At 38.4% G+C, this 141,029-nt stretch overlaps 6 protein-coding genes, 4 long non-coding RNA genes and 1 other non-coding gene across 30 annotated transcripts; 5 read left to right on the top strand and 6 right to left on the bottom strand.

Moving 5' to 3' along the window:
* Positions 1 to 3,873: 3,873 nt before the first annotated feature.
* On the top strand, positions 3,874 to 9,962 carry LOC148868408 (putative serine/threonine-protein kinase PBL28). 3 transcript variants are annotated; one of them, XM_088967731.1, is made up of 10 exons: positions 3,874 to 4,240; positions 5,847 to 6,031; positions 6,463 to 6,604; positions 7,242 to 7,600; positions 7,799 to 8,034; positions 8,164 to 8,290; positions 8,386 to 8,457; positions 8,549 to 8,726; positions 9,253 to 9,385; positions 9,602 to 9,962. In XM_088967731.1, exons 2-10 carry the CDS (start codon positions 5,947 to 5,949, stop codon positions 9,842 to 9,844), a joined length of 1,575 nt encoding a protein of 524 aa, XP_088823857.1. In that variant the 5' UTR covers positions 3,874 to 4,240; positions 5,847 to 5,946; the 3' UTR covers positions 9,845 to 9,962. The 3 variants fall into 3 exon arrangements, with proteins under 3 accessions (XP_088823857.1, XP_088823858.1, XP_088823859.1); XM_088967732.1 differs by having other exon boundaries at positions 4,008 to 5,217; XM_088967733.1 differs by having other exon boundaries at positions 4,015 to 4,322.
* A 10,572-nt stretch (positions 9,963 to 20,534) lies between these two features.
* Positions 20,535 to 21,157, bottom strand: LOC148868407 (uncharacterized). The gene is made up of 2 exons (XR_016108048.1): positions 21,019 to 21,157; positions 20,535 to 20,930 (listed from the first exon to the last, which is right to left on the bottom strand). It is a non-coding gene; the product is annotated as an uncharacterized LOC148868407 (long non-coding RNA).
* Positions 21,023 to 25,535, top strand: LOC148868406 (uncharacterized). Of its 2 annotated transcripts, none has more exons than XR_016108046.1 (3): positions 21,023 to 22,104; positions 22,646 to 22,830; positions 22,941 to 25,535. It is a non-coding gene; the product is annotated as an uncharacterized LOC148868406 (long non-coding RNA). The 2 variants fall into 2 exon arrangements; XR_016108047.1 differs by having other exon boundaries at positions 21,642 to 22,104; positions 22,681 to 22,830; positions 22,941 to 23,694.
* A 2,718-nt stretch (positions 25,536 to 28,253) lies between these two features.
* LOC148868405 (uncharacterized) lies at positions 28,254 to 29,390 on the top strand. Its single transcript, XR_016107672.1, has 2 exons — positions 28,254 to 28,306; positions 28,506 to 29,390. It is a non-coding gene; the product is annotated as an uncharacterized LOC148868405 (long non-coding RNA).
* A 14,033-nt stretch (positions 29,391 to 43,423) lies between these two features.
* Positions 43,424 to 52,734, bottom strand: HDS (4-hydroxy-3-methylbut-2-enyl diphosphate synthase). 4 transcript variants are annotated; one of them, XM_088973387.1, is made up of 20 exons: positions 52,274 to 52,734; positions 51,779 to 52,008; positions 51,226 to 51,383; positions 49,514 to 49,620; positions 49,297 to 49,397; positions 49,138 to 49,214; positions 48,376 to 48,495; positions 48,035 to 48,265; positions 47,526 to 47,642; positions 47,351 to 47,425; positions 47,183 to 47,260; positions 46,388 to 46,447; positions 46,223 to 46,285; positions 45,854 to 45,998; positions 45,596 to 45,734; positions 45,205 to 45,282; positions 44,813 to 44,972; positions 44,610 to 44,708; positions 44,281 to 44,385; positions 43,424 to 43,768 (listed from the first exon to the last, which is right to left on the bottom strand). In XM_088973387.1, the coding sequence occupies exons 2-20, from the start codon at positions 51,984 to 51,986 to the stop codon at positions 43,667 to 43,669; spliced, it is 2,223 nt and encodes a 740-aa protein (XP_088829513.1). In that variant the 5' UTR covers positions 51,987 to 52,008; positions 52,274 to 52,734; the 3' UTR covers positions 43,424 to 43,666. The 4 variants fall into 4 exon arrangements, with proteins under 4 accessions (XP_088829513.1, XP_088829514.1, XP_088829516.1 ...); XM_088973388.1 differs by having other exon boundaries at positions 52,519 to 52,705; XM_088973390.1 differs by having other exon boundaries at positions 49,514 to 49,640; positions 52,519 to 52,642.
* Positions 52,735 to 60,112: 7,378 nt separating this feature from the next.
* LOC148868403 (uncharacterized) lies at positions 60,113 to 63,495 on the bottom strand. Of its 6 annotated transcripts, none has more exons than XM_088970978.1 (9): positions 63,355 to 63,495; positions 63,055 to 63,208; positions 62,721 to 62,949; positions 62,231 to 62,624; positions 61,945 to 62,082; positions 61,817 to 61,857; positions 61,071 to 61,127; positions 60,745 to 60,921; positions 60,113 to 60,464 (listed from the first exon to the last, which is right to left on the bottom strand). In XM_088970978.1, the coding sequence occupies exons 2-9, from the start codon at positions 63,126 to 63,128 to the stop codon at positions 60,255 to 60,257; spliced, it is 1,320 nt and encodes a 439-aa protein (XP_088827104.1). In that variant the 5' UTR covers positions 63,129 to 63,208; positions 63,355 to 63,495; the 3' UTR covers positions 60,113 to 60,254. The 6 variants fall into 6 exon arrangements, with proteins under 6 accessions (XP_088827104.1, XP_088827105.1, XP_088827102.1 ...); XM_088970979.1 differs by having other exon boundaries at positions 62,721 to 62,946; XM_088970976.1 differs by having other exon boundaries at positions 62,721 to 62,946; positions 63,078 to 63,208.
* A 425-nt stretch (positions 63,496 to 63,920) lies between these two features.
* Positions 63,921 to 71,414, bottom strand: LOC148868402 (uncharacterized). 6 transcript variants are annotated; one of them, XR_016107462.1, is made up of 7 exons: positions 70,380 to 71,414; positions 70,063 to 70,230; positions 68,832 to 69,135; positions 68,595 to 68,737; positions 66,391 to 66,482; positions 64,771 to 64,860; positions 63,921 to 64,241 (listed from the first exon to the last, which is right to left on the bottom strand). It is a non-coding gene; the product is annotated as an uncharacterized LOC148868402 (long non-coding RNA). The 6 variants fall into 6 exon arrangements; XR_016107461.1 differs by having other exon boundaries at positions 70,063 to 70,216; XR_016107463.1 differs by lacking the exon at positions 64,771 to 64,860 and having other exon boundaries at positions 70,063 to 70,216.
* A 97-nt stretch (positions 71,415 to 71,511) lies between these two features.
* TRNAR-CCU (transfer RNA arginine (anticodon CCU)) lies at positions 71,512 to 71,584 on the top strand. Its single transcript has one exon. It is a non-coding gene; the product is annotated as a tRNA-Arg (tRNA).
* A 1,716-nt stretch (positions 71,585 to 73,300) lies between these two features.
* Positions 73,301 to 81,155, bottom strand: LOC148868400 (uncharacterized). Of its 2 annotated transcripts, XM_088970973.1 has the most exons (8): positions 80,481 to 81,155; positions 78,396 to 78,872; positions 76,991 to 77,168; positions 76,121 to 76,418; positions 74,933 to 75,005; positions 74,752 to 74,842; positions 74,367 to 74,446; positions 73,301 to 73,659 (listed from the first exon to the last, which is right to left on the bottom strand). In XM_088970973.1, the coding sequence occupies exons 1-8, from the start codon at positions 80,562 to 80,564 to the stop codon at positions 73,441 to 73,443; spliced, it is 1,500 nt and encodes a 499-aa protein (XP_088827099.1). In that variant the 5' UTR covers positions 80,565 to 81,155; the 3' UTR covers positions 73,301 to 73,440. The 2 variants fall into 2 exon arrangements, with proteins under 2 accessions (XP_088827099.1, XP_088827100.1); XM_088970974.1 differs by lacking the exon at positions 78,396 to 78,872 and having other exon boundaries at positions 80,481 to 81,140.
* Positions 81,156 to 89,487: 8,332 nt separating this feature from the next.
* Positions 89,488 to 101,027, bottom strand: LOC148868399 (zinc finger (CCCH-type) family protein). Of its 3 annotated transcripts, none has more exons than XM_088970483.1 (15): positions 100,083 to 101,027; positions 99,180 to 99,272; positions 98,764 to 99,096; positions 98,564 to 98,636; positions 96,264 to 96,396; positions 95,991 to 96,144; positions 95,736 to 95,819; positions 94,846 to 94,968; positions 94,464 to 94,637; positions 94,243 to 94,377; positions 93,918 to 94,013; positions 92,821 to 93,156; positions 91,428 to 91,471; positions 91,087 to 91,329; positions 89,488 to 89,869 (listed from the first exon to the last, which is right to left on the bottom strand). In XM_088970483.1, exons 1-15 carry the CDS (start codon positions 100,671 to 100,673, stop codon positions 89,827 to 89,829), a joined length of 2,655 nt encoding a protein of 884 aa, XP_088826609.1. In that variant the 5' UTR covers positions 100,674 to 101,027; the 3' UTR covers positions 89,488 to 89,826. The 3 variants fall into 3 exon arrangements, with proteins under 3 accessions (XP_088826609.1, XP_088826610.1, XP_088826611.1); XM_088970484.1 differs by lacking the exon at positions 89,488 to 89,869 and adding an exon at positions 89,951 to 90,338; XM_088970485.1 differs by lacking the exon at positions 89,488 to 89,869 and having other exon boundaries at positions 90,911 to 91,329.
* A 15,613-nt stretch (positions 101,028 to 116,640) lies between these two features.
* LOC148868398 (patatin-like protein 6) lies at positions 116,641 to 122,469 on the top strand. Its single transcript, XM_088972464.1, has 3 exons — positions 116,641 to 118,865; positions 120,115 to 120,394; positions 121,672 to 122,469. Exons 1-2 carry the CDS (start codon positions 117,744 to 117,746, stop codon positions 120,382 to 120,384), a joined length of 1,392 nt encoding a protein of 463 aa, XP_088828590.1. The 5' UTR covers positions 116,641 to 117,743; the 3' UTR covers positions 120,385 to 120,394; positions 121,672 to 122,469.
* The last annotated feature ends 18,560 nt before the right edge of the window (positions 122,470 to 141,029 follow it).

Below are 141,029 nucleotides of genomic sequence, written 5' to 3'. Positions count from 1 at the left end.
ACCAGATCAAAAGGTGTTTATAAAATAAAGTGCAATGTGTAAAGTGTTAGGTGCCAACCAGCTGGTTGGTAAGGTCTCTTATTAGTGATAGTGGAGACTTGAGATCAAATCCCGCTGCACCTGGGTTAGGAATTTGACTTCCATCAGTAAAACACCCATTTGAACAGCCTTTATAGTCTTGCATTAGAATTCATATACTTTATTTATAGGAGATATTCTCAATCCAAAGTTGCAAGAGAATATTAAACACATGCTTGCACTGATTGAAGCCGGACTCCTAAGTTGACAAGGCCACCCACAACCGCAAAGCGATCTTGAGTTGTGTTATGGTTAAGCCTTCAAGGAGATAAGTACCACGAGATATTATTCGGTTAGAAGTTACAACGGCGGAGCTTCTAGTTCTAGCCATTCGTTTGGGTACTTGGGAAGCTCTTGCCCGAGGCCTAGATAGAGTTATAAGTTGTTATTATTGTAGAATCTGATTCCAGTGAAGCGATTAATGAAATCCAATATGTGCCTTTTAAGTTCAACACCCTCAGCCCTATATGGCTCGCTCAGTGTAGAAGGCAGGCAAACAGGGTAGCCCATTCTCCACCTAGCCTTTTTTTTTTAAAGACTCTGCACTCATCACCACTCAGCGATTGCATCTTTTTCCACTGTAGTGTCTTGTGAGAAGCATTTGTTGGGAGTATAATGGGCTTTAATCATTTTGGTATTGAAAATTAATATTCAAATTCGATCAATTAATTATTTGAGGTAATTAATAAATATATAAAATAAATATTTTATTTATATAATTTTAATTATTTTATATATAAACTATATAAAACTTTTAAATATTTTATATAGTATATATAAGAATTAAATAATCGATTGAATTCGGATATTTATCAAATCAAATCATGTTATATCTGAATTCGACCGATTAAATATTCGAATTATCCGAATTTGATTAAATTATATCGAATCTTGAATTTTTTTGAATACCATTCATACCCCTAGGATGGATGATGTGTACATCCTGAGATGAGAATCACCTTGACTCATTTGTCTTTATCCACTCTCAGAGTCTAACTTAGCCATATATAGCACCAAATTTACCAATACAGCAAAATTTGAACAAAATTGTCAAACTCTTTATCCACTCTCACTTACAAGCCAAAGCCATTTAGTTCTAATAAAATAAGTATATGATGAAAATATTAATTATAAAAATTATAATTTGGTTTATAGTAAAAAACAAAGTAGAATAGATGCAAATGAAATACAAATATTTTATTTAGGCTCATTTTGGGAAGAGTACAAATACACATATCCACAAGTTTTGTAAAAAATGTATGATTTGTACTGTATACATTTGTATTTACGCTCCTCCCCAAATGGAGCCTTTTATAGGAAATGTTATAAATGAGACAAACTTTCAACAAACATCACTATGTTAATAAATGCATATCCTAGATTTGCCATATAGGTTTTGGGTGGAGATATTGACACAACACAACCATGTTATAAAACAATTGTAAAAAAAAAGGGAGTCATGCCAAAAATATTACATTTTAGTATTTGTACTCTTCCCCACTTGCAATGCAATTTCATTTGCACTAGTATGGCATAGGAATTCAAATGAGATGAGTGCAAATTTGGGTTCACTTGAAGATTCCTTTTTCATCCATGTTCAACCAAGGTTTTTACACTACTTATTTGTATATTTTTGCACTAAACTTATTATGTACTTCTGCTTAATAGAAAATTGTTGCTGAAAGAGACTAATTTTGATAATAATAATAATAATAATAATCTATATTATTATAAAGCAGATATTGCCTTAGTTTTGGTGCAGGTCATAAAACCGAAATTTGATTTTATAATGTCAGTTATCTTTATTTGAATAACATGCATCCTCATCAAATCATTTTCTGATGTATGTTATGAGACTACATTTGCAGCTACACCTTCATTGTACAGCCCGGATCTCGTAAAAGGGAAAAAATCAAACAAAAAAAGTTAAGAGCATGACAGCCAGTAATGAATTGGGAATAACTCCCTTGCTTGTATAGTTGTATGTTAAATTCATGGCGAGATGTTCTTGATGTGTGGCCAGATGTCATGTTTTCGTGTGCATGCTATTAGTTAAAAAATTTAAAAATTATAACAACCAAAAAAAAAGATAAAGAACATTAGAATTACACGAAGACTCCCATGAAAATTTAGGCTATGTTTGGTATTGTTGGTGTTTTCTGAAACGTTGATATCTCGACTTTGATGAAAAAGCTTCAGTTTCTGTGCATCATAACCATTTAGGAAAGCTTTAAATTCTCGCTTCCCCAACGGTTGGTATTTGCTTGAAGGCATCTCAGCCACATATAGCCACTGCGAATTACTACTAGAAGGCAGTCCATCATCTTCTGTACGAGAGGTTCAACAACTAGAAAAAAAAAATCGCCGTCGTGCCATTAGACATCGATAAGCCCTTTGTTCTTGCTTTGTTTTTTAGGAAAAAAATACCAATAACTCTCCATTGTTTTGTAGGTTTAGCCCTAGATCTATTACCAACGCTCAACTAGATTCGTCTTCTCTACAACTAGAAAAAAAAATCGCTATTGATCTGTCTGACACCGATAGGCCCATCCAATCAGCATGCCCCTTATTCCATGATTTTTTTAGGGAAAACAAAGCCAATAACTTCCTTATTTTTGTAGGTTTCACCCTAAATCTGTTACTAGAGCAAAACTAGTCCCATTTAGCCGCTCCACGCTTTATCCTTGACAAGTCCCATTTGAGCTACTTCTAATTTTTATCAATTCTTCTTCACATAAGCTTAAACATCTTAAGTAAAAAACCCACTTTCAAAATTAATTTTCAATGTGCAAATAAATATATTTTATATAATAATTTTTTGATCAAACAAATATTTTACTAACAAAATATTTTTCCTGGATCCAAAAACATAAGAAAGTAACAAACAAGGAATGAGATGAGGTTAGGAGAAAAAATGGATAATTTGCATATAGTATACATCAATAAATATCGATTTCACACTTTGAGGACCTATACCACACATTTTGACCATGCATCATAAGTCTACCACTGGATCTGAAAATTGCCAATTACGTGCAAGTATGTGTAATTTGGACCATTGGATCGATTAATGGCTCATACACATCCAAGTGAAAGTGTCACACTGAAACACCCATATATTTGTTTCTTGAAACGCATCGCCAAACAGTCAACCCATGAGAAAATGTTTATTTATATTGAGTTGTAAAGTAGCTTTATGCATTGTTTCTTGAAACGCCCAAAATAAGCCCAACCAAGAACCAAGTATGTGTTTGGAACGTGAACATTTATTAACTAAATGTTTTGTACTTGATTTATTTGAAAATTTGAGAAAAGTAATAATAAATTCATTTATTAATACTTAAGCACCATTAGATACCATATCAATAAAATAGTGAGTAAAAGCCTACCCATTAGGGGAAGTGCTAAAATGAAGTTTCCCCAAGGCGTACACAAAAACTGAAACCTACATTTACAAATCCCTATGCATATGGATTCACATAATGGGGAAAATTGTGGTGGCGTTTATTTAATAAAAGCCCACGATTTCAAATACCCTCTAAATAACCAAATAAAAAACGTTTAAAGTTAGTATTTATCGTATAAACGTTTATCTATAAATGCCCATCGAAGAAACACCTACTTATTTTCTAGCACTTTGCCCCTTATTCTCTAATGGGATTGACAATGAAAATAAAATTATTAAATTATCCATTTGAGATTCTACAACGTCGCACAGAACATTACCGCCCTGTATTAAGAAGATCTCTCGATGATAATATCATTTCTAATACACGACGGGAGCGTTGTGGGGGGCAATTTTGTGGGGGCTGATTTGGAATCAAAACAAGCCGGGGAGGGGGCTATACGCGCACTCTCACGTACAGGGTGTCTGTTGTAATACCTTGAAATTATTATCTCAAAGGGTTAGAATGGTCAACTTGACAACTGATACAAGGCGCCGGGCAGGCGGTGGACGTTAATTCAAAACGTCTGCGACCTGGGAAGAACAAATAATCAATCCTTCCTACTTGCAAAATCTCTGCCATGAAGTAATTAAGGTGTCGTTCATCGTCACTCGTCAACGCATCGAGTTGCTTCTTCGGGAAGACTTTGCTTAATGCATTGCAAAGAGATCGCCTGCCTGGGAAAGGGAAACACGAAACAGAAAAAAAGCTCTCTGGTGAGCGAGTAGTAAAACTATCTGCGGTTTTTTGGATGATTTCTTGAGCTTAGTGGGTTGCAGAGGAAGGACAACTTTAATGGTGTTCTCTTTTCTCTTTCTTTTGTTTCGTTTCATTTGTGTTCGTTTGGGTTTCTTTTCTGTTTTCTGTACTACCTATTTTCTGGCATTTAAGAGCTCTTCTTGCCTGCCTGCCTTGCATCAGAACAGAGTTATAACATGTGCAGTCAATTTTTTTTCCCTTCTTTTTGTTTTTTCCTCCTCTTTTGTCCCGGTTCGTTCGACACCTTTAGCTGTCGTTGCTTTGCTCAATCAATGTCTGGCAATACAGTTGTGAACATGGTTCATGAATCAAGACATTTGTTTATATTTGGCCACTTTTCAATCTTTCTGGGGCCAAAAAGTAAAAACATGAAAGAGTTAAAAAGCTCGTTAAGAAACCAGTTTCCTTTTTTTTTTCTTTCCCTTTCTCGTTTTGGTGAAGATCTTTTGTGCAGCCTTTTATGTTGTAGATCTTCTCCAGTAACTTAATTTTGTTGTAAAGTTTGTGGGTTTTTGGAAGAACCAGGAAATTCTCCACGATTAGATCCGGTTTGTCTAGAAATCATGAAGTTCTTGGAGTTTACGAACCAGGGGTTGGGGGATGGGAGAAGTGGAACATTCTGGTTTCACTTCGCATTGAGGTTCTTATTCAATATATATTTAGGCATTTTCTTCGTTTTACTCATTGTCTCTCCGGACCTCTAAAGGGACTCAAAATTCTTTTTTGGGGTTTGGAAAGCAATCTCGTGATTGGCTTCGGAAAAAATCATATCATGGAGTTCTGAGCCTCTGACAAAAAGAGAGGTGTTTTTCATTTCCAGCTTTGCGCCGTGCAATTTGCATTTCGGAGAGAACCCAAAATTTTCATATTCAAATTAGTTCTGGAAATAAGAAATCCGTGAAAGCTCAGACAGTAGGAGGAAAAAAGTTGCACGGTAATATATATATATATATATATATATATGGATTTGTTAAGTTAAGTTGGCATTACTGTGGGTCTTTCGTAAGCTTTTTCTGTGGTTCCTTTCGTCTCTATGATTGAAACTTGACCTTTTGATAGAACCCGGGTATATTCTGGGACCTGAAATCTTAATTATGTTGACAATGAGGGTAAATGGAGTTTCACCAATGTATAGACCATTTGTTTTGAGCCGTTTCCAGGCTCTTTTTTATTTTTTCAGTTGATTTTTCTGGAATTTGCCTCCTTAGCTTTTGCAGAAATCTTCCAACTATTCCTCTCCAGGAGTAGATTACTGAGAAAACAATTGGGGTTTGAAGTTCAATCCTGAAAGGGAATGTGCTTGAGACCTACATTGTGGACCAGCCATTTAAATTTTGGACTTCTTACCAAGTTACCATAGCCAAAATCCTTCCTGTGGATTTTGTAAACCTCATCCCAAGTTTCGAATTTTGTGAGAATAGCGGAAGCCCAGATATCCTTGGTTCTTAGGAGCTAGCTTCACTAATCACAACGAACTTACTCATAAAACTTACTTGATCAACCACGAATTGTATCATCCATCCTTTTTGGGGTTTGCTAAAATGTTTGTTGGTGTGGATTCAGGGCTTTTAAGGAGTTGGCTTGATGGCTTTCCATGGACCAGAAGATGTTAAAAGAGGTTAATCTGTTGCCAGATGCTTTACAAGTTTAATGCCCCATTACCATGTGTTGTTTGCGGTGGCCACACTTGCCACTGCTTATAATAATTCAGCTTGTAGGGCCGAGTATTTTAAACCAGAAAGCATACGGTATGATCTCTCTCTCTCTCAGACGTCTGGGTGTTTCTCTATTGAAGTATTATAGGACCTCTTTGGACTGCTTATTCCCTAGCTTTAAGTAGTAGCTGGGTTGTTGGCTGCTACAACCATGACTTAGTTGAGTCATTCTGCTGTTTTACAAAAGTATTTTATGATCAGTTGAACTAATGCATTTTTCTTTTATGGGGATTATATATCTGGTCTCCAAATATATGATGGAGTACAGATTTCATGTTCAATAGAACAATGCAAACTTTGGCATTTGCATAACTCATCATCTAAAATTTCTGGAGTTTAAACCAGAGGTTATCCGAACAAGCTTACAAGACCAAGTTCCATATTCGTGACATATTTCCCCATCATTTGATGTACTTGATTGTAGGACAAGGGAACTAATTCTTTTCCTTATCTCTGTGTTACAGTAGTGGAAGCTTTCCATAATTTCAAGAGCACTGTTGGTGATCCTCAACAGTTAAGTAGTTGGGTTGGTAGATACCCATGCTTAAGACAAGGAAGTGGTGTTAACAGTGCACATAGATTGAAAGAGCAAGCCGTTATTTCTTTGTAAGCTATTACTTCCATTCTAAATTACTCTGCCCTGTAAATTTACACTTCTGCATGTATCTCTCTTTGTCCTTTCTTCCTCTTCTTTGGTTGGCTTCCAAGCAATTCACTGAGGATATTTTTGGGGGTGACTATTGGGTTTTGGATATCTTGTAAGTTGGCAGATAAAGTCTTCTTTGCATACAATCAATAATCAATTTACTGTAAATACATAAGCAATGATTAAAATTCAGAATTGAAACATGTATTTACTATTATGCACATCCAGAGTTCAAATAGATATTTGCAGGATGGTTCTTCTTCACCTGTTATAGACACATCCTCATTTATCTTTCTTAAAAAGGATAGCAATTGGGTTATCTGTTTGTGAGTAAGATTTCGGTTGATACAATGGAAAACTATTGTATTTGTTGCAAAATTGAACTATTTTATCATGTATACTTTGGCTCGTCTGAACCAGGTTTAATTTTCTAGCTATTGGCCAGTTATTGAATCCTTTGAGTTTTTGAAAAATGTCTTTTAATGATGATAATCATTTTGCTTGAATGACAATAGTCAGTTCCTTTCTTTCTGTTCTCCCTTTTCACTTTACCTTCTTTTTTCATTCATGGAGATTCAGATATCTATTTCTCAACAGGTTGCGTGGAGCATGTCCTCCTTGTGCTCATAGTGGAATAATTAATTTATCACCTTGTTCTTGGATTTTCTATCCTCATCACACTTCAAATTCAGTACGAGTTGATCTCTATAGATCAAGAAAAATAAGGATAACAGCCACAGTTGATGGAGATATAAGTGTTCCAACATTTACACCTTTGCGTGCTAATCATGTTAAGAAACCAAGAAAGCAGAGATTAGCAGCCATAATTGGTGGTAGTGCTGGTGCATCTCTGCTTGTCGTTGTCTCTGTACTGCTTGTCTTCATTTGCTTGATGCGTACTAAGAGAATAGTGAGAAGAACGTCGGAGACAGGATCTTCTGTGCCATCTCCTCTTGGTAATTGAAGTTTGTACATATCCTTTACATAGGAAAATTTCTCACAATGGTCAATGTCTTATTCATCATACATCTTCATCATGAACCAGTCATAGCAATCCGCTAAGAAATAATTTTCTATATCAGAATGAAATGCAAAGTTAGGCTCCCTTTATGAACTTTCATTAACTCTGTTTCTTTTTCTTCTTTTCGTTTTAGTTGAGTTGGCAAGAGAGCATTGTTCTCCCCATATTGTTGCTTCCTCTCTATTTGAACAACAGAATATTAGGCAGTTATCCATCGTTGAGCTGAAGGAAGCCACATCCAACTTTAGTCAGAGTAATATTATTGGTGAAGGTGGCTTCGGTTTAGTGTATACAGGATTGCTTCAGGATGGGTCTATGATCGCTATCAAGAGACGTTTCCATGACCCAAGTCAGTATTTTGTTCAGGAGGTAAAATTGACATGGACAAACACATATGTTTGCTTTTCCCCTGTTCTTTTTCACTTTGAAATTTTGGGTTGTATTAGTGAAAGAGATAATTTTGTTGGATTGACTCATCTTCACTTATTGTAAACTCAGATAGAGAACATTGGTCATGTCTGCCACAAACATCTTGTCAAGCTTATTGGTTATTGCCAAGAAATCCATCAACAGTTGCTTGTTTATGAATACCTCCCTTATGGAAACATTGGGAATTATCTATATGGTTCTCTCTCTCTCTCTCTCTCTCTCTCTCTCTCTCTCTCTCTCTTATATTATCACACACAAATAGAAGCTTACTTACAAAATGATACTATGTAGATCGTGATGGTTTTCCAATTGGAAAGTTAGACATCCAAGGACGGTTGTCCATGGCGCTGGGTGCAGCCAAAGGTAATTGCTTGCTTTGAATAAAATCATGATCTGTATGCATATCCTATTTTCCCAGGGAGGTATTGACACCTTATCTTTTAAATTCAAACAGGACTAGAATATCTGCACAGTATGGTGCCCCCTTTCCTACACATGCACTTCAGAACAAGTAATGTTCTTGTAGATGAAAATTTTGTTGCCAAAGTTTCTGATTTTGGACTATCCAGATTACTGGATGAGAGTAGCCGTGCTGGATCATCTGCAGCCATTGATTGCTTTCTTGACCCGGAGTATGTTCATCTGTACCCTCTTTGTCTTTAACCTTCTAAAGCATGCAAAGTAAAACTCTCGGATGCACAGACTATGGTAAAATAGGAAAAATTTCTATGTATAAAAGACTGTGGAACTTAGTATATATTGTGTCAAACCTGTTCTTTGATTGGGGCCATTTTGTTAGTATTCACATTCCCAACATCACATTAGTTGTGCAACCGTAACTGATAGCATATTAGGTTTCTATTGTTACCTTCCCCACTTCTATACTGAGCAGTGAGCTCAAGTGCCATACCAGTAGAATTGCCCCAACCACCAGTCTAGTGGGGAGCCATATCCCAAACAACAGGCCAGTTGGGTTTTATTGACAAGTCGGGTCTTATTTTGTTCAGCTACTTTGAGAAGCCATAAAAACTTTCAGTATTTGACCTATAAAAAAAACTCAGTATTTGATTATTTCCGGTTTCATCTATGGCTTGTATAACTTAGGGTGGAAATTTATACTTTTGTTTATATCACTAACATATGATGGACTTCTTTCAGGTTGAGATTGTCACCTGATTTTTCTGAAAGAAGCGATGTGTACAGTTTTGGGGTCTTCTTACTGGAGTTAGTGAGTGGGCGTGAAGCTTTCTGTAGGAACCTGTCAGAATCTGAGCAGAATCTAGTATCTCTGGTACTTAATCCGCTTGAAGTTTTATTGTTGTTATACATAATAGAGTACTAGTTTAAAGCATCTGCATGCATTGGTATTCTTATAGGAAGAACATGACCATCCATCTGGAAATACTATCAAGTGAATAAGTGATCTTTTGGAGTCTACCATTGTTGCTTAGAGTGCTGACTGGCCTTTCATGCTTTGTGTCTTTTCTTTTTCCTCCACAATACTCAGGCTAAGGACATTTCTAATCTCAACTGGTTAGTTGACAAGACATTAAGGAATGGTGCAGAAGATGCCATTCAACGGATGATGAATCTGGCATTACAGTGTTTGGGTAACAGTGTAAGAAGGCCAACAATGAAGAGGGTGGTTAGGGAGCTAGAGGTGACCCAGGAGAGAGTAATGGGTCATCAGCATGCTGATATGGTTGAAGACATTGGTGTTGTAACTTTGGGGAGTGAACTTTTCAAGTGAACCCTCCTCCCTCACTCAACAATTGTGATCATTCTTTTATTGGATTTATTGATTTTAATTAAAAGTCTCAAAAGTAAATTAAGTTTTGAACAAATAAATGATGAGAAAATTAGTATTATATTCCAGGGAATTATCAAAGTTCAAAGCAGAGCGAAACCACCATGGACCACATGCAATATCATTCGCGACATTCGAAAACTTTGTCGAGGAGAGAAAATGGGAATATCAGATTTAAGCAGAGGCCAACCAGCTCGCGGACTTCCTTGCAAAGCAAGGGCAAAGTAATTGGAGAGACTAGTAATGACAACGGGGCGGGGCGGGGCGGGGCGGGGACGGGGGGCCTCTCCCCATCACCGTCCCCGCTAACGGGGAAAAGGTTATCCCCATCCCCATCCCCATCCCCATGACTGGGGGGGGGGGGGGGGGCTCCCCATCCCCGCCCCGGCTAACGGGGACAAGGTTATCCCCATCCCCATTTCCCGTGATTCTTTATAATGCTAACCATTTTGTTTTTGTTTTTTCATTTTATTTAAAAAATAAAAATAAAATAATTAATATTTACAATAATATTAGAAAATATTCAAACATATTCAACCATATTTTTAAAAATATTAATATATAGATATATGTTTACATATTTACATATATAACATATCCATACATATATACATATATATTTGTGGGGAAATCATCCCCATCCTTGCCCCATTCAGGGCGGATTCCCATGGGAATTAGAGAAATGGGGAAAACTGCCATCCCTAGGAGAGACCCCCAACTTTATCATATCCTTGACAGAGTCAGGATAGAGGATATTTGGGGCCGCACTACCTTTGGGAGTTGCTAGGGTATGATTATCAATACAAATACAAATATTTAGAGTGTAAAAGTCAAAGTTTTAAGAGGGCAGAGGCGAGGCTTACTTCGGCAAAAAAATGAAAAGGATATAATCTGTAAACAATAAAGACCTAAAGACATAAAATTAGGATCTTATATGGCTTGACACTTTGAATCATGCATACCTTTTTTTTCAGTTTTTTAATTATATAAGGTTAGTTTTATATTATTTAATTATTAAAAAGAGTTTTTTTTTTAAATACCTTAAAAAAGAGGTATTGATACCCCCAAAGATACAAAAACAATTTGGATTAGAATCTTATCAAAGTAGCTTTTTAATTTTTCCCTATAAGAATAAAACCATAGAAGTCAAATTTTCAATTTAGGGATATGATGAACCAACATTGTTTTTAAGAACAATGCATTCCTATTTCATTTTTTGCACTAGTATGCATTAGTGAAGAGTGACCATTTGTATGATGCATGTGCTTTAGAAGAAATAGATTATGAAGCATGAGATAAATGGGTAAATGGGTAAGAATAAAGCAAACTATTTTCTTAGGCATTTTATATGCATTTTTTTGTTATTTGTATGTCTATTTATTTGCTCATTAGACCAATATATACAAAACAAGGCATTTTTTTCCTTATAATTATATTTGATTCTATGTAAACCTTCATATTTCAATTAGCATGCCGAATGGTTGAGGCCTGGACATTTTGAGGCTAAAGGCCCAAAGGTGTAAGCCTCAAACAACTCAAGGCCTAAGCTTTGCTAATGGGGTCTAAGGCTATTGAGGCCAGGCCTTTTTTCTTAGTCTCACCTTGAGGCTTAAGCCTTTGGCCTTGTCTCAAGAACCTCTTAAAACAACGGGCAAAACTTGTATTTTGTATTATTTTGTATATATCTATAATGTACATATTTGTACTTATACTCCTTCTGAGCTAAGGATAAAGGGCTAGAGGTTAAGGACTTCAGTTTATTTCCAGGGAGTAAAAAGGAGATGATCTAAACAGAACCCCAGTCTTCCATAAGATAGCCAATCATGTGAAAACATCTCTGCAAAGGGATTATTTTTTAGGGTAAAAGATTTAAACATACCCGGAGGCTTGAGAAATTGACTTAAACATACTTTGTGAAGGTTAGATTTTATGGAATCAATTGAATGACTATTTCGCCCTTTGTGATGCTTCAAATTTTTAAAGAAAACCAGTGCTACAAAATTAAAGAGAAATCAAAACTCCACTTTCAATTCCATGCAACCCTCCTACAACCTCTCAAAGGCAACAAAAATAAATAATTAAGCATTGAGATAGAGAAAGAGAGCTTAGACTGCAACGCAATGGAGACCAAATGTAGTCAAAACTTGAAACAAAGAAAAGAGCTCAAAAGCAAACTGCCCCCCACCCAATTGCTATTTAACCATTTCAGCTCCATCTCAAGTGGGAGTTCATATTCTTCCCACTCAAATTCACAGCTCCCCTCCCCATGACAAGATAATAACCGAATAATTCCCGCCACATTTCTGAAGGAATTGTAAAACCGTGTGCATTTGACGTTAGAACTAAAACCCTGCTATCCTCATGAGTCATGGCATAGTACTCCTAGATATCTATTTCTAAGTCCTGCTCTAAGGTTTGTTCATCTAGAACAATGCCTTCATTACTTAAAGTTCCGTCTGAATCCTCATTTTTAACTTGGGATGATCTCCATGAATATGAGTGAGTTCAGTCATGAAGTTATTACTTTGGCACCAACATTTGATCAAACACTAGGAAGATGATGACCCGGCTTGCACCAGAGCACTCCTTCAAGCACAGTTATGGGTTTTGTGCATTGCTCAAGCCTCCATGGTGACAGGATTCTCAAATTCTTTTTTGCACATTTTTCTCGGAGGAGATACAGAACTATAGATTGAAGGAGCATTTCAAAGGGAAAAACATGGTATTTAAAAATTTAGGCCCCGTTTGGTTTGGAGGAATAGGGGTCCGGAATTCGAATTGGAATGGGCTATTCCGATTCCAACTGTTTGGTTGGGCAAAATCAGAATCCCATTCTCATTCCTGCTGGAATGGCATTCCCCCATTTGAGGGAATGGCCATTCCCTGCCCCTATCTCATTCCTATTGATTTTAATTCTCATTTTCATTCCTATCTGAACCAAACGGATTATGGGAATGGACCATTCAGATTCTGATTCCGGTGGATTTCGATTCTAATTCTGACTACGAACCAAATGGACCCTTAGACGGGTCTTGTCAAGGATTAAAGTATCGGTATTGAGTATTATATTTGATAATTTGGATACGAATATGGATATGAATATGCTTGGGAAACACATGGATACAGATGGAAAATATGGAAATGCTTGGATACGCTATGGAAATGTATACAAATTCAATACTTGTATTAATAACTTCAAGTTTAATGTCAAAATAACTATAAATAATATATAAATACATAAGAATTGTATATTTTAATGGTATATCTGAAGGAAATATATTATTATTGATATAACATGATGCATAGATATTATACAATTTTATTGCTAATGCATCGATTTTTATTTTTATTAAAATCCAAGGCATAAAACATATGCAACCTTTATATTTGAATTATTATATCAATTATTTTTATTTTACTATTTTCGAATTTTAACATAAACAAAAAAAATCAACTAAAAATTAATTCAAAATTGTTCAGTAAATAATACTTTTATTTTTGTAAACAATAAATATGTTTATATAAGATGTAAATGAAAATATCAATTAATTATTTTAAAAATATATAATCTTAACTTAAAATATATCAAATCTATTAAAATTTTGAAGATGCATATCATATGAAAATTCATAAATTTTAGTTACTAAAATAGTTATTACATTATTAATATTTTTATTTTTATGAATTTTTTAAATAAAAATTTAACTTTTATTCAAACGTAGATTAGTGGATTTGATAGATTCAATTTATATTATATTCTCAAATATTTTGTAAATAATATTTTATCTTTTTAAATAATAAATATATTCTTATTTAATGCAAATTAAAATATTAATTAATAATTTATAAAATAGTTATTATAACTTATCAAGTCTATATAAATAATTCTAAGTATTAAAATAATTATTCTATTAATAATATTTTTATTTGTATAAATTTAATGAAATAAAAAATTGATAAATTATTTATTTTATTGGTTTATAAAATAATAGCTTTGAATATTATTCTTTTTAATTTGTACTTGGAATTATTGAATATTATTTCTTTATATTAAATGTAAGAATTAATTTTAACAAAAGATAATTTATTTCATTTATTATCACAAAATAGAATGCGACTACATGGTTAAGATCTTGCACTCCTAGACACTAGGAGGCCCTGATTTCAGGGATTGAATCACATGAAATCCCTTTTTCTAGTGAAGTGCTTTTACGGTAAACTCGGGTTTGATATGCCTTTGCATCAGTGTGTATCGATCCGATACTGTATCGGCTGATACGCATGACTTACACGACATAGTGTCAGTCGTGGCGTATCTCATATCTTTACTGATACCAATACCCCGTATTGGGCGTATTGTATTGATATTTTAATCCTTGGGTGCTATAATGTTAATGTTAATGGTTCTAAACATTTCTCTATAGGAGGGTACGTTTAAGTCCATTGTGGCCACCCAATAATCAATTAAAAAAAAAAAAAACTTAGAGATGCATTTAAGTCTTTTACCCTAATTTATCATCATACTGTTGCATCACCATCATCGGAAGCTTGAGCAGTTTGTTATTGCTTTCATGGAGTAATGGCAGTCCAAAAAAGATACCCAAGTAAAATAATAGGGAATTTGTTCCATGAGAATAAGATGCACCCCCTTGTCCTTAACCTCTTCTCATTTACCTTTCTATATACACATGCCCATTAAAGAGAACCTGATTGGCTCAATATTATAATTTGGAACAATGGAATTTTGAATTCACAAAACCAATTGAAGTTTCTTGCATTTGAACCATTCCAAAGATGAAACTGGTACACTGGATTTTTGGTGTAACAAGTTCGCATTTCGTTGTATCAAAAACCAAGAAAATACAACAACATACATGAAAAGACAGACATTAGATTTAACGTGGTTCCAATTAATACTTTGTGCTCCATAGTTTATATATTCACATTCGCTCCATTAAAATGGAAGGACTGTTAGTAGAGTTGGCTTGAGTGTTATATGTTTACTAAAGACTGATGGGTCCAAGCTTTAGATTAGAAGTTATTTCAAGTCATGATATCCATGATATATTATATAATATTTATTTTAGTTTATTTTATTAATAACGTAAATGGTTTTGTTCATTTTAAATGTAATTTATTAATAGTAATTGATATTTGAATTAGGATCGGAATAGTAACAAATCAAATTTGGATTTAAATATGTTCAATTTAATCCAATCTGTTTGCTGCACTATTGTATGTTTATTGTGGATATGAATGTCCTAGTGACTGGTCATGGAATTTCATAGAATTGAACCAGCAGTATAATTTTTTTTCCCGGCCAATTCCATCTCAGCTTCCAAATACAGCCTTATATTAGTTGATTGTTGGTTGAAGAATGCATGCTGGTAAACGAATTCGGTTCAGTTGATTGTGGAATCAATGATAATATTCCATGTTAGTAATAAATTCATGAGCCCCAACGTAATGGTTGTTAATTTGGATGTGAAACCAATGATAATATTCCATGTCATCAGTAATAAATTCACGAGTCCCACTGTGAAAGATACGGGTGTCATGTATTTTATTACTGGTGTGGATAAGGGTGTCAATGAATCAGTTTTGGATTGGAGCCCGTCCGGTCCAAAATCAATTTAGACAGATTGGATGGACCCAAAAGACAGTGGGTTGGACTAATTCGGTCCAAAATATTTATTAGATTGGACTCGACCTGATCCGTTCATAATAAATTTATATTGGATTTGATTGGAGTAAGCCAATATCCGGTCTATTGATATAAGATAAGAATATAGGTGTCAGTGGACTGGATTTGGGTTGAAACCAATCTAAATTAAAATGAATTTGAATAAATTGGATGGTCTAAACATTGAATTGAACCGGACCAAATTATTTATTGGATTGAATTGGACCTGATCCATTTGTAATAGATTCACATTGGACTGGATCGGATTGGACCAAATCCAATCCAATAGACCCCTAGGTGTGGAACATTATCATTGGTTCCACAGCCTGTTAAACAGCCATCGCGTTCAGCTATTCCTTGCACCTCGTGGATTTCCTTTCCTTGTAAATAAGGTCTGATGACATATGTATTTTGGTCGAATAGTCTGCAAGGTTTTGCTTAAGCTGTTTTTTCACTAAAATTCCTATACATTATAAAACTCATGTAATTACCTTTTTTTCCACACGAGGGTAAAATCTTGAGATGATAAGCATAAGAATTTTGGGCAATTAGGACTTTGATGATTCGATCACGTGCATAAAAAACCACCAACAGCACCTATAAAAAGAGTTCAAATCAGCCCCTCACAATATCCCACAGCACATCCACGTTGTGTATTGAGAACATCTCCTGATGATTATCCCAAAAATGATAATGTCATTATCGGGAGATGTTCTCAATACACGGCGGGGGTGTGCCGTGGGACATTGTGGGGGGCAATCTTGTGAGGGGCTGATTTGGTCTCCTATAAGAAGAAACTATTTGTTTAAAGGTAAAAAAGATAGAAGGGCTAGGGTAAAGGACATATGGGTACAAGTATTAAGAAATAATTTAAGCAACAGTAATTTAGGTTATGTTTGGTTTAAAGGAAAACACATAGAAATGAAAGGAAATGTAGGAAAACTTTTACAAACCTTGTATAGATTTTCTTGTCTTTCCTTTCCTTTCTCTACCTTTTTCTTCAAACCAAACATAGCCTTAAAAATGGGCATAACTTTAAATAGAATGGAATGGCAAACACATGATTCATTTAGCGGCCTGTACAAATAGGATAAAGCTTGGATGATGATGATGGTGGTGCAAGTCATGGTAATCTTGACTTTAGTGGGGGCAAGGATATTTAATTTTAAGGAAAGTTATTAGGAGATGTTGCTTTGTTTTTTCTTATTTTTATGGCTATACATCTTATATTCAAGTTGAGTTTGTGGCGTTTTATAATTGTTCGGGTTATGGTTGAGTTGGCTCCGAGTGCCACGTGTCACCTCTGCATCCGCCTTATCACTTCGGCCACGTAGGCACCATGTTAGATGGATAAGCACGACCAGGATAGGAGAACGACATATAGATAAAGGGGACAACTCCACCGAGGATTAGGTCTTATCCCGAAGACCTCGACGAACAACCTCATCCTGACAATCTCGAAAGCCTCATCCAAATAAGACATGGATCTTCAGCTATAAAAAGGTAGCACCCGTTCAAGGTAAGGGACTTTTGACTCTTCAGCCTCCATACTGTTATTCTACTTAGACTAACATTGTTCTCAACTGCTCGGCCCAATCACCCATTCTTCTCACTGACTTGAGCATCGAAATACCTACTTAGGGAACAACTCCTCGGGCCTCTGACTATTTTCTTGATTTCATATCTTGCTGCACGGTTTCGTCCTTTCACCTTAGCTTCGTCTAGTTGATAGGATTATCTAACTACGACCTTGGTTCGAGACACCTCAGATTGAACAACATCAATAATGTTCGAACATGTGTCGTAATCAAAATATCAAAGAGCTTGAAGTGGAGAGTGATAATGCTGTTTTGGCGGATATTATGTTGGGTATAATTCTCCATTCTTGTAGCATTACCTATGTGAATGAGGAAAATTTCAGACCTTTTTAATAACATGTAGGTTAAGATTTTATATACTCTTAGGAAAGGTAACAACTGCACAACCAGATCCATTTTACCTCAAACCTAGTCCCTAGTCAAAAACCGTTAAATTGGTCAATGACCCATTGACCCAGGCGGTCGAACTGTTGACATATTCAATAGTTTTCGGTTGTTTTTTATTTTATATTTTTGTTAGAATAGACTGTTTGCTCGAACTATCGACCCAAAAACCAATGGCTAGAACGGTTCCAATTATAGGTCATGTTTTAAAACATTGGTTACATGTGATAGTGCTAAACAACTATCCTCAAGTCTTTAAAATCTGTTGAAGGAAGACTACATGCATATCCCCATCTTTATCTTTATTATTGTTGTGGTGTTACATATCCTTGCTTAATTTTTTGACCTCTGGTTATTGAGTTTTTATAGTTTTAGGCCTTTTGTTTTTTTCTTTTTCTTTTTCTTCCTATTGTAATAAGGGCTGGACTGAATTAGAATAACTGTTCAGTCCACCTTAGAATTCTTAACCCTATTGTACAGGTGATATGAATCTTAACCATGGATTGATACCAAATCTATGAACAGGATGTGATTTATAGAGGGGCTACTGGTAAACTATGAGGAGCTATAATTTCAGAATTGTGCAGTGGGCGACAGTATATATACTTCTCTAAAAAAATGCTAACACTCTTGATGAAGTTGTTTATTATGCATTGCAAGCTCTATTAATATTTTTCTCTCATTTATATAAATCACCCTCTTTTCATCTTGCTCCATTTCGGGGCATGTTTAGTTTGACAGAAAAATAACGGAGAAAGCGGGAAACAAAAAAGTTCTCGACAAATTTTGTAAAATTCATTAAGCCCTCAATTTTTTTTTTTTCTCTTGTATTTTCTATCAAACCAAAAACAGCATTAATGGTCACGCCATCTTGGATTAGTATGGTTTGGGACTACCTATGGTAGGGGAGTTTCTGTTATCAGAAAATGCCATAAGGTATACCTAAGCAAACTACGGAGGACAGTCATGTTTTATCAAATCAAACTATGATTTTGCATAGAGTGCAAATGGATCAGATCATGATCCGATTCGAGATCCTATTTGGTCCAATTTGGATCTTTTTTGTTCATATCTTTGGATAGGATTGGATCGGATAATAGGATCCGATAAAAAATCAGATCGGATTTGGATCACCCCTTATCCAAGTCGAGATATATTATCTATTTATAAATATATATAATACATATATGTTATTTATTTATTTATAAATATATATTTTTATAAATTTGTTATATTAGTTATTTTTATAAAAATACATGTATATATGATGAAAATAATTAAAAAATACTTGTATTTTTTGTTTTTATGTTATATAAATTAGTATATTTTATTTTTATTTTAATAATTTATTAATTTTTAAAGAAAACAAATTGGATCGAATTAGATCCAAAGATCCAACTTATCGGTAAGATTCAAATTCAAATCGAGTCCTATCAAATCCGATCAAATCCAACATGAACAATGTCGGATCAAATTTGAATATACCCTAATTCAAATCCAGTCCGATCTATTTGCATCCCTAATTTTGCGTCGACTCTTTCTTGGGAGTTTCATTTCTTAGTTTTCCTTGATGTGGCTGATAGGGCTCTTGCCTGCTGTTAGAGGTGTAAATCATGTTAGGCCGACCGATCCAATGGTCACAAGCCATGCCGTGGCCCAGCAAGGGGTTTTAGGTTTGTGGGTCAGTTTGGCATGACCTGTATATATTTATATATATTTTATATCTATATATTATATAAATTATAATTATATAATAATATATTAATAAAATAAACAATTGTATACATCAAAATTTATATAAAATAAAAATTTTAAGATTTTTTTTCATTTTTTAAATAAATAATTTTGACCTGATTCAAGACCCGGCCTAACCTAAGGCTCGACCCACAGAATAATTCGGCCCATGCGAAAATATCCCAAGGAGGAAGGCACGGCCGTTTTACGCCTCTACTCGCTGTCATCCTTCTTTTCCTGTTGTATCTTAAAGGGGAAACCAAACATGCCTTATAATAAAAGAAAATAAAATAAGCCAAAAGATTGAGGCTCCAAATGTGGATTTGCTTTTGTTAAAGTACTCGATTGAGCACCTAAGCAAAAGCAAGCGTAAATGCTTGAACTTGGAGCATTTGATCATGGACGTATTAATTTCGTAACAGCACACGACTCTTTTCTTTTAGAGCAAAAAAATAAAATAAATAAATAAAACTGTCAAAAAAGCAAAAGGGTTTTGAAGAATGATTCTGACAAAAAATAACTTTCCTATTTTATGGAGAATGCTACATCTGAAAAAATATCAAATTTATAATTTTATTCCCCAATAAAAGTACTATAGGTTTTTACCCTCGTGTATTTGCTAATGCCGTTAACTAGTTTTTTATTTTTTTATTTTTTATAGAGAGGAAGGGTGTTGAAATTAGCCTGCAGTCTATCATTCCATTTACGTGGGATTTCACCAAATTCAATTTATTGTGGTTTATCTGTTTATGTATATGTGGTGGATGTTCACTGAAATCACTCAACCACTCATTCATTTGCGTGGATTTTTGGGTTTGACCTAATGCCTTCTATTCGGACTCATGCAAACATTCCAATTTGATAATCCAATGTTGGAAAAGTTGGACTTTCTTCGTCAAAAAGAAAAAGAAGAAAAAAGCCACGTATGCATCTCCAGTTATTCTTTTCACCTTCAAGCAAAGTTTTTATTGAGTCCGGCTTATCAGGGCAAAGAGTTCGGCTTACTCAGGGCAAAGTATATATGCGTACTGTTCGTACAACATGAAAACGCGCCACGTGTGCATGCTTCAAACGTTAGTAAATGCCGCTTCATTGGTTTCATTCTCCTCTCTCGTCAGATTCCTCTCACTCTATTCTTTCGCCGCACCGAATTGAACCCTGTTCATGCTCACTCTCGCCCTCTTCAACCGGCGGCGACTAACAGCGATTATTAATCGCCAAATAAGTTGCCTGCTTCTTCAAACTATTCTCTTTGCATAAATCATTAATCAAAAAGTTACAACATCAGTAAAGATTCTTGTTTCTTGACATTACCCTCTTAAGCCTAAATCCCTTATCCAAATTCCCCATTTTACAGTTCCCATTGATCAAATTATTAAAACTAACAAAAGTCGGATTCAATCCCCTATTACTAATTTCATCAATAATCAACCTAGTTTCTTTAATTTTACTCTCCCTACACAATATATGCATCTAAGTATCAAAAGTGTAATTGTTGAGTGAAAATTCACAATCCAAAATTTCTGAATAGAACGCACAAGTTGTTGCAGGTGAATTGGACTTCATCAAGCGATCAAAAAGGTACCCGCAAGAATGAAATGGAATCCGAAATCCATGCTTCCTAACCAACCTAAAACATTGAATTGCATCTCATATAAATCCAAAATCCGTGCTTGCATTATTCAGATCATTAAATACCAAATTAGGTTCATAGGTACCTCCGGTTTCAAGAACTTATGCGAAAATGGATGATGCTGAGTCCTTCCCCTTACGAGAAACAGCAAACTGAAGCAGTGATTGAGCGTCTGAGAGTATCCGATGCCTGCATAACTAATGGGCTATGGAACAATAGGATTGAATGGTATAGCCAAAACCCTGTTGAGTAGAAATCCATCTGAAGAAGGAGAGAAGGGAAGATGGGTTGAGGGAGAAAAGGTTCTGGGTGATCAGATCAACAACGTGGGGAGCTGTGAGAGAAGAGACAAGCCTCTTGAGAGCGGAATTAAAGGGTTTTGTTGGGGTATTTTAATGGCCTGAGAAATGGTTGTGAGAATTGGGTCTTGTTCTTCTTGGTGGAAAGGTGGTGGGGTGAACCAGGTGGAGAAGAAGAACCCTAATTGAGGAGGAGAGAGAAGTTAGTGGCTTTTTGGGAATCCGTGCGCATGAATACTGAGCCCGGCTTCAGTCCAAGCACTAGTCAGGGCATTCGAAGGACGCGCTACGCGTCTCCGAATCGTGTGAACGGCTGAAGCATGCGAGTGTTCACAACCATCCGCCCTCCTCTCCTCTCCTCTGTTCTCGCAGATGAGACATCTTTCCTCCTCTCTCTTCTCATCCGCCCGGCAGCGACTTCACAACCATCACCGGCAGCGGGATCAACCTCAACTATAATTTTCTTTGCAACTCCAGGAATCTTCCATGCCTCAATGAACCCCACAGCTTTCTCTTTTACAACCTCTGTTCCCGAACCCAACAGAGGTTCTGTTATATTTCCCTCGCCACCCTTCTTGGGAGACTGCAGTTCATCTTCTTCGCTCTTGGCACCAACAGGGAGGGATTCGGGGGAAATGGGTCAGATCTCGTCTAGCATTCCGGCTAGCATGGGATGCTGCTTGGTTGAAGTCTTATTACACCGAGACTGAGAAGGAGCAGAACAAGCACGCAATTGCGGTGGCTGCCGTTGCAGCTGCGCAGGCGGCGGTGGCCGTTGTGAGGCTTACAAGCCAGGGCAGAGGGACAATGTTTGGTGGTGGGCGGGAAAAGTGGGCCGCGATAAAGATCAGACTGTTTGCCGGGGATATTTGGTAAGTGTGCTTTTGATTTTTACCTGTTTCGTCTAGGTTTGTTACGCTTTTCTTTCTTTCTCATCTGGATATCGATCTGTCCCTGTTTCGTCTGATTCTCTTATGCTTAACTGAATCTGTAGCTAGCAGCCTAGCAATTGTTCTTCGTACTTAGGATCCCTTATATTCTTTGTTTGATTTTGTAAATCAGCGGATTCTTGTCTTCTCTGTATCTTTTTGTTCCCTTCTTCTCTATCTTGGAAACTAAGTTCGTGGTAGTTTTTTCAAATTTGGTCCGATTAGTTTCCCTGTCTCTGGTTTTGTTTTCGTTGCCTTACTTGGTCCCGACTAATTCTAGTACTTTCGACTGCCCTTCATATTCTTAATCTGGCACAACACTTGTGCTTAGTGGTCTAATTCTCTGATTCTTTTTCAGCTGGCTTGCTTCTGTTTTTTCTTCCATATTCCGTATTTGCAAATTGGTTGTTTTCAACTTCTTCTTCTTCTTCTTCTTCTGAGTTCATGCGTTTATTTCGGTTCAAACTGTTTCTGGCAAAAAAAGCTCTTCGAGGTCTGAAGGGACTAGTAAAGTTGCAGGCTCTTGTTAGAGGTTATCTGGTGCGTAAGCAAGCCACTGCAACTCTTCACAGTATGCAAGCTCTCATAAGAGCCCAGGCCACCGTCCGAGCCCAGAAATCTCGTGCTCTCCTCAACAAAGAGCACAGATATCCACCGCGTAAATCCATTGTAAGAATCTTAATCCTGGGCGAGAAATGGAAAATCTGGCATTGCTGTACAGTGGTTCTATTCTGTTAGTAAGCATTTCGTCTCAACTCTCCCATTGTTGTCATTTTCAGGAAATATTTGACGAAACCAGAAGCGAACACACAGCGTCCATTCACAGTCGGAGGCTATCGGCATCCATTGAGACTGCAATTAACACCTTTGAAGAGAGTCCTAAAATCGTTGAGATCGATACAGGAAGACCCAAGTCGAGATCTCGTAGAACAAACACCTCAATGTCGGAATGCGGAGAAGACCCACCTTACCAAACGATTTCTTCTCTTTGTCGTGCCAAAGTCCAGTTCGTGTGTGTGACGTGGCGCGTCCGGCAAGTCATGGAAGTGAACGCTCGCATGCTTTAGCCGTTCACTCGATTTGGAGACGCGTGGCGCGTCCCCCGAATGCACGAACGGTACCCTGACTAAGTGTGCCTGGACTGAAGCCGAACTCGAATAGTTGGGGTTTGGAGAACGGTACTTGCAGTTGGTCGCCGCTGTTAACAATTGCCGGTACTGGCTCTTGGTCGCCACCGGTCGAAGAGGGAGAGTGAGCGTGAATAGGATTTGGTTCGGTGTAGCGAGAGAGAATGAGAGTGAGAGGAGTCTGAAGAGAGAGGAGAATGAAACTAATGTTATTTACTCTCTCTCGCACGTTTGAAGTATACGCATTCGACAAAGAACACATAGCGCGTCCTCGTGCTGCGCGTATATACTTTGCCAGTTTGCCCAAATAGAAGCCGAACTCGGGGTTTGTTTTTCTTTTCCAACTAAGATTGTTGAGAACCCTGTGTTTGGAGTTTGGACCACATCCTGACTCGTCATACACGAATTTATTATTATTTTTTTGTGGGGGTGGGCGTGGGCGAGGGATGAATCATGATCATGAATTCATGATTTATTTAAAACAAATAAATCATGGGCTAAACTCTGAAGTGCGTGATGTCACTGTTAAGTATTAAGGTCCAAACCGCTCATTAGCCCATCTATAATTTAAATATTATGGGCTACGGGCCTACGGGAATGGGACGCAAACAAGCGGTGGCATTGGGTTTGGGCTGGTGCCTTAAGATTCTTAAAGTATGGATGACGTGGCTTTGTTATCACCGTTGAAAGAAGTGAAATTTTATTAAAACGCGTAAATGCCGCACAATGAAGAGAAAGACTCTCTTCCGGCTTAATAAAATAAAAAAGTAAAGAAAAGCTGGCAAAATAAATAACAAGCATTTGGGAGAAAAAGGAATAACTGAATGGTATGCAAGATGCAACCGTGAACCGACTACTATCAACCTCCTTATGACTTGTGAATCTAGACAATTTGCCAGCTGGCTCTTCTCTATCTGTCTCCCTCACTCACGAGAATGTTATAACAAAGGGGCAAATTGGAGTGAGTGAAGCAAGGTGAATTGGAGAGGAGTAGCTAACGAAATCCTTCTCCGTCCCCGACTGGCGACTGCAGCCCAATTACTTGCTTCCATTCCTCTTTCCCATTTCTTTTCCATACCCACTCTTCCTCATTTGTCTCCTGATTTCTCGATTTTGTTTCATTTAACATCTGTAGTTGCTTCGATCTAGGGGTTGTGTTTTCATCCACATTCTGGCTCCGCTTTTTTCCTCCTTCAAGACATTGTTCCGATCTGGTAGGTTACTGGGGGTTTTCGAATTTTGACGTATCCATTCAATCTTGTACTCCCTTCTCCTCGTTATTGCGGCCTCTTTACTCTACTAGGGTTTCTTTCTCGTCTCCCGAGCTGTCTTTCTTTATTGTCTTTTCCCTTCCCCCTGTCTTTTACACTGATAAACATAGATCTCTCTCTGCTTCTCCTTCCTGTACTTTTGCAATTCAATTCCTTAAAAGCCGCATTTCATTCTGTGGAGTTTTATCAGCATTTGTAGGTGGTTTCATCCAGCAGATTTTTCATCTTTCTTCGTTCCTGGACCATGGCGAGATTTGTGCGGCTCTTTATCTCTGTGCTTCTACTTCTGCTTTTTGCTGATTTCACCATTTCTGTAGGTCCTCCTCAGATCTCACCGGCTCCTGCGCCTGACACCGAAAACCTGGCTCCCTCTCCCCCACCCCCTTCCCCCGCCAATGAAGCTCCCTCATCTGCACTTTCTATCCTGGCTCCTTCACCGGACGTCAGTTCTCCTCCCGCGCCTCCGCCATCAGACCAGGCTCCCGTTTCTTCGCCCACTCCGTCTCCTGCTCCATCGCCGTCCGTCGCCAACGACATTAATCACAAGAGCGAAGGTGTGAGCGCCAGCACTGCTGCAGAGTCCAAAGGCTCCTCTGGCGGATTGAAAGCTGGACACAAGGCCGGAATAGCCATCGGACTCGTCATTGTCGCTTGTATAGTCGGTTTCTTAGGTTTCGTTTACAAGAAACGCCAGGATAACATCCGACGAGCGCAGTACGGGTACGCCGCGAGGAGAGAACTTCTCTGAGTATGAGATGGTTACAATGTTCACTTCATGGATACGTATCATTATTTTTTCTATTTAGAGATGAACCTGTTGATGTTGAAAAGATGATAATTCGTTCTATTCTTTTAGCGTACGTAGTGGCATTGTTTTTCTCTGTCTAGAGACAAAAATCTCCATGTATTGGTGAGCTCTGTATTGATGGACGATTTGGTTATGAAAAATTGGGATTCGAATTTCTTTTAAGGTTCATTCATTTTCATTCTGAGAGCGTCGATTCTTCTCTGGATTAGTTAGTTTAATTCTTTTAACTTTCTTTTGCATGTACTACGATGTTATTACTAAACACTAGTGTTACAGCTTTTGCATCGCTCAGTGTTGAAGCTCGCTCTCGGCTCTTCATCTCTCTCGCTCTATTCATACAATCATATACATCGTCTTTCTTTTTCAATGTGGGTAAGTATATATATAACTTGGGTTTCCTCCCTGTTAATTTTTAGGGGTGAATTCTCCAAAACATAACAAATGGTATGCCTATACCTCCCAGTCACAATCGTGAGATCGGTATTAAAGTTTAAAACCAATTAATATGAGATATCACACGTTAAGGAATGCTGTTATAGGATATCTATGTTCTTCCGTTTCCTTAATGTTGAACGGTTGACGATTGATCAATTCAGTTGTTAATAGTACAAATGGGATGAATCCTGATGAAGAATTGATGCCAAATCCACGGGCACTGAGATGGTTTATAACCTACTCAAATCACCCCAGCTGAACTGCACAAATGTAGTACAGAGTTACAGACTGTGGAAGTGTCCGGCCGGCTGGGCTGGACCTGGGTTTCATCATGCTCTGTCGTAATGGGGGCCACGCCACTTCTTGGGACCACGTGTGTAGGGCTGAGTCATGACACAATAACAATGGGCAGTTGAAGTTGAAACGGCTGGCTGGACTCGAAAATTTTTGTTCGGCTATTCATTGAGAAATAACGTATCCCATAGACGGACTAGGATTGATGGATTGCTCGCTACCTTACCACTTGCTTTTTGCAAGGGGGTGGTTTGATTGTTACCACCATTTCCAAATTCCGACCATCCCTTCAAGTTCAAACCTCACCACAAAAAAAAAAAAAAAAAGAAAAATAAAAAGAAAAAATACTGGTGAGTGGGGCGATCGAATTAAAAGACTATTTACCTAACTACTTATAAAAGAAGACTATACTTTTGCACATAAAAAATGGATTTCATTTTTTATATGGTATGAAAATAATTATCGACCAAAACACCCATTCCCGTGATTTGGCATGTTTCTCGCTTTTGTAACCTTATCGTGTGTTGGTAGAATGACGATTTAATCCAGGGTCAGAATTTATAGGCACAAAATACAGTTGGATAGGTGCCAGCTTGAAATTGATACTAATTCACATGTGGGTATTGGTGTATAAGGTGGGGTCAATTGATTTTTGAAATATTGTAGAAGATTTGTAATTGAAATCAGAATTTTGCAATAGGCCTGTCCGTATTTCTCTGTTTTTTTTTTTTGTGGGCACTTTAATGATAGTTCCTTATTATTTATTAAAATATCATCATATCATTATAAAATTAACATTTAGCCCATCGTGATAATTTGTATGTATAAATACTTATAAAAGCTGGCCTTGATTTATGTGCACTTTTGGGGGAAGCGTTAATGGTTAGACATTTATTCATTGGTCTGATGCCTAATGACACCTAGTGGCGCCTTTTTTCCATAGACGGTTGATATTATTATTTTTCTTGATTTTGAAGATAAATTAAATACAAACATTTAATTAATAAATAAAAGCTCTATCAAACACATACATCATGTGCTCATGATTTTTATGGATGAAGATTATTGCTTTCAAGCCAATAATATATATATAAAGTGACAGATTTAGGATGATGTTTGGTAGCAGAGATAGCTTTTTTAAGGCGTTTCCATTGAGAAAAGAAATATATTGATGGTTTTTTGCAATGTAAACAATGTTTTTATTTTTTATTTTTTATTTTTTTGCTTGTGGTGCCTAATAATATTTAGTTGTAACCAAATAACAATATAAAATAGAGGAAATTTCTTAAACTATGTCTAAGTTTTAGGAAATTGCTTAAAACTACCCCTATTATTTGTTGAATCCCTTAATATTCCTAAGTCATTGGCATGATCATCATTAAATATTGATGTGAATAATGAAATGTTCCGTTATTCTTCAAAATTTAAAAATAAGAGATATAATGATGATTCCATCCCATAGCATTCCATCTACTCAATTCAATCTTCTTTTCCAGTTCTATGTAAAGGAGATTTCCCAGATCATTTTGCTAAATATCAAGCAAAGAAAGCCCATCAAAACCTAGATCAAGATCTCCAATAATGAATTTCCTCTCAAGTCCCGGTACTTCAACCATCGCTGGGGAATCACCTAATCGCTGAACAATGTCAGTAAGACATTTGCTAAATATTCAGCATGATTCCATTCATGAAATATTAGAATATTTCTTCCTAAGATGTAAATAAGGTTGTGTTTGAAAATGACACAAATAAGTATGAATGTAAATATGTATAGTGTAAAGGGGTTCATATAAATTATAATATTGAATTAGTTTTACATTAATAAATTTATCTCTTTACCAAATAGATTTTTAAAAATAATGGATATAAACACGAATTCCAATAAAACATGTTTTTTTTTGTCATTTGTCAATGCATAAATGCAATGTTGTCAAATACAGGCAAAAGTGAATCAGGATTGATCCACAACACTATTTCTTGTCAAATTTACCCTAAACCAGGATTTATACTCTATTTCTTGCTCTAGTAATTGATCTATAACACTAGGGGAGAAGGACAAAATTCCAACTTTATCCTTTTATGGTCAAACCAAAACCGATTCTCAAAAGACCAAGAGAATGTCTTTTTAGTATCCATTCAATGTGAATTCTAGTTTCCTCGATGTTGACTCTTCACCACTTGAATTGTAAATCGGCTTCCAAACTCGGATGGTACAATTCTAACTTCTATTTGCCAAGGATACGGCTTATTCGTATGCTTACCATTTTATTTTTACAACTATCAATCTGTTTTTTAGTTTCGGATTATTATTGTTTTTAGGATAAATTTCTTAAAGTATCCCTATAGTTTAGTTAATTGATTAATTCCATATTTACCGTTTGAAAATTGACTTAACCCAATCATTCTCAGATATTCCAATTCAACTTCAATTTCAAACATACTCAGAAACTGCGTTCTCCGGTCTTCAGTGCCACTTGTTTCAGTGCTTCCCAGTTTGCTCTGCCCTTCCCTGTGCCGTGGAAGAGCACACTCAGGCTCCCATTTGGGAGGTAGTTGTAGAAGCAACAACCGGAAGAAGAGAAAGAAATTGCGTCATATCGGCCGATTGAGAAAGTCTGGAATGCGGGGACCATTTGAGGTAGTTGTAGCAGGCATTGCAGTTGCAAGTAATGTTGTGTACGGGTAATGACCTCGCTTTTATCACTTGAACTGTCTCACATTTCATTGGAGCAGAGGAAAAGCTGAACCGCGGATAATAGGGATGATATATGGGGGCTATTGGTGATTTGGTGGGGAGGAGCTGATGCGGTGGGAGAAGACACAGGAGAAAGGTGCCCAGGAGGAAAAGATTTCAGTGTGATTGCTTCATTAAGGAGGCTTACGAGTTACGAGCCAAGGAAGTTGCTCCACTAAGGAGGTTTACAAGTTAGGAGTCAAGAAAGTTATTCTTTTCAAATGAGCGTCTGAAGTCTGTTTTGTTTGCTCTTGTGCATCAGATTTTTGATCATATCACGGGTTTTTTTTTTAACTTTTTGTAAGCAATAACATTGAGAGACTTTTCATTAATGGCTTTTCTGGATTGTAAATTGTCCTCCGACGCTACATCACAACTTCACAACCATAATCTGGGTTCGTGAATTTTCCTCCGTGAGCAGAAATTTGGAGACGCTAAATCATGAAAAGGGAGAGATTGGGTTCCTGATCCAGTGATCTGGAAGTTCTCTGATTTTTTTTTTTTTCTAATGTATTAAGCAGGCATGAAAAAACAGTGATTGCATTCCCGATTTCTATGAACTGACGCTCATTTTTTCTAATGTATTAAGCAGAGAGTCTTTGGGCAGAGATCACGTTCATCTCTGGAAGCCAGAGATGCCTCTGAAACAGTGTCTGGTATTCTTTTAAACAATAGTTTGTGGTTCAAGAAGATTATCTATATTTGGTTCATCATTATCTATATTTTTTCCTTTAATTTTCAACCTCATCAACTACTACAAAGATATATTATTTTCTCATAGTTCTTTCTGTTAATTTTAAGTTTTTAATGTCGTGAGCTTGGGTTGCACCAGCTTCTTCGTCCGGTTTTGAATGATTACAACTTTTTGGTTTTGCGTTTTATCTGCTTAATACATTAGAAAAAATGAAATCTAATAATCCAGAGAATTTTCAAAGCGGAAACACAATCACATTGGGAACTTTCAAATGAGACAGATACAGAGTCGGAGACGAAGACAGACAAAATTAGAGACATTGATGAAACAAAGATGGGCCCCAGTTGGAGTCATTGAGAGAGACATAGAATTGGAGATGATGGGGATGTTCTTTAATGTAGATGAATATTGTGTGGTGTGGATTCATCTACACCACACCACTGTGGCATGGATGAATCCACACCACACCACATGCTCGAGTTGTTCTGTAGCATGGGCGAACTATGTGGATTGAACCGCACCACACCAATAGAGGCATTTTTCAAATGTGTGGTTCAATTGAATCCACACCTTGTGTTTTGATTCTATGTATCCCACATACAATATATGAAATGATTTATATCATTGATCAAGTATAAAAATCATTATGTTTTATAAATAAAATAAATAGTAAAATAATACAAATTAAATATAATAATTAATAATAAGGGGCAATACATCAATACATATTTATCAATAAAAGTAAATAAAAATAAAACATTAACACATATTTATTAATAAATATAAAAATTATTAAAAGACCTAGTTTTATAGATAAATTAACAAAAAATAGTTAAAGATAAAACAAGTCTTTCCAACAATAATTAATAAAAATTAAACTACACAAATATAACTAACATTGATAAAATTAAAAAAAAAAGATCAATAAGAAAATAATATAATTTTTTAATAATATTAAAGATTAACAAAAACAGTACTTTTGAAAATAAATTTTAGTTTTAAAATAATGAAAATTAGTAAAATATAAATAACATTCGATGAAAAGAAGAAAATGCGAGAGAAAAGTCAAATAGAAGAAGTTACATAGGTTATGATTATGATGAAACACAGAATCATTCTTTTATTAAAAAAGTTAACTTCCACACCATGGTGTGGATGAAACCACGAGATTAATATGTGGATGATATTTTGAGAGACCATTTCAGTCTACGGTATATTGTCTTTGAAAACTCGCTACACCTCAAACGAACGCAAGTTTCAGTATAGCGTGTTTTGAAATGAGCCACCATCCTTCAAATGCATGCTTCCAAACACTGCCGACGTCGATGATGAGATGGAGTTGGGGCCGGAGTTAAATTGAGTTGGAGTCAGAGACGGTGACGGTGACGGTGATGGATATGGAATAAAAGTGGATTTTCATTATGAATAGTGCGACAGTTTTCAAAAAGGTATTTTAAGAATTTTTAAAAATATATCAATTATAAAATTAACGGAAAAAAAAGGTTTTAGACAATTATAAAAAAAAAAAAAAAACTTAAAGGTTCTTTAAGACAATATATAAACAATAAAAATATAGTTAATCAATTAATTAAACAATAATAATAATTTAAGAAATTTATTCTTATTTTTATTCATATGCCAAAACCACCATCGCTGATGCCCAACAAAACAAAATACGAATACCATCTCGGCTACTTCAAATTCAAACAGAAATTCTGTTTTCCGACCCAACGTTAAACCCTAACGGCCTAAGTGCCGAATGGTTAAAATTTAAAGATAAGCCAATGATGACTCTCTCACACCTCTCCCCGTTGTATCCAAAATTAACTAAGACAAAAGTAATTCTTAATATCTTACTGTCATTGTTCAGCAATTTCTTTTATTTGAGTAATCAATGTTGGTCGAGGTAACAGGGGATGTCTTGGAAATGCAAACAATGAATTTGATTTTCGAAATTCTTCTTTCAATTAGGTCGCAAAAGTGGTTTTAGATGTCACTTCTTTAACATGCGGATTAAGTAAAGAACATCAGTAAAAAACAAATATATCAACATAGGTGAACATCAGTAATAAAATCCAACTGGATTTGGTTTGGTTCCTTCAATCATTTTCTTCTATCCATCCCATACTCCAGCCATCTCATAGCCATTCCATATCGATTTCTTCTGCTCATTTCTTTCCCCCTCTGAGGGTAGAAGATGACAGTGAAGGGGTGTCATGGTGCGCAATTCGGTCATTCCTAACTGATACTTGCGTGGCTCCTGAAAGGTATCTGAGATGGAGAAGGAGAAGAATTCCGGGGGCTTGTCCAACAGGAACACTTCGACAGAAGTTAGTATTCTGTGGAAGAAGCAAGGAGAGGATCAAGGCTAAGAGTGTAGATAGCGCGAGTGATAGAAGTTACCTCTGTCCTTTGAGAGTAGGCTCCTTATAACAAAATTCCGTTGCATTAGGCCCATTGGCCTCTGACAAGGCAGGTATAACCGCCACTGTCAGCCTGCCGCAGCCATTACAGGCAGGGCTGAGGTGGCATGCGCGGGGCCGTCATTGCAAGGTACGTGCCTGTCAGGTGTAAGGCACCCTCTAAAGGTGACAGGCATGACACTGTCTGACGAGGGAAGTGGTTGCTGTCCCCGGATTTGTTGAGTACGGTGGTTGGGCAAGAGATCTTCCTGCGATATGTCGAACTGCTCTTTTGCGAGTTACCCTGTGCCGGGCTATCCCACAAGCAGCGAGCTACCTGTGGCAAGCTATGTCGAGCTGTCTGTCCCAAGGTGTCTTCACCTCAGGGTATCTAGAGGTGGATCAGGGTGTTTCTGTCTAGGAGTGGCCAGAGATTCACTAGGAGGAGCTCGGGTATTAAGAAAGGTCAGGGGGCCCCGAGCTCGGAGGTAGCTTGGGGTGCCTTAGCCTTGGGGAGGAGGTGCAGGCTAGGCGACTCCCGACGAGTAGCCTATCCCATCGATTTGTCGAGCTGAACTCGGTGGGACCTTCCCTCCGAGTTGCGACTACGCTTACTGTGTTGTCACGCTGAGTCATCGCTTGAGCAAGGCCACGCCCACGTGCACCCGTACTACGAAGTCAGGCCAAATCACCCTCCATTAATTGCCCCCCACTCCCTGTGCTGGCGGTGTTGACCCAGCACGGGGAGTTTAGGTTGCGTCGGGTGATTTGGCTTCGATACTCATGCCGCTTCATCACGTGTTTCGCCCAGCTGGACCAGTCTAGTTCCTGACTCAGTCAAAGGGAACCTGGGTCACGTTCAGTTTACGCACGAACGTCACGCGATTCGGACTTCGCGGACGCAAAAAAACGCGCTAAACTGATTTCACCTCGAGGAACCCGTAGTCGATTTTTTTGAGAGCCGTTGGATCATCTCCATCTTGATCGTTAACGCCCGGGTGCAATGGCTATAAATAGTGGGGGACCCTTGGTCATTTCTTCGCCACAAAGTCCCCAGCGTCAGCGTTGAGCTCGCGTCTGAGGTTCCCATCTCGGGTCTTCTAGCTCGGTTTGTTCCCCTAGTTCAGTCTGCGTTTCCTGTGGTGAGTCTCCGAGCTTCCTTTTCTTTTCTGAACATTCTTTCCTTTTCGCCTTGTAATGTCGTCTAGCATAGATGTAGATAGCCTCATCGACCAGCCCTAGGTGGGTACCTCGACTCAGGGTGGCTCTTCTGCCGCCCAACCATTTGATGTACGGGCGGCTTCGGGTCATCTGGCCTCCACCTCCCACCGAGGTCGGGCACCAGATCAGTTTGACCCTTCCATCATGACTTTGGAGAGACTCCAGGACCTCATACAAAGGTTCAAACTTCCCGGGGAGTACTCTTACAGTCTTCCTACCGGCAGCTTTCCATGGGAGAACGGTCCTGACGAGATCGTGGTCTTCAGGGAGCAACTAGTTGACAGGCTCCGACTTCCTCTTCATCCCCTGATTGTTGAGGTGCTGGTGCACTTTAACATCACTTTGGACCAACTTCACCCGAATTCCATACGGAATGTGGTTGGGACCATTTCTCTTTACTTCGACCGTTCTCTCCCTATCGACCTAGGTATCCTCAGCACCATCCTGGCCATAAAGAAGAATGCTTCAGGCACTCTCCCCGGGCACTGACGGGCTTATTACCTGTCTCCCCGCCCAGGTTTTATACTCACACACAAGCTCCCGAGTAAAGTCCCGATTGGAAGCGGGACTACTTCATAGTTCAGAGCAGCACGGGGTGGCCCATCCCTACTGACTGGAGGGTGGCCGTTCAAGACCCCAGTGTCATCCTCGATGGGAAGACCAAGAAGTCACTCCAGTCGTGGGTTCAGCTCGGGTTAAATTACAAGGACTTCACAGCCGAGGAGTAGCTCATCCAGGCCGGCTTGAGCCTGGGTAGGTTTTTCTTCACTTCGGCTCTTTTGTCCATATATTTACTTCGGGATTACTAACGTCGAGCTTCACTATAGGTCTCATGGAGGTGGAGAAGATTGACGGTCAGAGGCTCTTCTACCAAATGAAGAGAAAGAAGCGTGTAGCCAAGAAGGCACGCGTTGAGTCTCCGCAGGCCTTCACCGAGGCTCAGCCTCTGCAGGCTCTGGCTCCGGAACCCGAGCTCCCTTGTACTCAACCCATCATCAACCTGGAGGAGGACACAGTGCCTTAGGGTCCTGAGATAGCGGCAGAGCCCACCACTAAGCCTGCCAAGACCATTGTTGGGGGTGATACAAAAGCCACCCCTGAGGCACGCCCTGCGGAGGCTACAACCGGGGCCTGCCCAGCTGATATCGCCGTCAAGGCTTCCAAGGAGTCCACCCATGCGGCGGAGGTGACCGTGTCTAGCTCAGAGAGCCAAGGGGGTGAAAGTATTATGAACCCCCAGTGCAGTCTTTAGAAGAGCAAGGAGGTCGCGTACGCGGAAGAGGTCACAGAATGGGCTGATCTCACTCCTGGTTAGCTCGGTGCCCGGGCTGCTTCTCATACCATGGTGGTGAGTTCCCTGTGAAAGACTCCCCCCTTTTTTTCTCCACTTTTTTTTACTGGTCTTCTTCTTGTAGGTGAACTCAGTCGTGCGTGCTCTGACCTTTCAATCTGATCGGCATTTGAAACGGGCCTTGGAACCTGAGAAGTCATCACACGCAACCCATACCGAGCTGAGGGCAGCTCGCAGTCAAATCCACCATCTGCAGAACGATGCCTCAACTCAGAAGAGCTTTATTGAAGTGTTGTTGGTGGAGAAGAATGAGCTGGCCCGAGACAAGGACAGACTAAGGGCCGAAGTGAACGAGTTTAAGGTCGGCCAAGAAGCCTTGAGGCTTGAGGTTGACAGTCTCAAGGCGGACTGGGACGGTCTCAAGGTAGACTGGGACTCCCTGAAGCTCGAGGTGCAGGGCCTCAAGGAAGCAAAAGGGAAGCGGGAGCGCAAGGTGGAGTACCTCCGAGCCGACCTCAAAGAGAAGACCGAGATCTTCGAGGATGCCCTCAAGGAGACTAAGGTTCAAGCAGTTATCGACTACGTCTAGTCTTCATGATTTGATGATGTGATGACCGAGGCATACCGCAAGGGCTTCAAGCTCAGCCGGTGGCTAATTAGACACCTCTACCCCGGTCTGGGCACAAGCGCCATCACCACTTCCCGGATCACCGATGATGTAGTGCATCAATCGGCGGATGATCCGGACTCTGAGGATGAAGGCACCGACGATGAAGCAGAAGTTGTTGGCCTGGTTACCGCCCCCGAGGAGGTCCCTGGCAAAGACAACGAGCCTCCAAAATAGCTCAGTCCTTGTATTTGCAAAGCTTAATCTTCTCTTTTTCTTTTTCTTGTAACAAAACATTTTGTAATGAAATTTTCATAATAAAAAATTCGCTAAATGCTTGTGCAATTTTCTTTACTTGCCGAAGTGGTTATTTTATCCTGAACTGTTAAGCTGTTAAGTTGTTAAGCTAAACATCCAAAGTGAGGGTTTCTCAATTATCGTTACCCCGAACTGTATTCCAGTACTTAGTAGGGGTAACCTTATGTGCACCTAGGCGAGTAACATAGTAGGGTATGTGCCTGACCTGTCTGCGCCCAGTTTGAGTTGACATCGGTTGTCTTTAGCAGGTTCAACCTGTTGCATGCCGGGGTGGGCTATGCACCACAAGGTTCGTACCCGAGTTTCCTGCGCCTTAGGCATTACAAATACTTAGCCTATGCCGATGAGGCGGCTAGGTCTTATGTGGTGCCGAGGTCTTTCATTAGCTCGACGTTTTAGCCCTTAGGCTGGAGGAGCGGCTCGTAGTCCATTCTCCTAGAGTTCACCTATGCCGAAGAGGCGACTGGGTCTTGTAGCGCCGAGGTCATGTTAGCTCGGCATCTTGGCCCTTAGGCTTTGGGAGTGGCTCGTAGCCTACTCAATTGTTATAGGTAATACTGTCTTAAGTTGACAATATTTCATGCCCGAGGTACCTGTCTTCCTTCGAGGGTTTCGAGCTCATATGTTCCTTCCCCGAGCACTCGTTTTACTCGGTAAGGTCCTTCCCAATTGGACTGAGCTTGCCAGCGCCGGGCTCAGGTACCATAACTTTACGCAAGACCATGTCGCTGACACGGAGGTTCCGCTTCTTGACCCTGGAATTATAGTACCGAGCTACTCTCTGCTAGTAAGCTGTAATCCTGATGTACGCAAGGTCCCTTACTTCGTCGAGGAGATCGAGGTTGGTACGTAGCTCGTCCTCATTCATCTTATTATTGTATGCTTCCAGTCGCAGCGTAGGTACTTCAATTTCTACCAGAATAACTGCTTCGGTGTCGTAGGTGAGGTTGAAGGGAGTCTCTCCTGTGGTGGATTTCTCCATGGTTCGGTAAGCCCATAGAACACTGGGTAGCTCGTCTGCCCACAATCCTTTAGCTCGGTCAAACGTGTCTTCAGTCCGCGGAGGATGGTTCTATTTGTGACTTCTGCTTGAACATTTGCTTGAGGGTTTGCAATTGAAGTGAAATTCTGTCGGATCCCAATGTCTTGGCACCAGTTATGGAATTTGATGTCATCGAATTGCTTGTCATTGTCAGAAATTAGTACTCGAGGTAGCCCAAAATGACACAAAATGTTCTTCCAAAAGAAGTTTTGGACGTTCCGGGCTATAATCGTTACAAGAGGTTCAACTTCTACCCACTTGGTGAAGTAATCCACTGCTACAATTAAGAACTTCCTCTGGTCTACCGCTGGCGGGAATGGTCTAAGTATGTCGATGCCCCACTATGCAAAAGGCCATGGGCTGGTAAGATACTTGAGGTCGGCAACAGGCTGGTGGTGAATATTGGCATGCTTCTGCCATTTGTCACATTTTCTGACGAACTCGACGACATATGCATTCAATGTTGGCCAATAATACCCCTGTCGTAGTGCTTTTTGGGTGAGGACCCTACCCCCCTAGTGTCCGCTGCACAGACCCTCATGAGTGTCATAGAGCACGAGCTCGGCTTCGGTAGGTGGTAGGCATTGTAGGTAGGGGAGCGCGTAGGATCTCCAGTACAGTCGTTCATCTATTATGACGTATTTGGCTGCCTAGCGCTCTACCCTTCTGGTCGCATTGCGATCTGTAGGGAGGGTCCCATGAAGCAAGAAGCTCGCGAGCGGGTCAATCCAACTCAACTCTGCTTGAACAACAGGAGCGACCTCCTCTGCCTCCCTGAGAAAGCTAGGCCGAGGCAGGTTCTCTATGTACACGGTTCTCATGGTGATATCGCTGGTGCTGGCTAACCTGGACAGGGCGTCGGCCTCAGCGTTCTCCGACCTCAGGATTTGCCTGATGAAGTGTGACTGGAAGTTGAGCAGGGCCTCTCTGACTTTGGCTAAGTAGGCGATCATGGTTGGCTCGCAAGCTTCGTATTCGCCAGTGACCTGGTTGACTACGAGCTGGAAGTCGCTGTAGATAACGATATACTTGGCTTTTACTTCTCTGGCTAAGGCTAGTCCAGCTATCAACGCCTCGTATTCCGCCTCATTGTTGGATGTCGTGAACTCGAAGCGTAACGTGTACTCCAATTTCGTGCCACTTGGGTCATGCAGAACTATTCCGGCTTCGCTGCCCTATTGGTTCGATGAGTCATCTACGTGAAGGATCCAAGGCTCCTTATCCCAATTCGCGCTTGGCCTAATTAGGAAAGATGCCACACCGGCTGCTACCTCACGGGGCTCGAACTCAACCGGCCTGGGAGCTTCGAGCTCACCTGAACTGGGGACCTCGTGCTCAACCAGCCTAGGGACTTCGGAGTTGAATGTGCACTCGGCGATGAAGTATGCTAAGGCTTGGGCCTTAATAGCAGTTCACGGCTTGTACTGGAGGTCATACTCGTTGAGCTCAACGGCCCACTTTGTCAATCGATCGGAGACCTCGGGCTTAAGTAAGACTTACCTCAGAGGTTTGTCGGTGATGACGATAACAGTATGAGCCTAGAAGTACGGGCGGAGCCTCCGAGCTGCGATTACTAGTGCGTATGCTAGCTTTTCTATCTCTGGATATCTCGTCTCTGCTCCCCGCAATACTTTACTAACATAATAGATGGGTCGTTGGACCCGATCTACTTCCTTACTTGTCGAGAGGTACAACTCTAAAACATCGCCCTCTTCGGGCCGGGTTAAGATTGGCACACTAGAAAGGTATTTCTTGAGCTTGTCAAATGCGAGTTGGCGGTCTTGGGTCCATTCAAACCCTTTGCTTTTAATTGCCTTAAAGAAAGGCAGACAGCGGTCCGTCGACTTGGACATGAAGCGGCTCAGGGCGGCTATACGGCCATTCAACCTTTGAACCTCCTTCAACTTTCAGGGTGGTCTCATATCTAAGATGGCCTTAATCTTATCCGAGTAGGCCTCAATGCCACGCCGGTTAACGATGTATCCTAGGAATTTACACGAGGTAACACCAAAGCCACTATCACAGAAAGTGTTTGAGAAACACGTGGAAAGCATGGGACTCCGGCTTGTACCTGACTGGACCTAAGTGCAAGTGGGAGCTATTAGACAGTTTTGTATGCCCTTAACTTCAATCAAGATAATGTACTTTATGAGTTTATTGTAAATGAATAAAAGTGCATATTTGATTCATGTTCCCTTGGTATGTTTCTATGTAATACCCTTAAACTTGACACTTAATGAGACTCGTGTTAGTTTAGAATGTTCACAGCCAGTCGGTCGGTCTGGGGAGATCTATCCTGACAAGGCTGACACTGTGGTACCACCAAGTCGGTTGGGGTGGCATGTCTCAGCTGCCAAGGTGAGACCCTAGGCACATACAATGTAGGATTAATTGAATCTTTGAACTGGACCAGATTTCCAGTATTGCCCTGGACCTTGGAGATTGATGGGCAAAACTGGAAAGTTACACCTGACCCCTAGACTCGATTATGATACTGTACTAGGTGTCGGATTGAGCTGTCTTTGATATACCAATCAGTGAGATCCTTAGCGGGGGTCAAAACCTGGGTATGTTGGGATAGTCTGAGAATTCATCTAAGTGGGTGATCATAGTGACAGGATCAGCCCCTTTGTCGGACAAAGGTAATGATCGGGGATGCACTCTCACTGATGGAAACTAAGACTATCGGCAGTCGATTTCAATCGTTGAGATTTGTTTTGCCAAATATATTTTATATGAGATATAAAAGTATATATATTATGGTTTCGAAATGATTTGCAAAAGGTTTTAATTCCCGGGATCCATATAAGCAGAGAGTGTAACACTGTTCCTTGTAGTCGAGGGAGAGGTCCTCCCTTCTCGGGCAGTGTTTGATCATTATGGGCTGAGAAGTTAAGTGTAAGATCATTGAGGATAATACCTGATGGGCTAATCTTGCATCTGCCCACAGTCCCTGGGTGTTACAAGGTGGTTTGGCCTAGAGACCACTTCGGGTAAGTGTTGGGCCCATAGAGCCCATAAGATGGGTTTTGGGGGTGCACTGTCCAAAACAGTGTATTCGGATAGGCCTTGTAACAAAAGCTGGACTGAGCCCATGTGGCTGATGTGTAGATCAATGTTTGGGTCCCACGCCATACAAGGAAGCCCAACTGGGCAGCAGTTTAGAAGGCTAAGTGAGTACATAACCTTAAATGGGCCTTAAGCCCATTTCAAACTAGGCAGATTTGATCAGTCAATTAAAAGGGGTGAATTCTGAGATGGATCAGCTAATAGGATTGGGCCTAGACCCTATCCACTTAGAGAGTCCAAGATCTAAATAAGATTTAGATATGGAAGCCTCCTAATTAGATTAGAAGATGGCTGATCTGATCTGCAGATAAGATAAGGGTTATCCCTTATCACTTAAAGGGACTTCTAATCCAAATATGATTTGGATTAGCAACTCCTAATGGGATTAGGAGCTGATCCCTTTAAGATTATAAAAGGAGGAGGGGGCGGCATCCTTTAGACATGCAACCCAAAACTCTTGTCTTCAGAGCTGAAATTACAAGAAGAGAGAATTCTGCACCCTGCGAATACTCTCTTGCCACCTCCTTCCTATAGCCGCCACCTCCAGTAGTTCGATCTCCTACTCTCTACAGGAGTAATCGAGATTTGATCTTGATACCAGTCTTTTGGGGAAAAGATTGATTGGAGTTGTATTCACAAGCCATCCTGTTGATTCTTGCGAAGGGTCAAGTTCTTTTGGAAGAACATTACTAATTCTGCTCCATCCTGTACTGCGCCATCTTCAGTGGGAGCAGATTTTGGATCCTTCCTTGGGCGTGAACACCTCCATTGGGAGATACTATTTCTCTGTATCAGGTACATCCTCCCTCTTACTCCTTTTGGTTCAGATCTGGTTTGGTTAATGATTCAAGATTGATCCTTGAAAAATATGTTTTTCGAAGCGTCCTTGATTGCCATCAGGATTTCGGCCCGCTTCTCATTCAGTGGGGTGTAATCAGTTCGGTCCGCTACAGGAGCTCGGAATGGCTGACCTGCCTTTGCTCCCCGAGCTACGTCCTTCTTCTTTCGGTTGTCTCCTTGGCTAGAAGGTTCTCCTTCCCTCTTTCTTTTCTCGGGCGCGCTCTCGCCTTTCTGGCTGATCTCTTCTTCTGTGACTATGAACCTGCTCGCAAGCTTGAGAAATTCAGTTATCGCCGCCGGCTGATTGACTACCATGTGCCACTTGAATTCTTTGTGTGTCACGCCCTTCTTGGCTGTTGCAAGGCGCACTACGGGGTCTAGGCGTGGTATCTGCATACATGCATCGCTGAACCGCTTGATATAGCCCCGGATGAACTCTCCCTCTCTCTGTACTATGTTGAGGAGGCTTTCTTCTGTTCGCGAGCACCGCTTACTGGTAACGAAGTGGGACGTGAAGGCTTGAGCAAACTATGCCCAACTTCTTATTGATCCGGGTGCTAGGTTCTGGTACCAAGTGCGGGATGCTCCTCTGAAAGTGGTGGAGAAAGCCATGCACGTGCAAGACTCACTGGCCCTCGCCAAGTGCATCTGCGACTGGAAGGCGTCTACATGATCATTTGGGTCGAATGACCCGTCATACTTGTCGAGAGGGGGGAGCTTGAAGTCCTTAGGCATTGGAACAGCCAGGAGCTCGGGAGACAAGGGGAAGGAACGGAAAGAAGGGGAGCTTTAACTTCACCCGAGCTTACCTCTTCCCTACCTCTGAGCTTGGGGAGGTTGTGGGTGGTAGATCGGCGAGCTCGACGGCAGCGTCTCTGCTTCTTGGCGGGCTCTACATTGGTGCCGCTCACCTCCGTGCTATCAGGAATGGTTTGTGCAGGAAGTAGCTCCGGCTGCAGACAAAGGAATCCTGCTTGGAGTCTGTAGCCAGGATCTTGAACCGGTTCTCCAGGAGCGGGGTTTCGAACTTTGATTGCTAAAGTGATGTAGACCTAGCGAGTTGGGGTCCTCCCGACCTGACTACCCGCGATGAGACCAAAGTGGCCGGTCTTTCTTGTCTGTCGCGGGAGGAGACTTGGCTCTTAGGGGGGTTTTGGGAAGCTTCTCCTTGGGGAGAAGGGCGTTCATCCTGTCGGCAAGACCCAACTTGTCGTGAGGCTGGGTGCCGAGGAGGGAGCTGAGGCTGAGGTAGCTGAGGGAATTGCTGTTGATAGTGGTATTGGGAGACGTGGAGCAGCACTTGCTACTGGTAAAGCTGGTGTTGCTGGAGCTACTGTACTTGGGCTTGCATGGCCCGCATGCACTGCATCAAATTGTCAAGCTGGTTCTGGCTGGTCACCAGAGGGACAACAGTCGATTCAGCAAAGGTCGTTTCAACAGAGGGGGGAAGTGGAACACCCACAGGCGCCGCTGCTCGCGGCACGTTCAGGCTAGGGACTCCATCCACCAAGAGGGGAATGGTGAACTGCCCAATGCAGACTGTGGGAACCTGGGGTTGTTCCCTAATGTTATCCATCTCCATGCTATGTCCGACATTGCTTGAAGAAACCATGAACGTTGAGTTTTCAGAGAAAGAAGAACTGTGAAGGTTTAGGGGAAGGCTTTTAAAAGCGTTTCCCACAGACGGCGCCAAATGATGGTGTGCAATCCGGTCACTCCTAGCTGGCACTTGCGTGGCTCCTGAAAGGTACTTGAGATGGAGAAGGAGAAGAATCCCCGAGGGCTTGCCCGGCAGGAACACTCCGACGGTTAAGTTAGTATTCTGTGGAAGAAGCAAGAAGAGGATCAAAGCTAAGAGTGTAGATAGCGCGAGTGATAGGAGTTAACTCTGTCCTTTGAGAGTAGGCTCCTTATAACAAAATTCCATTGCACCAGACCCACTAGCCTCTGACAAGGCAGGTATAACCGCCACTGTTAGCCTATCGCAACCATTACAGGCAAAGTTGAGGTGGCACGCGCGAGGCCACCATTGCAGGGTACGTGCCTGTCAGGTGTAAGGCACCCACTAAATGTGACAGGCACGACACTGTCTGACGAGGGGCGTGGTTGTTGTTCCCGGATTTGTTGGGTACGGTGGTCAGGCTGGAGATCTTCTTACGATATGCCGAACTGCTCTTTTGCGAATTACCCTGCGCTGGACTATCCCGCAAGCGACAAGCTGCCTATGGCAAGCTATGCCAAGCTGTCTGACCTAAGGTGTCTTCACCTCGGGGTACCTAGAGGCGGATCGGGGTGTTCCTGTCTAGGAGTGGCCTAAAATTCACTAGAATGAGCTCATGTATTAAGAAAGGTCAGAGGGGCCCGAGCTCGGAGGCAACTTGGGGTGCCTTAGCCTTGGGATGAGGTGCAAGCTAGGCGACTCCCGGCGAGTAGCCTATCCCGCTGAGTTGCCAGGCTGAACTCGGTGGGACCTTCCCTCCGAATTGTGGCTACGATTGTTGTGTTGTCACGTTAAATCATCACTTGAGCAAGATCACACCCACGTGTGCCCATACTACGAGATCGGGCCAAATCACCCTCAGTCATGGTGCATAAGAGATAGGGAGAGAGGAACTAGTTTAAGAGGCAAACAATCAAAGAGCATTTTTTACCATAAAAGGGCAAATTTTCATATGCAAATGGAATGTGATGGCACACTAACAGTAGATTTAGCCGATTGTAAAAAAAACACGGGTATTTTAAGGAATTTTGCAAATAATAAGGATAGTTTTACTCCATTTTCTGAAGCTTGAAGGTAATTTAAGAGATTTTTCTTATAAAATATGCATAAAACTTGGAATTACTTTTAATTTCTAAGGTGTGGCTTGTTCGTACTCACAGCATCCGTGCATTGTGAATATCTCTGTACTCCAAGAGCACTGAATCCGAATTCCTCAATAACCCGGAATGTCGAGGCCATCATTGGGTAATGGTCCTTAAATCTCCCATGGAACTAGAAGTTAATGTTTGTCATGTCAAACCCTATTTTGGATCCATGTCACAGCAGGTATAGAACGAAAAGGATGGCATGCTCAGAAAATGAAGCTAAATGAAAAACCAGATAACTGCATTTTAGCAGAAAATTTTGAATCGAATATTAATAGGGAAGATACAATGTTAAAATGTAATAACTGTAGAAAACATACTACACATACACAGTCATGCAGTAACATGAATATATCTTCCACATTATCCTCCTGTTTGCGCCATAGGGTTTTAGCTTGTTAAGAATCCAACTGTTTGGTTTTTCACTGGAAGCGAATGATGACCTAATAACTTGTTTTTTTTTTCTTTGCTAATTTGTCACTTCAACTTACTCTTCTGTTGGTGGGTCAACCCAACGTCCGTGATCTTTTATTAGCTGAATCAAGGCATCTGTTGCATGTTCCATTTCAATTCCACGCTTCACCACCGTCTGAGATAGAAACAGATCAACTTTACCATTAGCATTAGCTTACTTACAGTGCTGCATCTTCACTACGGGAAAGGGACAAAATTTTCCTCATGATTAAAAGATTTCAAATGTCTTCAATAACATTTGAAATCTAGTAAACTCGTGAGTTGTGACCCCCATTGAACTTTGTAAAAATCAAATAGCCTGAAATCTGGAAGGTTTTGCAATCTTCATGAAGCCCAGGATTTTGGATTAGTGAAAGGAAACCACAACTCAGTTATAGCAGAATGAGTCCAATCCTAGGGTGATTCTCCTTCACTGCCATAACTGTGGGAAATATGGATACATGCAGCAAAAAATGGTTTTCTGTTATGGAGGACAAGATCAACCTTACAACTTGTTCTTCGGTAGTTAAATTTAATATTCTATATTTTCAAGGTTACCTACACAGCTAACGTATTGGTAGTTGCAGAAATTATCAGGACGGAATCCTAGCCATAACCATCACACGCATAGAAAGTGAATAACTTTACCTTCCCAACATAAAGATCAATCTTTCCAGGAGCACCACCTACATAGCCAAAATCTGCATCAGCCATCTCTCCTGGGCCATTAACAATGCAACCCATGATTGCAATCTGCCATAGGAAGGAGAAAAGAACAATAAGCATGGCAAGATCTTTTTCTCCTGCTTTAATTTAAACTCAATAATTTTCCTTGTTAACAAAGTTGCTGAGTTGTTACTGTTTAGAAAAGAATCCTTTTTTGGGGGATGGGGGAGGGGAGAAAGGAAGGGGGTGCTTTTGCTTCGTTTGCTCATCAACAAATTCTGCCAATAAGATCTAGAGTAATTGAGAATTACTGAAACACCAGGCAAATGTGATGTCTTCTCTCGTATTTGGGCACTTATCTCTTGAAGGTCAAATAATGTTCGACCACAGGATGGGCATGAGACATACTCCTGCAATAAGATTTAAGCACCAACAGAGTTAAACAAGATGAAGTCACTCAAGATTACAGTAAGGGTTAACTCATTATTGTCCTCCATTGGTTTAAACAACTTACAGTCTTTGTATTACGCATTCTGCAACCTTGTAGCAAATTGAAGGAAGTGTTTCTTAGAAAATCAAAATCATGGTCTGGGGCTTCTAATAAAACTCCATCCCCAAGTCCATCAACTAGAAGAGCTCCAGCATTACTGCCAGCGCCAATGACTAAGTCATCCCTGCAAGAGTGTTAATTGTATAAACCTAATGGCTTTATGGCAAAACGTAAAATGGTTCCATCTTGTTTGAGTCATGGAGTTTTCTGCTAGGGATGCAACCGTGCAACACGGGTGGGCTTGGTTTGACCCATTGAGGATTTGCAAAAATTTTATGGGCCAACCCACTGGCACAGAGCTTTGTAAATTCTTCAATTCAGGTACCCAACTTGCACCCCTAGCTTCTGCAAATTACCTGTGAATTCCTTCCGGGAACTGTAAATGGTGAACCACAGGGAAGTTCAGAGCATTGTCTGCTAAGTACTCAAATAACCTGCAATCAAATGAAAAATATTCAGATTCTTTTGGACAATAAAAGATGCCATGTGTAGGGAGGGTTAAGCAGCCTGTTGCTGTATGATAGTGGAATAAATAATGATCTAGTTCTCTGATGAAACTGAAATTTGGGCATTAAAAGGTGTATCTGTTTAGAAACAGATCAGGTTTGGGTATACAATACAAGATGTTAATTCCCAGATCCAAATGATCAGATTCGAAATGAATTGGGATATACAAAGCATTTAACCCAATCTAATTAGATACAACACACTTATCATGTATTTACCATTCTAAAGCAACAACATTACCTCCTTGCTGCATGTACTCTGCTGACACTTTCTTCAGTAGATGGTAGATTATGTAGAAGCACTGTAGCATCAACTTCTTTGATAATGTTCAGCTCCTCATAGGGTTCATCCCCACGGACAGAAATGGCCAAGCGCATTCCTGAGAAATAAGGGTTTAAAATGAAACAAGCAATGATAGAAATTGCAGAATTAAAATGTGCATAATTTAATTAACTAACATGGTTCAGAAAAAACAAAAAAAAAAAACCAAATTGACACCTTCTGGCAAAAGCTTGTAAGCCCCAGTAGATAGTTCCTTGAGATTTACTAGGACCATGGCATTAGGCAATGGCTTCGTTAGTTGCTCTGAAAGAGGGGTTAAAACCCCCATACTCACATCTATCAGCCTTTTCAGTGCTAGCCGCTGATCATTAAGCAAAAGAGAATTTTCAAGTCAACCCTCTATCTTAGATGAACTTAAAATATATTTCTTGCAGCATGAATGATGGAACTAATTAAGAATATACCATTGAACCCCTTTTAGTGATTCAAGATCAACCAATAAATATATGCTAAAAAAGATAAAGCTATATTAAAAGAATGGGACATAAGTGAGCCTCAAAAGAAGCAAAATTAGAAGGTATTTACAGCATCATGGTCATCTACTGGAGGAAGCTCCCTCAAAAGGATTGTGTCAACTGTTGCCAGATCCTGTCGCCCACGTTAGAATTCACTAATAAGATATGGAAATGCAAAAGAACCTCAATGAATTAGAATGACAAGCAAAGACAACTACGGATAAGAAGACAGAACCTTAAATGGCATGCCAACAACAAGCTTTGCTGCAAGTGATTTGTACAAGAGTTCAGGGTTCTGCTAAAAGAACTATGTCAGACAAGGATCATAATATAATATAAAGAGGGACTGAAATAATAAAGCAGATAGAAAACCTGCATCCAAGTACATAAATTTTGGGAAGACTGTAGTTGTTCAGATCAACATAAAAGGCCATTACCCAAAGTTGGCCCCAGCTATGTGAGGTCTTGGAAGGGCAAACTGGATAAAAACCTGATTTCTCAGATTTGTCAGCCTGATATTATGCTATTACACCAAGAAATAGCCCTTTGTCCAGATCAACATGCTTTTAATAAAATATTAAGACCTTCTGACAAGTAATATGGCTTCTGAATTTGCTTTCTGAGTAAAGTTAGATTACCTTCATTAATATGTTTAGGTTCAAATTATGTAGCAGTAGGCACCATGCAGTTGATTTCATCAAAGCCAAACCATTGCTCCATAATAAGAGTTAAATTGGATTTTGTCATTGGTAGTTTTTCATAATTAACAAACAAACTAAAAGCACTCCCCACAAATCACTCCTCGATTCAAAATAGGTTGACCAATGAAAGAGATGGATACAGGTCCCTTGTACCAGAAGAATCAGCAAAAGAAAAGCAAATAGAATAAAGCAGGTCATGTTTGATGAAGATCCAATGGAACATTTCTGGTGGCCCAAGAATAGAAAAATAATTACCTTTTGCTCCTTAGAACACCAGAAACATTCCTTTGGTATGTTACCAAAACAGCACCTACATTGCCAACAAGTACCTTTAACTGATCCAGAGATACAGACATAAGAACAGAGCCATCACGATGCAGTACCCCTCTATAATCAACTTCTTCACCCTGCATTCATATAAAATAGCAATTTCTGTTTCAGACAGTTGCTGAGGCAATGAAACATTAAGAGAGTAATAATAAACACTGATAACTAACCTCCTTTTGTACTGGTAATTGACCAGTTCTACGTTGGAAATCAAAATAATGTCTGTTCTTTTCTTCAAATGGCACCTAAGGACAATGTCAAGAGGAACATTTAAGAAGTTATTTAACAACTGTATGCTAGATTTGATACATAAGAGAATTTTAAAGAGATGGTATAGAATGCTACCACTCCTAGCTGCAGATTTGATGCTTTCATACCAAGGTTTGCCAGTCGTCTGCAAGGATCTATCTCTTCTTCTGGTGGTTCTGTGAGGGAAACCCTGATTGTATCACCCAAACCATCCTGTATATCACAGAGAGGTCCTCAGTTCCATTTTGGTAATTAAACTCCTCTTCAAATTTCAGATGATTTTAGGTGTTACTTAAGTTCTATATCTAATGCAAAATAGAAAGTTTGCAATAATATGTGCAGGATCTTTTTCCCCCTTTCTTTTGTCAACAAGGATATGCACAGGATCATGCAAACATGCTTAAATCAGTGCATACAACAAAGATGTAAGGAATTTAGAGAAAGATTTTTTTTTTCAAACATGAATAAGTGACACTTTCAAGTTTCAACAGGACCTTTCTAAGATAAGAACTGATATGATCTGTGGTCACTACATTGTGAATTAAAAACAAAGGATAATTCCAAGTGCAAAGGATAATCCCATCCTTGAACAGGAAAATGAGTACCTGAAGAAGGGTTCCAATTCCAATTGCAGATTTCATCCGCCCATCTTCACCCTCACCTGCTTCTGTAACTCCCAAGTGCAAAGGATAATCCCACCCTTGAACATACATTTCTGCTACAAGTAATCGATATGCTTGGACCATGATCACTGGGTTACTTGCTTTCATTGAGAATACAAAATTATGGTAATCTAACTTCCGACAGATTCTTGCAAATTCAAATGCAGATTCAACCTGTTTCAGCGTTAGGTGAAAGCATGACCTCAATGTCATCAAAATTCAGAAAGAAGCTGGTGAAGGTACAGGTTGAAAATTGCATAGCATGAACAATAATAGCAATTTACCATTCCCCTTGGAGAATCACCATAGTAGCTCATGATACGATCAGAAAGGCTTCCATGGTTTGTTCCGATGCGCATAGCCCTCCCATATTTCTTACATTTCTCCACTAATGGGGTAAAAACCTGGTGCATAACCAGTGGAAGAATCAATTTAAAAATCTAAACTACTAGCATACAAAGATGGCATAAGAAAGCATTTTAACTACTGGTTATACTTCTTTTTTAGTGGAGACTACTGGTTATACCCTTATATTCATCTATTGCTGCAAATCTAGTTATACACTTATACCCATCTATTGGGACATTGGGAGAAACATGCCTAAGCTAGTTGCGGAAGATTATACCAAGTTTGTATGGAAACCAATGGACATGAAGACAAGCATGGGAAGAACAACAGTGGTGAGAGAAGACAATCCATGACCCTCTGTTATGAGTAAATCCCTGATACTGATTATGAAAAGTTTGTAACATGAAAAACCATGCATATGCTAGTAATGTTTCAGGGTAGCCCAATACATTGCAAAGCATGATATTCTAATAGGTCCATTGATAAGAAGAGTGTCTCTCAAAATATGGATCTTATGTGCACTCTAAAATATATGCTGCAGGAAGTTGGGAAATCATTGATGAGATAAGCCAAGTTTTCTATAGCAATCCCAAACCCAAAATAGTAAAGAATTAAAAAAGAAATGCATATTTGGAAGCGAGTGTTTTTGGATTAATGCATGCTCAGAATTGAGTTCATAAGATACTGAATGAATTGACCTTCTCAATATGCTCCAGCTCCTTCTGATAGTCCTCCTCTGTGTACTCCAGCTTCTCAAACTGGGCCCGCCTATCAGCTGCAAGCAACTCTCTCAACAATTGCAGGAAGTAGACAATTACATTGAAACAGTTGCCAGAGGAATAAGATGGACTAGTTACCAAAATTCCCTGGGTTTACACGAATCTTGTCAAAACACTCAGCAACTCTCAGTGCAACCGAAGGAGCAAAATGAATGTCTGCCACCAGAGGAATATTATAACTGCATAAACAAAAACTTTAGTGATGCAGATGACCAAGTATAAAACTTAATTCTTACAAAAGCCTTAAAATTAAAATACTGGCTTCAAAAAAAACAAAGAAAAGTAAAATACCTACTTCTTCTGAACAAGACTGTTTTTTATTTCAAAACAAGCATCTGCTTCTTTCTTCCCTTGAACTGTTATTCGCACAATATCTGCTCCCTTGTCAGCTATTCTCATTACCTGCTAGTTTATATGTAGCCCTTCAGAAGATATCAAAAAAAAAAAAAGTTCTTAAAAATTTATAAAACACAATCATGACTAACAGTCATTCAATGCTTAAAATAACATCAAGGCCCCCACATCATTTCAACCAATTTAATTCATATTTTTATAGAATATGTGGTGGTACTCCTGTTCTACAGGAACAACTATTATATATATATATGAAAAGAAGGATCAGCAGGTCTGGGCTCTGGGGTTTGACTCCTAAAATTTTACCAATAAAACAAGATGGAAAGGCTAGCAATGTTATTTAAAAGAAAATATTTCATAAAGTTAATTTGATTAGAACTCATTTCCAAGGGTGAGATCCAGCCAGACATATTAGCCCTTCTTAATTGCATATATAGTAAATACTAAATAGCACACTTATAAAATAAAGGGGATTTAAAGAGTAGAGAATATTCTCCAAAAATAGCCAGAGAATACCTGTTTCTATCTTAATAACTTTATAATCTATCCTGTAGGCTCAGTTTGGAAAGAATACAAATATGTACAGTGCAAAACCTTGTTTATTGTCTTGTAAACCTTGTATTTTCACTGTACAAATTTGTATTTGTACTCTTCCCAAATTGAACCATAGGAGTAAATAGTAAGTAGTAAATGGGTTTTCTTTATCAAATATTTAACTATCTCCCATGCTGAAGAAGTCAACCTATTTCACCAGGCATGATGCAGGTAACTGATAGCACCATTTAGAAACACACTGTGAATATCAGAAAGGACATTGTATTAAGATGCTCATGATATATTACATCAAGACTAAATTTACATTTCAAATAAACTCTGAGATGGGACCACATTTCCAATTTGAGAGATTTTAAGATTTTTGAATGTTAGAGAACCAATTCCAGCAAAATCTCCCACAAACATCCAGTATGTTATTAGCAAGATTCCAAATTTAGATATGTTGGATTTCATCTTGAGTTTAACTGTGGAAAGAATTATTAACTGATGTTACAGAGGGCAGTATCTTGGTAGATCATGGAAACAAGACCACTCTGCCCATTCACAATACCTGTAATCATTCTTTGGAAACCATACAAATAAATAGATGATATATCATTGGATAAGACGAAACACAAAAAAAATAGGAATTATATAGCTGACTACAGCTGCATGGAACAAGGCTTAAGATAATGATGATGTATACTGGTAATGATCCTAAATTTTGATACTAAAGAAAGGCAACTTCTATGGTACCTAAAAAACTTAACCAATCATAAATTCACATGATTTTTTTATGAATAAAAGACACATAAATTTGAATGAATACTAATTGATCGGTTCCCGATTAGATGATACCGGTTGATTGCTTATCAGTTTTATAGGAATGATACCTTTTCTGTACCATAGTAGAACTAAAAAAAGAATAGCTATAGAAAGGAAATCCTGCTAGACATCATAAAATGTACTAACTTTGTAAAGAAGAAAATGCAATTTATAAGGTCCTCCTCACTCCGCCCATTGCAAGTAGAAAACATAGAAAATTTCACCCCTTATAAAAAAGTGAAAAACAAAAGAAAAAAAAAATCTGAAGTGGAAAATAAAGGAAAAAGAGTAAACCTGTTCTACAGTTGCAGCGACGTCCTTTGTATCAGTTGTAGTCATTGTCTGAATTCTAATAGGGTATTCACTACCAATAGCCACGTTCCCAACCATAACTGTGCGAGTTTTCCTCCTGACAGTCTTGTGTAGAGATTCGCAGTACTTTTGCCTAGGAACTAAATTCAGCAAATAAGACTCATCAGATAAATATTACATCGGAAAAGTTATAAGGTGAAGAGATATTTCATTTCAAGCAAAAGAAGGTGATTTGATCTCTAAAGGTTTTATATAAGTAGCGCCGGAACTTCTAACTCTGCAGAATGGATGGCTAATAGTTTGTAAAGCAAAGCATACAAAAACATGAAAATTCAACATGATTGCAATAAGAATAATCCATGGAAGGAAACGAGTTTCCTAGAAAATTGATGTTTATGAGAATCGTAAGTAATTTTGAACACCCTGTAGCAGAAATTCACCTGCTTGTCATTCTTTGAAGATACACGCTATGAAACGGCGACTAGATAGTTATCAAGTGACTATATTACTAAGTTAAAGACGCAAAGATAAATACCTAAGAGGGGGCTTCCCTCTGAAGCAGGCTGCAACTCAACGGTTTCTGAGCCAGAATTTGAGTTCCTAATGGTCGATACTTTGGATCTCCGAGACTTAACTCTCTGCAAATCAGAAACCTTTACGAAGTCCACACTTTTTGTAAAGCTTAATCCATAATCCCTAATCTTGGGACCAGAAAATGAAGGTGGAATAGATCCGGTCGCCATTTCCTTGAAGCCTCAGCCTCACCTTCACAGTTTAAATAAAACAAAATAGGATAAAACCAGTGAACCTGATCCTAAATTGACAAGGATATAAACAATTAATACATCTGAAACTTTTGACAGAAAATTGAAATTTGATTTTATTATCAGATAATTCAATGCATAAGATAAGGTGCTGGTTGTGCTTCAAAGTTCAGGATAAAGTAAAATCCGTCGGGAATTCTAGAGCCGGAGACGAAAAGAAGCGGATTATAGGAACTCTAAAAAACATCTTTTACAGTAAAGCTAACCTTTAGAAGCTGGTTGTCAGTTAAAGAACATCAGATTAAAGGTTAATCCTCGATTCCAATACGGAATCAATAAATACACAGCGAAGTGCTTCTTAAAGGAGATTGAAACACTGACGAAGAAAAATATGCTCCGTGTCGGACAGTTTATGAAGCGAAACGAAAGGAGGCAAATCTATCACTACTACAAATACTAGGCAATTTCCGTGGTATCAAAAACTAATATTATTAAGAATATTTCTGGTTACCCCAGAGATAATTTTTCCTGCACACGGAGAAACTAGAAGAAAACTAACGGTCCAATTCGAACGGAAGGATCTGGAGAGCAAATTCGTGGCGGACGGAGTTTCAGAGACTCTTCAGTGGGGAACGAAAAGGATTGGAGAAGGAAACATTATAAATAATCTTGACTATTGAGAGTTGGGAGCGAGACCGAGCAGGAAAAGCGGATGAAGACAAGTCACGATTTTATGGGCTTATGGGCTTGGAAATTTTTAACTGGTCAGGCCCGGAACGGTACTAAAGAATTTTTGCATGCAGAAAGTGCGGCCATCTGTCGTAATTCGTAAAACATGAGTCAATCCCTTGTGTCCTGTTCCAGTGTTTCGGTATGTTAGGCAGTTAGGCTAGCTATATGCCTGTATCGGAATTCCGAAAGAAAGAAATGAACCGGGTCCGCCGGTCCGGGAATTTAGAAGTTAAAAGTTAAAACAAACCTTCCACCTTAGCTCACCCGGACCGGCGCACTCCATCGGTTTTCGCCTTTCGCCGTCGGGGTAAATATTCTGAAATTCGTAATAGGATATTCCGTCAACCGCGGGAAAACGACTGCGAGAGGGAGGATGAACGAACCGATGATAACCAAATCAAGTGTAATGTAATGTTTTACTTGTTTAATATTAAAATTCAAAACTTTGACAATAAATCGTTAAATAAAATAAATTATAAATTAAATATAAAATCATATAATTTTTAATAAATTGAGTTCCATCACATGTCTAAAGCCTTAGTGATGATTCTTATCTCCAATAATATAATAAATCCGAAATCCAACTAATTACGTATATCACAAACTTCTGATGTAAATATATTTGTATTAGCGCTCTCACTCTTTCTCTCTCTCTTTCATGCTCTTCATCATCCCAAGAGTAAGAGAAATAAGAATAATGAGTAATGAGTATAACAATAATTGGAGACATTTCATCTCTCCAATTACATCAAATGTGTGGAAAAATAATAATGCTAACAACAATAATGATTCATAAAATCCACATATTATCCATAAACTTTAAAACAACTTAATACATTTTGGAGAAGAATAGTCACATGTTGAAAAAACAAGCTTTCCAATAATTTGCAAAATCATAAGAAGAAGCTGAATGGAACACATGTCATGTGTTGATGCTGATATATTTAAATTCAAATTCAGAATGGCAAAGCAATTTCACATGGTAGACTATGACCATTTTCACCTAATAATAAGAGACTATATAGCTGCCCTGTGGTAAAGGCCTAAGTTTTAAATGGACTATTCTAAAATGCTTTTGTGTTCATTCTCAATGACAGGGTCCAGAGTCATATATTATTAGAATATAACAGATACATCAATCTACACACAAATCTCACAAAAGTGTCAAATAAGTTTTGAAATAACTATTAGTGTATTACCATAGTCAACAAAAAAATAGTATCTCATTTATATTCTGAACTCATCACATACATGAATCCTAATTCAAATAAACATAGACAAATACATACATACATACATACATAACTGGAAGACGAAAAATCACTTACTCAACACATTGAGTCCAAAGTCCCAATATAAGTGAGTCATAGTATGTCCAAAAGCCTATAAATCAATAAATAATTATTATAATCATTTTCAAATTTAATATTGATAAGTTTATGATGTAAATGCTTCGAACTTATTATATCAGTCTATCTAAACTTCAAGTAGTTTACAAACTGAGGTTTTGAGACTCCCAAATTTCTAGTTTTTAGCTTGCATGTTTACAAGACCGAACTTTTGCATTTAGAACATACACTCCAACCACCTAAAATAAAAATTTATTATTTCAACATAAACTTCCCACAACATATTACTATTTAGAATAGAGTCCATTCAAAAATATCACAAAATGATTGATTTAAGATAACTAAGGTTGTAGACCAACATTCCCAGAATTTCCAAATTTACTATGTTCATGGACCCAACTTTTAAGACCCATAACTTTAAGCTCAAACATCTATTTTGCAAGTGTGACAAATTTCCATGAAGGTCTCATGGTATATTTGCAATTTAAACATCACTCCCAGCCAAAGAGATCATTGGATGACCCCCTTTTAATAGCATGAAATCATCTTATTACTAAAATTTTCCTAGATTTAACGTATTTAGGATACCAATTTTGAAAAAAAAAAACCATAACTTTAAGTACAAAAATCCAAACGAGGAGTTCTATGTACCGTTAGGATCTCGTTGAGAACTGCAATTTAGAACCAAATTTTGCTTAAAAACATTGCCTTAATGTCGGTTTCCAGTGGCCTAAATTTGGATGATGTCCAATGTGTTTCAATCCAAAATTTAACCCAACTTTCCTTCCACAAATACATAAGACACAAGGTTGGATTTGTTGGAATCCTAATGACATAAGGCCTCTATTAGAACTATTTTCTTTGTTGGAGAGTGGCTAGAAAATAATCATCCAGCAAAAAAAATCCTAATTTTAAGTTTAATACACAAGAAAATGAAAAACAAAAACTCAAGAGAAAAAAAAAAAAAAAAAAGACTTGCCTAAAGAGCAATTTGATGCCAAAGAATCATTGAGAAGTAAAGGCAAGGTTCAGTACATCTATCCCTCCCTAGACCTCGCATTGGTGGGATCCTCGTGCTAAATCAATTTCAAAAATAGATTGGAGATGCTTGGGGTAGTGATTCATATGAAGAAAATTTTGAAAAATAAGCATTTGGGTCAAAGGTAACTACATGCGTAGTTAGGACATTTTTGTGCCTCTTGTTAAAGGATTCTAAAAAAGGGGCCTACTTGTAGCCGTATTAGAAAGTTCAGGGGAGGTGATTGCAATTAGGAAACTTTAGAGAAGGTTTCATCAATAGTCAAAAACTTCGGGGGGGGGGGGGGGGGGTCAGCAAGTTACCCAAAATTTTAATTAAACCTACATTTGACATTTCAATAATGGAGGATATGTTTAAGTCTAGTAGGTCAGCCCATAAGGTATATTTAAGTTTATTTTAAAACCTTAAGGTATGTTTAAGTCTTTTACCCTATACAATATTAGAGATGTGCTGAAATGTTCTTTTGCAAAATTTATGTACCTTTTTCATAGTTTGTATATGTATATTTTTAAATTTTTATTATTTAATTATGGCCCACCACCAAAAATTAAAACAATTTCATGTTGGGTTTAAATTTTGTATTTTATTTCCATCATCAATAAAACAATTGTTGCTTGTCATATTTATTTTCTTCAATATGATTAATATAAAATATTTGAGATTTGTGTACATATTTCTTTTTTTGTATTTATTTATATTTAAAAAATTATTATTTAACTATGATATCATATTTACTTGCTATTTAGATGGAAGAGTGATTTTGTTTTTGGATCAATTTTTAAAAAAATGGGGTTTTTTTATTTAAAAGTATTGGAAATAAATCTAATTAATAGAATTTATTAATAAAAAATACCTCAGATATAGAATTTAACTAGAGAGAATGAGAGCTAATATCTTAAATATAAAACTTAATGAGAGAAAATTAAATAAGGTGAAAGGTAATAATTCAAATTACTTTTTAGTCCTCAATTAAAGAGGGACTAAATTCGGAAGCGGTATTTCAGTTAGGACGAACAATTCCACACCCTCATTTGTGCATTTAATAGTAGTATAAATAAATAGGTAGAGATTGGTAGAGGATAAGTTTAGTGATTGTCCAAAAATCAAAGATTGGTTTAGATAATTTCTCTATTGGAGTTTACGCTTAGACAAAAGAACATGTGTGTGTTGTAACAAAAAAAAGAAACAAAAAAGGATAATTACTTCTATATAGCTTTAACATTTGAGAAACTGCTTATATATACCTTGAACTATCAAAAACAACTTATACATGCCTTTATTGACCTTTCATATGTTAACTCCAACTGATAAAACTTAAAGAACTGAATTGTCCTTTAACGGTTGATTAAATTTTCAAAACATACCATTTTCTCCTCTCTTTTTCTTCTTTTTCGTTTTTCATTTTTTCCTTCTTCCTCGGCTATGTATTAGAAATCCTAATACGACTGGAAATCGAAGTTGTCATTATCGAATAAGAATTTCATAAAGTGGACTAGGAGTTTCAAAGAGTAGCAAAAAATCGCCCCACTCTGTGTTGAATCCAAGAACATCATTGATCACTCACTTCTAGACAAAATGATCAAATCTTTCTTCACCATTGCTGTCGTCCTTCTAGCCAAGCTTAGAAGCCCCTAATCTTGTTTATAAGCCTGTGTTTGGTTTGAAGGAAAAGGTAGGGAAACCTATACAGGTTTTTATAGGTTTCCCTACCTTTTCCTTCAAATCAAACATAGCTTTAAGGATGTCTACGATGTCTGTAGAATCGACCATGATTGTTGTCAGGAAGTTCGCCTAGATGTTAAAAAAACATGGCCTTTCCCTACCTTTTCCTTCAAATCAAACATAGCTTAAAGGATGTCTACAATGTCTGTAGAATCGACCATGATCATTGTCAAAAAGTTTGCCTAGATGTTAAAAATTTAAAAACCATGGGCTTTGCCATTTACTTTCCGTACCGGGCCAGCATGGTATGGCCTGATTTACACCTCTAGTCTGATCAATAATAGAATATGTTCCAATTTATCCCTTTTCAAAATACTCATAGTGCTCTTCTTTTAGATGAGTTTTTTACATGATGATGCTGAAGCCCAAATTCTTGGGTCCAATTAATGCACAAGATAAAAAACGAAGCTGAAACCATGTAAAACCTTATCCCTCAAGACTAGTATGTTTAGATTTAACAATGAAAGAAATAGATGCTACGAGAAACAATAACAACAAAGACAGATTTTTTTTTTGTTAAAAAAAATAAATAAAATCTTGAAGCCAAACTAGGGTTCAATTTGGAAAGGATACAAATATAAATATATACAATACAAATACATACAAAATAATACAAATGTATTTATAGAATAATATGGAGTTTGAACTGAAACAAAACCAAATATTCAATTTCTAGGTTATGGGTTTTGGCTTTCTGTCATAGAATGTGGAGCAATGTTGGTATTATGAAAGAATTTAGAGTAAGCTATTAACGGCTCTAAATGATACACTGAGGGTGAGGGTGGTCCTATTTATGTTATTTATGTTATGTGAGGGCGGTAAACAAGACATGTATAAGTTGTTTTTAGAAGTTGAGGTATATACAAGAAGTAGTTTTTATATATATATATATATATATATATATATACATGGTGTATGAAACATGTTGCAAATGCTTCAATTTCATGCTTGATATCTCTTAGAATTAATCAGTTAGAGGACAAATAAACACAATGTTGTCAAATTTGTATCATTCACAAATCCAAAAAGGCGTGTGAAACATGTTGCAAATACTACCCACAACTAGATTGGTCCAATGAACCATGACATCATATGCATAAATATTGATATATTATACATATTATATAGTTGTGGTTGGAGAATTGTCAATATTGGATGATTACGCCCCATTTAATGAATTCTACCGGCTTAAATAATTATTAATTAGAATCTCTTAAGTGCACAAAGGAATAAAAGGTGGCATATGAAAAACGTAGCTTGTACATAGTAATGAATCTGGCACCATGAATCAATGGATGTGAGAGAGAGAGAGAGAGAATTTTAATAACGGTCTTTGATGGTGTGCGATTTGAATGTTCTTAATTGGAAAGTCACTTGGATGTTGGTCACTTCGCGAGTTGGTTCAAATTGCAAGAAAATAGATCAGAGAACCTAGGTGGCTAACCCGGCGAGGTCACTCTGATGCTTAAATTAGTATTGTATTCTGATAGCGAGTTGAAAGTTTGAATGCAAATAGCTAGTGAGCAAGTAATCACATGTATCCTATGCTATGGGGGTTAATGCCCTTATATAGTTGGGCTACCGTGAGCCCCAAAGAGCCTCTCCAGGATCTTCATATCGAGTGGTAGGAGTTCGTTCCGTTTTGGAAGGTGGCCAACATACTAGCTGATAAGGTTTATCATGTCCATCGGATTCGGGTGGAACGAGGATAAGGATTATGGTTACGTGGCATTATCCCAAAGGGCTCGGGGACAACTGCCGAACTTCTAGAATCTGTTATGTGTCATCTCGGCACATGCGGTCACCGAGGTCCCCTGGCTTCAACACTATCTGAAGTGACTAAGGTACCCAAGGTGCCCTAGTTTGGGTACCCAAGGTGTTGAGTCATTGCCAAACTAGCAGGTTGCACCCACGTGTCCTCTATTTATCAAGTCGGGCCAAATCACCCATCATCAATCTTATTATAAATAGTAATGATGGATCTCATTAAAGAAAATAAAGACCCAAGTCCTAAGAAGGCTTTATTGTAACTTTTATATTTTTAATAATTTAATTTAAAAGTTGATGACCTTTGTTTTGGTAATCAAACGAACAAAATAGAAAACCGCATATATGAGAAATGAGTTTGTATGAACTGTGGGGAGAAGGCCCTTCACTTTCCTCTACTTCTCTTTTATTTTCTCTCACACCAAAGACAACCTTATATGATAGAAGTTCGGAGAGGAAACTTACCAGTTCAACGCTCCCTGTCTTGACAATCATTTTGATCAGCAAATTCCAATTTGGAGGATTTGAGGTGGGAGAGGGGGGGTCCAATGATTTATTTTAGGGAAAATTCCACTTTAGAACCCTGAACTTTGGGGGTAGTGTCAAGTTACCCGAACTTTCAAATGTGTCACTGCAGTACCTAAATTCTCAAAAAGTGTCAAGCCGGTCCCTGTTGTTAACCGACCGTCAGTTATCTTTTGAAAATGTCAAAACTATCGTTCAAAAGATGTTGTTCATTGTCTTCTACCTTGAGACTGAACTAGTTATCTTCAAAGAAAAAGAGAGAAAAATATGAAATATGATAAAGAAAAACAATAACTAAAAGTAAAGAAATAACTAGACAAGAATGTGTTTTAGATTTAAAAGTAGAAGACAATGACTTCATTAGTCTAGAATCTCAACCTCAACCGGTTCAGCCTCAAAGTAGAAGACAATGAACAACTTCTTTTGAAGGGTAATTTTCACATTTTCAACAAATAACTGGTGGTCAATTAACGGCAGGGACCAATTTGGCACTTTTTGAAAGTTTAGGTACTACAGTGACACGTTTGAAAGTTAGGGTACTAACTTGACACTACCCCCAAAGTTCAGGGTACTAAAGTGGTATTTTCCCTTTAATTTATTGATTTATTTATTGGTTAAAGGGGACCAAGGAATCGAGGAAAGATCCAACATCCGGCAGCTGATATGATTTAAGGTACTCCGAAATTGTTGACCGAGGTTCAGATGGATGGCCTGCATTAATGGAGTTCGGATCTACTGACCACAACACATTGCTGGCCATGCTCATCCAGCTGCACATTGAGAATATTGGCAACGACAACACAAACCAATGTTCCATATGTGCGGCTGGGTGAACTTGGTCAGCAATGTGTTGTGATGATCTGGAATTGCATTAATGAGGCCTATATCTTTGGGCAGCAATGATTACGGCATTATCTTGATCAAATTTTTTTTTTTGTTTTTGATACAACAATCAATAACTTCTTTATTGCTTATAAAGCCACAAGGATGAAAATGTAGACTGTTTTTATACAAATATTTACAACAGAGGCTTTAATTATATCAGTTACAATCTTGTCCACCTAAAGATTGGACCGCCTTTAAATACGACATTCTCAGTAACTTGTTTTTTTGTCAAGGATTCAACACTAGGAAATCCTGTAGAATTTGCTCCAATATTATCACGCAAGCAAATAGCCCTACCCCAAGAAGTGCAGGCTTTGCATGGTAGAGTATCTTCTGTTTACTACCTTCCCCTCTGCTACCAATGCATGAACTTGAGCGCATTACCCACGCCATTGCTGGTGGGAGGATTCCATAGAGCAGTGTCATGCAGTAACCGCCCTAATGTACATTCAACAGTTGATTAAGAAACCCAAATCAAGGTTCTCTTAAATTCATTAAAGAAAGAAGCATTACCAGCCCCTAAAGAGCTTAAACCTATTGAAATAGTTAGATTGTAGAATGTCTGAAGCTGCAGTAAAGATATGTGCTACTATGTTTCTTTTTCCCTCTTGATAGGACCTCTTTTTTATCAGTACCTCTTTGTTGGACCTTAAGAGGTGTTTAGGCCTTTCCAAATGGAAATATCACATACATACTCAAGCCTATTCCTTTTACTTACAGCAATGTCAGTGGCGGTATAGAATGCATCTGGAACAGTGCTTGACACAAACAGAGGCGGAGCAACAGCCATTGCTGTTGCTGTGAAGCTAAGCTTGTTACTACTCCACCACTTTCTCAGGGCATAAGGCATAATCTCATCTTTCAAGTCGCTTGACATTTCATTTCCTTCAGATTTCTGCAACAATAAGTCAATAACTATTACCATCATCAATTAGTGCTAACCAAAAAGAATATGGTAATGCCAAATGCACGAGAAAGAATTGTAGACATAAAGGATGGATGAATTGATGGATAAATAGATAGATAGGGTAAAGTGTTAATTACATGTATTTTGGTTGGCGGATGGTGCCATGAAAGATTATTGAGCTGCTCCACAAAGAACTGAGAGAATCCAAGTAGAGTGCCTATCAATGAAGTTCCTACTGCAAGAAGTGAAAATGCTTCTACCATAACTGAGATGCCGCTCCATTCAACTCTAGACCAGAATAAACATGCTTTGAGGTGTTAGCTAAGCTTTGGGACAAAAGCTTATCAACTGGATGGCCACAGTTAAAGTTCTAAAGACCATGCTCACTCCAAAATTCCTGTCGTCACAGGAATTTTGCAAGTACAACTTGAGCTCTTACATAGACAACTATTTTATAACTTATTAGAGCTGTATTGGATTCTTTAGCAGGAAGTAGAAAAGTGGGATGGAAAAGACTCCAAAATCTGAAACCTTGAATTTTAATGCCATTTGGCTCCAAAAGGCATGCTTCACAGAACTCAGAGAAATGGATTTTTGGATGCTTCTTTTGTCATTACAATGGAAAATAGAATGACTGGGGGGAAGTCATTCCAATATTCACCGAATCACAGATTCAGTATCACTTCTTCATTTCCATCCCCTAATACAATTACAGCCTAAGAGGATCTTCTGAGGCATTCAATCTAATTTAGAGATTTAACTACATTATTAGCAAATCCACAGGATCAAGAACCCCATCTGCTTTGGTTGAAAGACCAAGTGCAATTGCATCCCAGATAAGCAGGGAAAACAATGGGACTAGACTACCAAGAATGAAAGATACCCTGATACGTGTGAGATTGCCATCCAGGTATGCACAAATAACTGCAAAAATATAAACCATCATAATTCACATGGCAACACCTAGTGTGAGATGAATCCATGAAATTCAACTCCATGTTTCATCGGCACCTGGGGCTAGATCATGATAGACCAAAGAAAAGATGATCACAGGAATTGTGGATGGAACTTTCCCCCAGTTGCCTGATGCCTCTAATCCCGACCACCCTCCAGATAACACAGCCAGCACCTCAATTGCTACAAGTAAACCTGTAAATCCCTTTCCTCTTATCAGAATACGCCAATACATATATGAGTTTTAAGTAAGACCCACGAGGATGAAGAATAAAAGTATGGAATGCGCAAAGAAAAGGATACAACTAAGAAAGCATGTATAGTTAACATTGCTGACACACACCTATCATGGAGGAAGTTAGCCATTGATTGACTTGGTCAGTGGCCTGGGTCCCACCAATGGATATGAGAATGGTGAAGAGCGAGGTGAAGAAGATGCCCGAGATTGTTGTTGGTAAGTTGATCAAATGATAGAGAATTTCCCCTGATTTGGATGTGTACGCCACCATAGAGGTATAAGCTAAGAAAATATAACTGACAGTTGCTAGAGTTCCACCCCATTCTCCAAGTGTCTCTTGAGCCATGGTTCTTATGGAGATAACCCCTGGGTCTCCTTGCTCCCTTCCTTTCTCCCTCCTCCTTCTCATCAGACCCACATTTATCTCGGCAAGCAAGGGGGCTTCAACGAGAAGAAATATCCAACAAACAATTATAGATACTGCACTGGGGACGAATCCCTGCAATGCAGAAATGAGCACAGGCAGCTTACTAGTTGCTAGCATTATTATATTAGGTATGATAATGAGAAAGAGTGTCCACAAGATAATACATACAGCAGGGGAAGTCCTCTTTGGAAGAGCAAGTATTCCCGAGCCGATACTGGTTCCGATAATCAGACTTACTGCACCGAGCACGGTTCCCTTTTTGTCGGACGCTTCGATTGACTCTTCTCTTAGTTGCATACTACTACTTTTTTTGGGCTTGGTTATGAACAGCTTCAGTTTTCCAGTAACGGGTGTCCGCTTCTGATGTTGTTCATGGCCGGAACAACCATAGTAGCTGCTGCCAGCAGAACAGAAATTCATGGTAATTGGAAAATTGGTGGAATCCACTAAATAATTCAGGCAGACGTACATACGCACGCTAAGCCTAAGAGGAGATACATACTAAAATAAGTCAGGCAGAAGTACATGGCTTTGAAGCAAATTGAAGCACTGCCCTCTCGACGATTCCAAGCCCATGGCCGTGGAGGATATTGATTTTTACATCGGTGGCCTATGAGATGCGACGAGAAAATTACCTTTGCCTCCATAGCCGATAGCTGTATGTGTTTGTGAGATGAGTGAGTGTGTGAGCGAGAGAGGGAGAGAAGGAGAGAGAGATCTCAGATAGATAACCAACAACAACTACAAGAAGGCCAAACACAAGAGAATGAAAGAATGAGTGATAGAGTATAAAAGTACGTGCCCAAGTATCTGGGAAGAAGGCGGGTCCCACGACTTGTATATGATTGGTTATTCGCCTAGTCGGTAATATGAACAGCTTTTGCTGAAGAAGTGAATAGTCACTCTCACTCGGCGTCCTTTCCGGGGCATGCTACCTACCGATCACCATTCAGTCATTCACCAGCTCCTTGCGGGGCAGCCCTTTGTCGATTCAGGTTGCTCTGAAAATTGAAATCACGAAAACAAGGCCAATCTTTATCGGCCTCTTTGCACATCCCATGTTTTATTTTTCAAAAGGCTGAAATTTTCTTTAAAATTTTCCCTTTTCCTTTTGCCTGCCTAATTTTTTTCCGTCCATGGAATGACCTGCCACAGAAGGGAAGGGTGTTTTGAGTGGGTTTAGTCATTAATAACATCAGAAAGCAACAGTTCAAATGTTGAATGACCTGCCACCAAGACTGAAAGTTCGAAACAAATGACATCTATGATTTGGGTGGATTTCTGGATCTCTTAATTTGCTTTTATTTTTGTAAAGATACCCGAGTACTGCAATGGAAGAATTAGTGTAATCAATACTCACGAGATGCATGCATGATGTATGATGCATCTTTCCTGCTGGCTGCTTCTCTTTTTTTTTTTTTCTTCTTTTTTGGGTAATTTTTCCCGCTGCTCTTGAAGAAACCTTACCGAGGATTTTGCACGGTTGCACCCGGATAGAACGCACTCACTTTCTTCAGATCCGCCTTTGGATTGTATGAATTGAGACTGTAATAGAGTCAGCACATTCTAGATATTCAATAAATGGGCCTTATTTTCTGGAGCCCAATAGTTGGTCTACTTTGCAAATACTGTATCTATGTCGTTCATTTTAGCCATAAAGCCGGCAGGAACAGGAGTTGGACTGCATGCCTGAATAAACCATATGAACAGAGAGTAATAAAAGACGCTAACATAATAAAAATGCAGTGTAACGTAAAGTATGAATACACAGATGTCTCTGGATGGGTTTGTAGTGTAGGACCGTTGTTGGATAAATAGGATACATGTTTAAATGCTCAAATATGAGAAGAACACAAATACTATTTTCCCTTTCCTACGAGATTAAGCAAGCCATAAGCATTCATAAATAAAGGAGCGTGGCTATGATGAAGCAAATCCAAAATTAGCATGGAAATTCTAATAGCACAGGAAGGGTAGGTGCACTTGGGGTGCCAGTGCAGCTTCTTCATCGGTTTGCATGCTGAGAAAGTTTATGCAAAGCGGATTGGTGTTTAAAATGAATTAACCCATCTCCAAGTATAGTGAACACGACCAAGGTAGAACTTAGCCTAGGTTAGAAGTCATACGGCTGCAGATTGGAAGGAATATCCTTCTATCCAGGTAATAACTCAAACTTATCATCATCTGGGATCTGGCACATGGGATTTCATTGGTATACCTCATTCAATTGTCTCACTCAATAGCTGCCACTGAAATAAGCAGACTTGATTATGAATTCCGTGAGTTGAATGCCCAACAATCATGTACCCTGAAAGGATGGCAAGACAATTCAGTTTAATAAATGTGTATATTGATCCATCTGCAGCAGCATTCAAACAGAGCTCCTTTCATTCTTGTATTGTTTCTCTTGTACATTTGGGAGTTTTGGTGGCTTTTTGACTCTCATCCAAAGAAGCACTTTGGAATCTTAGAATAAAGACTAGGGTCAGCTGAAGGCCATGGAGGTATCTCAGATTAAGGGAAAAGGAAAAAAGAAGAAAAGAAGACACATACAAATGTGTAATACATAAGAATGTACATGATTTGCAAATACATTACATTCACATATCATATCAAGGATATATAGTGTTCCACTTAAGGCTGTCAAAGATAACAATTATATAATAATTAATATTTTCAATATTTCATTTTTATATAAATCTATTATGTAATTTAAAAAATAATTATTTTTAAAAAACTTATTTTCTTTATCTTAATACACAGTAAAGCAGATTTGGATTAAATATGAATACAATCGGAGTCTGATATATTGAATGTCAGATCTCAGATTTGAAGTTTCAATAATTGGATTGGGTTCAGATGTGGCTGGATCCAATCCAAATCTGACCCTATTACAACCCCCCCCCCCCCCCCCCGTAGTTCCACAAATCTGATAACACTGGATAAGACAACTCTAATCTGAGTCCCACCAAGCCTAACAGACTTTCTGAACTCATAAATACATTATCAAATTATCGATAGAAAACACTAGTATAAAACCACTGTCATCTTTATGATTCTAACACTCATTCCAGCAACACCCCCCCCCTCTCTCTTTCCACCCCGTGAAAAAAGGGGGAATGTCCAAGAGCATGGAAAAAGAACCGTGGAACCGCATCCCTGAACAGTAAAATGTTATGGTGGCATAGAGTTGATGCAAAAAAAAGGAATACTTTCCACCCTTGCCTTTTGCTAGACTATCTGCAACCAAATTGAGCTGTCGCTAAAAAAAGACACAAGCTCCAAATGTCTCTTACCCCATTCCAGTCCCTTATTGAGCTGTGTTGAGCCACCTAACAGCCACCCTCACCAGAAATCTGTTTTATCATTAATGGCAACAAAAGAGATTTCATTAAAAGTGGAGGAACCCCTACTACCAGGACGTGACAACAATGATACTTTTTGCCAGCTTTTATTGTCCTGCCATCCTTCTTTGACAGTTCTTTATCTAAAATAATGCCTTCAAGCTTGCAAGCTTGGGCTAGGTTTAAGATTCTAAACTTGTTCCAACACAAACTTCGCCTGGAATTAGACAGTTTAACCAGGCCTTTGACTGGAACCTAGGGCTACCCTGAGTTCAAGGCTTCAGGCTTGGGCTGGAAGGGATAAATCAGGCTAAGCTCAAACTGTCTCTTCATGGACCAGCTCATACAAAGCAAATGCCTATCATGCATAGCATTGCAGCAACCACAAAGAACTACACTATCAGAGAAGATATGCAGTAAAAGCATCAGCAAGTTAATAATTATAATACACCAGAATGACACATTAGAAAACTGTTGAAGTGAAGAAACCAGACCTCAAGGAAGCTCGTTAACCATTTTTTCCATGGTAAACCAGACTTTCATTGTCAACTGTCAATTCCTCCACCTCCACACAAGTTGCAAAAATCTTTCATAACCAAAAATAAAAAACAAAAAAAAAATGTTATATACAGGTCCATTCAACCCCAAATAGTTTTGGATAAGGCTAAACCAATTTGATTGATATATACAGGCTCACAATTGCAAATAGTTTCAAAGGACAGAGATGTGTAACAGAACATTATCCTGTATTAAAAGAAGTCCATATGTTAACAGAACAAAAAAACTGTTTTAATTCAGAAGGCCCAATTTTTCTCCCTGTCTTATAACCAGATGATCTAACAAATCAACAGGTATGCCATGACCCATGAGGATTACTAATACCTGCGCCTCAGCAAGCTCATTAAAAGAAAGGGGAAAATGAAAAGTATGGTTAACTTATGCTTACACAAGAATCTTACACATGAGTAGATGGTTGTAGGCCCCATTCTGGTTATCCGGCATTTATGTGAGAAACTTATAAGGCCGAAATTACTGAATTATTTGACATGTGACTAACTAATTTAGAGGGGCCCTCATCTGGACAGTCTGGATCATCCGCATCATCTCTACACATGGTATAAATAAAATAATTCATGTAGAGATCCCTAATTTACCTGATTAGAAAATCTTTTTTAATATAAGATTAACTTTTATATTATGGTCTTTTAGTGTACAGATATACTTTTTGCATAGTTCACTCTTGAAACATCACCCCATACAATCAGGGTAAAGTCCAAATAACATGCCATTGAATTAAAAAACCAAAGAGGTAAGTTCCTGAGCCAATTCCAAATTTCTGAACACTGGGGGAGGGGGTACACTAAAGTATGTACCATATGTTACATGTTCCTCTGTTAGTTGCAAAAATTACTTTGATAAGCAACAGAATTGATTCAGTAAATAAACAGGCCAGCCTGCTCACAAAAGGAGAAGCAAGCCAAGAATTACAAGAAAAGCTCCATATAATGAAGCACTAGACAGCAACAACAGAAACAATACAATACAAGAAAAAAAAAGTAATAATTACAAGCTGTTACAAATTGCTCCCAGGCCCTGGACAACCCCATCCTAGATGACTTCTTAGAACCTCAGCCCTCTATTGACACTCCTTGGTACCCAATTGAATGAGCTATTCAAAGTGGTGGCCACAGATATGAATGACAATGGGGTGGGTTTGGGGAGGACTTTGTAAATTTTAGACCTTGCCTCCCCAAACCTCCCAGCCCATACCATCCCCAAAACCTGCAGCAGGTTGGATTTTCAAAATCTAAACCCTCCTCACACATGAATATGCAAAACCCTCCCTGACTGTACCTTCCCCACATTCAAGGGTGGGGCGGGTTGAGTTGGCAGGTTGGATCTAGAACCCACATCTGATTTCCTTTTATTTTTTGTCATATATAAACAAACATCAAAATTTCCAATTATTGGATTGAAACATGTAGATTTAATTGTCCTTCACATAAGATCCAAAGAATTATTTAACTCAACATATAATACATAAGTTTATATGCCTTACAACAATAACTTAGGGGGCGTTCTACAACATGAATGTTTTTGTTTTCATTTGTTTTTGGAATCGCCACATCAGAAAAAAAATATATATATATATATATATTCTTGAACTCTGTTTTTGTTTTCAAAGTGATAAACAAGTTGGTTTTGTTTTTCAAAAAACAATACACGTTTTTGGAACCAACAAAATATTGGTTTTTAAAACAAAGGCAGATTTTCTAATATAGAAATTATATGATTTGTACAACATGATGTTGAATAATCAGATGAAAACATGTTTCTGAAACCATATTCAAGAACATATTTTTGGTTTCAATTTTGAAAACAAAAACATATGCACACAACCAAGAACATGTTTCTTGTGTTTTTGTTTTAAGAAACCATCTATTTTCAAACAAGATCATCTTGATTTGTTTTTGGAACTGGAAACAAGAAAAACAGTTCACATTGTAGAACACCCCCTTAATTATAAGCACTGGGGGTATTAAATCCAATATGTGGGTCAGGGAGGGTCGGGCTTAGGCTAATACCATTCCCTACCCATACCCTTATGGGTTGTAAAATTCCAAAAACTTGTTCCTGCCCCAACATCCATTCTTCAAAAAAAAAAAAACATTCTGTCGGGGAGGGTAGGGGTGGGTACCTGTGGGGTAGGGTGGAATTTGTTAGCCACAGATTGCACCTGTCTCACCATTGGCCAAAAAGTTGTAAAACCATTATTGAAGAAAAAGAACTCTCCAAAGTGCAATTCAGGTATGGAAAACATTTCATATCCAGCACGTGAACCTGAAAATTAAGACTGGATGATTCAGGAAAAAAAAAATTATAAAGGCTAACATAACTCCTTTAAAGAATGTAAAAGGTTTAAACAAACAGTGACCTCATTAATAAATACTGCCACTCCATTAATATAATGGTTTACAACGTGCCATCAGCAAAGCTAGCACAGTGGGTTTAAACCATATACATCTCCACATCCCATGCATCTCAAGATAATATACAAGCAATAGAGAATTTGAAATCTGCCCAAAATCATTGGTGGGAAAACTTGTTTAGCTCCTTTCCTAGCTTATCAGTGATTTCAGTCTTTCTAGGTTTTATCATCTGGTCTGTTAGGGATAATATATCACATCCACCATTGAGGTCAAGAAATTTTCCACATCCAGATCACATAGTGCTGTATCCTGAGGAGAAGGAAATAAAACTAATACGTTAATACTTAACATGAAATACCAGCAAAAAAAATCATAAGTAAAACTATAGTATGCCCAGGCTAGAAAAAGAAAACTAAAGCTTCCAACTCATTAAATTGTTTTTGCTCTCCTTTCCCCTCTTGGTGCAACCATAAACACAGGATGGAACCCAACTGCAGAAAGAATTGCCTTGTGGGTCCAATCTTATCACCTAAAGAATCAATATATCATCAAGAGTTCCAGCCTCTAAATATAGACACATCATAAACTATATAGCATGCATTAAACACCCAACCTGGAGAAGGATTCTTTGTTCTCTTAAACACATAATTCATTGATTATTAAAGACAAAATGAGTTATTCTAGCATGGATTGAAAACTAAGTTGAACCACCTCTTTTTCCTTTAGGAAGTGGAATATACACTTCAGCCTCAAAGGTCAATTTTTGTAGAAAAAGACTCACTTCTACCCAATCTTTTAACAGCTCCATTATTTGTCTCAATAAATACAAATAACCAAAGGCAACCTGAAGTTGCAAACTTGCAATAGGGATTTCATGAGGGACTGGACAAAAGACACTGAATGTATTTTAAAATCTGAACATGCATAAGCAGTGCAGTAGTCAGTGCCCAAACAGCCTGGATAAATAAGAAAATGCTCAAATGGCCTATGGAACATTTGCCAAAATGAAATATAATATGAATATATATAAGAGAATTTGGAACTAATAAACCCAAGTATATTAAAATTATATATCCATCTCCTCCACTGTCATAAGAAAGAAAAATGAATTCATTAAAGCAGGTATCTTGCACTAGAGAGGATCAATTGGTTGGAGCACTGCATTGAGACCAAAAAGCTAGGTGCTTAGTCCAACATACCCGCGAAAATATGGAGCAAAAAATCAAAGAGACTAACCTTTTCCTTAATTAAAGCATCATATATAGTTGGGTCCAACTTCAGTCTTTTGGTTCCTTTAACAGTTTTTGTTCCAACGATTACACTACTAATGCTCCATAGTCCATACCCGCCGGTCATGCTCACTCAGCTCTTCTGGAGAGAGCTCAATCACCTGAAATAAGTTAGCTAACAAAACAGAGAGTCAAGGAAAGTTCCAGATCAAATTAACAAATAAAGAAAAATCTAAGGATTGGATAAGCCAACCGGTGAAGAAATAATGGCAGCCAAACAGGTGCCCAATTAAGTAATTCGGAAAATGAAAAGCTATAACTTACCTCTCCTTCAAAGACTTCCCCATTTTCCATAATGCGTAGAGTCGTAGACCAGTAGCCCTTTGGATGTTTTCCATTAAACCTTCGGGTTTTTTCACTTCTGATGAATATAGTTGCAATCTAACCATCGACTGGTAATTGAATTCCAGTGTGACAAATTAGAATAGTCCTAATAATATGAGAGACAACTTTGTTTCCAATCTCCAGAGATATTCCGAGGCCAATGTGGCATTTACCATTTCAGGAGGTACAGCCAAAAATACTGCTCGGCCAGCCATCTTCTTCTTCTTCTGTATGATATCAAGGACATGAGAAGCAGCTTCTCGAGTCCCCAGCTGACCCACAATCCAACCAGCCATAGGCATTGCTCTTCCATTAGGCTAGAATCAGATATATGGCATGGCGTCGTAGCAAGATTGTGTCAGTGATGAGCGGTAGTAATTTAGATCTTAAAACCCAAGACCTCGGTTCAGGTTTGACCCATTAACAAGTCCCCAAAATGATATGAGTATGGACATAGATAGAGTAATTAACAAAACAAACCAAGTTCATTGTGCAGTACAAGGCAGTTTGGGGAAGGACTGATGCGGTTCACTGGAAGTAACTTGCTTCTCTTTCTTCGCTAACAAAGAAAAGACAAGAAATACAAAAAGGCGAAAGGGTGTAGCCAGCTTGGGGGAGTAAGGCAAACAAAAGAATCCTCATTCAAATATTTAACTTCCTGAGCTATATCATAAGCTGGCTTAGTGAAGTTCCTAGATTTATATACAAACTGTACATGAGCAGAAGATTTAGATAATACTCGTAATAGAATGTGTAGATCCCAAAAACTTCCGGTAAACCGCAGCAGTCCTTCCTTTCACTGTCACAGCACCCAAGTATGTGAACCGCTGAAACTTGATATCGAAGGTCTCTGTGGAAATAAATACAAGAGGAATGTGATTTCACTATGTATTGACTATTGAACAGTTGAACTTTGAATATTGAAGTGAGTATGTATGAGTAGCCATTTCTGCTTCTTCGTGGTGGTCCGAACTCGAAGTCAAGTCTGAACGCTTCGAACTTCATGGCATCTCACATTTTTGCTCGAAGGTTTTAATTTTTAAGTATAATAAAGTTGCCATCGTTCATGTAAGCGCCTGTAGCTCAGTGGATAGAGCGTCTGTTTCCTAAGCAGAAAGTCGTAGGTTCGACCCCTACCTGGTGCGTATTTTTTTAATTTTGTTTATTGAAAAATTAAAAGAAATCAGAAATTGGACAATTATTCTTTTGGTATTGGACTGGATTTTCAGTTCTCGGGCTGGGCTTGGGCCCAAAAAATCAGGCTTTTCTATTTTTTGGATCGAGCCCAGGCCTAGCCCTTGGTATCCAATGTATATATTAATTTTGTATACATATATATATATATATATATATATATATATATATATTTAGAGTGGATTCATTGACTAACCCGAACCCAAGCCCAGGCTCGAGCCCTACCTGAATTCATCAAATTACAGTGTGGGTTGGGCTCAGGTTGAAAAAATCGGATTTGACCTTAGGCTCGGGCCTTAAGCCCAAATTTTAGGGCCGGGCCCAGGTTGATCATAGACCTGGCCAACCCCGCCCAACTTGCACCCTATGTGTATGTTGTGGTTCAGGTAGTGGAACCGGAACCGGAACCTCTCTTTTATAATATATTGTTGCACATGACATGATATAGTGATGATTTTCCGAGTTGCTTTCTCAAGTTGAAGCCAGAAAACTGGGGATTGTGGATCTGAGAAAGTCAAGTCACAACGAGTGATCCCAGTTGGCGTGGCGCAATGCAATGAATCGTATCTCAACTTTGAATACTGATGGAGCCTCTAACGGGAATGCTTCTGGTTTGGGGTGGGAATTCAGAAATCAGAATTGTCATCCAAGACCATGAGGGTCCCTCTGTTTTGGGCGAGCTATTCAAATCTTTACACTTACCCTGTTGATTTTGACTTCTGAGTCTTATCAACTATGCTTTACTTGAAGAAGCCCGGTTTGCAAAGGAGTTGGGTATCCAGTCCTCGGTGATTTTGAGGGAGATGGCTTAACTGGTATTAAAGCTCTCTGTTGGAGGAGTTACATACTATACTCCTCCATGGAGTCTCAGACATTGCTTAGCCGAGTCACGAGAGCTAGCAACTTTCTCCCGGTGCTCCCAATACTGCAGCTCATCATCTAGTAGCCAAGCATGCTTTATCTATTTCTAGAGTAGAGATCCCACATGGGAAAGAACCCATTTCTTGCTGAACTGTATTCAAAGTGAGTGTTCTCTGATTGCTTAAATCAATGAATAGCCATCTAGAGCCCCGTTAGACTTGAAAAAAAAAACATATAGTGATGAATTTATTGAGTTGAGAGCACTTATATTTATATATACGCAATTACGCATGTTTGAGTAGCTGCCTGTCTGTGTCCCAAATCAATCCCTTGATGCTAATGATGTTGGTATTCAGTCCACTGATCATTCAGTGTTATCCGACCCATTTACCATTTCCCACCGGATCTCGGTCGGGTGCTCAAGTTCTAAAGGGGTTGAGGATTCGATACACATATAACACATCCCCCCACCCAAACTTAATTCAGAGATATCACCATCAGACAAGGATCCAATCCACTTTAAAGCATTGAATTCAAACCCACAAAATGTGAGCATGTGGATCTGGATGGTTCCGGCATCTGATTCTCTCAATTACTTTGTTTATCCAAAATAAAGAAAAGTAGAATTCTTCCTTTAGCTTAACAGCTCAATAAAATAGTGATTTGACAGACTTTTTATAACCCTATAACCTATATTGAGGCTGCATCCATCATCGTTGCGTATCATCTCATCCACGTTTTGAATCAATTTCTGAATAAAAGTAAAACAAAAACAGACAGAAGCAATGATTGATGGAGACATGGCAGACGGCTAATGTTTCTCCTGAGACTATAATCAGATAGCCTATATATAATACAGCTAAACATTTCCACTTGATCACCCAAAACAATAACTATCTTATAAATAACAGTTCAACTCTCTCGTGAGTTCTCTGAATTTTCAGGTTCAGATTGGTGGTTCAGGATGACCCGGTTGTTGTTGATGTGCATTTTCCGATGACTGAATTGGCAGTGGCATTTCCTGAAGGTGGTGATGACGATCTGACCTAGTGCGCCACCTTCTCCTCCATCTCAAGAACTCAACAAATATAGAATTCCCACTCATTGCAACACCAAAACCGACAAAGGCAGAGAGGAGAATGGATAGGACAGCTTGAACATGAAGCTGCAGATCCCATACAAGTGACAAATACATAAGCACTTTATGTTGAACAAATTACATTTATTTTTATGAAGAGAATCATGTTAATAAAAAAAAACTGTTAATAGGATATCGACATGCTGTCCTAGTCAATGATGGATAACACAGTTGAAGCAATCAAAAGTGAATCGGGATTTGCTACTCACAATGCACCTCACACTGACCTCACAACACATCCCACTGTGTATTGGGAACATCTCCCCATGAATAAGAACACACAAGTAGGGGAGATGTTCTGTGAGGAGAAGATCCAGACTCATCAAAAGCTCAGCAGAGCTTGCATAAGCTAAAGAATGATACAACTGTCTTTAGTTACAAGTCCGGTACTGCCTACTTGAGTGGTCAACATTGGCAACTTTTTGGAACTCAATATCAAGGAAGAATACTAATCTTACTCCCTTGACCCATGAGTAGAACAAGAGATGGATAGATGTAGGCCCATAGGGTAGTCCAATTACAAAACCAACCCAAAATTTGAAAATACAACAAACACCCTTAACATGGATACATGTAAAAGAAATGGTGAGACATCTAGTATGAGTAGCATCCCTCTAGGTCCCTATTAAGGATTAACCTATTTTGACTTTTCCAGTAGCCTCCTTTGAGGTTTGACCATGAGTCAGTTCAGCAAGTTCTGAAATTGTGGTTACAGGAAGAATCTTCTTACTTACCAATGTGTAGAAAAGATGAGCGAAGAAAACCACCAGTGCAAATTGAATTGACGCATAGATCCAGACAAACCTTCTCATCACTAAGCAGAGAAATAGCAACAAACTTTATTTAACAATAAAGAGGACTAAGAATTGATTAGGAAGAAATGTCACATGAAAAATATAACGTTAGTTATGGGTCCGTCTAAACATTTGTTGTGAATAATATAAGTGAGTGAAATGCATAGAGTATCCTTTTAGTGGCAACTGGCAAGCTGAGAAATAACATATGCCATGTTCCTGATATTTCCCTCTATGGCTGGGAATTTCCCTACATCTAAATTTTTCTATAGATTTAACAATTGAGATTTGAGATACATTTATTAAGGAAACACAACCATCTTACCCATGGTAGATGATGTCATGGATGAGAGGAGACCTAATATGCAGGAAAATGGCAGAGATATAGCAATTGCACCAGTACCCATTTTGTTGACCTGTGCATTGATAGACATATTACCGGTAAATATTGGGAGACTGGGAGGATCTGCAGATGGTCATAACTGATAAGGAAACTAGTATCTTACCAGTAGCTGTTCCAGAAAACAAAAGTATGCAAGCATGCTGACAATGACAAGAACAGGCACATCCTGCCAAACCCTGATAAGATTTGAAGATTCAGACAATGTAGCCTAGCAAATCAAATCCACTAACAAAATATAAAACAGATAAACTGAGATCTTTATGGTCAAGTCACAGCAAAAGATTGAGTACAGAAATAAAATAAAAAGAAAAGAAAAGAAAACAGACAAAACAACTATGAAAACAGATGACTTCTTCAGAAGTTTGCTAAAGCTTCAGGCAAAGTTAGAGTGCTGGAGATCAGTTTATGTGCTGCCAAGAAAAGTCAAAACAAATAGTGTCTTTGGAGAAAGTAGGTATTCCTGATCAATGGATAAGAGGACTGCACGCCATTTTCATGTCATTTTATTTTCATCGGGTCTAAGTAGTATTCTTTGTCTTTCTGGGTTTGGTAATAGGAAATCAACCAGAAGGGCCTTGTTTATGGTTGTTTGGATCCATATCTTTAGATTTTTCTTGTGCAGTGGATTGTTGAATGAGGGATCTACTGGTGGTGCCTTCCAGGAACTGGGGGATTATGAACCCCGGGAAGGCATTGGTTTGTACTCCTATATTTATCAAAATCCTTTTTCATTAAAAGAATACCTTCACTAGTGTCTTGAACTGGATTATGTTCCTAGAATTAGACAGAACCCAGTGATTTGTTACAAGTTGAAGGGGATAGAAGAGCTAGGGCCTAGGGGTAGACCAAAAAGGACATGAGTAGTAGTAAGAAATGATATAGGCACTAATAATTTAACAGTAGATATGGCTTTAATTAGAATGAATTGGCGGAACAGGATTCATGTAGCCGACCCCATATAGTTGGGATAAGACATGGATGATGATGATTAATTAGACAGAACCCACTTAGCCCTTTGACTTGACTCCGACTTCTGATAAAGTTCTGAAGTCATTCGAATGCTTAGCCAAAGCCTTCTACCACAGACCCCCTATCTTTGTGAATAAGCTTTGTAATTCTCAATTTTAAGCTTAGTATAGTCGGTTAAGTCTTCCTTAACCTGATCTACCTTCCCAAAATAAAAAACCAAAAAAAAAAAAAACAGAAACAGAAACAAAAGAGCTGAAAGTCAAATTCTCTAAATGCTATTTCTGTAGGCACAAAAAAGTGTAACCAAAGTTTTCTTACTTACCTGTATTGAGAAACTTCTGTTTGCCGAGCTCTATTTGCATTTGCCCTAACAGCCTGAGCATTTTGGATTCGTAGAAGTGTGACAGGTAGATTCTGAACCTCTTGTTTACAAACATCACAGTTCTTGTTACCCTTGATGCTGAACCATTTTATAGCACATTCTTGGTGCGCCAATGCAAGTTCACCTTTGCAGCTACATTCCATCTTAAGGGTATCACCACCCTCACCCAGTTCAACCAAACAGATTCTACAGACAGCCTCTTCCTCAGGAATATCTTCACCATCCACATCTTTGCCCTCTGAACCATGAAACTAGAATAAGACATAGGTTGGTTATCGCAAGTTGCAGATAGTTTGAGAAAATCACAGACGATACTAAAAAATGCATCTAAAAGTCTAAAGAGATAGTTGGGGCTTTATAATGGTTGATTAGTTTGGACCTAAATTAAGATGAGTTAGAGGAAGCTAAAAAGTAAATCAATTCTTTTTTTCTAAATTTAAATATTTGGATGAGAACAAGTATGTGAAATATTGAAGTGAATTCATACGAATAGTAACCATTATCTATGGCAACCTTTGTCCTGTTTCAATTTTCAAGTATATTAGGCTGAGAACAAGTCTTCGAAGGATTTAAGTGAATTCTTATAAGAGTGACAATTAGTTATGGTCATCTTTTTATGCTTTCAAGTATGTATTGGATCACTAATTTTTTTTATTCTGTTAGAGTGAAGTTGACACGGAAAAGGCCTTAAAAAACTTATTCATCATCATAACAAAAAGCAATTGAGCTCAACAAATTTCTGATCTTTTGAACTTTCAAGTTCACAAACATGCACCTGACAGAGCATGATGAATAAGAGAATAAACGTACCAGGATCCACCACCGTTGGTGTTGCATTTGATACAGAGGCACTCCCCTCCACCACTTGTGGAGTTGAGGGAATTACACGAAATATGCCACCTAAGGAATCAATCCGCCTTATGCTTTGTGTTTTATTGTTCAGGGGAACTGAAAGAGAACGAGATATGTGTCGCTGGGTACCCTTTTTCTGCAAAAGAGAACACTCTGTAAGAAAGGGCCACAGAGGTGGATTCTCAACTAATTGGTTAACACTCAAAATCTTCAAAAATCATGACAACAGGAATTCATGCTGACATGCTCCTAACCTGTTGGGAAGGCTCAGTGAACATAAAGGGTTCAGGAAACAGCATTATTCATTAGTCACACCTATAGGTCTGGACTAACTCATTTCAGTAGATTAGCGTAACAACCCAATCTATCCTATTCCTTTGGACAGTTCAAATAAGTACAGATTATGATACTGCACCACCACCATGATAATATGAACAAGAAAACAAGCAAGTTGATGTCTCAGAAAATAACATGGACCTTGGAAGTCTCATAGGTGGATAAATAGTAATGTGGTCCCAAGCAAAGTGCACGATGAATTCATGCACCCCATCCAGCTGTCTTGAAATTAGGTGTTCCTCCTCTGTCATAATATATACAATATAGAAATACAACGGGTTTGAAGTAAACAAGTATGCATTCACATCTTTAAACACATAAAAGCCGTCCTTACCCACCTGCACCACAGCACCACCCCACAATTAAAAAGGGAAAAAAAAGAAAGAAGAAGAAGAAGAAGAAAACATACACACATCTTGGTTAAAAGTTACTGGGAAGGATCTATTATTTGTTTCATTGTACAAATACTATAATCCTTTTTTTATATAGATTTGCAAGATGCATTTAGGTTGGTAATCAAAAACTTGCATCTTGATACAATAGAACAGATCTTCAGGATATAGGATACTAACATGAAGTCCAGGCACTAATGGTCAGGATTCATATATGACCAAATCATCTATATATTCAAAATCCACCATGTTTTGATGATTGACCAAGTAGATGCTCCAACTGTTCAAACACGCACTAAACCTATGTAAGTCATATGGCATCCATAACTTCAGATCTACCAATTACCTAGTCATTACTAGGGCTACACATGCACAGGGTGCTGCCCAACTGAGAGAATACTTGCTCCTCGAAGTGACAATGCTATAGACACAATCCTTCCTAGTGTGTTTTTTGGGAAGGCCATTAAAATATCATCGTCAAGTTGATGTTAAATACTGCAGTGGGGCAGGCAGGCCCTTCAATTCGTTGGTACCACAGTCCTCACTACATGCAGAAGAAGTTGTTTGCTTTTCCTAGTGACCTATCAAACAGGTAGCTTAGAAGTTGTCCAATTTTTAAGGAATGAGAAGCTTACAGTTGAATTCATTGGTTCAATGGTGCTCCCTCCACGCAGAGATTCTGGGTTTGAGTGTGCAACAGGGGTAACAGGTAGTGACGAAGTTCTCTTCACCCTGGGAGTAAATATCTTTGTAAAAGATAAAGACCTTGAGATCGAAGTCTTCTCCCGGACTGCCGATGAAGCCCCAAGTGCTAGAGTAGCAGCCTTTTCAATATCTGTAGTTGAACTCCGATACTTGAAGCTTAAACGTGGTAGGAGGCTTTTTATCGTTGATTTACCTTTGGATGAGGAGGGACCTGGGGATCCATAAATTCTTGCTGAAGCGGGGCTAGGGGTTGATGGGAAATTTACTCTTGTTGGAGTGGGACTTTTTGTCGGTGGCATGTCTATTGTCACAAAATCTATTTTTGAAGGTATCTCCAGGAATAGGTTTTGTTTCCTCCAGTGATGAGCAGATGGGGCTTCTTCAGTTATTCCAGTCAGGTCTTCAGCCTACAAAGAAGAAGGCTTTATTACTGAAATTAAAAAGCATATAAATAGTGCTTTATTATCTTATTCAAACTGCAAGTAAAAGCACTAAGTGATAAATATATGCCCACATTGCACTGAGCTATAACTGAATTTAAACTTGTTTTGAAAACCAAGAGAAGGCTGACAACCTTGCTGCATATACTACTGTATTTTTTCCGTACTAATATAGTAATGCTTAAAACTAGATAGCTATAAATCCTGCAAGCATATACATATACATACTCAAAAGGCAGCATCTCCACAAGTACACAGCAATATTTAACCAATTCGACATCTCTAGAAAATGCACTGCACTGAATCAGTATGCAACTAGTGCCATGGTTTGACTCAGCTCCCCCGAGTTGGGGAAACAAAATAAGCAGTCATGGAGATTGGTAGGAAACGTACAGTTCTGCTTTATGGTATAACCAAATAAACAGAAAAGGGGTCATCTGCTTTAGGAAGAACTTTTGATCCCTTCAGTTCAACATCAGAAGGCCTCAGGTTAAACTAATTAGATGACCCGAGGAGGATTATAAGTGCCCAGTCCCTTGAGATTAAGTTAAACCCTCAGAAATGTAGAAAAGAGTAATTTGGCTATAATTTAAGGGTTCTATACTTAAACCGAATATCATCTCAGGTAGTAAAGTTATGGATAATCATTCTAGAACTCATTAGTTCAATTTATTTTCCATCTTCTTAATTGTCAGTTGAAAACTGTTGGCACAATTTCCCCTTTCGATTTTGAGAGACACAATGATAAGGTGGTACTAAGGATTTGGTCATGCACCTCATAGTCTCCAGACACTCAGTTGCTTCTATTGAACTTCTAACAGGTATATGGCGTTCATCCAGATGCCTTTGGTATACATTCCTTTCCCACAAATACGCTTTTGGGAATATAGAGGCACTAATCAGTTGGTTGTTTTGCATTTGCAAGTCCAAATTCCCTACTGTGTATTATTATTATTAAGTGGATGTCTAGCCCCAAAAAGCATCTTGATCTAAGTAAGAAGGCAAAACTTAGAAGCCAGAGTGTCAGCAAGCATTCTGTTGGCTCGAGCAAGTCTAGCTCAATTAAGGGGCTTAATGATAGAGTTTTATGAACAGGGGAGAATAAGAGGAGAAGCATATGTGTTACTCCGGAGCCACCAGGGTACTCGCTTCTTCCCCAGGCTTTGGTAATATAAACATAACCCCCTGATGCTGCTGGAGTTCTTCCAGTTCTGCCGTGCTGAAGAATCAGAAGTTGGGATTCTCAATAGAAAATCTTAAGAAAATAGCGACACTTCTTCATATAGGTCATAGAACGAAAGGTTAAGAGTAAAAAACCGATCAGGGTGGGAATTAAGCTTCAGATATTGAACGAATCAACACGGTTTTTCATATCCAAATATGAAAAAAACACGAATTCAAGCAGAAACAAAAGCTACATCACAGAGCTCGTTATAGAACGGTATTATGAGTCGCATATGCATCCAGAGCAAACAAGAAATGAAAGTCCGTACAAACCAAAGAAGAAACAACTGAAACCAACAATTATCAATAAACCACGGAAACGATTCAGAAAACAGATGCACCAAAAAATACCTTTTGAGTATGAAGAAGAGCAACGGTACTCTTATTTACACCCACTTGGTGATCGCCAGGTATGGGTTCTTCTTCAGCTCTCATTGTTTTATGCAAGTTTCAGCAAGACCTCAATAGGCCGCAAGTAAAGCTAGAATAGTAGAGAAGAAATCCCAATCGTTCCAAAGAAGGAGATTAGTTCGAAACAGTGCGGAATTTCCCAGGGGATGATGAACGATAGAGATAGAAGAAGGACGGACCAAACGACCAGTCGGAAGAAGGAAAGCTACTGTGGCACCAAACCGAATTTATGATTCTTGAACAGTGAGAGGAAGAGGAGCAGCAATTGTTATCCTAGTTATTAACTTATTACGTTGTTTCTGTGACATTGATTTATGGCAAAGAAAACAAAAGCTGCTGTGCAAAACGTGGCCGACGACGGTGAAAGTGAAACAGAGTAGGTCCCTGACATCTGAGCGCTTGGTGTTGGCCGTTGGGTGATAGTTATTAATGTCCCTCTCGCTCTCGGCCCCTCCGGCTCCCTCCCTCCCGGAACTCCGCCATTTTCAGTTTTCACCCGCTCTTTCTCGTTTCTCAGTTCGTCTCAAAACTCAATTTCTCACACCCTTGCCCAAGGCTCCCAATCCCAGGCCCGGCTAGCTAATTTTGAAAAGAAAAAACAAAAATGGAAACGACGAAGAAAGGGCATAATATTTTAGGGTGCTTGTCAAGTTGAGCCGAAAGTCGGCGTACCATGCATATGTTGGTTACACGTGGCATATGCTTCTCGCTTGGTAATGGTAGGGTACAGTGATCCGATGGCAATGGCGTTAGCTTGAGAATAGATTTGGGTTTCCTTAATTTAATCTTATAGATTGCCTTTTCATTAGGGTTGTTCACGGTCGGGTTGGGTCGGTTTCTATTTTAAATAAAATATTGTTAATTTTAAAAATAGTCATAAATTGAATATTATTTCAGCCATCTCCTATGATAAAATTTAAATGAAAATTTAATCATAAAAGTTGTTCATTAATCGCTATTCACTAATCCAAAGTTTCTTGCAACCATTTAAAAATTAGGTGGCCTAATCGGTTTTGGAACTTTATGTTTGAACTATGAACTAAATCGATTCGGGTCGAGTCGGTTTTCGGTTTTCTTGTGTGAAAAACGAAATAGACCCGAATCATCAGTTTAGGAATTTGCACAACCTAAAACCGACCCGTGCTGATGAAAACCCAGTTGACTCGGGTTGGGTCGGTTTGGGTTGGTCGATTTGGTCGGGTTAGGCCTTCTTATGAATAGCCCTACTTTTCATTGTTTTAAAATTTCAATCTCAATGGGGTTCACCATGTCAGGTTGTTTAGAAATGTGGGGGATGTTTGGAGTCGTGGCCATTTTTTTCTGAAAAAGCGTGCTACGTCGGATCCACATAGATGTTTCAACAAACGCTCATATATATGATTGTTTGGTTCATGCATTTTTTGAAAAACGCTTGAATCATGGGCATGCCTCATAAATTAGGACCCCATCGATGCATGAAACGTCAAATTTGGCGTTTCATGCATCAACGAACCATTTCCCCCAATGGTTGATTGATTGGCGATTTACGTGTATCCTATGTGATGCTTACCTGTCAACTCATACATGAAAAACGGTGATGAAAATCACCTTACCAAACATCATAGTGTTGCTCACTGCATACGTGGCAGAAACACTCCCAAACAAAATCAAGGCTTTTTTTTTTGTGTGTGAAAAACGAGTCTTAGAAGCATGGGCATTTTTTCTTGAAAATCGACCCCAAAAAAGGCCCACGCTTCCGAACACCATCCTGGTTTTTCGTGTTTTCATCTTTTTTAGTTTTGGTTGGGAGAAGATCTGCATCCTGTTTAGTGTGTTTTTTCATACAAGCTATCGGCTATTTAGCATTTGTTTGGCATCGTTGTTGTTGCTCCAGAAAATGATGCCACATCGAAAAAAGTGATGCTTTAGGGAATGGGCATTTGCTTGGAACCAATTTTCCATAAAAAAACAATGCTTCAAGCCATGCCTTAGAAATTGGGAACGCATGACTTGGAGCAAGGCCAAATTTGACATTTCCTGGAACTGTAGTTCGTTCTTGCCAACAAGGATGTGAGGTGGAATTGATGTGGCACTAGATAATGGGTACCAGCGCTGAAAACGGTTCTTAGAGAATTGGTACCAAATAAAACTGTAGTGATGTGGCATCTACATTATTGATGCCAACTATATACTTAGAAGCTTGATATTCTCCATTTTTGTCTTTTTTCCATTTGGTTGGGAAAAAGATCTGCCAAAAGATGTTGTTCCGAAAAGATGTGCAAAGCTTGTTTAGGGCTATTTTCAAGAAGCCCCAATCATCGAATGCCACTGCCCTAAAAACCATGAAAAGCTGGATTTTAGCTTATTTTCGAAAACTAGAAGTGAAACTTCTCGCATTTCTTCGTCTCTAACCAAACGATCTATGATTTGTCAAATCTTTACATAAAAATCCACTATATCTTTTAACACTCGGATATTTCAGAAATATTTCAAAGAAAGAGTTACCGACCAATACCTAAGATGCCGTCGCAAATGCAAAAGCTTGGGATCCTTTCCTCAGCAGTTCTACCATGTGGACCGAGGATGGCCTGGGTAGATAACGATGAAGCTAATGGTTTCAAAATCACATTTAATAGCAATAGCATAGTCTCTTTTTTTTTTTTTTTTCTTGAAAATGTAGCATCCTATTTGTAGCATAGTTTTTCAAAAATCAAAGCCACATACATAGGATAGGATAGGAGTTGGGAGTTGCACTCTAAGATAGGAATCCACGGCAGCTCCCACGTCGTCGGTCATGAACGAGAAAAACAGCTACCTCTAATGCGGTATTGACTTTTTGAATACTATGTGGATGGTTCATATTATTTTATTTTTTAAGCTGATACTGATGATGATAATGATGATGATGGACACTAATAAGTAAGATGGAAATTCCTCCACCTGTATTCTGTATTTTGTATTTTGTATTCTGTAATGGTTTGGCCAAAGTCACACATACACTGACTCAGACTCTATTACACTTCCATTCACATGAGAATATACACATACGATGGGAGAAAACTGCACTCAACGATCGCTTGCTGTGTTGTAGGGCTATTTATTCAATAACATAGTGTCCTATGTCAGCCATCATCTGATGTATATAAGCCCTACAACCACTTCGATTTCCCAATTCTCATGCATGATAGCCTTGGGTATTATTATTGCCCCCAAAATTTAATGATCAAGTGCAGCTAATCCAGGCTCCACCGCTCCACCTGCTGCTGAGCGAATGAAAGTGCAGAGAAACGTGTAGGGAGATTGGGAGTCCCACACCCATAGCTTTAAATATCGGCATGTTACAAAAATTACCCATCTTTTCTACCATTTTTATTATACAATACTCCCTGCTATCAATTATCAACTGCTATCATAAAAATGGTAATAAGTGGTAATTAATCAGGTGGTTCTTAGCAAAATTTAAACGTGAAGCTCATATTATTCTTCTCTCCCCTTTTTCAATTTGTTGTATTTATATATAAATATATCATCATTAATATTAATATATAAATGTATTAAAAAGTTTTTATATCAGTGAACTTAAAAATCAATACCTATTATATATAACATATAATACTGGATTATCATGTTTGTAGCTATTGGTGAGGTGGAAGCAACACAATCTTAGGTGTTGTTTGGTAAATCAAAAAGATTTGATAGTCAGAAGATATAATGGGTTTTATAAAGATATTGATAACCCATAGACCATTTGATTGGAGATGTATTTTTCCACACAGATGAAATGGAAAAAAAAAATTGAGAAACTCTATTTCTAACTTGTTTAAATAATTTTAAATTTAACTTTTCCCATCTTTTGGGGGCAGAATCTTTCAGGGATTAAATTTTTCACCAATCAAAGGGAAAACAATGAAAACATGGATTGTAAGACTTCTAAACACCGACACACGCCAAACGGGGCCTATTTACCACCACCACCCGCTAGCATTCGGTAAATCATAAATGGAAATGGAATGGCCACTTGGCCAACCCCCTGTATGGCCATTCTATTTTAATTCCATCTAGCAGAAGGACGAGACCACATAAAATCCATTATTTTTCATAATAATTCCACACAATCTTTTTCTTTAAATAAGAAAGACCAAATACGGAAAGTAATAAATCGAAAATTAATGATAATATCTCCTCGAAGCTCAATGATAATAGCTACTGGCATGACCTAAATGCCCTTGAAAAGATATTGGGACCCAACCTGACCTAACCAGATGCTGAGTTTAAATAGAGAAAGGCAGAAAGCTAATGATCCCACCGACCATATGACCACCTTTACCAATTGTTCTGAAACAAATGTGAGAAGAGATATAAGCATGTGGAGCCCTTTCACAGACGCCTAACCTACTACCAGTCCACCCCCATTATATAACATCATTAAGGCCATAGTACCTTTTATTAGACTGGATGGTTTAGAGATATTTGGGCTGCGTATAAAGTTTTACATCGAAAAAATTGATGTAATATTTATAATGGTTGTCGATGTAAAACTTTATGTTTGATGAGGTTTTATATCTATTGTCAATATAAACTTTATATTTGATAAGGTTTTACATCGATTCATGATGTAAAATTCGACTTCATCCAAATGTATGTAAAATTAAATTGGAGTAAAATTTTATATTAATCATAATTACATGTTCCTTCCAAATGCCTATAAAATTGATCTGATACAAATTTTAGATATGATGTTGATTTACATCGCTTCCAAATGCAAATGCAGAGTTTGATGCGAATTACTCTCTCTCTCTCTTACCCTCAGAGCTATAATTAGTAAAAAATGTAAATCCAATGAAAAGACATTTTAACGACCAAAGGTGGTGTGGTATTGATTAAGACATTCAAAGCTATAATTTGAATAAAGTAGGTAAGTGGAAGCGTGCAGCTATTATCCAATTGCAGGGAATTAAGGTCGTCAAGGTGACCAAAAAGGATAATTTGATGGTTGAAATTTTTTCTCGCATTCTTTTTTTCTTTCTATACTAGTATTTTATATAATTAATTTGGCGTTGAGATATGAATAATATACAAATGGACCAAAAGTTGTTGATGAGATTGGAGAGGAGCAGACCACAGAAAGAGTCAGCGACTTATCTCGATCACCTCTACAATACAGCTTTTCTTTTTTTATCCCAAGAGCAAGAAAAGATGGTAGCCTTGCACCTCTATTTTGATTTTTGACAAAGAGCGAGCAAATATTGATGCCACCCTTGAGTGAGACCGTTTCTGAAATAATTGGAGCTACCCTTATCAACAACTCGTATCCTTACTTTTTCCACTTTAGCTAAGTGGAATGTCTACTCATCAGTACTATACTAGCAAATGTTGGGTCCCCTCCTCTCTTTAGTCTTTACTGGCTCGATCTGTCCACCATATCCGCAACCTAACATGGACAAGCTTAAGTTTCACGCTTTCAGTTTCCCTCGTATCAGGAGTCAAGAGTTGAGTTGCAGTGCACAATACAACTCCCCTTCTGTCATTCACCCTCTCCACCTAAGTAATTAAGATTGAATGCTTGATGCAGAATTGCAGATGACACCAATTTTTTCACACCACACCACCATTGATCTGAATGGTTGAACAGCTGAACCAGACAACTGACAGGATCTTGGTTCTTTGACACTATATAATGAGCGAATCCACGGTGATGAACAACATATAATTGTTTATAAATGTTTAAGGTTAGAATTTTGATGGTTCTTTAACAAAAATGAATACGCATTTTTTTTTCTATTGTCAGATCTTCCTCTTCTTTTATCCCCTTTTTTCTCCATCTAAGTGCATCATGAGCAGGTTCAGTCACCATAGCTTCATCTCATCAATCGATCTTGAGTGCCCATTTGTGAGTGTTTTTCACGCACTGCCTTCTGGAGTTGCAAGGTAAACCACACAGAAAGCCAAAGATAGGCTTACATTAGCTGAGGCATCATCAGTAACTTCTTGGAAGCAACCCAGCCAGCACAACTGAATCAACATTAAAGCCCTCCCAAACAGGCCCTGAAAAAGGCAGAGAAACCAGCTGAACCAAAGTATCAGGGCAGGGATGCACCATGAGGTTCCCTGGTCCCTAACCAATAAAGAACACTAAACTCCAATTGTTTGAACACATATTAGCGGTGAGCATGGGCTGGTTCGGCTTGGTTCCATGGTAGAACCTGGAACCTATCCTCTAAGGGTCAATTCTAGGTTTTTGGAACCATAATCTATCCTGTGAAGGCCAGTTTGATCTTAGTGGTTTTGGGGTCAATCAGTTCCAAGGTCTACCTGCGAATCCTGTTCTTTGTTTACTCTCTCTCTTAAAAAATGAAACATGTCCTTTAAAAGTTGATTTCAATAATGGTAATATATAATTTAAAACTTATATTATATTTATTGATTAAATTGAATAATTTAATATGTAAAGGGAAATTACCTAAAACTCACCATGAGCTTTCAGTATTTCTCTTAAACTCATCACAACTTTTCAAAACATCTAAAACTCACCATGTCAGTAAGTTTTTATTTTTCAAAACTCACCTTCCATTAGTATACCATTAATGTTTCTTAATAGAGGTGTCCACATCAGCAAAAATAACAATTTTTATGACCAAATCACCCTTGAATGGCGAGTTGGAGGAAAAGTGTCTTTTTCTTTTTTTACATTTTAGTGTTTTGTTATAACTTCTAATATTTTTTATAATTTTGTTTTTTTTTACATTTTTCTGTTTTCTACAATCTATAAAATTTTCTGTATTTTTTGTTATTTATTTAAAATTTCTGTGTTTTTCTATATTTTTGGTGTTTTTTCTACAATTTTTATTTTTTGATTTTGTTTTTCAATTTCAATAGTTTCTATAATTTGAAAATAATTTTTTATTTTGTGTGCAATTTCCGTAATTTTTTTTTTTTTTGCAATTTCTGTTTTTTATGTATTTTATATTTGAATTTTTTTTGAGCTTTTTCCCTTTTTTTCATATCTAACTATTAAAATATATGTATATTTTTTTTCCTATGAAGGTTAAAATGGTAATATATTAACAGCCGTTAGCCTCTTTAACATCAAGTTAGTGACTTGGTGAGTTTTAGACATTCTGAAAAGTTGTGGTGAATTTAAGAGAAATGCTGAAAACTCATGGTGAGTTTTTGACAATTTCCCATATGTAAATTATTATAATATATTAACATGTGGTTTAAAATTTATCATATTATAATTTAAATTTTGTAAATTTTACCTTTAACATTATTTATTATACAAATTCAAATATTAAAATAAAAAACAAATGATCAAATTAGTTAACTCAATGATCAAGTGAGACCATGACTTTTGTAACAATGAATGTTTGAGTTCAAATTTTCATATTCTTTAAAATATTTTAGAGTTTATTTCAAGACAGGTTCGATTCCAAGGCCAACCAAGACAGTTCATTGAGTCAATTCGTATAGGGTAAACCCCTAGACCCTGGAATCAATCTAGGTAGAAATTGGTTCCAAGGATTTAAAACCTACCCATTTACTCACCCCAACACGTATGGCTTCCCTTCAATGCTCGACTATTTTTAGACTTTGGAATGAATCACTTCCTCCCACGAAGAAATGCACCCAACCCCTAGACCCTGGAATCAATCTAGGTAGAAATTGGTTCCAAGGATTTAATACCCATTTACTCACTCCATTTTACATAAAACTCCAAAAGGAAAGGGTTTGATAATACAACACAACTTTCATAATTGATATAATTAGAAGGCAATATGATACCCGAAAGGTATTAAACATGAGCGAATATGCCAGTTGATTGGTTAGGACCATTATGATATGAGCGAATGATTATCAGTTTTTCAATCTATCATGCCTCTTCGGTATCACAGTGGGACACTGAGAAAATATCACATTTAAAAGTATCATGCCTCTTTGGTATCGCAGTGGGACACTGAGAAAATATCACATTTAAAAGTATCATGCCTCTTTGGTATCGCAGTGGGACACTGAGAAAAGATCACATTTAAAAGGGTTAAAAGGATCTCCTGCACTCGGCCTAGTATATGCTGGGGTGCGCTTACCACTCAAAACATTCCACATCATACTTCCCAGGGGCCATGGCTATTCTAGTCACATGTGCAAGCTTTAGTACACAGTAGTTTTCCTCCATTTTCTTCTTATGATGTTTTTTAAACTTTAAAAAACAACTATCCATTTCAAGAGAAGAACATGATAAGAAACAAAAAGTTGCATATAAGCCATAGACGCCATTACCATTGCAGACCAAACACTGGAAAATTTTGAAAAAACAAAGAAAAAGAAAATGCCATTAACAAGCCACAAGAATGGAATTCATTTGGAGCGATCTGTTTGTTTTTTTTTTTCAAGTCAAAACTTTCCCATTGCTTATATGCGACTTTACTTTGCAGAGAACTCTTTAACTCCAACCTCCTCAGGTCAGAAGAAGAAAAAGACGCCTAAAAACCAATGACTGATGAATACCTGTATTTTGTTATAAAAAACAAAACCTATATTGCTAAAAACTGATGAATACTTGATATTTCTTTTCCCCTCTTTTGTATGTGACTTAATGTTGCAAAGAACCCTTGAGGAAGAAGGATCGATGGGCAAAGAACAAGAGCTTCCATCTGTCTTTTATCTGCAATTGTAATGGCATTTGGCATTCCTTATTTTAAGGATTTATCTCCTTTTAGCAGTTAAAATGCCCTTATGAACTTGAGCTTTTAAATGCAAAAAAGAGGTAAGTCCTTGAAATAAGGAATGTAAAATGCAGTCTTAGAGTTTTATCTGCAATTTTTTGTTTCCTATACTGTTTCTCTCGAAATAGACAGGTAATAACCAGAGCTTTCTACTTTTCTTTTATTTTTTAAAGTTAAAAAAATATATATAAAAAAAAACAGAAAAAACTTACCACCTAGTAAATCTCACACATGTGAGCGGGATTGTCATGAGAATGTGGCATTGTTTCATTGAAAGTGCAACGCAGTATACACGAAGCCAAGTACAGGATATGGACCCTTGAGAGAAGAAATTTGTTCTAATGCAATCCATGAGCTATACCCCATGTGATGTGATTAAAACAGATGAGAACTGAACCCGGAATGACGTACAATCATGATACAATTTTTCCCTTGCCGTGCCAACCCAGAAACTAGAATTCTCTATAGACTTATGAGCGCAGGATGATACAATGCCAATCAAGGGCAATGCCATGTCTTTTGTTCTTAGTGCTCGACACCCACATATACGGAACTGACTTGATGCATTGAACCTTTTACCATACTCAAAAGACTTGGGGCCTTTTCCTTTGCTCTAACGTCTCACATCTGAAAGTGCAATAATTATAGTAAGAGATATATTGATATTGGTGAACTTTTCTTTCCTTTGAATTATGATTCTGAATGTATAGAATATTGTTCTGAATTCTGAATTCTGAAATTGTCAAATGTTCATTTTAACCCCATGTATGAAAACTTTTATTTGTCTTTTCGGGGTATCATTAGAAAACAAAAAAATTGTAAGATTCCACTTCAAGAGATAAGAGATAAGAGGAAATGAACACTCATTTTTCTCTTAAAGTTATAAGATTCCTCTTAAGAGATAAAGTTAAGGGGATATGAACAGGCCCTTAAAAGATTCAAAACATCACCTGACAAATCTATCCATTCCAATGTCACCGACAACCATTAAAGATTCAAAACATCATTTCTTGACTATTTCTGGGCGTGTTAACATGACTAAGAGACTCCCATCAACCCGTCAATGCAGGGCCCAGTATTAGAGTCCATCTACAATCTACACAACCAAGACAACCCGGTGTTTGTCATAGATCCCTAGCCTTACAACGTGGAAATTGGAAGTCTGGAACACACACCAATGAACAAGCTTTTACGCTATACTATGGAATTGTGGTGTCAACAGAATTTAGATGAGAATTTGTTACCCTAGAGATACATATTACCTAAGCATTCTAGTCTTGAATTCATACCGAACAAATATCAGAGAACATAGTTTAAAATGCTAAAGAAACCTTTTGATTTCACAGAGTGCTTTTAACTATTATCACTACGTATTCCTGGTGCTAATGCCTCAAGTTCTTTTTTTTTTTTTTTGGTAAACACAGGAGGGACTACACACTGACGTACGTTAAAAAGGTCAAAAGCCTGTGTATTTACATACTGACTCTATGACATATTATGATACCTTCAATCAGTAACCCGGGTGAAGGTGCCAGCTAGCCTGCTGGTAAAGTCTCTGGCTGGTTGTAGCAGAGACCTGGGATCGAGTCCCTCCTTCACCTGCGATGGGGACCTTTGGTGTTTGGGGGAGGACAACCCCCTATTGCAGCCCATTACCAAAAGAAAAAATTAACATCAAAACTAACACTCTTGAAGTTACATATATCAAATTTGAAATTTCTGCAAATGTATCATTGAAACAACAGATTCAAGAGGTCCATCTTGAATTTCTGCAAATGTAGCATTGAACTTACATATATCAAAATTTAAGCTACTGAGAAATACTAGTAGGGGTCCATCTTTACCTCTCAAGAAGCATAACCATTTCACAGTGTTGAGTGTGTGGGAAGAGATCAACAGCCATTGCTTTGACAGGATGGAAAGGCTCTGAGCTGGGCATGGACTTGGCCCTATGTCGTGCCAAACCTGCACTGCTCATTTTCCTCCATCCCCTGTTGTTCTTGTTCCCTTTCTCAGGTTTATTGGTAGATGGTGTGCAGAGCTCAATAGCATTTGCCACTAAGCTCTCGGGATTACAGGAGATATAACTGAAAGAAGAGAAAACCAGGTGAGATGGTGATTCTTGGAAAGCTCATATTTGATCAAAGCAATCAAAGAATAGGTGAAATCATTCATGGAAACTCACACAAGACGTCGCAGAAATGGATGAGTCCGTAAAGCTTTGATCACCTGCATGTCACATAAAACAAGTTATCATAACTCAAAACTCATCCTCTGGTTTACATGACTAGGCTTACATTAAAGAGGAATAACTAGAAGGAAACAGGAGAATTGCAGCAAGTCAAATTATGTGGTCCAGACTCTACATGCAGTGGCCACCATGAAAACTTTTCATATAAAGAATCTTAAAATATCAATCAGTTAGGACTTAAGAGCTTGACCAGTCTGAAACAACTAAACTCGACAAAGCTTTATCTCAATTATTTGGGGATGATACATTAAACCCATTTCACCATCAGCCTACAAGGGAAATATTCTCTATTTAATTATACTTTTGCATGTCCTCTCACTACTTCAACCCACCTTCCCTAGTTCTTTTAGAATCCTCAACTTGCATCAGATCTTCTTTCTTATTGGTGTCAGAGGTTAATAGAAAAATAAATAGAAATATATAACATGGATTTCTTATAAAAATTAAAAAAAAAAAGAATGTGCCCATAAAATTGCAGTCAGCCTTCACTAACCCATATTGGCTAAAATAGTAAACTGGATGGCTGACAAAACTCCTGATATTTATTTAATTAAATATTAATATAGGGGAGTAACTGCAGCACATAGCATAAGTCTGAAGAGCAAATATTTTAAAAGACAAAAACACCCCTATATGGTGATTTGTTTCACTATAAAAAAGGATCTTTTGTCTTTTTCATTGGGGATGTATAAAAAATGAGATGTGCCCCAATTATTACCCTTCTTAATTTCATCTGTACATGCAACACATATTGATCAAAAGGGAGAAAGCTGCCACTTTTTATTGATAAAAATAAATAAAAACCTCTTTTCACCAACAAATTATTACAAACTTAAAGTCAAAAAGATTGGTTAAAAGCACTTGAATCAAAACTTGTTTTAGCTCCCATTTGGAAGGGCTTCTACAGTGAAGGAGCTGCTTTAGAGAAGCTACCTGAGATAGCTTCACCAGAAAGTTGATTTTACGGCTCATGTAAACCTACTTTTGGCTTTCTGTATTTTTACCAAACATAGATTCATGGCATTCTGGGTTCCCCAGCCCATCTAATGCTATAAGCCACCATATGAAAGCCCTCCCAAAAGGGCACTTAAACACCTATCCTAGTTGCTTTATACCAGACTTAACTGCAAAATAGTGGATATTTCCCAAGTAAACAACAGGCAGGTGCATTTTGTATCAATAAGTGTCTTTTATTCTATTTCTTCATTTTCTGGGGGGAAGAGGTACTTGCTGCTTCAAATCCATGCAACATGTTACTGGATGATTTATAGGTGAATTTTGCCAAAGTCCGAACACAAGCATCATATAAAAGGCAAGTGTTACTTACAACAGGGTGAAGTCCAACTCGTGGAGGATCAACAATGGCAACTACATCTTTATATTGCTGCACTGATTTACTCGTATCTTCTGAAATGCAGCTCCTCTTAATTGGACCTTCAAGTTCCTCACTACCATTATTTGGGCATCCAGAAGCACTTGTATCATCACCTAATTCATGGATTCTGCTCTCTTCAAGATCTGCTCCATTGTCCACAGATGCAAGATTCTCTAGATCACACAAATCATCTTTACCATTATCTTCAGAGATAACATGAGGACTTTCATCTTGCTTGGAAGGCACATTTAGATACTCTTTCAATAAAGATCCCATCACATCTTCGGCCTTATACAAAACAAGTTTAAAAATATGCAATAAATACAGTATTAAAACAACTGAAAAGAAAAATTAGCAAAGTTAGCTAATCTGTAATCCTTTACACTCTCTCACAATATAAATATACTAAATCATGTCAGGTTATTCTAGTATAGTAGATACCATTGAACAATTTTATCTGTAATATTAAATTGAATGGAATCATGTGATCTTAAGGCATTTGCTATAATTTTGCATGTTAGCTTTTATTTATCAATCTCTTCCAGTCTTTAATAATTTATTTCTAGATAAATAAAAGGTAGGATCATCATCATCTAAGCCTTATCCCAATTAATAAAAGATGGGAACACGTCTCCGAAATAGTTAATTAAAGGAGGAAATATAGGCTATCCAACATACAAACCAGAGTGGATGGTTCAAAAGGAACTTTCTAGACAGAAACTTGGGCACATGCTTCACCAAACTTTCAAAATTTAAAAGGTTTGTAACACAGTTTGATTTTTTTTTTCTTTTGATTTTACCAGGAATTTTCAGAAATGATACAAGTAAGCTCAATAAAGTCTCACCTCAACCACACAATGTGTTTTACAGAAATGAAGTCCCTCATGATTCAAACATGGTCTTGTTCAAGTTCAGCACATTCAGCATGCTTGTGAATCATGAGGGTCCAGGAAATCATGATGGTCCAACAGTTCAAGAACAGGAGGATGATTGGCTCAGGCATGTATAAAATTAAAACTGAGAATTAATGGTGCAGGTCAAGATATCACCTTTGCACAGATAAACCTGCAGTTTCTTATGCCATTTATCTCTGCATTTCTTTGTGCATCAGAAACTGCAGAAGCATTCATTTCAATGCCAACAACCTGGAACAGTTTCAAGTTAAAAAATGTCATTTCCAAGAGAAAAAGTCAGAAGGATATTTGGTTATTTTTAATCTATAAAATGGAAAGGAGAAATCAAATATTCTCTTAAAATATTATCCAAGGACACTGTAACTTCTGAGAAGAAATAAAACACTGATAGGTATAAAAAATTTTGTCCCAAACACCGTAACTTCTGAGAAGAAATAAAACACAGGTTTCTGAATATTACCATACCAACTCGATGTGCTAAAGTCAGGCCAATAGTTCCAGTCCCACAACATATATCAAAAAGCAAGGTATCAGGACCCAAACCTGCCCAATCCCCAGCAAGTGAATACAGCTTTTCTGCAGCAAGGGTGTTGACCTGCAGTAATGTACCACTTGGAACATAAAGTTTTTCTTTCAGAAGATTTGAAGAAATGGAAATGTACAAAAAGAAGAGCTTCTAACTTGAAAAAATGCAGTTGGAGATATGCTGAAGCGAAGGTTGCTAATGTAATCATGAATTCTAGCTTCAACAGTGATATCCTTGGCATCTGGACCAGAAGTGGTTTCTGCCTTTGTTATGGAAAGTGTACGCAATGGAGCATCAACTGGTGCAGCATTTGATATTCCTGTGTGGTCCTGAATGAGAACCAAACCACCACATAAGCAAAGAGGTGGCACCTTAAAATTTGTTAAAATCAATGTATCAGATCCCCTGAATCTAACAGACCACAAATATAGTCTATCACTAGCTACCTCTGACAAACAAGAACAGGGATGGCTAGGATTACTCAAATATTCTTTTTTATCAGCAACAATGACCAATGAAGGTTTTTATCAGTAGCACCTGAACTACCAACACTGTTAGAGGTAGAGGGGGAGAACTTTCAGCAGCTCCAACAGCAAGACTTTGAGCCATTCTCTCAAATTCAGTTGTTACTAATTCATCATCAAAGCCTGATGAGCAAACCTGCATATTATAATATAACATGATTAAAAATTGAAGAAGTTTAAATAACATGACTTGGACTAGATAATGGAAGAGACCCCAATAAATGTGAAACTTGGCAGAAAACCCGTTTAAACCTTTCAAGTTGAAAAGGCTTATGCCTTCGTTCTGCTATGCAAACTGTTGAACACTGTATTAGGTTTGAAGTACTTGATTGAGCCTCTTCCTTTGGGTTCTAAAAGAATTAACTGACCCCTTTGTTCTTGATATTGAGTAAATTGAGCAAATCTACCAACTTATGTAAGTCATTTCTGGTGTTAGTTAATGGGACAAATGGAACTGCAGGACTTCTTTTATTTTTATCCCCCACAAGCAGGGCTGAGGCAGACTCAACAATGTATATCAAACGATGTGCGACCAAAATTATATACATTTTTTTTTATAATTGACCAAAATTATATACATTCATTAGCATCATTATCAGTAACTCTTGCCATCTCAGGTGGAGTGAATTATACAATATAATTTTTTTGAGAAATTATACAATATCATTTTCTCATCTTTGAAAGTGCAAAAAAAAAAAAAAAAAACAGCCAATCACCTTGGTTAAACTTTTTAAGGGTATGCACGATTTCACATTAGACAAAATTCTTGCCAACAGTAATATTGGACAGCCCACTTGAAGGTGGGAGCAGATGCCCTTGATATATAGAAAGGGCAGAATCAGGAACCACAGTAATCCTAAAACTTCAAGTTTCTCAATTGCAAAACCACAATAGACAGCAAACCTGAATCATAAGCATAACTTCTGAAATATTGGACTCAAGAGCTGTAACCTCAATTGTCTCGCCTGGGCTCCTGCCTTCCCTAACCTAATTAATTTAAGAAATATTAGCTCTGTGAATGTTAAAATGTTAAAGAGAATATACTTAAATTATAATAATGGAATAAAGGACTACAATTCCATCTACTGTGCATAAGAGTTACAGTTTAGCATGATGAGAATTTCATTATTTCTAATCATGGAAACTAAAAAAACTTACTGTTAATTGACGCCAGAAGCCAGTATTATTGATTCTGTTCCACAATGGTAAGCTTGAATGCTGTAGAAACTCCTGAAAGATAGCAGCAAACTTGCAAGCTATTTTAGAAATATTTGGGCAGTCCACAGGTTCCTCTACTGCAGTTACACCGTCCCTGAAAAACCAAGTTATTTCCATGTTTGTAAACTAATACCAAAGAAAATATTGCATAGGTGCCCCTAAAAACCTGCATGAGATTGCAGCTTTAGAAATAGGAATCAGCAAGAGACCAACCTAAAGTTTCCAATCATAAAGCCCACAGTTGGTTTCCCCATAAAAGAATATCCAACTGAGAATTCACACTTATTTCGATATCCATTTACAAGTGGTGACTCAAGTATTCCCTCGAGTTTGCATGGAAGACCACCTGCAAGATTTAAAATGCTAAAAGGATAATAAGAATTCCATGTGCTTCAAGAAAGTATCAACCATCATAACAATAGAGGTGACATGATGCCTTGACAACTATATTATTCCATATCATTGACAATGACCAATAAATGACATCCATGAAACCTGAAACTGTAACAGCATAACCATTTTATACAGATTAAGAAAAATGTACAATGGGTTTGCTTTACTTAAAGATCTAATACACAAACACCCACAAACCAAAATATTATCTAAATGAACTAAAAAAAATTACTTCCATCAGACTAGAAACTACACCTTTTAACATTAGATGCACATGTTTGTCCATATAAAAACATTGTTAAATAGGGTCTTAATTGAACTGAATTGTGGTAAATCCAGGTTCAATCATATTTAAATGCCTACCTTAACCAATTGAAATTGCTTACCAAAAAGAAACAGTTGAAATTGAGATGTTATGACCTGATCCATTAAAAGACTCAAGGCCAAGGTCCATTAGGAATCTTGAGTTATCGGCTATGTGGTTTCTAAATCAACAATGACCAGCTAAGTTCCATTTTTCCTTTTATTCTTATTTTTTATGTATTGGCATTTCTAGTATGCATAGAACCACGTTTGTTTCAGTCATGGGGTCACCATCCTTCTAGTCTTTCTTTTTATGTGCCTTGGTTTGCTTTATCGCTTTATTCAGTTTAAAAGTCTTGTTTGCTTATTATTAATTACTTCAACTTCAAAGCTTTGCTACTACAATCTTGTTATATTTTTGTTAGTGCACTATCGGTTGGCTGGATAAAAGGATATAATGTTGAATTAAATTTCTGATTACTAATTAAAGGGGGAAAAACACCTTTATTAATGCAGGGAATAATTTAGTCAGGTTAACTTTAAGACTGGACGAATGAAGGAAGATTATATACACTTTTTCATATCCTACTTACAGAATCTTTAATAAAGAAGACTTTTTTTTTGATAAACAAAACTTGCAGTTTTTCACTGCTGCCAATCTTGGATTCGAGGCTTCCACCATCTAGAGTGATTCTTAAAGATTCCTAGAGTGATTCTAGATAATCTATCTGTGCTTTAGATACTGTGATTTATAATTGCAGGTCTTATGTGAACGATTTGGCAGGTGAAAACTGATTTAATATTTGGACATATCATATACAAGTATTAAACTTTGCTATATGACTGCAGGTTGTTCATGATTAATTTGCCCATTAAAACTTATATGATACTTGGACTGATTATATACAGGCTTCAAGATTCAGGCCCTCCATCCCCCAAAAACTTGGTCACATCTTAGGGAAAGCCTAGCATCCACAAGAGAAATTCTAAGTCTTCCAGCCACCTCCTACTAAGCCCAGTAATCAGTCCACTTATGCCTTTTGGCTTTTCTTAATTCCCTAATCCACCTTCCAAAATTTATCCAATTTCTCTTAAATCATTAAACCTTTATCTGCCAAATTGGAGTTCAACCAATAAAACATGATATCTACCCAATAATCCCCACATTCTAGAAGCTAAGTGGCACTATAAATCCCAATTATCCCATTCAGCTATCCCTTCATCCAAACCCTAATTCTTGTCGTAATGCCTTCCCTTTGAGTCCCGCATGACTAGATATAATACATGTATCAAAGCTAATTGCTTTTCTGAAGTTAAATTGCATAGTTGCTTTCAAAAATAGATCCTACAATAATCCACTCCATTGGACAATCAGTGCATTTCTCAGGCAGGAAGTACCCAAGTTCAAGAATATACTGCAAAAATCTGTCTTCCCCTCCCCCCCCCCCTTCTCTTTTTCACTTTTTTATTTCTCCACTTTATGTTTGGCCTTCACACCATCTGTCCTATGTATAAGCAGTATGGCATGACAAAGTGCTGTATTTTAAGTACAGCATTCTTCAACCAAAGTCAAAATATATCAAAATGAGGACATGGGCCTGTAAGTTGATAAAGTCATAGGGTTCTGCAATGGTGAAATTGGGCCAAAACTGTCTTAATCGGTTACCCACTAAGATTTCCATCTCCCCCCCCCCAAAAAAAAAAAAACAAAAACAAAAAAAAAAAGAACAAAATCCGGGAGGGGGAGAATTGATGATGACCATGTATTGAATGGATATTTTAAAGAGCCATCTATGTAGAAGTTTAAGCAATATTACCTATATCCCTAGACTTGATAATCCATTCTGGGAGAGGAATACCTTCTGGACAAGCTTTACGTGCATTACGAGTCTGCAAGGAAAAGCCCCAAAAGTTCAGTTTGAGTGAAAGCAATATGCTACAAAACTTAGATCTAGAAAGAATATCTTCCCCAATAATTATGGCATTGAAAAGAGAAACAATGGAAGGCATCTCTCACAAGTTTTTTAAGAGTTTGCATTAGTGAGTTCTTCTTGTGTTCCAACTGATCAGCATAGGACATGTGAGCAAGGGGAGTCACAACATCACAGGCATTTCTTGCTTTTGCAACTAAACCATCACCCATTAACTTGTCCATTTCAACAGTATCATTATTCTCACAACCATTTATAGAGGCAGAAACACTAGAATCCTCGGTGGCCAACAAAATTTCAGTTGCTTGCCCTGTTCCTTCAGAGACAGAGATTATCGATTTAGCTTTTTTCTCAAATGACCGTGGAAGGACATCAGCAACCTTTATTTGCTTATTTCCGATAGTTTTTCCGCCAAGTATCTGTTACATTTGATAATATGAGAATATGGTAACTTATTTTCAAGTTCACAGCACTAACATTAAGATAGAAGGGCAGATGATACCTCAATTGCATTTTTAACTTGTTCTGTATTTTCAAAGCTCACAAAGCCAACAGTCATACCCTTCTTCTTCTTAGCCGTCTTATAGAGAATTCCCTGTCCAAAGAAATAATAACAATCAGTGTACGGTCAAACAATAACAATAAATGCAAACTTGCAACACCGATTATGTCAACAAAAAAAAAAAAAAGAAATTGCATGCATGCATGTGTATTAAATTCGGGGTTGGTGCAATGCAAGGCATGCACCTAAAAAAAATTCAGGTAACACCTACCAAAAAAATAAGAAAAAAAAATACTCAACGCAGAACACATACAAATCTAATTTGTAAAAGAAATAAAAACCTGTTTGCTGAATTGGTCAGAGTATCGAGCTATTAAAACAAAAATTATAACCTTCCATGCTCACGTCCCACAGTCTAAATTTAGGGTTGATTGATTGATTCATCAAAAAAAATAACATGCCAGATGAAGCACACCGTACAAAATGAGCCTGGCCATACCTAAGACACAGCTCAGACCTGGTAAGGATCTAAACTATAAAAATTAAAATTACAAAATCGCAAAGTAAAAGGTTGAATAATGTGTAGATTTCAAATGTTTCTTGCATAGGAATTTCCATCTTATACGCATGCTTCACATTTGTACTGAGCTATCCAATTTCGATCTGGGACTTCTTTTACCTAGCTCAACCAAATAATGATTATAATCCTAACAGATCAAATTCAGTCCCTACATTTACCATCTCAAAGCAAATAATTTTTCCCGAACAAATGCATAAACTATCACTCATCAAAATTCCCTGGCTTTAAAGATTAGAAGGACAGCATTTAACTTTAATCTAAACTGAACTTTTTTTTGGCAACAAATTCCTAAATAAGAATTCAGAATTCAAAGACCCACTTGCCTGCTCGTCGAGATAACTCTTCAAATTTTCGGAGGCCCATTTGCGTGGGAGATGCACTAAGCATTTATCACGGGCAGGATCCGACGAATCAACGAAAGCGTCCGTCATAAGAACATTAACTTCTGCATCGGAAGTTTCGTTTTTCTCCTCATTTTCGGTTTTCAAGAGCTTCTTCGCCCTCTCCGAAGTTGGGTCCCATGAGTTATCCGGCCGAGGCCGCAGCTCTTCTTCGCCGTGGGCATAGCGACAAGCGTCTCCATGGCTGCAATGCCCAGATTGGCGTCGAAAATACGAACAAAGGCTCGTCTTCCACAAGGGATGAAAGGAACTTTTTGTTCCCTCATTCTCTTCTTCTATATCTTCTCTCTTTCGTTTCCCAGCCGACTCCTGACCTTCTATTGATTGAGAAGACGAGGGTTGGACTTCTTCATCGGCTGCCGTTGCTTCTCCTGCTTCTACTAGGTTTTTTTGTTGCAGTTGCTCGATAGGTTCGGCATCGTTCGTTGACTCGGTATTCAATGGTTTAATCTCTTCGAGAGACGGGTTCAGAGTCTCAGTTGCCGAGGCATTGTTCCCGGGTGAATCGGCCATTGATGAATTTCGTTACCTCTGAAGTCTGAAACTGAACGTGCACAATCCACTACCAGTGTTGACAAAGCCTTTGCCAAGCCACGAAGAGGGATTTTAGTGGGGTTTTTCGCTCGAGCAAGGCCTTTGCCTTGCCAAGCCACAGGCCGTAGCAAACGGATCGGATCGAATCGGACCATGCCCAAATCATCGGATCAACTTCGAAATCGAGTTTAGGTAAACGGCATTTGCAATCTTAGGCAGCACATCCCAACTGTGTATGAAAATGTTCTCAATGCACGCTGAGATATGCAAATGGGACGATTTTGGGGCGGGTTCTGTCGGGGTAGATGTGAATGCATTCTCAAAAACTTGCCCTTTTGTTTTCTAAGCTTGCTATTACATACCCTCTACTCTTTTTTTTAGGTAAATTTTTTAAACTACCCTTATGATTTAGCTAATTGACTAAGTATAGTTTGAAAATTGACTAACACTACATTTATATTTCTGACAATTGACTAATTTTTCCCTTATCGTTAATAGAAATGTGAAAAAGACTATTTTACCATTTCTTTTTCTTCAAATTTTCAAAATAAAGCAGAGAACGGGGAGAGAAACACTTACTCTCTAAAACTGATAGTTTGATTCTGATCTATAGAGAGTGAAAAAAAAAAACAAATAATAAGAGAGAGAATGGCAATTCCTCAACTCGTACATTCCCCATCTTCAACTCTCACTTGCAGATGGAGAAAGAGATTCCCTAGCTCAATCCTCTTTCTTACGAAAAAATTGATCATTACGGGTTTTTTTAGAGTCGATCTTTGGAAGGTTAGGGGGTGTGGTGTTTCGTGAGATAAGTCAGAGGCCGCCGCTGCACTCACATCTAGATAGAGAGGATCCGCCCCAACTCTACGCCTATGCTCAAATTAAACTAGAATTTCCCATCGCTACTTAGGCATGAGCAACCTGATTCGTCCTTCTCCATTTTATCCCTTCTCTTCTCTTCCTTATTTTCCTCCTCGCCACTTTTGCAATCTCTCTCTACTCATCTTCACTTCTGCTACCATTTCTATTATGGGTTTGAGATCAGAAAGTTGTTTTTTCAGGTTCTGCTACTACTTCTAAGATCTCTACTACCGTTAACATCTCCGGTGGCTCTCATCGGAGTTATCTCAGATCTGGGTTCAGATACAATATAATCATTTTTTTCTCTTGGATCTCCACTGCCGTCGATCTCTCCGGTGGCTCCCATCGGGGTTATCTCAGATATGGGTTTCTCTTAAAAACACTACGTTGGCTCACCCAAATCCAACTAAGGAAGAGAGAGAGAGAGAGAGAGAGAGAGAGAGAGAGATTAAAAGTCAATATGATTTGATGATTTCAATTGTTTGATTAAGTTTGAACGGTATATTAAATCAACGTCTAATTTTTTCTACTCTCTAAAAAATAACCAAAAATTTAATAACCAGGTGGTTGCACACAAGCCCTCGACGGTAAAGAATGCAACCAAATTGCAATGGTCAATGGAGGTTTCATTATTGAAATTGGATCTCACAATGAGCTCATTAACAAAACAAACAATCATTACACAAGGCTGGCAAAATTACAGAGGCAGATCAACTACGATGATACTAAACAAACATCTAAATTATGCCATATGTCTTCATCGGTTGCAAGAAGTAGTGCTAGCAGGTTGAGTATAAACAAGAGCCCCTCTTCATTCATGTCACTGTTTCTTGTCAAGAATCCGTTACTGTGTCTTATCCCCCTCCCTCTTTCACTTGACTTTTGCTGTTGAATTCTCCTGAATGGAAAAACAGTGTCATGGGAAGCCTCTCTTTGATTATCTTCAACGTAGTCCAACCCGTTTACTCCATAACCATTGGTGGCATGATCTCTGCCTTTTTTCGTCCAGAGCCACGAAGAGATGCGCACACGGATCTGAACATATTCCAAGTCTTCTCCTCCCTCTCCCTCATCTCCATACTCCTTAGAAGTCAAGGTTTTTGAGGTAAGAATTCTGAAGAGAGTGGATCTTTGGTTACTTTGTTTCGTTGTTTTCTTTTAAATTTTCTTCTATTTTTTTGTCTATTTGTCATACTATAAGCTTTTTCAAATGTTGAGTTTGGCAACAAAGAAACAGGTAGAGAAATTTTGCTCTGTCGTATGATTTATGACAGAACTACTATGATGAGAAGGGGAAGACTCGTCGTGAACTAGTGGTCAATGTGTGGGCAAGAGAAAGAGAGTGTGGGGGGGGGAGGATTGAGAATGGAGAGAGAGACAGAGGTGGAGCAAGAGGTCTTAGAAGAGAGAGAGAGAGAGTGGGGGGCTCAAGGTACAAGGGGAATATTGGGTTTTGAAAAAATTGTATTGGTCACATACAGTGACACATGCATAGATATTGATGGAGCATTAACGGATGTTAACAGTAAGGGAAGAGTTAATCTATTGTCAAAAACAATAAAGATAGAATTAGTCAATTTTCAAACAGTAAGAGTACACTTAATCGATTAGCTAAACCATAAAGATAGTTTAAAAAATTACCCTTTTTTTTAAGTCCATACCCTCTACTATTCAGACCTAAGAGGGTGGTTTTTATTCTTTAATGATTTTTGAGATCTAAGAGTGTGAGGCTGGGTGTCTGGGCCTAATTATAGATGACCCAAGGCCCTTCAGCCAGGCTTATCAAAAAAGGCCTTTCAGCCAAGCCCAGATAGTGGACATACATGAATATTTTAATTTCATCCATATGAAGGTATTAAATCACACTGTTCTTGTAAGCTTGTCTACTGAATTGAAGGGCGGAGCACTCCAAATGTTGATGGTGAGTAGATCATGGGTTTATTGGCCCAGTCTCCGCCAACCGCCATGTAATTACGTTGGGATTGGACAATCTTGGCCTAAACCTAAACCTAGGTATATGCATATTAATGCAGCTGCCAGTTGTTCTAACTGCACGTTTGGAGGATTTTCATGCAGCAGCAGCTCTGGGCTTTAAGATTTAGGCCCATCCAGATAGACCATACGTCATGGTTGGTGAAAAACTGGAAAGCCCAGATTAGCTGTTTTTCAGCCAGAATATGGCTTTCTTATGAATTTTCTTTTTAGACTTCTTTTAGTGGATTCACCAAAACAACTCAACCAGAGTTTAGCTTCATTCTCTCCCAAATTTTGGATTTGCAAGGTGGGCCCCACTCAAACAACCTACAAGTAATGTTTGGTGAAAAAATTTAGAAACACTTCGGCCAAAAAACGATGGCCTTCTGTTGAAGTTTTCACTGAATAGATTCTCCAAAGTTTGCCAGTTTGGAGGGGGGATGGGCTAAAGCACAGCAGCTTCTCGCTGTCCGTGTGTGGGACCCAAATAGATAGCCTATGACCAGTGTGGTTGGTGAAAAGTCTGGAGAGCCAAGTCAGATGTGGATTCATCCAGTTGAAGAGCTGTCTGATTCGGCCTCTATGAATAGCATATCCGAAGCGTCTTGCCAAGATTATTTGACATACCTATTACCTCACTTCTTTGACAGTTAAGCCGGTTGTCAAAAAATCTATCTTCAGTTCAATCGTTCCAAAGCGTGGATGCAAAACTTGAGACCCCTCCCAAACGGGTTTAGAGACGCTATCATGAAGTTCTGGCGATCAAAAGCCACAACCTTGATCAGGCTGGGATTGGATAGTACGACTTGGACAGTTGGGCAGGCATCGGCCGGGGTTAGGCAAAGTATACATGAACATAGGTCTTAAGCCAGGAAAATGGGCCAAGCCCAGAAAAAATTGAATTGAACTGCGTTCAACTTCAAGTAAGGACTTTGGCAAACTTTCAAACATACAAATGTACAATCAGCCGAATTGATCATTCTTAATGGGCTTCTTGGGCTGTAATACACTATATGTATCCATGCGAGGTGGCGTTTGATAAATCTGAAAAGTTAAAAAGATATTAAGTATCTGAAATCTGAAAATGGGCATAGATGCTTTTCTACTTTTTAGATGATCTGAGTTTATAAGTTTGTTTGTGTTGAATCAACCCTTTACAATATGAAATTTACTGATTTTACTATTTTACCTCTAAAACATACTATTTGAAAATGTTGAATTTATTATCTCATAAAAATAATTTTCAACCTCAAAATAATATTGAAACATTACAAATAAACAATAATAAATTAATAACTAATAAATGAAACGATTAAAATTAAAAAAATAATTAATGACTATAAAAATATTAAAATAATTAATAATTTACACAAATAAAAAAATTAATGAAATAATTAAAAATTACTAGTTAATAAAAATAATTAATGTTTAATAAAAAATAGTAAAATAATTTATAATTAATAATAATTACAATTATAATTATAATTTATTAATTATTATTATTTTAATATTATTACTCACCCAAGCGGGAAGACAAGTAGCGAGAAAGAGAGAGTTGCAAATCCCCATCTCCGGCCTCCCTATCTTTTTGTCTTCCTTCTTCATTCCTCTATATTCTTTTTTTTTTTCTTTCCTCTTCATCTCCAGCCTCCCTATCTTTCTTCTTCATCTTCTCAGAGAGTTGCAAACCCCCATCTCCAGCCTCCCCATCATCTTCTCAGATTCATCTTCTCGGAATGGTCTCCGTCCGTTCTCTCTCTTTCCCTCTCTTTCCTCTTGGCATTTTCCTCATTCTCTTCTCATATTTTTCATCATTGCCGCTGCAAGTTCTCCGCCTCCTTCTCTTCCTTATCTTCTCCTCCTCCTCCTTCCTTAATAGTTCGCCCTCCCCTATCTCGCCTCTGCAATTTCAGGCAGCGACAGTTCTCCGCCTCCTTCTCTTCCTTATCTTCTCCTCCTCCTCCTTCCTTAATAGTTCGCCCTCCCCTATCTCGCCTCTGCAATTTCAGGCAGCGACAGTTCTCCGCCTCCTTCTCTTCCTTATCTTCTCCTCCTCCTCCTTCCTTAATAGTTCGCCCTCCCCTATCTCGCCTCTGCAATTTCAGGCAGCGACAGTTCTCCGCCTCCTTCTCTTCCTTATCTTCTCCTCCTCCTCCTTCCTTAATAGTTCGCCCTCCCCTATCTCGCCTCTGCGGTGTTCTCCCTCCTTGCAAAATGATTAGGTTTTTTGGATTTGGGGGTAATTAAGGGTAGCATGTGTCATTTCTAAAAAAATAGAAGGGTAGATTCGACATTACACCAGCTGTTTAAGTGCATTAAGATAAGAGTTGGTCCAAAGTCTATTATTGTCAAATATGAAAATAAAATTCAGACCATGTTTAAGAGGTGAAACCAAACAAGAGGCGAAATAAAACAACATTTTCAGATTCAGACCTCTAAAAAGTACAATCAAACACCACCTGAGTTGCGGTATATTTGGAGGGACACTGAGTCAGTGATCATATTTGAGTTACAGGCTCATGGACAAATCAGAACCATCCATTAACTGGTTTCGGAAAAAGGGAAAAAGAAAAGTGACAGCCTTATCCATGCACTCAGCACATGCTTGTGCAAAGCTAGGGACATCTGCTGAAAGGGGCAATTAACGGGCTACTGTTACATGCTAAATGCCTAAATTATAATGATGAGGAACGCACCTCAACTTGCTTTGCCATTTTGGGTAGAAAGAAATGGGGGAATTTCATAATGATCCAAAATTCGTAGAGGCTTCGACTTAGAAGTAACAACTCCGTGGTTGAGTGGAGTTTGCCGGTTTGGTCACATGACACATCACATGGCATTCCCTGGTTGGATCATGAAAAACGGGGAACCCATGGGCTTTTCGAGTCCCAGTTAAATGATGATGGTTTCCGCAGGTTTTTCATGGGCTCAATGGATCAATTGCCCAGTTAACTAGCAAGAGTGGATCCGTGGAGCATTGCCGTTTTTATTCAATTACTCTGATCGAGTCTTACAACATTACTTGCAGTAAATATTTTATTTTTCAAGCAATCAGTGACGTGGAGAAAGTTATCAAACAGGCTAGAAAGTTTATGTGCATGAACACAAGACGACTAAGTCTCCTTTTGAGAGTTATTATTGGATAAATAAGCGCTTATGGGTAATTGGGTTTTTGGTGAAAAAACATTCTTTCCGATGGGATAGTATGGGTATTTTGAAAATTATATGGTCGATCAATACAGACCAAAAACTCTATAAGCACTATTGAAAAAGTACATACAAATAAGTCAAAATTTTGTGCTTCTTCGAAAATGACTTATTTTCTATAATAATCACTTAATCAGCTTTTTCCCAAACATATATTAGCGCTTATTAGTGTGATCCCGGCTTGAAATAAGCACTTCCAAGCAAATAGGGGCTAAAAAAAGCAAGATGAAGCTTGAAATATAGGTGCATCAAGCATCATGCATGCATGGTCACTGATTCAAAATGAACTCGAGGTAATCAACTTAGACCCTATTTGTGAGCACTTAAAATAAGTACTTATCTGGCAGGATCAGACAATAAGTGAAAATTAGTGAAATAAGCACTTAAAAATGATAAAAACTATACTGCACTCTACCTCATAATTCTAAATTCCACTGTAGACCTACAATAATTCAAAATTTCAAATACCCCCACCTATAACACTAATAGGTCCAATACCTGTTTGTGTATTGACATCAATTCCAAGCTAGCACCTACCCCATCTATACGGTAGAGCTAAGATTTGTTGGGATGAACTGAACAATAAAACCCCCTAAAAAAGACAAAATTGGCTGGATTAAGTGTTTTTTCAATAAGAATTTATTTATTTTCTGGGGCAAGATTGTCCCCATTGTTTTGTTCATTTTTCATGAACTGCCCCCATTTCAAAACAAAACTATTGTTCACTTCCTTCTCCAACAGAGACCCAATTTGAGTCTTTCCCAAACCACCACGGCCTCTCTCTCCTTGTTTTGTTTTGTTTATTTTTTAAATTTCCCTTTCATTTCTTCTCCCGCCTTTTCTATCCTTTTTTTTTTTTGTCTTTCCCTCCTCTTCTCCTTTTTTTGGGGTATTTGGTGCAATGCACTTCACTAGGCAACCCCCCTTTTCCCCAAATTGATGATTATAGGAATCAATTCCATATCAATAGTGAAATGAAGTAGCTAACATACCAACAAGCCACCCTTTGATTGATAGTTGAATTAGGATTATAATTGCTATTTCTACAAATACAAGAAATTGTGGAACAAGTGATTCACCAAACAAACACAAATAAAGCACCTTAGTATAAGTGATTTAACAAAAGACCTCCCAAATACTTTACTAAACCACTTATTTACCAAGTATACCATTGATTAATTGCTTAACACTTAATTTGTTGATGCTAAACACCAGGGTTTGTTTCCCAAAAGTCTTCCGACCAAATAATAGAATGGTGAAGGATGGACTAAACAGCATATTTCGCCTTCTGTCTCATTCTGAGCACTAAAATTATGTTACGTCTCACCAGTAGCAAAATGAGGATGAAAGTTGAAGCCAAACTCTTCTTTAAAATAATAAATTAATTAGCTTAAATAATTAAACATATTTCTTTTTTATCATGGGGAATAAGTAATGACATGTATAAATATTATAATAATCTGCAATATTGCACTAGTACCGGTACTACTACTCATACTAACTGCATAAATGATTGGTGTGGTGGTAGTGGTATTTTCTATTTTGTTGGAATGGGTGGTGCCGTCTTACGGAACGCAGTTGCTGGACGAGGGCAGGACTCAGGAGGACTGGGGGGGTTTTGTTTAAAATTTAATGCTTAATTTGTAGGTTCTTTTCTTCCGCTTCCAGAGTCTTATTTTATTATAATCTTTTCTGTATGCTTTGACGGAGCAACTACATATTCCGTTTGTCAGGCTGACGGCGTATCTATTATCTAAATATCTAGTGTGTGAGATTCATGGCAGGTACAACAAAAAGTGAAAGCTCGCTCTTTCATTATTTCCTCAGACCAAACATAAGACAAAGTTATTCCACGTCTATTCCCATGCTTGGTGTCTTTGGTGTTTTTGGAGGGTGACGCGGTGGCCCCACCGCCACCATATGTTAGTGGTGGTGCAAAACTAAATATGCCTACCTAGCTACCTCACTTGTAGCTCTAGAAAATATGGCTGCAATATCAATTTAACACATCAGATAGGATCGAATATTTGTTTAGATTCAAATTTAATTCAAAATACTAAATTAAATTAAATATTATATATCTTTAATAAAACAAACTAAAAATGCCTAATGTTTTTATTATATCATGAAAAAAAATAAATTGAAAAATACTTTCATGAAAGTTGAAGTCTTGAATTTGTATTGATTTTCAATAAATATACAACACTCAAATTAACTTTTTTGGCTTTGGATAAAAAGACTACTTTAAATTGATAGATATATTTTAAATTGGGTTCTACTATTTTCTAGAGATCCCAACTTCCAATTTGCATATTGATTCATAATAGGGTTGTTCACGGGTCGGGTTGCATCGGTTTATTAAGGTTTTTCCAATCGACTCGACCTGGTCGGGTTACCTGAGATGGAAACCGAAACCGACCCAGTGTTAAGCAAAACCGACCTAGTTGGTTTGAGTCGTGTTGGATTACTTTGGATCGGTTTTGGTTCTAAGTTCATCCATGCCCCCCATGGCCCATGTGCTTGTGTGGTGCAAGTTTGGGTTGTCAGATATTTCATTTTTTATGTCAAACTGAAATATCTTTATTTAACAGTTTTAAATATAAATTATATTTAAATTAAAATTGAAATATATATTTAAATAGATTAGGTTGATTTAATTTAAAATCAAAATATATATTTAAATAGTTAAGTAAGAACTAAGTTGGTTCGGTTCAGATCAGTTTTGGTTTTCACACAAAAAAACTAAAACCGACCCGAACCATCGGTTTATGAATTTGTACAATCCGAAACTGAACGGTGCTAATAAAAACTCGGCCGACTCAGGTTGGGTTGGTCGGGTTGGGCTTTCTTATGAACAGCCCTAATCCATAAGAATGGCAACTAGGTGGATTTGGAGTAGGGACCATTCTCCCTATCTTTGACCCCGACTTTGAAATAAATCATTATCCTTAATCATGATCCTTTCAAAATTTAAATTAAATTTATTTTAAAAAATAGATTTATTTAAATAAAAAAAAGTTTAAAATGTATTTTTATACATATAATATACATAATATCATAAATAATATTATATATATTTTAATATTTAATATATAATCAGAGTTGGAACGGAACAGAAAATTTACTCCCATCATCATCTCCGTCTTCGATCAGTTATCATTATCAATCCCGATCCCACCAAAGCAATGTACATCCCCACCCCCATTGGCATTGAGTGGTCAGGGAAGCTGAATAATGAATACCCAAGGAGAGAGAAGGGGAAAATTGCCATCCCTATCGATCCATTTGCAACCCTAGTTGAAATTTAAAATCGCGTTGAGTTGGTGAAAGAGTCGCTTTCGGAAGATCATGGGCGCCCATTACGCAATACGGCTTACTTTGGGTTCCGCTTGAGTGACACGTCATTTTTATCGGCGGGATTGGTGGTGTCTAATTTCCAAAACACGACGGAGTGACCAGGACTCAAGTCACTCAACGGTCAAGATTCTTAACATAATAGTGAATGAGAAAACTGATGATCGGCCTTCGGCTCCAAATGTGTATCGCGCCCGCTTCTCCGTAACTCAGAAATAGTTGTAATGCAGCATGATTTGAATCGGCCCATCCTTGGGACCTATAACAATCTCCTTCACCTCCCATTTTCTTTCCTTCATTCCTTGTCCTCCTGACTATAGAAAAATGAGAATAATTTGAGGAGGGGCGCGGCCCTTTAATTGTCTTGGACTAGTGGAGCAAGCAACTGCGAAGGTGGTCGATTGCTTTTCTTTCTATTTTATTTATCAAATGAAAAATGAGGAAAGGGATTTTATTTATTCTAATACATTTAGATATATCCAAATTCCATGATTAGATATACCCAGATCCCTTAAACCTTTTCGGATTTTTTGAAAGTAGGGGGTGCAAATGGATGGGGTCATGATTAGATACGGTCCGAGATTCGACCATATTTGGTCAAAATCGTATCACTTCTGTTTGGATCTTTGGATTGTGTGATAGGATCCAATCAGAAAATTTGGATCGGACTCGGAATACCCATATCTCACATAAGAAGATCCGATACATATTATATACTTATAAATATATATGATACATATATATGTAATTTATTTATTTATAAAATTATTATATTATTTATTTTTTATAAACATATATGATGAAAATAATTAAAAAATACTTGTATTTTTCTTTATTTAAATTAGTATATTTTATTTTTCTTTTTAAAAAAATTATTAATTTTTGAAGAAAACAAGTCAAATCGGATAAGATCCAACTTACCGATAGGATTCGAATTCAAATAAAGTCCTATCAGATCAGATCCGACATGAATAATGTCAAATCAGATTCAAATATACCCTAATTCAAATCCGATCCGACCCATTTTGCATCCTACTAAAAGGTTTTAAATCTTTCCTCAACTTTAACATGCGCTTAAACCTCCCCTTAAATTGTTAATATAAGTAATGTTTAGTATTTGTTTTTGTATGGGATAAATAAATCGTTGCTGGGTGATGAGGGGTTTAAGGGCATTTTATTTTTGTTGAAGATATAAGTATATTATATTCAATTAAAGGTTTAAAGGTATTTGTCATTAAACATTTTGATTATTTTATATAAGGGTGAAATTAGCATTATAATCGATTTGAAAATATATCCAATCGAATCAATGTATATCTGAATTCGATTCAATTATGCCAAAACCGATTCCAAATTTGGATTTTTGAATATCGTTTAATGACCTTTATCCCCAAAGAGTAGAGGAGATTTAAGGACATGTCAATGTTGAGGGGAGGTTTTAACTTTTAAGACATTTTCAGAAAAAACAAGGGGAGGTTTAAGGGATTTACCCTTTGCACATTGACTTCATTGCAGGTTATTTAATATACTTCGTGAATAATTATTAGTAATTAGTAGTTACATGTAGAGGTGTAATGTGGGCCGGGTCGGGCCGGCACAGCATGGCCTACGGGCAGCTCGTGAACTGGCAAGGGCCATGCCACCCTCTTCGTTGAAAAATTTGGGGGTCGGCCTAACACGGCCCACGGCCCGACCCTACCAAGCTAGGCCACAAGACGGGTCTTAGGCCTATGTTGAACCATCTAGGCTGATTTTTTCACTTTTCTTTTTGTTTTTTTTTTTTTGAAAATTTTGATTTCTTTTCTAAGTAAAAGTGTAAAACTAAAATATTTAACTTTTATTTGAGCTTTGGTAACTATATGAAAAAATTAAGAAATGAGAAATCTAACACATAAATGAAAAAAAAATGATTAACCAAATAAGAATGATGGAATAACAAATTATAAGAAAACTATAAATTTTATTTCATTAAATTTGAATGATACAAATTACGAAGCATACAATGATTGGATACTTGGATGAATGAGATATGAAAATGGAATATATTAATAAAATATAAAATATACAATATAGTCACAAATTAAAAATACAAAATTATATTGTTAAAAAAATAGTAAATAAATAAAATAAAATTAAAACAAAAATTACAATAATTAAAAATAAATAAATAATTCTATACAACTAGTCAACTATTGTTCATGAATTATGACTTTCATCATCTACTTCGAATGAAATATATGGTGTAGTGTCATGCCATCATTTGTTTTGTAATCTATCTTTTGCTTCCAACCAATCCTTAAAGCAGATGCACATCTCTATACTTTCATCGTTCATGTAGCTTCCTTGTCGTCCAACACCTTGATACTTGCACTAAAACAAGACTCTGATGGAATTGTAGACACCGGAGGAGTTAGTAGATCGCGTGCCATGGCAACGACAACTGGATAATTTTTTGAATGTTCATTATACCAGGTTAAAAATATCAAAATTATTTGTTCCCTCACCTAAACTAGAAAAAAATTGCTTGTAAATAAAAGTTAAGTTCAGTAAATGAGCTTAATTGTTGTAGAAATAGCAGATTCTTGCATTCTACTTATTAAATAAAAAAGTTTTCTCTTATACTAATGGACTCAAGATTATAAGTAAAAGATGTTGTATAAGTTGTAGGATTATTTCTTACTACTTCATATTCATATAAACTATACATTTCAAATAATAAATTATTAATTTATTATTTTTTATTTATAATTTCAATAGTTACATTTTCGCAATACATTTCAAGTAAAATATCTAAATCATCTTTCATAATCCTATGATATAATATTGTAGCTAAGCAATAAATAGGAGAAATGTTCTCCCAATATCTAAATCATCTTTCAATTAATCATCATTAATTGATAAGGTAAATTACAACTAATTGGATAATAAATACCTGATAATTCATTAATTGCATCATAAAAATATTTTAGAATGTCTCTTATACAAATTGCCATTTCCCAATCTTCCTCAAATATAATATAATTAGGCATTTTTGCATTATAAAAATCGATAAGAATTTGTTTATGAGAAATACAACTTCTCTAACATAGCATAGGTATAATTCCATCTATGTTTAACATCTAATATAAAATGTTTATATTTTAAATCATAATTTTGACATAGATATTTAAATTATTGTTTTTTTGCCCCTGAACTTTTAATATATATAATACAATTTCTAATTTTAGAAATATGAGTAGAAATAATATTTAAAACATCTTGAATACGTAAATTTAGGATGTGACATGCACATTTGATATGAAATAATTTACCATTTAAATATGGTTTTAATTGAGATTTTAAAATATTTATTGCAAAATCATTATTGCTGGCATTATCAATAATAGAAAATAATTTATTCTCAATTCTATAAGCATGTAAAATATTTAAAATGCTTGCAGCAATAACTATGCAAGTATGTGGCCATTCAAGCCTAGTAAAACTTAAAATTCTTTTATTTAAAAGCCAATTCTCATCAATAAAATGGCCCATAACACAAATGTAACTTATGTTAAATTTAGAAGTCCAAACATCAGAAGTAATTGCAACTTTAGAATTAAGATTTGGTAACAAATAAATTAAATTTTGTTTATTTGAATAAAAAAATTTTAAAGCATCCGATCTAATAATATTTCTATAAACTTTTTTATATTGTGGATTTACACAATTACGAAACCATTTTTCAAGTTTAGTATCTTCAACTAACAAGAATGGTTGTTTTGAATGTACAATGTATTTTGCTAATTCTCGTATCATTTTTTTCTTGTGAATATTTAAATGTACTAAACCCCCCTCCCAATTTGTGTTTGTGTTGTTTCTCTCCCTTCTTCTTCTTCTTCTTCTTCTTCTTCTTCTTCTTTCTCATGTGTAAGCAAATGTCTGATCAAATGGCTAGTACCACCCTTGCTACAATAACTAAAGTATTTTCTACATTTTTGGCAAACTACTATTTTTCCCTTCCCCTCAAAATCCTCTACTTTTAATATTTTCTAAATCGGACTTCTCAACTTAAAGGCCCTCTTTTTCTCTCTCCTAGTATCAGTACCAGGGGTGAAAGTTCCATCAATATCAATGGCATCAGTACTATCACTATCATGATGCGATTGAATATTGTCAATAGTGAACATGTTGGGGAATTGGTTTTGGGAAGAGTCTGCCATTTTTTTTAATTATGAGAAAATGACAATTAATTTAACTGGACTTACCCAGATTGTCGGTTTAGAATCCCAACTTGATTTCAATGGTTGAAGCCTTTCAACGTTCAAGCCTCCCAAATTGCTAACTTGAGTTGGTTGACCATGTCTTCCTTTTGTTGAAACTTCAATAAAGTTGAGAATTTGAGTATCAGATAATCAGCCAATCAGACTATCAGAGTTCACTCAGATTGCAAAGAATGTATGTGTGTGTGTGTGTGTGTGTGTGAGAGAGAGAGAGAGAGAGAAAGAAAAGAAAAGAGATTAAGAGAATTATTGAATTGGTGTGATATGAGAATGGTGGAGGATAAGGCTATTTATAGGAATTGAAAATAATCCAATTGCCCAAAATACCGTAAAAACTAGTTTTTTTTAGTTATTGGGAGGGGTATTTTGGTCATTGTAAAGTTATTTATAACTTTACCGAAAATGCCATAAACTATTTGTTATATAGCTATTGGGGGGCATTTATGTCATTTTGTTCTCCCCATAAGAAAATACATAAATACCCCCTATATAGCTATTAGGGGTTATTTATGTCACCCCCTCCCAAAAAAAAAGTTGAAACTAGCCATTGGGTGGGGGGGGGGTCCCCAACAGCTAGTTTTCAGATGGGCCAAGCGCGTCCCGCTACGGGCTGTGCCAACCTGTGGACTTTGAACCCTAGGCCCAGCATGGCACGAACCATCATGCCGGGTCTGACATAACCCGTGGACTATCGTGCCATGCTGTATCAAGACGGGCCGCAGGGGCGACTCTGATTTACATCTCTAGTTACATGAAATTCAACATAGTACATTTTAGAGTAAATTGCTTCAACCTGCCCTTAAGTTTTGGACCGTTATTAAAACCACTCTTGTAACTTGTTAATTGCAATTAGCTCCTTTGAGCTTTTTGACATAATTGCAAATAAACCTCTCTGTTAGAATTCTTTGACAAGATGCATGAAAATGTCAAAATACCGATAAGGATATTATTGAGGTTTGTTTATATAGCAAACACAATACAAATTTTATGGAAAAAAAAAGAGTTTAACTTTCAAATTTACATTTGAGCGAGGAAATTTTAGAAAATAAACCAATTTTAGAATAACTATTAGAAGAATTTGGGGTAATAATTGATATGAAGAGAAAAACTGAAAAATAAATATATTGGTCAAAAGTGATTGGATGGATATCTTGATCATTTTCATGCCTCTTATTATTAATAGAGTGGGTTTGCAACTGTAATTTACGCTAAGGCTATGTTTGGAAGGAGTACAGATTACAAAATCTTATATTTTGTATATTTATATTTATATTCTTTCTAAACCGAGCCTAAATTGTAATTTATCCTAATAGATAATTATAATTAACAAACTTTAGAAGAACTTTTAACAATTTACCGTACCCAATTGGAATACCTTCACCCGATCAATTTAAACCCACGCAACGAACGGAAACATCCAGGGGTTTTCAATCTGCCACCGCCTACCGAGTGGTTGGGTTAGGTCAGAAATTGTCACCGCTAATTGTGTTGGAGTTACGGCATTCAACAGAGTGGGTTGTCATTGACATATAGTCCAGATCCACACCCGTATCCAATGGGTTCAAAATCCTCTTATAAAATATCTTTATTTATAAACAAATCCGATCTGAATCCCAAAGCAAGGATCCAAATACAGGTTGGATGTTGGCAAACTTGTATATTTCTGTAGGTTGCCAACCCCAAACGAATATGAATTTAAAGAAACCCGCTCTAGGGTCTGCATCTGCATCCAAATCCACCCCCAATTCATTTGGCTCAAGTGCAAAGGAATAAAGATGTGAGTTAAACAAATCCGCTCCACATTCGACCCGTTTTACCCCGGTTAGATGCTGAAAATTAAGGAGGAATGGACGAATGGAATGGTGAGATAAAATCAGCCCTTAAAAAATTGCCCTGATAGCTTTTCACAGCACATCTCCGCCGTATATTGGAAACATCTTGTAGATGGCTGATTTGAACTCTCAAATGGTGCGTCGAGGAGGGGAGGGGTTGGCTGACTGCCTTGCCGCTTCGCCTGCTCCCCACTCCCCTCCCGGTTCCCCAGTCAATCACCTGGATCTACGTCAGCATATGCTGGGTCCCATAAATCAACATTTTCATCGACGAAATTTGCATATTGACCGTCGATCTCGTATACGCAGTGGAGTTGGCGACGGATATTTATCTTCACCACCATATTTGGAGCCACGGCAGCAACTGAGCAACCGTCGGTGACGTTGTAAATCCGAGCATCAGGGCATGTATACCACGGACCACGGTTAATAAATAATGACCATGTTAATGCGAGCGACAGAGAGAGAGAGGATAGACGATTCCATAAACGTCCAAGCTGGGGCGAGCTCATGTACCCAAAAAAAAAAAAATATCGAAGCTCTTCGGGTTTTAAAAGCTAGCAGACATGCTCTGCAAGTCCTGCGCTTTTGCCTTGGTTGCGTCCTTTGGTTTTTTGGTTTAAACCTTGCTGTAGTTCTGGCGTGCTCTGATAAAGGGGGAGAGAGAGTGAAGGCCCTTAACCGGAGAGGAACAAGTCCTGAAAGAACGAGTTAATAAAGGGACAGACGGAAGGGAGAAATAGGAGGTAGTCCAAAGGTCTTCTTGTTCAACGAGGTTTTCTGCTTCTTGATAGTTAAAGATTGATCGGTAATAGAATATAAATGATTTACAGAGAAAATAGAGTTTATTCTTCGACAGCTTGACAATTGCAGACGAATGAACCATTAGTATTATCACGGTCTTTTGGAGCTTTAATAGGGCACAAGTTTCAACGGCGAGATTTCTTATCGAAGTTTTGTGGAGAGGAGAAAATAGGAATTAAGAAGCTAAAATCTGCGAGAATCAATGACGGGATGATGGTTGAAACAAGATCCTGCACAAGTACCTCGGAGCGAGATCTTTGAGGCAAGCATATCCACCGAGGTATTTCACCACTGAGGCAAAATCTGCAACTAATTCTCGGACTACCAAAGTTTCCAAAGGTGTTTTGCAGTTCAACAGGGATACTCAAAGCAAAAGGTAAAGATAGTCGAGCTTATAAATAAAATCTGGTTGAATTCTTAAAAAGAAAAAAATAAGGGGAGAGAGAGAGAGAGTCGCAACTTGAATGCTGATATCCACAGCAGTACCTAAGGCATTTAGGGTTTGAGTGTTTGACGCAAGGGGTTGAAACTTGAAAAACCTACGGCACCGGAGAAAACAAGAGTTCGGTAAGCGTTAACACCATGTCAACAAGGAGCTAAGTTTGAAATGGTCTCTGGTACTGATAGCATGCAAAGTAGTTACTTCCAATAGTAAGATCAAAGATTGTAGTGAAAGAAATAGAAAAAGAAAAGGATTGAATCAAGGTATGCAATTAATAATCTTCCTTTAATTGTTTTCGTTCTTCTATTTTACGGAAATGGCTTGTAATCCATCGGAAATGCAAGAACCGAGCATCGATACCGATAAGCTTAGTTATGAGATCTTCTCTATTCTGGAAAGTAATTTTCTCTTCGGCTACGACGATCAGAAACTCTGGATTCCCAAACAGATCGCTCCAGCCACAGAAACAAAATCCGAGACTACATCTCCGGCAACCACCGGTAACGGCGTGGGGGCGATCAAGAATCAGAGAGGTAAGGTCTGCATTCTTAGCATTGATGGCGGAGGAATGAGAGGGATCCTCTCAGGAAAAGCCCTAGCTTACCTAGAACAAGCTCTCAAGACCAAATCCGGAAATCCAGACGCAAGAATAGCAGATTATTTTGACGTTGCCGCTGGAACAGGCTTCGGAGGGATTTTCACGGCGATGCTCTTTGCCACCAAGGGCGATAACCGACCCATTTTCCGGGCGGAGGAGACGTGGAAGTTCTTAGCAGAACAGGGGAGGCGTTTTTATCGATCTTCCTCTGGTTCATTCTCCGGCGGGGGTTTTATACGGCGATTCTTCAAGGGTGGAGCCGGCGGTTCAACTAGTTCATCGACAGCCGGGCTAGAGAAGGCGATGAAGGAGGTGTTTACGGATAAAGGCCGCAGTCTAACGCTAAAAGACACACTGAAGCCCGTTTTGATGCCTTGTTACGATCTCTCGAGCTCAGCTCCGTTTCTCTTCTCCAGAGCCGATGCGCTGGAGACGGACAGCTATGACTTCTGGCTCTGGGAGGTCTGTCGAGCAACGTCGGCCGAGCCGGCCATGTTCGAACCGGTGGCCATGCGATCAATTGACGGCCATACTCGGTGCGTGGCGGTCGACGGTGGATTGGCGATGAGCAACCCGGCGGCGGCAGCGATAACCCACGTGTTACACAACAAGCATGAGTTCCCGTTCGTGCGAGGAGTGGAGGACTTGATGGTGTTGTCTCTGGGGTGTGGTCAACTTCTGGAGGGCAGCTACGAGTACGAGCAGGTCAAAGGGTGGAAAGGAAAGGAGTGGGCGCGGCCAATTACTCGAATTGCTGGCGACGGTGCCGCCGATTTGGTTGACCACGCCGTGGCGATGGCATTCGGCCAGAGCCGTAGCAGCAATTACGTTCGTATACAGGTATGCGTATTTCTGTGATCAAAACGATCTACACGGGAGTCTAACGTTCGCCGTTTCGGTGAATGCTTTATCTCTTGGTTATTAATTTCTTTTTCACATTTCGGTTTCGCTTTTTAGTTCCAGTGGGACGAAACGGGGTTGCCGGCCGTTGTCTAACCTGCGCTATATCGTTTTTACTGCAAATAACCTGCGCATCCCGCTTGGTATCCCTGTTACGTCTGCCTCAGTTTTAGGGAATTGGGGAGTTATTCTTGATAGAGTCGTGAATGTGCCAAGAGTGTTGTGCTGATAGAATCGGGAAAATGGATTTTGTTGTAGACTTTGTACAGCGGGGCGTTTCCAGCCATATATGGCCTTCTGCAGATTGCAGAGGACAACACTCAATAGGCCAAAGTTAACACCTGACCATTAGCGTATTTCTATTGGTCCACGCCCAGGGCGATGAATTCCACGTGATAGTTTGGCAAAGGGTTTAGCCGGAATTTCTTTCCTTATTTTTGTTTCCGGTTTTCTAGTTTCTATTAATTGTTACATTTGCTTGCTTTCTAGCAGGAGAGCCTGAAACCATTAATGTTGTTTTCCCTTCTTTTTATACGAGAAGACGAGAAGGGAAAGGCATTTTCCGTTATTCGTATGGTTTAGGGAAGAATAGACGACGATGGGTGACTGTTTAGTAGCTAACAAAACTACAAAAGAGCCAAAGAGGACGAAAACGCGGTTTCACTGGTGTCATTAATGGTGTATAATGTTCATTTTCAGGTTTTGCCATTTTCCGTAGTATTTGTGTCCAATTACTTTTACTTTTTCTATTTTTTACTTCTGGTATAGTGTGCCCCTCCCCTTGTTCTTCTTGGCTTTAACTTTTTAGGCAGAGCTGTAGATGAGAGGGGAGGGGATTTCCCTCCGGCTGAAAGGGAACAAAGTAGGTAGTTCGAGCTATGGTGGTGGTTCTTTGTTCATTCCAAGTTACCGACAAAAAGGGGACATCGTTTTTTCACTTCACTCTACACTCTTCATAGTCTTCACATTTTCTGTCAAATGTGTCGTTAAAATACTTATAACGCGAACTGTGACTCAGTTTTGCATTACCCGCCCGATTAGTTTCGGTTTCAAACCCGTATCCTGTACCACGAGGTTGTTGAGATTGATTACAGGAGATTGCATCAGTAATGCAACTTCAAAAGTTGATGGTATGAACCCATTTTTTCTTCTTGGATTTCATAACTTGTTCGTTATTGTTGCATTACAGGCAAATGGATCGGGTTTGGGTCCTTTTGGGGCAAATGTGGATTCTGACTCAAGTCCCAGCAATGTGAAGATGCTAATCGGAGTGGCAGAAGAGATGCTTAAACAGAAGAATGTTGAGTCGATTCTTTTCGGCGGCAAGAGAATCGGGGAGCAAAGCAATTTCGAGAAACTAGATTGGTTTGCTGGAGAACTCGTGCTGGAGCATCAGAGGAGGAGTTGCAGAATAGCTCCCACTGTGGCATTCAAGCAAGTTACACCAAAACCCACCTAAAATAAACTAGGTAAGCATGTCCTCGTTTATTTATTTATTTTTTTAATTCTGTAATCATATATAATAATTTATTTGATTCTTTGACGAATGTATCTTAGAAGAGCACAAACTTTTATTTATTAAAATTCCCCTTAATTTTATAAATAATAAAATTCGTTTAGAGAGAGAGAGAGAGGATTCAGGAAAGGCTACAATCACAGGGGAGGATGTTTGTACAAATATTTCATGTTATTTTTCTGCATCGCGGGATACTTCCGTCATTTTATTCCGGGTGCAAACAACCGGTTGTTGCAGGGAACCTGTGAAGCTGGGGCTGGAAATTCGTGATGCTGTCGGCCTACCGACAGGGCTTATCAGGAACGGGTGGGGATTATTTAGTCATTTAACGATAGGAATAGAGAGTAGGGTGGGGCTTATCAGGAAAGGGTGGGGATTATTTAGGCATTTAATAAATAGTGTTTATATAAACGCGAACAGAGATCATGATGGTGCATTGCCTACCCAAAGGCTACTGCCCTGACCCTGAGAGTAATAGAGAGGTTGAGGCATCATGTTTTCTGACTTGTTCATGGTCGGGATTTTAGGCAGTAACATACCCCACCCTCAAAAGAGCCCTATGATCATTGTTCCATTTGACTCTTGTGTTAGTTCTTTTCAAATAAAATCTCGGTCTACGAGACACATACACACCCATAGAAGGGAGTGCGTGTGCGTCCTGGCCTCCTCGGTTCACAAATCCGCTACTCAATAGTCAATACTCATTCAGTGCGTCTGCGTCCTTGTGTTCGGTTTTCTATCTTCTTTTTGCTTTGTTGCTCCTATGTTTGTTTAACGGAATTTTCTTTGACAAAAAAAAAAAAAAAAATCAGTGGATTCATCCTTTTGGGAAAAATTGCCTCTGTCTTTTCTTCTATTGAGTTGCTGCAAATTCAGTCTTTTGTCCCAAAAGAGTTATTACAGTTTACATATAATATATAGATGTATTTTCCCTTCTTGATCTTTAGTTGTTGGCAATTTGCTATGGAAAAAGCAAGATTATTTTGTCATTTCACGTAAGAACCAAATGCAGTGAATGATGAATGATTATTTACTCCGTACACTCCCAAGCCCCTCCAAGCACGTGCTGTCCTCAGTAGTAACTGGGTAAAAGCAGAGAAACTTAAAACTATAATGGCAGTGTTAAAGAAGTAGAACTATTTGCTTAGATGCTATTTTTAAAATAAAATATCCATCTATTTTGTTTTCTCAATGATTTTCACCCAATATATTTTGTTCTTTGGTACGCAGGTGAAAAAAAAAAAAGAAAAAGAAAAGAAATATAACAGCTTTTACTTTAACGAGGGAGAAGGGGAGAAAAGATGAGGACAAGAAGTCGGGGGAATTGAGATTTGAAAGAGCACTTGGTTAAAAGAAAAGGTAGGAGATCTCGTTGGGATTTTTTGCCTGCTAGAGGACCGGCAATTGTGGTGTCCACAGTCCACTCTACCTTTGGGACTTCCCGTGCGCTCTCTCTCTCTCTCTCTCATTCGGTTTTCTTCATTCTTCTTTGGGTTTTGTAGTCAAATTAAATGAGGTTTGCCTTCAAGTGGGATTTAAGGGCAACCTGTTCCTTGCGACCCATACCTACTCTTTCATGTCTTTTTTCTTTCATCCTATCCTTTACCTTTTCACGTCATTATATCCAAAAACTTGAATGTGGGCACTGTGGGGTACTTAAGTTTTCAAAGAAACAGGAAGAAACAAAAAAAAAGAAAAGAAAAGAAAATACGTATCCCACAAGCCCCAAAATTTTCTTTGGTTGGTGGATATTTTTTCTTCAATACAATATTTATATTTTGTAGCGGTGGAGAAGGAATAGAGTCTGGGATCTTTTTCAGCAGGCAACCATATCTTGATTAGAGGTGTTGATGGATGTTTGATGTACGAAGCTTTTCAGGGGATGGGGCCAACATTGGAGGTGAGGCGAACCATTTTCATTTAGCCTTTATCAAGCCTTTAACGGGCCCTATGCAATTTATTAGTTTCTCACATGTTCATCATCTTATGATTGCTCAAGAAGGAAACCCTCTTTCTCTCTCTCTCTCACATTCCTTAGGAATCGCTTACAGAGCTTCTTCTTGTGCTTCTCTCTCCAACACATACAATGACAAACGTACCGCCTCCTTTTTATTGTGCTTGCAAATTGGGTAATTGACAGTGGGTCGCTGTGAAATTAATGGAATCCGTGCGTACCATGCCATAGTTATAAAATTAAACTTGAACTTTGTACCAAAAAAAAAAATAAATAAATAAACTTGAACTAGTTTGGGTATTTTGTGTTGATTCGGTAAAATTAACTCTCAATAATTTGTTTTTTCTCAAACAATGCTTTGTGAGGTTTTGTCCATAGGAGCTGCAGTACCGATAGCTGGGAGAGTAAATTAAAGTCTACCAATTCACTCAGGTCAAATGAGTCAATTAATAATAAAATTAGATGTGATAAAATTTATTTTTATTGATAATAAAAATAAATTATAATACAAAAAGAAAAAAACAATATTATAATTGACACCAGACCCACTGACTGGACCAAACGGACCATGATTCAACGGGCTGCATCGCCAAATTATTGACTGAGTCGACAGTTTGTTGTAGACGCTGCCACGCTGGTGTTTTCAGCATAATATTGACAAAGAGAAAATTTGGTGTCTTCATACCAACAACCTGTTTTAATTTGCCAGCCCTTCCAGAAATTCTTTTCAATTTTGGGCATTTAATATTGAAAAACTATTGTCAAGTGGAAGTTATGTTGTATTATTGTCACTGGACGGTGCAATATAAATGGATCTTTTAATCCGGATACACCCATCAAATGGAGGGTGTATTATGTCAAATTCCACGTGGTTTCCCTTTTGTGGTTTGACTGAGGAATTCCATTTATCTCCCATCACTTCAATCCATTCATTATTCACCAACCATTTATAGTTCCAACGGTCATATTTCATCTCTGTTGGGGCTTCGATTCCCCCACAAGGGAAATGGGATCCGAGCAGGAACAGTCTTTAATTTTTAATCAAATAATAAATGTCCAAAAGATTTTACTTTTCCTTTTTTTTTTCCCAAAAGCTCAAGATTTTATTTAACTCTCAAGAAAGCTTTGACAAATGAATATTAAATTGCAAATGACTAATTTATGTCATTTTAATTCGTAAATACCAACAAAACATAAGGATCTTTTTCCTTGTAAAGAAGTATTAGAAACTCGTACACGAAAACAATTGAGTAAAATTCCCATTGATCCTTTATATAGATTCTAGAGAATTCATATTACTAATGAGTTTAATATTGTAGTTGGTTAAATTATTCAATTGGTATTATTACTCTTCAAAACGAGGCAAAAAATTAATTTTTTTTCTTTTTTTTTTTTTTTTCTCTTGGGTAAGGCTGAGAGAAGTATCTACGAGTCACCCAACATCGCCAGCTACAGTACCTAACTCCCCCTTAAGTAGATCTTCTTCTAATGTTCAGCCGGTGTCCAGCTAGCGAAATTTTGTATAGATACCCTGTGTATATTTTGAAAGAAAAGATGGAGAAATCTCTACAAGGTAGTGATTCTTTTAAATTAAGGCTGTATTTGGTTGCAATGTAATTTTATTTGTACTAATAGATATACATGAGAGTGGAAATGAAAAAAAAAATGTAAAAGTTGGTTTAATTTTGTTTGGAATTTTACTTTATTTTTGTTTAGATCTTATTTTCACCCAAAACATTTGCACTGCCATAATTTTGCATCAGTATAAATAAATTTACACTGCAACCAAATACAGCCTAACAAATTAACCATGATCGATGCTTAGTGGTTCCTTAATTATGACTAAAGATGATTAATGAAAATGACTAGTATTAATTCCTTTTAATGCTAAAATTTCAATTCTAAGGACTACTTAATCTAGGATAAAAGTTAAAAATTGGGTCAGAAATCAGAATGTTCCGAGATGGCTATGACAACATTAGTGATTAGACATCCAAAGCAATAAGAAAGACAGGTTACAAATCTAAAATATCCTTATTAAGAGGTTTCCTTCCTATAATTAGAACTTTAGAAGTACTACATATACAGAACACAAGGAACCCAAATTCCTAATCAGTCATCAAGTGGGTTTGTGAATGTGAGGGCTTTCTACTAATTAATTAGTTAAATAAACCTTTTTATGCTAATGATCTAAATATTCTTCTTGTTTCACATCAACAAACCCTTCCGTGTTCCAACTTCCTATTAGGATGACTCCTCCCTTTCATCACTTAATATTCTATTAACTTTCATAACACAAACGTTCCTTTCACTCCTTGTATAATAATCTGATTCTTCTGGGCATTTCCAATCTTTGCTGTGGCCTTGCGTCTTCCTGACTGAAAATTTTGAAAAAAAGGGCATCCAAGAAAGTAAAGGACAAAAAAGTGGTTCGAATTTTTCCCATCTAAACAAACAAGGAAATGCACTCGGAGAGCCTAATCAACGAAGGGAACCCTCTAATGTCTTTTCATTATTGTTGATGGTGCTTTGGATAATGGGAAGTTTGACAACTACTGCTCCCATCTAGCCTTTTCTGCCTATATTCTACATGCGCGTTGCGCCCATTGTTATCTTTTTTTGTTTATCATTAGCTACCTACCATCTTATGGAATCTCAATCTCCCTTATCTCAGCTTTTCCTTCTTTAATTATTATATCCTGATAATTGTTTTAATCAGAAATTGCTGAATCTTTTAGACCCGGACCATTAGCTAATTATAATATGGTTTCCCATTCATACATGTTGATTCTTCATTATTGAGAGAAAGTCTAACAAAATCCCACCTTCCATTCCAATACACAATGTTCTGTCGTGATGTATTGTATTGATGCTTGGGTTTCTTTCCTCCTAATTTAATATGTAACTAGATATAGATTATATGATTACAAGAATTCTCATTAATAGAGTTTGTTTGTTAATATAAATTCAAACTCAGAGTGCCAAAACACTACTAAATAAATAAAATCAGTATGGGGTCATTGGTCTTACTCTAGGGCTGTAGGCCCACATTTGATGAATGATAATTAGTGCTAATTGATAATGGGATAAGTCCTAACTCCTAACTCACAACTGTAGCTAAAAGCCTAAAACAGGTTTCTGAGAGGAGAGTCGTGATATGATTGAAATGACTTTTCTTTATTTATAGTTATTGGGTAAGCTTCTGAATAAATCAACCAATGGGAATACACCACATGAAAACATCAACATCTCAAATATAGAAAGTAAACCCTACGACCCCCCTCCCCCTCCACTCCTCCCTTCCCCAACCACCAAAAATAAAAAAATAAAAAAAAGGAAAAAAAAGAAAAGGAAAGAAAAGCTGTTTGTCTTGTCTCATCAATCAATGTGAACTAACTTACCCCATATTCAAGAGAATCTAAAAGATACATTGTATGTATGATGAGTGCCTCTTGACCATCGGATCCTTTATTGCTTTTCTACCAAATTGTATATATATTTGGGGTATCTGCATTATATTTTAAGCAATTCAATATAAAGTGACTAGATGGGTTGTTTAATAAAATAATACTGCAAAATCAATTGGCTGCATGAATTAGCACCAAAGGAATCATATCGTTTTCAAACTCACAGTTTGAATGGATAAACATGGAGTTCCAACATGAATACACACCTGACGAGACTAATTAAATTTGACAGCAGGGCTTGCATTAGTTGTTCAAAACAGGCAAAATTGAACTACCAGGCATGTCTTATTCTGCTTATTATTGTAACTTGATGAGGAATGTGCTTTGTCTTAACATAATCCTTCAGAATTAAGACGGGATATTGACAAATTAAATCGATCATTAACCGGTTGTTAAGGAAATAGTTAAGTAGTGATGAAGAATGTTTGCATATTAATGTTATAGATAAATTGAAATAAAATTCATTGGTTTAAAATGTTTAAAGATTCATGCTTCTTACAAGCTTTGCATTTTTTTTCATCCTTTTTCAATTTTTTATCTTTTGATCAGATAGTCTCAGTGATGTGTAGTCAACATAAATAGATATCTCTGTTGACCCTTTGCAGTTTGCATTATGGATAGTGTAGCAATTCTTTCTCTCTCTCTCTCTCTCTTTTTGTAAATAATTTATTTATTTATTTATAAGATTTAGGGATAGATCAAAAAGGATATGGATAGATCGAAATAATAAATAAATAATTTAAATACTAATAATTTAATAGTAAATATGGTTTTAAATAAAACAAATTAATCAAATAAATACATGTAACTAACCCGTATATTTGGGATAAGGCATGATGATGACGGTGATGAAATTAAAGTGATTTCAATCCCTACAAATAGGGTTGGGTACCTCTAAATGAGTCTCCGCAGATGTGCCAAAAAATTGGCTCCCACCAAATAGGACATGCATCTGCCCAATGCATTCTAAAGTTAAATTTTAAGGTTTAAGATTAGGATTTGGGTAAAGAGTTAGAGTTTAAAGAGAATTAAACTTTAGGTTTTAGGGTTTAGGATTTGACAATTTAAGATTTAAGGGTTTAAAATTTATGATTCAGGATTTCTTAAAGATGAAATGAGAAAATGGATGAATCGTCCAATACACCCTGATTTCATATTTTCAATCTTATCCTCTTAAAATGCCTGAAACGGTGAAGACATCCTCATTTTATATTTCAAGGATTTCCCTTTTTTTTAACACACTCCTCACAGCGGTGGTTCTTTTTGAACATTCCAACATTCCCTCTCGGGCCTTTGTTATTTCCCCCCAATCATTCTTTTGAGTGTAGCAGAACAACAGAAGAGTTGAATGGGCCAGCAGAAAAATCTTTGCATTTTTTTAACACTTGGCGAAGATGAAATGCAAAGTGTTCCTCTAGTTTGAGGTGGATGGCAGTGAGAGGACCAGTAACGCCCATAGGAATCAAACAAATTTGGTTTTTCTATAAAAAAAAACCCCTTATTTTCTCTCACGTCCTCATGTTCTTCTTTGTTGGAATGGAGGACAGTAGAGACCAATCAATCAAACACAATTGAGATAGTAACTCTCAGTTCAAGACTGTTGGTTGGAAAGGAGAGTTCAGACCCATTGGCTTGGCTTCAGCCATTACTCGGTAAGTTTACTTTCTATTTAGTTTTTTAATTATTCTACTATATATTGGTGGTCGTTTAACACTAATCAGGCACCATTAACATTGTTAGGACTTAGGATACAATTCAATGATTATTGGTTGGATAGGACGAATCAAACCCATTTAGTGTGTGTATACTGTAAAGTAAAGAGTTAAAAAGTCTTTAAGAAAGTAATCAGTTTCTATACATATAATAAGCTAGGGTGTTTTCTGCCAAATCATATTCCATAACCAGATTGTTTGTGAGGGATGGTTCTTTTCCCACTAATTTGATTTATCAGTCCCATGTTCTCTACAGGGTCCTGGTCTGGTTTGCTGCTCTCAACTCTTGCCTAACCAAGGAAAATTTGATTAGTAGGAAATTAAGTAAATCTGGTTTGGTTTGCAGCTATAATCGGATTATTTTTCTTTGCCTTTAATTTAATATGATTGTAGATATAATGACAAAAATACCAAAAAAATCAACAACTGATTTTGTTTGGAGCTGGGTTAAAAATATCAAATACAAAGTTTGATATCAGAGGAACCAAATAACAGAAATCCAGCGAATGAATTAAAATAACCACCAAATAGAGCAAGGCTTGGATCCCACTAGCAAATATAAAAATGAAGAATAGGTTTTCGCCCAACCATAGTGCGAGCGCGCTAAAGCCCGTCAGAGCAAAGCTGGACAGACAAAAAGATGCAGAGCCAAAGTGGTTTTGGCAGTGAAATCTTGAAGCTGCCTAATTGGTCCCACACCAAATCTCATCTTCAACCTCCAACAGGACCGGTCACCGACCTGCTTGAACACTCAAAAATGGAATATTCTGAGTTTTCTAATGATTCTTGGAAGAAGATGTGAAAGCTGATATGGGCCTTACCCAACACATGCACTCGGCCAAAGGATACCAACTGAATGAAAAACAAACTAACGAGTAACAACTCTTTATTGATTGACTTGCACAGCACTACAGCTAGATTTGCCCACCCCTATATGTAGAGAATGAACCAACCTCTCCAACTACATTAAGACTAAGAAATAGTTCCTATAAAGCAACCTACGAAATTGGGGAGGTGTTCTACAAGTTGAATATTTTTTGTTTTTGAAATAGTCACAGTCTTGACCTTTATTTCTACTTTGAAACGCAAAAATAAATTAATTTTGTTTCAAAAAATAATATATGTTTTTCTTTGGAAACCATCAAACTGATGTTTTTTAAATCAAAAATCATTTTTATAGTACGGAACATAATCTATAATTAGATGAAAATATGTTCTTTAAATCATAATTTTCTTTTGCGTAAAAGACTGAAGCCTCCTCTCTCCTTTTAACATGGACTAACACCTCCCCTGTTTTGAAAAACAGTGTCATCACACAAAAACCTCCCTTCCCTTATCAATCTGTCAAAAACCATTACAAAATGGCACATGTGAAAGGTGATTTTTTCTGAAAACCCAATTTTGTCCCTTTTATTCACTTTGCCTGTTTTCATTGTATTTATAGAAAACTCACCCTTTAACAGAGATTTCATTTCCTGACTTCCAACTCCTGTGCTTTGTGATTCATTAATCGATAAGCTGTGAACAAGCAGAGATTACATATGCAATAGCCATAAAGTCAACAACCACACCTACACCTGATCATCTTGTTGAGTTGTTGTTAATGAAAGTTGGAGAATATATTTCATCTTTACATTAATTGAATTTTCATCTTTTTGAAATAAACACCCAAAGTGATATACTAGAAAAACACATCTTTTGGAAAGTCGTTTAATAAACCGTTCTAAGTTCAATGAATCAAATTAGATCTTGGCTTAATGGATTTTCTGTCAAGTCCATCTGTAGAGTTATTTTCTGTAAATAACATAATTGATACAAGTTAGTGGATATAACTGTCAGTAGAACGGATTCCATTGGCCACCATTTTTTAATAGCTTAATTATTTATGCAACTTTTGTGGTTACTAACGAACTCATCGAGGTTTACAATAAATTGAGGGAGGAATTTCCCTTGATAGCGAGAAGAATCATAACTAGAGAGCTCCTTGTTATGTTCAGATAAGATTGTTGTAAACCTTTGTTTTCCGTTTATTGGATTATACCTTTATTCTGAAAATTTGAAGAACAAATAAGGGTAACATTGTATTTTTAACTCCTCAGTTGGATTTAACAGTTCATACATATGAGATATGACAGGGGAGGTATTAATCCATTTTAAGAAACTAGGGGAAGTTTTAGCATTTAGGGGAAACATTACGGGAGTGGCATGAACAGAGCTTTTCTCTTCCAAAATAAGTCCCAACCATATTTTTATTCCATGGAATAGCTCATGTTTTTTAAAATCATAAATTTATTTTACTACTGTGTAAAAATCGTGTGTGTGTGTGGGGGGGAGCTAAAAACCTTACCCCTCTGAAACCAAAATGATCTTCAGAGACACTAATTCATAAGGGCACTCTAAAATTAGATTAATTTGATCCTGATTCAAGGGATTTCAACATTGTTCTCCCTTGGACTCTTTTCACCATCACTTCCAAAACATCCAAACTCTCCCCCTGCTTCTCCCTTGCCTTTCCCAGTTGAAATCAAGCCAAATTCCAGATTAGGCCCAATTCATACATAATCTTAGGCCATCCAAAAGAGCTTCTGCGTCCACTTTGGTGTTACTTACTTCTTCATAGAAATTAACAAAAACCAATAGTGGATCTCCATGACAATGGGCCAATGGCTAAGCACACCACCACCTCCACTTCCAAAGCCCGACCCACAACAAAAAGTATATGTTTTCTGTGCTTTTGTTTTAAGAACATATTGTTTTCAAATCAGCTGATTTTGTTTTGTTTTTAGAAATAGAAACAAGAAAAAACAATTCACATTGGAGAACAACCCTTAAATAAGTTAACAGTGTAAGTCTTTTTTTTAGGGTAACAAAGTATTTCTATTAAAGAAGAACAAGAGCACACCAACAAAAACACAAGAACAAGAAAGCAAAACAGAACAAAAAAACACAGAGAACCTAAAAAAACTAGCTACATAAGAGAAAGTCTTTAGCTGAGGCTTCAGCAATACACATTGGGATTTCACTCATGATTTGAAAGACTTCGTCCAGCCGCACTTGGCCTCAGCATGGGCTGCTCCATTATCTTCCCTTGGACAGTAGACAAGTTTAAAAGATCTACCTATTGTCATGGCCTTGATATCCTTGCAAAAAACACAATTTCGGGATGATCATCTACTAGATCTTCAGTCAAAGATTTAATCAACACAGCAGAGTCAGATTCAAAACAAACATGAATTGTAATAAAGTAAAACTCAAAAGAGTGGCAGCATTCTACAACATGAATTGTTTTTTCTTGCTGCCAGTTCTAAAAAAAAAAGAATAAAAACTTTTTCGATTAAAAATAGATTATTTCTGAACATAAAAGCATGAAAAACATGTTCTTAGTTCTAATAGTATGTGTTGTTTTTTAAATCAAACCAGCTTATTTTTGCCTTTCAAAACAAAAATAGAGTTCAATAGCATATTTTTGTTCATTTGCTTATGTGACTATTTTAAAAAACAAATGAAAATAAAAATATTTATATTGTAGAACACCTGAATAAAGCCAAGCTCCGCATTCTCTTCAAAGATTAGAACTCGAAATAGAGAGCATATATTAACATTAGCTCCAGATCTATCCAATTAGTTCTATTGCTCTTTCTACCTGAAATGATTGTTAATAACAGATGGTGCGGGATTTAGGAGCTCCTAGCTAGAAGGTTGCCTGGGCGTGCTCACGTGGCGAGCTGGATGAAATTGCAAAACAGGGATCAAAGAGATCGGGGTGGATGACCCGGTTAGGTTGCTCCGATGCTTAAATCAGTATTTTTGTTGTGGTTGCGAGCTAAAGTTTGAGTGCTAGAGAGCTTGAATGTAAGTAATCGTGCGTACCTGTGCCCTGAAGGGGTTGTTGCCCTTATATAGCTGAGCTGCCGTGGGTCCTACGAAATGGTTCTGGGATCTTCGGCCTGAGTGAATGAGATCCGTTTCCGCTTTAGTCGGTGAATAACGTATCAGTCAATGAAGTCTATTGTTTCTGCCTGATACAGGCGGGGAGAGGATAAGGCCTGCCGTTACGCGGTGTGATCCCGTGAGGTTCAGAGTCTGCTGGGAAGCTTCTAGAGTCAATTATGTGTCACTTCGAATCTTGGGCCCCAAACTGGATTAGGTGCCGATGTGCCTTTACGCCGAGGTGACCGAACACTTGAGCTCTGAAAACTGTTGAATAGGCTCCTTTTGCTGAGTTGTCACCCTTCGCGCAGATCGTGTCCACGTAACCTTTACTTACTAGGTCGTGCCAAATTACCCCTCATCAACATCAAACCTTAAGAACCCATTTAGATTGTCAATAACATCAAACCTCGTAGATTACTAAGGTTGTATTTGATTCCATTGCTCTTTCTACCTCAAATCATTTGGGTTGATCAATAAAAATTGGCATATAATTGTTATTTGAAGCTATTTATGGTTAAAATAAGCATATCTTGAAAATACATATATAAGAGGCTCTTTCTAGAAGCATCAAATTGGTGTTTCTTGCTCCAACGGTGAAGCTGAACTATTCTATCTAAATTAACTTTCACATGTGATGTGATAATACAAGTTTTTCACAGGTTTATATTAATCAATCCAAAACGTTTCAAGTAGAAATAGCAATCAGAACCTAAATCATATACACATGTAGGGCTGTACTAGGCAACTGATGTGTCAAATAAAAATGGGCTAATTGGATGCTTTTATGAACTTGGTAGCAGGTGCTATGCCTTAGCTACATTTCATTGAGATTCAACCAAAACACAGTTACATGTATCAATACAAGGAAGACTCCTCACGCAGAATATTGGAGATAAAACCAGGTGCTACCATGGTTTTATACCTGAAGGTTGAAGACGAATAAGACCAGGGACAGCTACTCCAACCAGCAAACTTACGATCTGGACATGGGCTTGACTTTTGATTGGATTGAGCCCAATCAGATTAAGTCCTGAGCCAGACCAAAATCTGACATTCCAACCCACACCACCAAGTCAAGAGAAGGAATAATATAAAGCCCTGTTTGGAACGTCTTCTGCGTTTGGGCTTTGGGCAAGCTGCGTTAACTGACTTGTTTTGGTTGTGCACTCCATGTTCCAGATGAAGTAGTGGCTGGCTGGATACTTTGAACACCTATTAATGGACGGAGTGCTACACCAGTCGTGTTTAATTTAAGGAATCCACCAGGCTGGCCCAACCAGCTGTCCAGGCCATTGAGTTGGCTAATGGGCCAGGAGCTCGGTTCTGCTGTTTACTCAATCAGTGATGGATACTCGTCGTCTTTCCAAACTCCAACAGGAAAATTAACGAAAAAAAAGAAACGTTTTAAATGCGACTCCAGATTTCTTACCTATAAAACACTACCTCCGTGCATTGGGAATATCTCCCCATGTGCGGCTGCCATTTTATCATTTTATTTGGGTAGAAAATGAGAATTAGTATATTTTCTATTATTTCACTTTTGCATTTTATTTGGACAAATCAAAAAATTACAGTAAATAATACACCCTTCCCTTTGATTATTCTGTAATTAACGTGGTTTGGTCATGTGTAAAGAAGACCTATCTGTAGCAGAAAAAAAATCTATTACAAATTGAAAGATTGAAAAGCCAAGGCTCAGGATAGATAAAAAAGGAACATAAATTTAAATAGTAAAAAAATAAATTGAAGGACTTTAATTTAACGATAAATATAACATCAAATAGAATGAAATAAAATAGTGAAGCAAAATTCATGTAGCCGACCTATATAGTAAATATTAGGCTTGGTTAAGTAGGTTGTTGAGAGAAAGACTCAATTCTCACATATCCTCCCAATATTCCGGCCGGGATTCTACTGGAGTTTGTCTAAACTTAAAATTTGCAAGTAGCTATTTTGCTACATAAATTTGTACTGCGAAAGAAAACTTCTTTCTTTGTAGAAATAAAAGAAAATATATATATATATATTAAAAAAGAATGAGAGGCATTTATGATATTATTTTTAGAATAAATATACATTAATTAGCTTATGGGCAAATTATTTACGTTTCGTTCTTGGACAGTTATATGCCCTTTTCAATCTAGCCCATCAATGCCGCATCAGCCACCAACTACAAGTCTACGACCATTTTAATTAAAGGGTACAGATCTACCAGCATTTTAACCATGTGCCAAATCAATGAGTTAACTATCACTTCCTCAGTAAAAGAAAATAAAAATTACCGCTCTCAGACTCAGTAAAAGAAAATGGTAATACTAGAAAGGTCGTAGCTTAAATTGGGCCCCGCCCTAATCCTCTAACTAAGCGTGTCTGTGAAACATTTGACAGTGTGTATGTGTACGTAGGAAAAAAAAACTTTTCCCTCTTACAATACCCCTTTTTGGCAGCATAGATTTTGTTGGGTGAGTAAGGTGGATTTAACATCGAAGGTTCCGACAAACCCATAACACACTCCACCGCTACAACCAAACGAGAGGCCTTACCGACCAGCCAGTTCCAGTTGGCACCTTTGTCATTCAGTGTTTGACATTTAGCTGGCAAGGAAATTACCCGAGAGCCAGAGATGCCAGGAAAGCTTTGACCAATAAAAAATCCTCAATTAAGTTTGATAAATACCGTCATCTTTATGTTACATGAGTAAAAGGGTTGGGGCTTCGGAGAATATCATTAGCTACTCCCGCCCCGCTGGAGCAACGCTGGGCTAAATGTATAATAAAAAATTATAAATATATAAAATATTATATTTTAAATAATAAATAATATATTATATATTACACATAAATATGTAAAATACATAATTATATATACTAGTTGGTTCGGTTAATTACCAAATTTTTATATCGATTAATCAAAACTGAATCATAACTTTTTAAAAACACCAAATCGAAACTGAGCCGACCAATTTCATTAACTGATTTTTTGGCTTGGTTTCAGTTGGTTCAATTTTTCAATTTTTTTCCTCACCCCTACTTCTTCCAAGTATTCATGATGTTATCATTCAATTCAAGGTGGGGCCACAATAAAGCTATGATTCATTGGTTTTTTAACCCAAAGCTTTTCCAATTGGGCGTAGCTGATTCTTTGAGCTTTCTATTCTCACTCACTCATTAGTCACTTCTATTTATTTTCGAATTCATTTTTTTTAGAGGTGTAAATCAGGCTGTGCCCCCATGGCCTGGCATTGTGGTCCGCAAGCCATGCCAGGCCCGACATATGGGTTTAGGTTTTAGGTCCATGGGCCGCCTGCAACTCGGCCCCACACAGCCTATATATATTTTATATATTTATATATTATATATATTTATATATATATTATATTTATATAAATCATAATTATATAATAAAATAACAAAATAAATAACTTTTTAATTTTATTATTCTAATTTATTTAATTATTCTATATATAAGCAATGGTATACATGAAATTCATATAAAATTAAAATTTTAAAATTTTTGTCATTTTTTTAATAAATAGCTTTGGCTTGATGCACAACCCAACCTGGCCAAGGCTCAACCCACAGGCCAGCCCCGCCTGTGGCACGGCATGGCACAACACGGGCCTGGGCCATGGGCCGTGCCAAGACGACCCCTAAATTATTCACTAGGGAGTAGACCTGTTCATGGGCCGGGTGGCCCAACAGGCCGGCCCGACCCCCGGACGGGCGTGAACATGTTTATAGGCCCGCGAGCTTTAACTCGAGCCAAAAAACCCATCCCGCAATAAATCCGAGCTGGGCTCGGGTTTTGTCAAAATAGCCCGGGCCGGCCTGACCTAAAATTAGACTTAAAATGGGTTGTGATTATGTCCATTTGAATTTTTTTTTTTATTTAAGAATGTAAAACTATGTTTTAAAACGTAAAAGAAAGGGAAAAAAACCATCTTGTAGGCCCATTATTCATTTAAATAGGAAAAAAACCATCTGAGTTTTTAATTCTAATTTGAATAGGAAAAATTGTAATTTTTTTAATAGGTCGGGCTTCGGGCTCAAGCTCGGGCTTCAGGCTTTTTATCAGGGCTGGGCTCGGGCCCAAACTATAGGCCCGTTGGTCAGGCCAGGCTCGGGCTCGGACTTAGCCTATTTCCATTAATGATGAGTAAAAGCCCGGTCCGGCCCGACCCGACCCATGAACAAGTCTACCAGGGAGGGTGGCATGGCCTATAATGGCACACAAGCCAGTACGGCATGGCCCGCACTTTTCCCGGGCCGCCCATGCCACCTCTAATTTTTGATGAGGACATGGCTAAAATAGAAATTCGTGACTTTTACATTACATGGACTTTTGTGGCTCCGTCAAGAAGTCATATTTTATTTAAAGGGATTATAGATGATGATGAAGGAAAATTTGGCCCGACCTCTTTATTATGAGACACATGGCAGAAACGATAGCTCGACAAAAGGGGTCAAGCCTAGGCGGGAACAAGGGCACACTTCGCCGAACTAAACCGCCTTGTAACAGCTCGGGATAGACTTCGCCGAACTACCACCTTGTAACAGCTCGGGGTAGACTTCGCCGAATTGCCACCTTGTAACAGCTCGGGGTAGACTTCGCCGAACTACCACCTTGTAACAGCTCGGGGTAGACTTCTCCGAACTACCACCTTGTAACAGCTCGGGGTAGACTTCGCCGAACTGCCACCTTGTAACAGCTCGGGACACACTTCGCCGAACTGCCACCTTGTAACAGCTCGGGACACACTTCGCCGAACTGACCCACCTTGTTGCAGTTCAGGATACCTCCAAGCTCAAGACCGCCTCGCTCAGCACTTCGCATCTTCTAGGCACCAAAGCCAAACAAGTCGTACCATGCCTGGCACTAGGGAATTCCGTGCCCGAGGGCGCCACGCCTGACTGACTTGGGATCTGACGTTTTGGCAGCAGCACTCTAAACGGCCACCTGCCACCGCCACTGACGCCGCCCTCTCCAGTTAGACGGTTAGGCAGTGACGGTTCTGTCTCAGCAGAAGGGACGACAACCGAGTTGACAAGAGCAAGAGTAATCATACCCGATCTGACAAGGGCCTCGGGACGAGTACGCGAAGCGACTATAAGAGCCCCCTGCCCCCCGAGAACGGAGGTATGCAAAAACTTTGCGCTATCTGGTATTACCTTGCTTTTGAAAGATTCTAACTTGAGCTTCGGAGCCTCTACACCGGGTTCCCCCCGGTGCTTTCCCATCTCCCCCGTTTCAGGATCCCTGCTACCTCGTTCGAAAGCAAGACAGCGGACAGCTAAGACCAGCCGGATCGCGCTCCATCAATTGGCGTCGTCTGTGGGAAAACGCTTCAAAAAGCCTCCCTCCAAACTTCGATACCCCCTTTCTTCTTCAAGAATCCCAACACTCATGGCCTCCTCCAGCAACACCAAACGCGGCACGGAGATAAACGCCACCGGGGAGCAACTTCAGGTCCCCATAGTGTGAGTTGGACAGTTCACCATCCCCCTTTCGGCGGATGGGATCCCCATCCTGAACATGCCACAAGCAGTGGCATCCGTAAACCCTCCTACCACAAACGTCCCCTTTCATCTCCCCATTGAGACAACTTTCACTGAACCAACTGTCGTCCCCCTGGCAGCTAGCCAAGACCGGTTGGAGGACCTGGTGCAGTGCATGCGGGCAATGCAAGCCCAAATGCAACAGTTCCAGCAACACCAGCTTCACCAGCACCAAGTGCTGCACAACATCTCCCAGTATCACTACCAACAGCAGTTCCCCCAACTGCCACTGAACCAACCACTACTTCCACCTCGCCACCCCGCTCCGAGGCCGGTCAAGGCCTCCCCGCAGGATGGGCGCCCCCGCTAGGCGAAGGCCTCCCGGCCCCAAAAACCACCCCAACAGCCAGGCCTCGTCCCCAGGCCAAAGAGAGAGAAATGTCATCCCTACCTCGCAACCCGCGGGTGGGTCGGGAACCTCGCCCGCGAGGTCGGCACCCCGGCGCTCCAAGCCCGAGCTCCTGCTCACCGAAAATCGATTCAGCGCCCTGGCGGCGGACTACCAGCACTTCGGGCCCATCGAGGTCGGAAACACGGAGGCCAGCAGCGCCAGCACAAGGCCCGCTCAACGGCGAAGGCGCCGGCGAAGCCGCCAGACCGCCACCCGCGCCTTGTTGGAAGTCAGAGGCAAAGCCACGAGCTCGGACGAAGTAGGGGCTACCCCGGCTCTCTCCGTTCCTTCCCCCCTCGCATCGGAACTCCTGGCGGTCCCCTTACCCAGAGACTTCAAACTCCCACATCTGGACAAGTACGACGGGTCCTTCGACCCCAATGACCACGTTGACGTCTTTTAGTCGCAAATGCACCTCGCCAGGGCTAGCGAATCGTGCATGTGTGTGGCCTTTACCACCACCCTCAGGGGGGTAGCCCGCACTTGGTACAGGAACCTGGCCCCCGGGTCGATAAAGTGTTGGGCCCAGTTCGTGCAAGTCTTCACCATGCACTTCGTCACCAGCCGACGGTGCCCTAGAACAGAGGAAAGCATCTTCGGAGTGGTCCAAAGAGAAGGAGAGTCTATTCGGGGCTACATCAAGCGGTTCAACGAGGCATGCTTGCAAATACCACGGTTGGACCCCGCAGTGCAGCTCGCAGCGACCAAAATAGGGGTGACGCACAAAGAGTTCAAATGGCACATGGTGGCCAACCAGCCCGCGACCGTGGCCAAATTCCTCAAACTCGCGGATAAGTTCATGAGGACTGAGGAAGAGATCAACCAACGAATCGAAGGCGGGAACGAGAAAAGAAAGAGAGAAGGCGAGCTCCCCAACCCGGTGAGTAGAAAAAACCCGATCTGGGAGTCGAAGCCGAACCAGTCCTTCCGGGCCCCCTTAGCAGTTCGGATGGACTACACGCCATTGAACACGAGGCGGACAGAGATCTTAATGACGATCAAAGACGCTCCGTACGTTAGGTGGCCACCTCGCCTGAAGGGAAATCCGAACGATAGAAACAAGAATTTGTATTGTAGTTTCCATAGAGACCATGGTCATAGCACCGAACAGTGTAATAACCTCCGCGACGAGATAGAGGGACTCATCCGTCGCGGATACTTGAAAAATTTTGTACAGCACAACAATAACAATAAAGCAAGTCGGCAAGGGGAGCAAGAAAAGGATGCACCCGAGTCTAGCAACAGACCTGCCGAACCGTTGCAGAAGCAGCCTCCAGAAGAGAGGCCAGTTCGGGGAACCATCCATGTAATAGTGGGAGGATCCGTAGTAGCGGGGTGTACCTCGGCAGCAGCCCGGACTTCAGTTTGCGAAGTGGCCCTCGAAGAAAGGAACCCCCCAAAGAGGCCAAAGACCGAAGAACCAATCTTCTTCATGGAGGACGACGCGCGAGGGGTCCACTACCCCCATGATGACGCGCCTGTCATTAAACTAAGGATTAGCGATTTCGAGGTCAGGCGCGTGCTCGTAGATTCGGGCAGCTCAGCGGACATCCTCTTTAAATCGGCATTTGACCAGCTGCAGTTAAAGAGGAGCGAGCTGAAGCCTGCGAACACTCCCCTGGTAGGTTTCAGCGGAGTGGAAGTTAGGCCCCTCGGGAAAATAACTGTCCCTGTGGAAGTCGGCACATGGCATTGTGCGGTCGGACTTAACCATGATTTCCTGGTAGTCGCGACCCCCTCCCCATACAATGCCATAATAGGGCGGCCGATCACGCATGTCCTACGGGCGGCGGTCTCCACCTACTATTTGGCCATGAAGTTCCCTACGGACTTCGGTATAGGGGTAGCGCGGGGCGACCAGCTCGAGTCCCGCAAGTGCTACGTTGCCGCCCTAAAGGGAAAAACCAAGTCGGCCGACGACCTCGAACTGGAGCGGCCGGCGGAGCAAGGTGAGGAGCGAGCTTCGCCCACGGAGGAAACAGTTGCAATCCAGGATTCATCTACGGACCCAGCTCGCACACTAAGCATCGGAGCTTCCATCGAAGATCCCCTACGAGCCGAACTGGTAAGTTTTTTACTCCAAAATTTAGATGTTTTTGCCTGTTCCGCGGCCGACATGCCCGGCATTAGCCCTGGACTAATAACTCACAAGCTTAATACTGACCCTATAGTCAGACCCGTTAGACAGAAGAAACGCAACTTAGCCCCAGAACGTTGGAGAGCAGTCGACGAGGAGGTTGAGAAGCTCCTCACAGCAAACTTCATAAGGGAAGTCCACTACTCGAGCTGGGTGGCCAACCCGGTGTTGGTAAAAAAGGCAAGCGGCAAGTGGCGCATGTGCGTCGACTATACCGACCTGAACCGAGATTGCCCAAAAGACTGCTTCCCCCTCCCCAGAATTGACCGCCTAGTGGACGCGACCTCGGGAAACGAGTTGCTAAGCTTCCTGGACGCCTACTCGGGCTACAACCAAGTTAGGATGGACCCATCCGACGAGGAAAAACCAGCTTCATTACCGAGTTCGGCCTGTATTGCTACAAAGTCATGCCCTTCGGACTAAAAAATGCCGGGGCAACTTTCCAAAGACTTGTAAATAAGCTATTTTGGCCCCTGATTGGTACGAAGATAGAGTGCTATGTAGACGACATGGTCGTCAAAACTCAGTTTTCACAAGAGTTATAGATTCTGTTTTCCAAATCCTGCGACACTTTAGCATGCAGTTGAATCCCAACAAGTGTGTCTTCGGCGTCGCCTCGGGCAAATTCCTAGGCTACATTGTCAATCGGCGCGGTATAGAGGCCAACTCGGACAAAATAAAAGCCATTCTAGATATGGAACCACCTCGGAAAGTAAAAGAGGTCCAGAGGCTAAACGGCCGCATAGCCGCCCTAAGCCGCTTCTTATCTAAGTCAGCAGACCGCTGCCTACCCTTCTTCAAGGCAGTCAAAGGCAAAGGGTTCGAATGGACCCAGGACTGCCAGTTCGCGTTCGACGAACTAAAAGGTTACCTCGCTAGTATACCAACCTTAGCCCGACCCGAGGTGGGTGAGGCCTTACAACTGTACCTCTCGGTGAGCGACGAGGCGGTCAGTTCGGTACTAATAAAGGAAACAGACCGGGTCCAACGACCCATATATTATGTTAGTAAAATTTTGGAGGGAGCAGAGGCAAGGTACCCGGAGATAGAAAAACTAGCATACGCCCTAGTAATAGCAGCTCGGAAACTCCGCCCGTACTTCCAGGCTCATTCGGTCATCGTCCTAACTGACAAACCTCTCAGACAAGTTTTACTCAAACCCGAAGTCTCCGGTCGACTGACGAAATGGGCCATCGAACTCAGCGAGTACGATCTCCAGTATAAACCGAGAACCGCTATCAAGGCCCAAGCTTTGGCAGATTTTATCGCCGAGTGCACTTTCAGCCACGAAGCCCCACAGGTCGAGCCCGAGGTCTCCATTTGCGGTGAACCCGGAGCTCCTGAACCCGTAGAGTTCGAACTCCGTGAAGTATCATCCAGTGTGGCATCTCTCCTGATCAGGCAAAGGACGAATTGGGATGAGGAGCCCTGGATCCTTC

The sequence above is a fragment of the Nelumbo lutea genome, chromosome 2 (assembly GCF_056320005.1).
Source record: "Nelumbo lutea isolate HS-2025 chromosome 2, American lotus-T2T, whole genome shotgun sequence".
Taxonomy (NCBI): domain Eukaryota; kingdom Viridiplantae; phylum Streptophyta; class Magnoliopsida; order Proteales; family Nelumbonaceae; genus Nelumbo; species Nelumbo lutea.
Note: the sequence above shows the minus strand (reverse complement) of the source record. Positions and strands in the feature narration are given on the sequence as shown.

Excerpts from the sequence above, each read along its gene's own strand:
- LOC148868408 (XM_088967731.1), top strand. The coding sequence starts at position 5,947 with ATGTGTTGTTTGCGGTGGCCACACTTGCCACTGCTTATAATAATTCAG. Across the intron at positions 6,032-6,462 it reads TTTAAACCAGAAAGCATACG|TAGTGGAAGCTTTCCATAAT; the intron begins GTATGATCTCTC and ends TCTGTGTTACAG. Across the intron at positions 8,727-9,252 it reads GATTGCTTTCTTGACCCGGA|GTTGAGATTGTCACCTGATT; the intron begins GTATGTTCATCT and ends GACTTCTTTCAG.
- HDS (XM_088973387.1), bottom strand. The coding sequence starts at position 51,986 with ATGGCGACCGGATCTATTCCACCTTCATTTTCTGGTCCCAAGATTAGG. Across the intron at positions 48,266-48,375 it reads GTGATTCTCCAAGGGGAATG|GTTGAATCTGCATTTGAATT; the intron begins GTAAATTGCTAT and ends ACGCTGAAACAG. Across the intron at positions 46,286-46,387 it reads TTGTTGGCATGCCATTTAAG|GATCTGGCAACAGTTGACAC; the intron begins GTTCTGTCTTCT and ends CGTGGGCGACAG.
- LOC148868403 (XM_088970976.1), bottom strand. The coding sequence starts at position 63,199 with ATGGAGGCAAAGGTAATTTTCTCGTCGCATCTCATAGGCCACCGATGT. Across the intron at positions 62,947-63,077 it reads TCAATTTGCTTCAAAGCCAT|CTACTATGGTTGTTCCGGCC; the intron begins GTACTTCTGCCT and ends TGCTGGCAGCAG. Across the intron at positions 61,858-61,944 it reads CTATCATGATCTAGCCCCAG|TTATTTGTGCATACCTGGAT; the intron begins GTGCCGATGAAA and ends ATATTTTTGCAG.
- LOC148868400 (XM_088970973.1), bottom strand. The coding sequence starts at position 80,564 with ATGAGAGCTGAAGAAGAACCCATACCTGGCGATCACCAAGTGGGTGTA. Across the intron at positions 78,873-80,480 it reads CTCTTCTTCATACTCAAAAG|GCTGAAGACCTGACTGGAAT; the intron begins GTATTTTTTGGT and ends TCTTCTTTGTAG. Across the intron at positions 74,447-74,751 it reads CATGACATCATCTACCATGG|TGATGAGAAGGTTTGTCTGG; the intron begins GTAAGATGGTTG and ends TTCTCTGCTTAG.
- LOC148868399 (XM_088970483.1), bottom strand. The coding sequence starts at position 100,673 with ATGGCCGATTCACCCGGGAACAATGCCTCGGCAACTGAGACTCTGAAC. Across the intron at positions 94,638-94,845 it reads TAACAGTGTTGGTAGTTCAG|GACCACACAGGAATATCAAA; the intron begins GTGCTACTGATA and ends GTTCTCATTCAG. Across the intron at positions 91,330-91,427 it reads CCATTTCTGCGACGTCTTGT|TTATATCTCCTGTAATCCCG; the intron begins GTGAGTTTCCAT and ends CTCTTCTTTCAG.
- LOC148868398 (XM_088972464.1), top strand. The coding sequence starts at position 117,744 with ATGGCTTGTAATCCATCGGAAATGCAAGAACCGAGCATCGATACCGAT. Across the intron at positions 118,866-120,114 it reads GCAATTACGTTCGTATACAG|GCAAATGGATCGGGTTTGGG; the intron begins GTATGCGTATTT and ends GTTGCATTACAG.